The sequence below is a fragment of the Pithys albifrons genome, chromosome 3 (assembly GCF_047495875.1).
Source record: "Pithys albifrons albifrons isolate INPA30051 chromosome 3, PitAlb_v1, whole genome shotgun sequence".
In the NCBI taxonomy this organism is placed as follows: domain Eukaryota; kingdom Metazoa; phylum Chordata; class Aves; order Passeriformes; family Thamnophilidae; genus Pithys; species Pithys albifrons.
In genome coordinates, this window is record NC_092460.1 from 72175700 (window position 1) to 72319878 (window position 144179).

General features: G+C 39.4%; 2 protein-coding genes across 5 annotated transcripts; both read left to right on the top strand.

Moving 5' to 3' along the window:
* The first annotated feature begins 13141 nt into the window (after positions 1–13141).
* YAF2 (YY1 associated factor 2) lies at positions 13142–47603 on the top strand. The gene is made up of 4 exons (XM_071552372.1): positions 13142–13437; positions 13556–13681; positions 35666–35815; positions 38372–47603. Exons 1-4 carry the CDS (start codon positions 13412–13414, stop codon positions 38607–38609), a joined length of 540 nt encoding a protein of 179 aa, XP_071408473.1. The 5' UTR covers positions 13142–13411; the 3' UTR covers positions 38610–47603.
* Positions 47604–57604: 10001 nt separating this feature from the next.
* On the top strand, positions 57605–85243 carry GXYLT1 (glucoside xylosyltransferase 1). Of its 4 annotated transcripts, none has more exons than XM_071552373.1 (8): positions 57605–57859; positions 64569–64661; positions 70689–70863; positions 71834–71959; positions 72776–73027; positions 80885–81008; positions 81333–81505; positions 83372–85243. In XM_071552373.1, the coding sequence occupies exons 1-8, from the start codon at positions 57663–57665 to the stop codon at positions 83531–83533; spliced, it is 1302 nt and encodes a 433-aa protein (XP_071408474.1). In that variant the 5' UTR covers positions 57605–57662; the 3' UTR covers positions 83534–85243. The 4 variants fall into 4 exon arrangements, with proteins under 4 accessions (XP_071408474.1, XP_071408476.1, XP_071408478.1 ...); XM_071552377.1 differs by lacking the exon at positions 57605–57859 and adding an exon at positions 60083–60093; XM_071552376.1 differs by lacking the exon at positions 57605–57859 and adding an exon at positions 62202–63786.
* Positions 85244–144179: the final 58936 nt, after the last annotated feature.

Consider the following 144179-nt stretch of genomic DNA (forward strand, 5'->3'; position numbering starts at 1 on the left):
GTTTTTCCAAGAAAATCAAGAACTAAACTGATACACTTTGTACATAAAATACTTTGAATTATGGAAAACTCATGTAATCCCTCAATGCCATAGGAGATCCCCAGCACTACAGGTGGCCAAGATTATGAAGACATGAAATGAGCAATGTTTGTACAGTGTAGTGTTCTCCTTGGCCTGCCATTTCCATTCCCACTGTGCCTGGAGGTTTGTGGTTCTCTGAACCCTAACCGTAACTGTAAATCTAATGGAGACTTGGCATTGAGACTGAGGTCCCCAGCACCATGGACGGCCCAGGTAAGAAAGATGTGGAGAGACCAGTGTTGGTACATTGCCGTGCTCCCCTTCCTATGCCTTTTCCAGCCCCAGTGTCTATGGAGCTCTACACACTGGGGTGCTGTGAACCCAAACCCTACCCCTTGACCCTAGTGGCACCCTAGGATTGAGGCTAATGTACCAGGTACTATGGGTGGCCCAGATAAGAAAAATGTGGGAGGAGCAGTGTAGGTGGAATGTTCTGCTCACTGTGGTATCCCTTTTTAAGCCCTAGTGTCTATAGAGCTGTATGCTTATTGATTCTCTGAACTCCAACCCTAAACCTAATTGCCACCTTGGAGCTTAGGATGAAGGGTCCAAATTCCATGGGTGGCCCAGGTGAGAATGATGTGGAAGGAATAGTAGTGTAATGTCACATTCTCCTTAGCATGCCTTTTCCAGACCCAGTGTCCCTGGAGCTGCAGGCTTTATGGCTCTCTGAAACATCTTCCTTGCCAATTAAAAATGAAACATAACAGCACACAAAAAAAGGAAAGTTTCACCCAGGCAATCTTGTGAAACTTACTGTCTCTTGCTTTTAATTCTCTGACTTTCCCACTGTACAGGTACAGCTGTGACATGCTCATATGATCACTGATGTTCCTACTGTTATCTTTATATTGGTTATATCAGCTTTGCAATACTTCCCATCTCTGATACTACAGGAAACAGACATTTTAAGGTAGCTTCTGAATCCTAGGTTTTGTATAGCAACACCTTTCATCAACACATCTAAGACACTATGATTCAACAGACCAGAAATAATACTTCCAAGCTCTTTACTGAGGACTTCACAGTGAAGTGGCAGCATGCTGTTAGAGATCATCCTGACTATGCCTACTGTGAAAACCCTTTTTCACAAGTTCTGAACATCAGAGAAAGTTTATATAATCTGTAAAATCATTACCAGAGGTGAATTTTTTTTTGCTCCCAGTTCCAGACCTTAAATGTACTGTAAGGAACATAAAGTACTGGTGTGTTTCTGGTATGTGTTTTCACATAGAGATCTGAGAGAATGATTCAATACTCAAAACTTCTTTGCTTTGTACACATCAAAGTTCAGCATCCTTTTGTATGGATTGTAGGACGCATCACCAAGAATGTGTCATAGGATGCATCACCTCTACTTTAGATACAGCACTTCTTGTGACAATTTACAGATAAGGAATTTTAAATGATTTTTAACTTAAAATACAAAACATAAAAACCTAAACCAATGACTTCAGAAATTCACCATTTGGCAGTCTTTTATCCCACATCTCTGTTAGAACCCTAGAATCATAGAATCATTAAGGTTGGAAAGGACTTCTAAGATCATCAGGTCTAAGTGTCACCCTAGCACCATAACAAGTTCACCACTAAACCATGTCCTCAAGAGCCACTTCCATGTGGGTTTTTTTTTAACTCTTCCAGGGACAGTGAATCTACCACTTCCCTGGGCAGCATGTTGCAATGCTTGGCAACCATTTTCATGAAGAAATTTTTCCTAACATCTAATCTAAACCTCCCCTGTTGCAACTTGAGGCCATTTACTCTTGTCCTATTGCCTGTTATCTGGGAGAAGAGGCTGGGCGCCACTTCTACAAGCTCCTTTGAGGTAGATGTAGAGAGTGATAAGGTCTCCCCTGAGCCTCCTTTTCTCCAGGCTAAATAACCCCACCTCTCTCAGCCGTTCCTCTAAGACTTGGTCTGCAGATCCTTCATCAGCTTTGTTGCCCTTCTCTGGACATGCTCCAGAACCTCAATGTCCTTGTAGTGAGTGGTCCAGAACTGAACACAGGATTTGAGGTGCAGCCTCCCCAGTGCCAAGTACAGGGGGACAATCACTTTCTAGTCCCGCTGGCCACGCTATTCAGGATACAAGCCAGGATACCATTGGCCTTCTTGGCCACCTGGGCACACTGCTGGCTCATGTTCAGCAGCTGTCAAACAGCAGCCTCAGGTCCTTTTTCAGCCACTCTTCCCCCATGTGAAGTAAAATACATGCAGGTACACCCAAAACCAGAAAGGCAGTGGAAAGAATCCAAGGAAATTTATTTTGAAGGTGAGAATGCTAAAATTTATGAAGAAAACCTATAGCAGCTGCAAAAGCATTGGGCCTGAGAAAGAGACGCCTCCTGTTCCTTCTTCAGGCTTTATCGTCACTGACACACACACACATACACACACACACACACCCACACACACACACACCCCAGCTCTCTCTCCTCACACATCAGAGACAGAACTTCTCTGGAATGCAGGGTGAGAGAACAGCAACAGTCTTGAGAAAGATATCTCTCTTTTCACAGGAAAGCCTTTCCTAAGTAAATAACTATCTCCTCATATTAAAATCTTCTGGGAAAAGCGTATATACTTGTACACTTCAGCCTGTAGGTCTGCGTGGGGTTGGTGTGACCCAACTGCAGGACACAGCGCTTCGCCTTGTTGAACCTCTTACAATTGTCCTCAGCCCATCAATGCAGCCTGTCCAGATCCATCTGCAAATGTATTTGGTCCTTTCTGCAACTGATGAACTCAATGTCAGGTCCTTAATAGTCTCTATGGAAGAGACTAGAAGTAAATACTTATTCTTGCACTGAAGACTGACAGATATTTTATTTTTGTGAGTTGATATCTCAAATGTGGGAATGCTTTGAATTATAAACTGAATTGTCTGATTTTTTTCTATATTATCTTTTGATCTATGGATTACAAAACTTGTTAAGAGATACAGATCTAGGTACAGAGACAAAGCCTATTGGATTGCATTAATCTTTTTTATTAGTCTTAATAAAACAGGTGATTTGTTGACAATTACAAAGTGTTTAGTTTACTAAGCCTATATTCAGTCATGCATAGCAAGGCAGTCTGGTGATTGAAGACTTCTGTACATGCATTCCTTGACCCAGTCAAGCCAACTGAAAAATCCCAGTGCTTGGTCCATTACCACCATACTAAATTGAACTTAAAACTATGTCATATCATTCTTTGAAGTTACATCACCCTTTGACTGCTATGGTGTCTAAAATGAAAATTGTAAGGATGATACTGTGTAGCTTCAAAGATTATAGTTTAAGTTGGTTTGTTTTAGAAGAGTAGCCTATCAATAATGCTAGGACTAATGAAAATAATACTCTTCTGCCCAATAGTGGACTTTCTTCCATGTCTGGTCTGCCTGCCTACTGCCTCATATCCAAGAAAAAGCTTTCAAACATCAAGAATTCCATATTCCAAATTCCATTTAAATAATTTATTATCAATGCTATTTTGAATGCTTGTTTTTGAAGCATTCCACATTTTTTTGCCTTGAGTGTTATAGTGCCCTTTATTCTTTTAGAGTAATCCAAAGAGCTTGCTCGATATACTTGAGTGTTCTGCTCTGTCAGAATGACATCTTCTCCTGGCAAATGTCTAGCTGGTATTTCATTTAAATTTATGCAACAGAAACCATTAGTATTTTGAACTCCCTTCATTCAATTCTCTTCACAAAACTCCACGTTTGTACTCCAGTGCCAATACACAACCTGCCTACACCACTCTGAAATTAAGGATAGTTAGCTTCAGGACATGCCATCAAATTATAAACTGTAATCTGTTCTAAAGGTACAACTTGAATAAAGCTCAGTTTGGCAAACTAAAGAGATTATGATTCATGCTTTAATCTGTCAGGTGCTGTTGCATTGCTGTTCTGGCTGGTGTCCCAGGCAGACTGCTAAGAAGACAGAGCACAGCTCTTAGAATACATGCACCTTTTAGACTTTGAAGCTCCATGACTTCTCTTGTATTTGACCTCTTGAGGTTACCAAATGAAGATAAAGTCAATCCATCTTTTTCTGACACTTTCTTGTTGAGCTCTTTATTTCCTGTGTCTGCTATACAGTTTGTTATCTTCTAGTTACACAGGGACAGAGTCTTATCTGGAGCTAAATGCACAGTTCAGACAGCTTGCGTGAAGCTATGGTGGTTAACCCAAGCACGGTATCTAGTGTATTTTACTGCATACTAATGAGAGATATGACTAAAGAGCTTCAGATACATCTCTCTTCTTAACTGTGAAATAGCTTTTTTCCAACAAATCCAATCATAGGCCTTTTTCTTTTTCAAAGAACTGAACTACAGCTAGAAAGACTGAATTTGTTTGAAGTTTTCTCACATGTGCAGCTAACAAATACCCTGATGTTAATATATAAGCTAGTAACTCATGTTATTAGTTATTTTATCTACTTAAATCCTTCCTCAAGGATAAGAGAAATTTTCTTTACTGTATATTCTACTGATATCATAAAAAAGATGTTCAACAGTTCATTCTTAGCAATATTTATCATTGTTTATATGAAAATGGTAGTAGTTAAATGGACTTACTGAGAAAAAAATTGGGCATTAAAATTGTCTAGAATATTACAGAATTTTTAATTAATTAAAAATAGAAGCTTCTGGATAGTCTTTTTGTAAACCCATCTTCAGGAAAGCACAATTCTTTTCCAAACTATCTAATTTAATAGACTATGTATAAAGACTGTTCTGGGAGAGGTACATTAAGGCGCTGCATATCCTCATGTATTTTACAAGTGGTAATGAACAAACTGAAACAGAGATTTGGTTAGTATGTTTGAAAGCACAAATCAGAATCTGCCACTCAAAGTTGACTTAAAACTTGTGTTTACACTGCCTTGATCCCAAGGTTTCTTTGAAGATTCTTTGGAGGGCTGTAAGAGAGCATTCTAAGGGTTACTCAAATGTGCATAACAGCTACAGATGATGCAGAATTAATCATCGAACCTTAAAATATATAGAGTTGGAAAGGACCCACAAGTATCATCAAGTCCAACTCCTGGCCCTACATAGGACAGTGCAAGAATCACACCCTATGACTCAGACTGTTGTCCAAACACTTCTTGAACTCGGGCAGGCTTGGTGCTGGGATTACTTTCCTGGGGGGCCTGTTCCAGAGTGCAACCACCCATTGGATTAAAAACTTTTTCCTAGTATCTAACCAAAACTTACCCTGACTCAGCTTCAGGCCATTCCTTTGGGTCCTGTCACTGATCACAAGACAGAAGAGATCAGTTTTTGGCCCTCAGCTTCCTCTCAATCTCCTCTTCTCCAGGCTAAACAGACCAGGTGACCTCAGCTACTCCTCATATGGCTTCCCCTCAAGGCCCTTCACCATCTTAGTGACCTTCCTTTGGACTCTTTCTAACAGCTTAATATCTTCTTATAAATTGTGGTGTCCAAAACTGCACACAGTGCTCAAGGCGAGGCCACTCCAGTGCAGAGCAGAGCAGGACAAACACCTCCCTCAACCAGCTGATGATACTTTTCCATGACCCCCAGGACATGGCTGGCCATCCTGGCTGTGCAAAAGTTGTCATTTTTCAAGCTCCCTTTTTTTAGCAGCCAAAAAGCAGCAGTTTAGCTTGGTCGCAGAGCTTTTGCATTGGTGGTGTGCCTTTGCAGCATTAGCCATGCAGCCTCATGGTCATTTGCAGGCTAGACAGCCCCAGTCAAACCCTGTAGAGCAGCTACTCTGTAAAGAAGTCATCTGACTTCAATGTTCAACTTCCAGTGGGGATCTGTGATGATCAACTTGATAATTACACTATTTTTTGTCACAGCACTTTTTTTAACATTTAAATAGCATTGAAAATAGCAGCACTGCAAGATTTGATAGTCTTTTATTTGAACAGTTTTTCTTGAATCCTGAACAATATGGAGAATCTTTGACATGAGCAATTACCTAACAGGAAGAATCAACAATGATCCATGTCAACTGCCAGGTTTCTCTATAAGATTTCTGCTCCTCCCAGTCTTAGACCCCCTGTCAGTGCATGGGCTCACAGACAGTGCTCTGAACCTACATGAAAAGCCTGAGGGTACAGTCCATGTTAATTAAAGAACTTCATTATTTTTGCTCTCTCTCATTTATATATTAATTTTGAAATAATATTTCAAATTTATTTTGAAAAAGCTCTGTAAAACACTTTTATCCAATATTGAGTCTACACAGTCTAGCCCTGCACTTGGCAGCAATGTAAGTCCAAGCAAAAGGATGGAGAGAGGGACAAAAACATGGTAAGATGCAGTGCATGGTTTTTAGGGATGCTGCCGTGGCAATAACCTTAACACAGTGGGAGGAAATTGTCTTTTCCTCAGGGGAGAGGTTTCCTCACCCAGCCCTAATTCTGAGCCCACACAGAAATGTGTTCCAGTAGCTGGATCTGATCCCTCTGCTTTTTTTCTTCCTTTTTTTGTTGTTGTTGTTGTTTGGATTCTATATTTTTATTCAATTTAATGAAAAGGACCAGGGGAAAAAAACAAAAACAAAGGAAAAATGGAAAATGTAGCACTGGAGGCAGAGGATTCTGACATGGATTATGTCATGGAGGGTATAATGTTTTGCCAAATTGAGACAAAGCCAAAAATTCCAAGTCAAAAAAGAAAAGTGAGATCTCTTACTAACGCTCCTGTATGCTGCACCTTTATTAAATCCATCATTCTCTTCTTACATAGAATAATGTAGAAATTGGGGGGAAAAGGGACTCATGAGGTTTCTCATGGAAATCTCTTACCTCAGAATATTTCATAATGAAAATGTAGTGAGTTCAAGAAAAAATTGAAATTGTTTGGAATATTTAAATATCCGTGTCTCTATGTGTGTATTTATAACTATAAGCAGTGAAATATGCTTTTCACTACAGTCAGAAAAGACATTCTTCTCAAGGACTTATCGTCTTTGTGAGGTTTTTTTTCTGATAGAAGGTTGGTTTGTTCATTCACTACTTTTGTTACATCTGAAAAAATCAGAACATCTGCAATATTCTTTTTTCCTACTGATCCCACAATGCAGACACATTCACTCTTTCCCCATCATTAGTCAAAGATAATGCCTGTAAGTCAAATTCTGATCTCAGAGCAAATCTGAAGGAATTCATAAAAGGGATTTACAGTGAGAAAAACTGAACATCACTTTTGATCCAAAGGCAGCTTATGAAATCTAGCCATTGCAGTAGGTGTTTGCGTGCTGACTTGACACAATGTTGGAGCACTGAACTAAGCCTGGACTTTGCTTAGGGGCTTTAATTTCAGTATTTCATATTTTGCTCTGACAGTCTTTAAAAAATGCTACATGGGACCAGGAAGTTATGTGACTTTCAGCCATATTCCCTAATCAAATTCAGAATGCTTTAAATACTGCTGTAAAGTGTGAAATCTCCTCTGGGCTGCTGTTCTTCCTTTGGCACTAATTCCACTGGAAGCCTGCCATGTGTGTGACACAAAAATAGGAAACTCAACCTCTTGTCAGATTTCAGCACTTGAAAACAACTAAAAGCACCAGTGAAAGTGAAAAGTTAGCAAGAGAGGAGTGAGATGTGGCAGAAAAGGAAGTTGGAGGATGGAGCAGGAAGAATTAACAGTACAAAAGGCCAGACAGAAAGACAAATCTCAGACATAAAGACAAGGAGGAAAAGAAAACAGGAAGGAGAATGAAGGAACACATAGAGAAGTGAAGTAAAAAAAACAATCAGGAAGATGACAGAGCAGAGAAAGACTGAGGGAGAAAATTAGGAGGCATAAAGGCACATGATGAAATCAAGAAGCAGACATGAACAGATAGCATTGAAAGTGGGATTTTTTTTTGCTCTCCTATAGTCACAAGGGAGCTTGACTCGCTAAAGGAGGTATGTATGTGTTCACCTCTGTAACCAGCCAGATCTTATGCTGACATCAGCAAGAACTGGCAGCTGAAGACAGAGATTGTTTCTGTTTAAGGGATTCTCATCAATGCATACCTACTTCTCCTCAGGGGACTCTGGCTTTGCCCAAATAAGTTCCTTCTTGGCAGAGGATGTGCTGGACACTACCTCAATTCACCGTGATGAGAGCAGACATGGGAAGATTTAGATCCAAATTTACATAGTTGACAAGGGTAGCTTCACTCCAGTTCTTTTGAAGCTGGAGATCCAAATTCACAGATACTAGTGAGCCATGTCTCCCTCTCCCCCTTTTACAGGTGGTTCAAAGCAAAACTTCGGCTTTATCACTTTGAACCATTTGTGCTGGAGGAGCCAATCTTTCACCATTTGTTAGGTTGGAATCCTCCAGTCCAGACACAGGGTGTGAGCACTTTTCCAGTGTCTGAAGCAATCATCTGGCATACCTTCAATTTAGCATTCACAGGCAGTTTTTAGTACACTTCTCCTGTGACAGGTGTAATAGAAATAAGTATCAGTATTATTTATTAACAATCTGATTGATCTGAAATTAGTTATCCTCTCCAGTCTAAAAGATTGTCAAGTATGCCACCATGCCTCAAAATCTCAGCAAAAGCACCAGAAATATTTAATGACTATTGAGAATGTTCTTTTATTCCTATCAATGATCCTTCACACCTCGGATTAGCTCAGAGAGAGTCTGAATGGAAAAAGTAAGAAAACTTTAGGAGTTTTCTTTGATGAAGCAGAGGACTTAAAGAAACTATAGAGCTGAAGAAATTTTAAACTCACTACAAAATCTGAAACGATAAAGGCTGGGCCCAAACCAGGAGAGTGAATGATAAATGAGAAATAACTGAAATAATTATTTGATAATTACCAAGTATCTGGAAGTAAGTGGTTTGAGAACTTTAGTTATTAGGGGACAAATATAAAAAACAACCCACTATGGTCAATTTTTTCTTGATCTTACATACACAATTACTGCTGCTGTGCTATAACTTGCAAGAATAATTCTTTGTATGAACCTCTGTCTTATGTGTTTGGAGCCAAATTTGCACAAACACACAGTAAAATTATGGCCCTACAAAGACTCCTGGACTTACTCACCACCTTGTTACTCGAGATTCATGACAGTACATCCCTGCTGATGTCAGGGCCATTCTAGCTGAGTGAAACCTGAAGGATGTGGGGATGAACCAACTCTCCTAAGTGCCATAGTTCTTTAAAAATTATATAGTGTGTTTAGGTCAGGCTTGGTATATGCAAGGAAGTACAAACCCTTTTAAAACAGTTTTTAGGTCCTCTGATAATAAAAAGTAATACAAACCTCTAGACGTGGTCCCTCTCTGGCTGGCACTTTCTGAAGCAGATTTTCACTCTCCAACTGCCACACACTAGTAAGAGAAGCATGGATTGTCAGGAGGTACTGATATTTTTTTAATAGCTTTGGCTGCCCCCGAGGCTGAGCAAACACAGGCTGGAGGGACAGTTCTCATTGTCACCAATCTTACTGCCTCTATTATAGGGTCTGCAAGCAGCTTTCACTTTTTTTTTTTTTTTTTTTTTTGCAGGGCAGGGCAGTGCAGTGCTGTGCAGTGTCAAAAAACCTTATCAGTCAAAATCCTATGAATTAATTTAATTGTGTTAATGTTATTATATCAGTGCAATCCAAGAAAAACAGAGACAGCATGGTGGAATAACATGCATTTCTTCTAGTGCAATATTATGTAGTTTTCCTTTTCGTGAATAGGGATTAAAAGGTGGTTTATCTACAATGTAATGACAATCATCTTTATGGAGAGTTATTTAAATTCATCTGTGACAAAGTGATTACTTCATTGCTCAAGATGCTGATAATGCAGCAACCAGCTTAGGTTTGATGTGCACAACAATGGTTCAAGTATTGATTAAATGGCAAGTCTTCCTATGGATTTGCACAGCATTAGACTATTCTTAAGTAGCCTTGTATGTGAACACCCCTTTTCAGGAACAATTATAATTTTTTCTGCAGCAAGAATTTTCATACAAAAGATATTTAAAAATTGCTACCATCCCCTTTCACATCCTCTTTATTATGAATAAACTTTTAACTGAGAAGTCACTAATGCTAGGACATTTATACCATATATTGAAATATATAACTTCCACAAGGCTATCAGCATAATATCTTCAATATCATAATCATACCATGAGCATTTTTCTTGTACAATGCTACAGAAGAAGTCAATTTTAAGCTAATAAGAGACCAAAAACTAGCTAGAGAGTGAATACCTGATGTACAAAGATACAATTATATTGCCCATCCCTTCTGTCTTAAAAATGGGTTTACTTTATCTCAGCGGAATTAAAACTGTGTAAATAACTATTCTGGAACATTGTACCTCTTTATGAAATGAAACTTAAAACTTGGAGAATTCAAAATGGTAGTTCATTCACCCCCTTTCTTTCCCCAAAACATTTTTTTAAAGAGTGCCAATACTGATACCATCAATTTTGTCATTCAAAGCTTCTAGGTCGTGCCATATAAATAAGTAGCAAAGAGAGATGAGTTTCCTAGGTCCACATAGGTACCAATACCTGGCTACGGAATTCTGTACTTTGTCACTTTGTATCAAAGTCTTCCTAAATCTCTTCATCATTTGACTGTTGTGCACACTTCTTCCATATGCTTTCCTGCATTGCTGCTAAATAATGCCTTCCATCACCGTTTCATTTGCAAAGATGACATGGGGTGGCTTGATGCTTTCAGTTCTCTTTTACTCCAATTTGATGACAGAACAGCCTTTCTTTCCTCTTCAGTGTTATTTTAAAACCCTTGCACAGACCCATGGGCACTGTGACTCACACCATGACCCATCCACCTGAGCTTCTGAATGTATCATCTGAATCACATTTCAGCTTCCAAAATAAGGATTAGTTGAGAGCTTGGTGGGAAACAGGCTCAATGCTGCTGGGAAAACATTATGGTTCTTGAGCACAATGGTTTGGGTGATGGCCTCGAAATGGGAAGTTGGGAACACAACAACCAGAAAGATTACTTGTCTGTTAGGGATAACATTTGTGGCTGGCAGTTGAAATTTCTTCTACTGATGAGAAATGGTTCTCTCCAAGAATGGGTGCTGAGGGATTACAGCATATTCCAGCATTTTGTAACCGTCAGTGGAAGTTCCATTTCTCACAATCAGTATGGAAAAAGTAGACTGTGACAGAAGAGAGGTCAAGGGAAAGTGGTTGTTTCAAAATAATTGCTTTCCAAAAGTGGGGAAATAATATGTTTATTTATACAGTAGAAAGACTGCACTGTGGAAAAGGGCACAGCGAAACAGGTTTCTTCACTGCTTTCCATCAAGAGATTTCTATGTAGTGTGAGGTTCAAGCACAGGTGAGACACCTTGTATAATACTGTAATTTTAAAGGGTAGATGTCCAGCTCTGGAGTACTGGTGCAAAGGGTTCTTTACAGTCAACGGAAAGAAATGGTCCCCATAGGTGAGAAAATTACATGCCTGTCTTAGCATCAGATCAATCATCTTCAGCATGCACATGTTTCTCCCTGCTGGGGGCTGGGCTGGGTACCTAGTTCATGTTTATGTCTAACTGAAGGCAAACAAACCCAGGCCAGCTGCCTGTGCATGGCATCATCCATCCTCAGATGTGCAATCCATACATTTTATTCATAATTTACAAAACACTCTATGAGAAGCATAAAGAGAGGAGAAAGAAATGCAATAGAGGAAGAAAGGAAAAGGTAAGGCAAATACAGGGAAACCCCCCTGTCCCAAACCCACAAGGTGAGGAAAATTGCAATACTGGAAGCTGGATGCATATGCAGAAGGGAATTTAGATAGATTTCCGACCACAGGTAGGAAATCCTACACACGTTTCCAATTGCTGATGCACAGGATTGCTAGAGAAACACAAAAAGCTATGAATCTTGTACGAGTGTTAGTACTTTATTTATATAAACGTAATGTCCTAATGAACTGGTCTTTAATTGCTTTCCCAAGATGTCAAGCACTTTACCTATGTTTTCCCTGTCTTTGTCATATCTCAGTATTTCTAGCTGAAATTTCTTTTGACAACTTTGCCTTCAGAATCAGAAACTTTCTCCAGTGTCCATTTGCTTAATTTTCAAAAATGTCTGTCTTCACACACTTGGGTAAAGCTCCTGTTGGGCATAGTTCGTTCTTGAAATCCCATAATTTCTTGACAAAGACAATAGCTTTGGCCAGTGAAAAGTTGACAAGTATCATCTCATTGTCTGCTTGCCCTCTGCCGTCTACTTGTGTCTGCTGACTTTGCTACATACTTAGGACATGTGCTCTTTGTTCGGTTTGCACAGCATCCTGCCAAATAGCATCCTAGTCTGTGACTAGGCTCCGGAGTATTAAGATAATAGAGGGAATAAACACCTGTGTCCTGTCTGATGTTGCAATGATGCATGTGAACCATGTTCTACTTGCAAGGTTTCCAGCGCGAGAGAACCGCGCCGCACACGGGTACCAGGTAACGCCTGGTTACAGAAATCTCTCCGGATTCTGTACGGTACCCACGGTGTTCCCCTCTGGCCTCAGGCCAACGGGGTGCTTTAGACCAAGACTTGTAAGCAGAACTTCATGTTCAGTTTATCCCCCTTTATCTCCTACTGTAGAGCACAGCCTGGAGCATTCTCTGTAGGAAGGAGCACAGGGCAGTCTAGGTGCTACGGCGAGCAGCCCTGGGCGAAAGCAGAGCGGCTGCTCCCAGGGAAGGGCCGCGAAGGCCGCCTGGAGCGCCCCGCGCTCCCGCTCTGCCCAGCGCTGCCCTCCCTGCCCCGCTGTGCCCTCTCTGCCCAGCTCTACCCCATTCTGACCTTCCTACCCAGCTTGGCCCGCCCTACCCAGCTTTGCCCTCCCTGCCTAGCTCTACCCTCCCTGCCCAGCTCTGCCCTCCCTACCCAGCGCTGCCCTCCCTGCCCAGCGCTGCCCTCCCTGCCCAGCGCTGCCCTCTCTGCCCAGCGCTGCCCTCTCTGCCCAGCGCTGCCCTCTCTGCCCAGCGCCGTCTCCCGCCGGGGCCGCCCCCGGCACCGCCCCCGCGCCGCTCCGCCCGCCGTCCCCAGCAGCCCCCGCGTGGCCCCGGCCCCGGCCCCGCCGCTCGCAGCGCCCGAGCAGCCGGCGGAGCGGAGCTGCTGCCGAGCGCGGCCCGCGGGGTGCCGCGGCCTGCGGGCGCCGCTGGTTGGCGGTGCGGGGACACGTGAGCGGGGAGGCGGCGGCAGCGGGAGTTTCCCCGACAGCTGGAGGTTGCGGCGGCGGCTCCTCCTCCGCGGGTCCCCGCTGGAGCCCGGAGACCCCCCGCGCTCCTCCTTATTGACAAACGCACAAAGGGCCGCGCCGGGGCCGGGCCGGGGACGCGTCTGGAGCCGGCATGGGAGACAAGAAGAGCCCGACCAGGTAGGGGCAGCGGCGGCGCCTTCTCGTTCCCCCGGGCCCTCCGGGGCGCGGGGCCGGCGGCGATGGCGGCGGGGGCGGCGCGGCCGGTGCTGCCCCTGCCGCGCGTGTGTCTCCGCAGGCCGAAGCGGCAGCCGAAACCCTCCTCGGACGAGGGGTACTGGGACTGCAGCGTCTGCACCTTCCGCAACAGCGCCGAGGCCTTCAAGTGCTTGATGTGCGACGTGAGGAAAGGCACCTCCACTCGGTGGGTCGCCGGCGGGGGCGGGAGCGGGGGCGGCGGGGACCGTGCCGGGCATGGGGCCCACGGTGCAGCCCCGCGTTGTGCGGGGGGGCGGCCGGGACAGCAGTCAGGTCACGTTTACCGGGGGGAGAGCGGGGCGCGGACGGGGAATACCCACCACCTCGTCCCGGGGCTCTTCGGCAAACCTGACCCAGCGGTGCCCCGGCGTTTGTGGAAACAGAAATAATAAATACCAGGAAGAGCATAATTGCCTGTGCAGCCTAACCCTGGAGAGACTGTGCCCCTCGCAGAAAGAGCTACCATCCCCTGGGGATGTGCCTGTGAAGACACCCGCCCTTTAATATTTTTTTCCTTTTAAATTAATTTTTTCTAGGAGTTTAACTTTGCCTCAAACATAACCCCTTTTAATATTGCTATCATTAATAATAATGATTCTTCACATTTCATCACAGAGCATCACCGCGCAGGTTTCCGGGAGTTGTAGGGGGTGGATTATAACCCTTCAGAGTTCGGAGAGGAATTGTTAGCTGAATTACGTGGTATGGAATTGCTTCCCTGTGTAACCGTGACTTCCCAGGAGAACCTTTTCTCTGTACACCAGTCGGAAAGCTTGCAGTGGGTTGGGGGATTACTTGGCTTCTGTGCCCTGCTTATGTTTTTCAGTATTGTGGCCTAAACGTGTGTGCTCGGGGAATGGAGGCTTTTTATAAACGAGCAGCAGTGCACTTGTAGCCATCCATGCTAACAGCACGGAATGTTGCTCAAGAATCTTTTCTTACGGTTATCTTACCTAGGGGTTAATCCCGCCAGCAAGAGAAGTTTAGATGGCAATCAAAGGTGCAGTCCTATCAAAAGCTGTAATTACACAGCAGATATTTGGTCAAAGCAACGATGAATGTAGCTTGCAGCAAATATTACACATTTGAAATTGTAACTGCAAGGTTGGATCCAATTACTTGAGAAAAAAGATTACTCTTTATTTCTGGAGTTGATTTTTTAGACTTCTGAAAACCAGAGTGAGTGTTGAAAAGATTTCTTATAGCTTGCATTTTTAATACTAGTTGATTTTTTTTAAACATAGGAAATCAGTGAGGCCAATATGCTGAGAGGGAATTGCATCTGTCACAAATAGTGTGGCTTCCAGTTATAACAATGGCATTGTGTTTACATCACAGAGACATGTATACAGATTGGTAATATTCAGCAAAATGAAATTAGTGCTAAGTCTTTAAAAAAGGCCCTCTAACATCCAGTCAGTTTGATAGGCAAAGTCAGTGTAAAACTCCGTCTATTGCATAGGAAACTCAGCTGGATAAAAGCATTGAAACTTAAAAACCAACAAAACAAACCAAAAAAACCCCCATGCCAAACCAAAGAGTATGGAGTTCCTGAGAAACAAGTATTTTCATTGCATTCTAGTTTCCCTACTTGAATAATTCATATTTTATATATTTTACCAACAAAATGTGGGGGGTTTTATTTCCAATTTCTCCTCAACAGTGACCTGCTATGGAAGAACTGTAGTTGGTAGGTTGAGATTTGTTTCTCTACTTAAACAATGTGTACATGAGTAGGTTTATGGGTTTCTTTTTCCCATAAGGTTGAAATGGGTTGCATTTTCATGTTTCCAAAGTTGAGGTTTTGCATATAGCATGAGATAAATACAGGCTGAGGTTTCAGGCCAGGCAGTTTTTGTCTCCAGTTCTGATATTTGATTTGAGCTATTAATTAGACCTTCGTTTCTGTGGAGAGAATCATTAGGGTGCCAAAGAGACAACAAAAGGCCATTCGGGTGAATTTTGTTTTGTTTTTAAGAATCTGGAGTCCAAGTGATCAAGTTAGTGCCTTGTCAAAGCATTTGTTGGTATTGCTTATAGGACAAAACGGTTTTCATCAGTGTTAGACAGAACATTCTACTGTGTTTTGATGGCACTGAGAATGCATTATTTATTTATTTCAGTCTTCCATTTTGAAGCTTGATGTTAGATTAAATTGATGCCTCAGCATGGTTCTTAGTGTGCAATAGTTCTTAAAATTTTTGACTGTTTTTTTACTGATTAGAGCTGTAAGACAGTGTAAAACACTGCTCTTTTTAATTCAGAGAAATCTGTTTCTTTGTGGCGGAATGTTTAATACTGGCTTCTGCATGTTGAAATTCACTAAATGTCACCAGATTTTCCGGTGGAAAACCATGCAATCATATTCAAGTTAGCGTGTTTGAAGACCACTGGAAATTAGGTGCATAGTTGATTAAAACTTTTTTTTAATACTGATGATATACATTTTAATTTACAGGAATATTTTTAGATGGGGGCGAGGTTTATGGATACTTTCATTGTTGAATAATTTCTTTTTTCCAAAAGAGTTATCTTTTGTGCCAGGGGCTAGACACAGATTATGGTTTTTTTACAACTGGTGAAATTGTTAAGATTAGTGCAAACAGTTCTTAGGACTTCTTGATTATATTTTATTACTAGACTGAATTTTCAGAGCAGATTAACTTTGTTTATGGCAGTATCACATTGAATGGTTAAACTGGGCTGTGCTTGGAGGGGGAATGTCCATGAGAAATCCTGGATGCTGCAGGAAGTGGTGTAGGTGATTCCCAAGGTGGTGCTGTGTTCCTTGGGTTAGTACTAAAGGAGTGCCCCAACATGGTGCCAGTTAGATGTGCCATGAGTCAGATGTAAAACTAAGCTCCAATCTGCCAGGTGACAAATCCCTATACCTTTTACTAGAGAACCATTGCCAGATGTTAATTTGGCAATGTCACTGAGCATCTGAACTCTCCCTGTAGACATGGCTTTCATATTTACTTTCTAACCTAAATTGTTCTGTTCTGTTGCTTGGGTACCGAGAAATTGCTGTGTTCCTCTTGATAGGAGACTGCACTGAATATAGTAATTTTCTACTTGTGACCTTTGAAACATTTTGAAATCTTCTGGATGAAAGATGTTATATAAACATAAGGAACATAGGACTGTAATAATAATTTCTTACTTGGATAAATCTCCTGCTGAAGTTCATTAGAGGCATGAGTAAGGAGTACTGAAGAGAACCCTAACATACTGTGTTATAGAGGAAACTGGTAGCAAACTTTATACTTAAGTTGCCTAATAGTTTCCATTATAAAGAAATTGTATGACCTCCTTGAGAAGCTTTATTGTTTACAAAAGCCGTTGAAGTTTGGCAAGAGGGAAAGTCCTTTGGCTAAATAAGTGGTTTGATTTCCTTGCCCCATGAAATTGTTTAAGTTTTGTTGAGACTAAATCACTTGAAAAAATCATCATTCCCCCTCTGTCACTCATGTTGTGCAGAAAAGTCATTGCGAGAACACTGAAAAAGCCCAGACTGGAATAATGTAAAAGCAACAGTGGCAATGATGGTGTGCTCAAAACATGAAAGCAAATTATTTGGCTCCTGGGGAGGTTATAATATGGTTGTTGAATTTGGGCTGTCTCTCACAATTACCACTTTGTCAAAAGAAAGTTGCCTCCATTGGCAAGCTACTGTTTCTTTTCTTTCTTTCCTTCTGCTCTTCATGGCACTGTCTGAATCAGGACTATACCAATACTGGTAAATCTTCAGGAATTGGGCTGGATCCTTGGACAGACCTTATTGCAGCAAGTATTTGCTCCTGGTTTGTCTGTCCTTCAAGAGATTTTTGAATTTTGCTATTTTTGCTATTACAGTGACACCATTAGTCACTGTAATTTAGTGTGTTGTAAAACTGAACATTACGTGTTGCTGGAAAGAAGTACACAAGAAGACTGGCATTCCTTCAACAGGAATGTATGTTTCCTGGTCTCTTCTGCCATCTAGGAGGCTGCATTACTGCCCTCTGTTCAAACTTCCTCAGAAGCATTATTAACACTCTTGTTCTTCAGTCAGCAATAGCATCCAGATTTAAAATTACCTGTCACTTTGCTTTTCTTCTTGTGGTTTTTATGCATGTGATCTGTTCTCTAGTTGCAGGTTCCTATTCTTTTTTTAATGCTGTGATAAACCACTTCTTTCAGTGTGAATGATGAGCATTCAGGGAAGTGTAGTGAGAGCTACAGGAGGAACTGCAAACACTGGCTTTTTAATTTTTTAAACCTTGAAATGCTTGGAATGATGTTCTGCTGTGTAAATAAAGGAAAAAAGAGGGGCAGGGACACATGAGCAATTTCCCCTTTTCAGAGCTGATCGAGTTCTGTGATTTGAAATTAGGAAAAAGGGCAAAATTCCAAAGGCTTTTTTCACTAGTGGTATTCTCTTACCTAGTAATGGGAAGATTTGTTGTACAAAAGTGTATTTTATGCTTGTTATGGTTTTATTTTTTCAGAGCCTCTTTCATTACTTCCTTTGAATTTAGTAAAAACTTAATCTTGCCTGTGAATCTGGGTCTTAGTACACACTATTCAAGTCCATAATATTTTTCTTCTGGCAGGGGGAAAGGAAGTAGAATAAGGAGATGGGACAAGTAGAAGTGAATTCTGTCAAGTTTTGTGGGGTTTTTGTGTTTGCTTGGGTTTAGGCGTTTTTATTTATTAATATTTTTGGTTGTTTTTATTTTGTTTGTTTTTTAGGGATTCCTATTTGATACACATGTTGAGTGAGCTCCTATGTGCAATATCACTTATAAAATAGCCCCTGAAATTTGTAGCCAGAATGTAGAATTTGTAGTCAGGATGAATTTTTGTGGATTTGGGATCTATACCTCTTAACATCCTGTACTGCCAAAGCAGAGACGTGTATAACCAGTTGAATGGGGTCATGGATTCTGTGTCCTATGATCTATTAATCTTCATTACTGAATCGCTCATTTTCTCCCAGCCTAAGATATGAAAAGCCAATTTTAAATCATAATAGTCTGAGATATAAGAAGCAATCTTTGTACGGTTTCTTTGGTGTTTGGTCTGTGCTCCTTGACTGTGCCTGAGAGTATGGAAATCTTAATATGTGCACGTATTTTATAAGCATGTCTGATAATCTCTTAAACATGAGATAGAGGTCTCTATTTGGAACTGTCATGAGTTTGTTTTATGCTTTGAGAAGCATAAATAAAGTGTTTAATTTTTTAACTTGGATATCAAGGTCATTTTTCTTCAGAAAACATGTGCAATTTGTTTAGTCATGTACCATCTGGATGTTTATAAGCAGAAATCAGTTATATTTAATCAAATCTGGTATTTGTATTTCTATTGAAATGCAGTACTGCTGAGGACAGTGTTGGTACTTATCTTGTGTATCTGGTTTAACGTGTCTGTCTTACAACAGCTTGTTCAGGATTCTCTTCTGCCTTTCAGTGTGCAGCCTCTGTGTGTGTGTGTGTGTGTGAGAGAGAGAGAGAGATATGGTTGTGAAGGAGAAAAAAAAGGAAGAATTGCCTGTCATCCTGATTTTACAAATACTTGACTGAATCAAGCTTAACAGACTGAAGAACTGTTTGTTACTTGTGATATTGTGAAAATTTGGAGAAGGAAATATTTGCAGGAATTGAGTGGAAAAATCATGTATAATCCATATTTTACCAAGCTCTGTATTGCAAGTTTTAGATTTTAGTGTCAATATTAAATTATAAAGAAGAGCAAGAATAAATAGTTTTCTTTTGCTCTGTAGGTACCTATTGTGTAATCCAGTCATTCTGGACTTCCATTCTTATTTTTAAAAAGAGTTTTCAGAATTGCTATGGAACTTTTTAGGAATTATTTTCCCTGAAAAATATAGTGAAACTTAAGAATTCTATGCACATCAACTTGAATGAGTTTTTGTTTTCTTTATAAAACAATTAATGAATTTTTATTGAGTGGGCTGGCTCTGTTAGATGCTCCTGGTGGTTGTAGCTTATACGGGCAATAGAGAATGCAAAGCGCAGCCAACTGAAAAAAGATCAAGTTTATATGTCAGAAAGAAGTAAGGAGGGAGATTGTTATTTTTTTTAAGGTTAAATCTCATGTTAAATCTTTGTGGTTTTGAATTTGACAGATATTTTAAACTGTTACTCTAAACAGCTCATTAAAAATTTGTTGGTCTTTTTTTTTTCTTCAACATAAACTTGATATTTTTGGTTTGACCCTTGCTTTTTCTTTTTTTCTCTAGCTCCTTCCTGATATCTGTTATACTTTGGTAATTTTTTTCCTTCACTTTTTTAGTGCAATCTCCCCAGAACAAAACATTTGATACTGGGCTACAATCCTATAGGGCCTGTTCGATCCAACTTTGATAGTTGATTTAAACGTAGTTTAGTTGTTACTTTCTGCATCATGTTGAAAATAGAACCATAAAATTATAGAACCACTAAGGTTGGGAAAGAGCTCTGGGATCATTGAGTGCAACCATTAGTACAGCACCTCTGTGTTCACCACTAAACCTTGTCCTCAAGTGCCACATTCACACGTCTTTTGATTATTTCCAGGGATCATGACTAACACTTCCCTGGGCAACATGTTCCAATGTCTGACCACCCTTTCAGTGAAAAACTTTCTCCTGATCTTCAAACTAAACTTCCCCTGGTGCAACTTGAGGCCATTTCCTCCTGTCCTATTGCCTGTTACCTGGGGGAAGAGACTGAGCCCCACTTCTACAAGCTCCTTTGAGGTAGATGTAGAGAGTGATAAGGCCTCCTTTTCTCCAGGCTAAATAACCCCGCCTCTCTCAGCCATTCCTCCTAAGACTTGAGCTCCAGATCCTTCACCAGCTTTGTTGCCCTTCTCTGAACATGCTCCAGCACCTCAATGTCCTTGTAGTAGTGAGAGGCCCAGAACTGAACAGAGGATTTGAGGTGCAGCCTCCCCAGTGCCAAGCACAGGGGGACAATCACTTCCTAGTCCCACTGGCCACACTATTTGGGATACAAGCCAGGATACTATTGGCCTTCTGGCCACCTGGGCACACTGCTGGCTCATGTTCAGCAGCTGTCAAACAGCAGCCTCAGGTCCTTTTCCACTGGGCTGCTTTCCAGCCACTCTTTCCCAAGCCTGTGGCTCTCGTGTGACCCAAGTGCAGGACGCAGCACTTTTGCCTTGTTGAACCTCTTACGATTGTCCTCAGCCGATCAGTGCAGCCTGTCCAGATCCCTCTGCAAATCCTTCCTACCCTCCAGCAGATCAACACATCCACCCAGCTTGGTGTTGTGTGTGAACGGATTGAGGGTGCACTAGATCTCCTGGTCCAGGTCATCAGTGAAGATATTAAACCGGACAGGCTCCAGTACTGAGCCCTTGGGAACAACACTGATGACCAGCTGCCAACGGGATGTTATTCCATTCACCACCATTCACTGGTTCTGGCAATCCAGCCCATTTTTTACTTACCACTTGTCCATACCCCAGAACGCCAGTTTCTCCTGGAGAATGTTGAGATAGTGTCAAAAGCTTTACTTAAGTCCAGGTAGACAACATCCACAGCCTTTCCCTCTTCCACTAAGCAGGTGACATTGTTGTAGAACGAAATCAAGTTGGTCAAGCAGCACCTGCCCTTCCTATATCCTTGCTGGCTGGGCCTGATCCTCAGGTTGTCCTGTATGTGCTGTGTGATGGCACTCAAGATGATTTGCTCCATGGTCTGCTCTGGCACTGAGATCAGTGTGACAGGCTTGTAGTTCCCTGATGTTCTATCAACAGTAATACCAGGAATTAACTTTGGCCCGAACTTTTAATTACTGGGCCTTTATGTATATATGTATGTAAGTATGGCCAGACTTCATGAACGAAGATTTGGGTAGGGCTCTCCCCATGTGGGTGTGCCCTTCCAGCCTGCGCAGTGGATGTTTTAGGTGAGGCACAGCGTGTGCAGAACTGGCCCCACTGTTTAAGTCCTAAGGTTCATTTGCCACGGCCGAGCAAGCTTGGACAGTGACAGTGAAGTCCTCGGGACTGTCACAGCACCTGGTACTAACCGGGGCTGACCCGGCTGAGCATGCGAGATCTGATGGGATTGGATGGCAGGGAGGCATTAACTGCCAGGGGACAGTCCCTACTGAGACTCGAACTCAGGACCTTGGGATTCAGAGTCCACAGTGCTCTCATTTACACTACAGGACCACCCTCATGTATATATACACCTTATGTAATTAAAAGAAACAAACATGGAGCAGAAAAAAACCAATTGCTTTCCATAAACATTCTCTTTTCCTCTCCTATGATAATTATTGATATCAGAGCTGCTGAATAGGAAAAACTACTTAGCCCTCTGTTTCCAAGATCTCTGATCTGATCATGGATTTAGGAGATATGCCCTCTAGAAGGCCAACTTTATTAATAGGCACTGCAGGATCAGAGAAAGATTCTGCCAGCAAAATAGATTAGCATTTGTTTTCCACAGTTGGAAAGCAGTAAAAACTCTGAATTCTTTAACATTCATTATAGAGTTGGTTCTAAGGAGGCTAATATGTCTCATTTATCTTATCCATATTGTCATAGGAGCTCAGGATGGAAAAGGTCTTCTAGTGATTTAGACCCTCTTCTATACCGAAAGAGAATCAGTAAACCTGGGCAACTTCTAACAAGTCTTCATTGAAGGGGACTTTAACCTCTTTAGGCAGCTGTGCCAGGCTGAGCTGGCAAAATGGCAACTGCCCAACACAGAGAGAACCCCCCCCCCCAACCCTGAGGGAAAAAAACCCTGGAAATAACACTTAAAATAGCGAGCTTGTTATATTTTACATAGAAGAGAGAAAATTAAAAACAGAATACGATATAACACATATATATACACACAAATGTGGAAAAAAACAACAACAGCCACCGAGTCGCCCACCCAATAATAGAGATTCAACCACCCCAGCCGAGAGTCACCCAGCAAGAGAGGAGAAAACCAATGACAAAAAATGTGTACTTCCCAAACCAAACAGCTGTGACATGGTGATGAGGCCTAACACTTTCAGCAATGGTGGTTCAGTAAGTCAGGTGATGCTGTGTAGCGTTTTCAGGGCCTACTGAACTGAGGCCTACTAAAATTAAGGCCTAAACTACTACAGCTGCTTGTTTCTAGTGCTTTTTACCCTTGATGTTTTCCCAGATATCTAACCTTTGTGTTTAGTGAAATAGGTTGATTTATACTCCCTCCCCCCTTTAGTAAATTACCTACTACATTTATAGTTCTTTGGTTATTGACTTTTGGTTTTCATATTCACCCATTTTCTCTCAAAGTCTTTATATAAAAAAGAAAATTTCAGTAGTCTTTTTTTATTGCTATTGGTTTTCTTAAGTTCATATCATGATTCTTCATTCCTGGTGCTCAGTAGACACATTTCAGTAGTAGCCCAGAATAAGGACACATCTTCTGCTGGGTAATTTGTAGTGTATGGTTTCGTGGCACTGTGGCTTTCCATGATTCTGCTAAATTATGATGTATCCTTTAATGCTCCCCATTCTTAAATAATTTCATTCTAGTATCTTTCTGAAATTTGGGTTAGGCTGCATCATCTACTATTGCCTGCATTTTTATTTGCCTATCTGGGGATTTTTTTTCCCTTCTTCAGTACTTGATGACTTCTTCCATTTTCCTGTAGTGTTCTAAACATTTGATTCTAACGGTGAATTTCAGTAGAAGCTGTGACTGCCATCAATAACATTCAGTAGCCTAGTCAATTTCTTATTCTCTCATACTCCCTTGTTTAATTTGGTTACATGGAATTAAACTTTTGTCTGGGTACTGAAGCAAGGAAGCCTTTATACCATCTGGTACTTGCTTCCTTTCCATGTTTGATAGTGGATATACTTTTCTTTCTATTTTCATTATTAAGTACTTTCCTTTGGGGCATAAGTAGTGTGTGTTTTGATGTGTTTCACGTTGGGGGTTTTTTGGAGGATTTTTTTGGTTGTTAGAAGTGGTTTTGGTGGAAATGTCTTTGTTTCTAGTGCCACCAATGGTATTTTTGCTCCACATGTCTTTTCTAAGGAAGATTATTATCCGTTGTAGACTAAAAGCTATGGGGATTTGAATAAACACCTACAATAAGATGAAGTATATTAAAAGAGAAGTCTAGCTGGTAAGAAGAAAGCTCTTGTATCACCTGTAGAGTGATGAGAAGTTGTGTTTTCTGCCCCACGACTTTTTATAGCCATTTTTTCTTGGTAGTTTTGACAGCCCACTATGCCTGTTCCTGTTTAAAACTTGATACAAGTATCTGTACTTTTCATCTTGAAAGTCGTGTTAGGAGAGTATACTTTTCTCAGAGTATCAAATCATGTCTTGGTGGCTCATACAGTGAACTTCAAAATACTTTTAAAGTAGGTTAGTTAGAACAAAATATTAAGCGTTGAATTTTCACACTTTCATGCAGTAGCTTCTCCTGGTTTAAGTAGGACAGAGTGATCTTGAGGATTGTGTGTTCCCTCTGAAGTGCATTCCACTGGTATGTGGTACACTGATGTGGAGCAGGCTTGAACTTGGAGAGTTCATTCAGCTGCAGAATGTGGTTGATAGGCTTCTGGCTGGCAAACCTTCTATCAGAAGTCTGAGAAAATACTGCAAGGTATGACCTTGATATCTGCTACAAGTTTTTCTTGTTTTCGTAGGAGTTGAGGAGTGGGGAGGAAATGAGCAATTGAAAGTTTTCCCATTCTGATTTACTCTGGATTTGACTTATCTTTAAACTTTGCTATAATGCTTGAATATGCTTTCTCTGAACTGTACAGTTCAAATGACAGTGCCCAGCAGAAAACAGTGTGAGTGGGGATTTTAAAATTCACTATGACAATAAAGTTCCTCATTTTAACAGCTGAAAAAAGTTGGTTTGGCTCATTCAGTGAAAGGAAAGTTGTTTCTCACTGTTATCACTGAAATCTGTGATTACAATCATGCACTAGAAGTTCTGTAATTGAATAAGAAGGGTAAAAGAGAACATGAGGACTGACTCTCTGGCATCTTTTTAGATTAACATACATCTTGATGAAGAATGCTATGGAGGCTCTGGGAAGATTAGACCTTCAGTGCAGAACAAAGATAGGTCAGAAGCAAGTTCCTTCCTGCTTGGTCACAAAACCAGCTGTGCCAAGTATTGGCCCTGTTTAGTGCAACAAGGACTGTGCTGCTGCATCAGTGTGAACCTCATGTTTTGCAGGTGGATGTTTGCATAGGTGCAAGAGGCATCCCAGTTTCTGCAGGAAAGGGACAGAGGAGCAGCCTAGAGGATCCGATCCTTTGTGGCATTAGCAGTTGGAAGAGGTCACTTCCCTATGAATTCCAAGGATCTAGAGGTCTAAAAGACTATAATCACTGCTTTCTCTGTAGACTCCCAAATACTGCCTCCTCAGGGGATGTTGTCAAGGAAATGAAGCTTCCTAACTACTGCTCATGGAGCACATTGTCATCTTGGAAACATAAATTAGTTGATACCCATATGTTTATCAAAAAAGGGTATTTTCAATGTAGCTGTCATGCTGAGCATTGGTGAGCCATAGTTGTGGCTCAGAAGAGGGGAAGAATTCTAGCAACAAGGGTTGGAGACTTCAAACTGGTTGTTGAGGAACTAACATTTGATGGATGCTTTGAAAAGTATTCATGAAGATGAACTTTGTCTTTCTGGTCCTGGTACATATTTCTTTTTAGGCCAGGCTGTTGTGCACTGTACCAGTTGTCTTTGGGAGACTTGCTGGCCTCGTCTGTTAAATGTCATCTGGAAAAAGGGCATTCCCTTTAAGGGGATGATTAAATAGGGCCACTGCCTCAAGGGGTAGTTTTCTGCATGTTTTTACAGTGACTGATAAAACCATATGGGTCTTGTGAGTCTATTCTGATTGAATCAGCTTTTATTGAAAGACAGAATTGCTAGAAATGCACTGAATGGATGAATTCCAAGTAAATGATTCATGCTGTAAAACAGTTAGGAATATGAAATCACAAATCAGAGCTGTCTGAAAGTTAGAATTCAAATATACAGAGAATGAGTAGAAATTGGATTGTTACTCTGCAATATGCAGATGGAACTATATTATGTTTTCCCATACAGACCACTAGCTCCATTGTTTGCACTCTCATAATTACACAGCTGTATAATTTGCAGAGGCAGTCTAATGTACTGTACTGTTAACACTCTAGGGTATGACAGAGGTAATGGTGATGAGAAGAAATAATTTTGGATAGCAGCTTAAGTTGTTGAAGATGCATTTGATCATGAACTGCTTCAATGTAGAAATAAAGACTAGTTTCTCACAAGACGGCTTTGTGTGGTGATTAGTGCGAGCATATTCATGTGACATAGCAAGCTAAATGTAGTTTAATCTGATAGTTTTTATTCTATGAATAGCTTAATAGACTACTGATGACTGGGGGAGGGTGAGCTGATCCGTGTCAGAACCCAAAGACTACTTCTGGTAGCAATTTAATTTAATTGCTAGCAACTTGTACTTGCATTACAAGAACTGGTAATAGGAAATATCTTTTCGTTTTCATAATGGGACTTTAACTGCTAAAAAATGAGGAGTGGCATCATTACATGAACTGCTTGCTTCTGTGTAGAACACAGTGTGGAAGATCTAACTTGTCACAGTGTTTGCAATACTAGTATACACAGTGTTCCTGATGGTTTCCCGTTTGCTTTAAACAATATCATTGATGTGCTTATGCAGAATTGAATCTTTTTTCTAATTTGGAGGTAGGTTGTGACCTACTTGCACTTGGTCACAAAACCCAGCAATAATGGTGGAACAGATGTTTGTGTTGGATTTATAGCAAAGTTGAAAAAGCATCTTCCTTTGTTCTAGAATACTGTTTGGCAGAACCTAGAAGGTCTCGTTGCACGAGATGCTGCAGAAAGATAGTGGAGTGGATGTGATAGTTGATAAAATGTTAAACGTAATTTTAGAAAGCAAATTTTGCTTTTGTATCAAATCTAGAAAAATATGTTGTTAGTTGAAAAATTGCTAGATAGAAGAAAGTCCAAAAACATAGTAGCTACTAGTCTGCAAATATGTGGAAGGATATATTAAAACTTGTGTATTTTGTGTGTAGAAATGCTTTATAATTCTCTTCAATTATTTGGGAATGAATGTTTTACATTTGACAGAAGTAGTCCTCCACTATTGGAGTTTGAAAAATATTTCATGCTTTTAAATGTTTACTGTCAAACTAACACTTGAAAATTTCATTATCTTGAAGCACAAGGATCAGTAAAAAAGATAGGTAAATTGACAGGGTAAAGAATAGGGAATTTTCTTCTTGTTTTCTGTGCAGCCAGATTACGCATTCTTATAAGCACCTTCACGGCAGAGGTTTGTACCTGAACTGGAATGAATGGCCTAAAATGTAACAGTTAAACTTTTGCCTTCTCACTTGAAGTTTAATAAGACTCTGATGCTCCTTAAGTGTCAAACTGACTTTTGACTGTCAACATTATTACATGAGGACAATCACTGCAATGACTTCAATGCCTGTATGTCTGTCTTGCTTCTAGTGATTTCATTCTATACTATAAGGAATTCAAGTATCAGTTTCTTGACTGTTGGGAGATTCTTTTGCATTTGTAAACCATGATAACAAGATTATGATGTGAAATTAAATTTGTTTCCATTTATTTTATTTAAAGCCATCAGTACCACTGCAATACCCATATAAACATAGGTCTTAGCCTTCCAATATTTTTCATTAATTCCTGGTCTTGGAAAAAAAAGAGCAGTCTCTTTGAAGTTAAGCTCTGTGGAGGCAGAGGTTAGCTGAGAGAGAGGAAGACTTGGGTAGCTGTGCCGATGTTTAATTTTTAGGTGAATGTGTGGGTGAAGTTGCTTACATTTGTTACCATTAAAACTAGTTGCAGTGGGAGGGAAAAGAGACTATGGAAGGGGCATAGATGCAAGAATTACTAGGGTCATTGTTGCCTGTTTTGCAGAAAGACCTCTGAAAAAGAGAAAAAATGCCTGAGGAAGTGGGAAAGTTAATTACTTGGTATTTATATAATAACTATCAGTATATGAGGGTGAGGGAAGGGGTGTCTCAGAAAGATCTGGCTAGTGGGTGAGAGGAAAGTTTATTTACCTTTGTGACTTCAAGGTACTCTGTTACTTGTTACAGAAACAGAAATCAAAATAGCTTTTTTTTTTTTTTAATGGAGCTGATTAGACCTTCTCACGTCTAAATCTACATCATCGATCCGTCATGGAAACGTTACATTCCAAAGCTGTGGGTTGTAACCTGTCCTGGGATCTGCTAAATGAAAAGCTTTCTAAGCTCTATTGCAAAGTTACAGTTAGAACTTTGCATAATTCATATATTTTGATAATTAATATCTTGTGTATTGTTCTATAATATTGCTATAATACTTAATAGTTAATACTTTATAGCTGTAAGAGTTTCTGAAATAGATGCCCTAAGAATTGCTCAAAACATTCATACCTAATTGAAGGTGTTTTCTTAATATGTGTTACAGAAGTAGTCATTCCTTAGAAAATCTTCTATGTAAAACCACTTTTTCACATCCTTCGCTTCATTTGAAAAGCTGTTTGCTGTAAGATCACACATCTTCTATTTGACTCCCTGTTTATATCTCCTTGCTTTGGAGATTAGGACCTACCTTTTATTTTTAAATTAATTGCTCTACTTACTATGTTAAGATATATTTGAGAATGTGAACTGTAGTAGTTAGAGAAATGAGGATGTGGTGAAGGAGATTTGAGTAGACTAGATAGAATATGATGATGAAGTAGAAAGTATGTGAAGATGAACTTTTCTTGAGATTTCACTAATGATGGTGAACTAGAAAAATGGAGATTGCCGTATTACTGTGGATATCAGATTTCTATTAGCTTCTTGAGACATTAATATTTAGGATAGATGTGAGTGGAAAATGATCTTCAAATAAATGATAAGATATTTAAGGCCTGTACATTTGTACTGCAAAATGATCCAGTCAAGTAATGAAAGAACAGAGTAGGACTTTAATGATTCAGCTTTTTTCTGAACAAGATTTTAATGCACTTAACTGTATTCTGTTTAGACTTTTAAAAGACATGCATGAAATAAACATAAGCAAAACAGGATTTTTATTAGGGTTTGGAATGTTAACAAGGCATTTATGACATCATTACTAGATGAGGGAATAGCAAAAGCTGGTGGAGGAGGAATGCTAGTATATGATTGAAATTAGAATTCCATTTGAAAAAATTAGGGTATCTTAACTGAGTCATCTCAGTCAGAAACACACGGAAGCGACACAGTGGCAGATGGAAAGGAGATAGGCAAGTCTGCAGGGCATGAAAGAGGGAGGGATATGATCATCTATTTACAGAAGGTTGCTTTTTAAGCAGTTGTCCTTCAAAAGTAATAAACAAAGAGGAAGGTGGGATTCAAGAAAACTTGAATGGTTATTTAGAGGAGCTGTTGAGAGGACTTTCTCTGAAGCCTAAGTGAATAGTTCTAGGGATTTTTTGCCTACAAGCTGACTTACCTTGTTCTCTTACACTTTGCACAAAGATACTTAATTGGGATGCCTGACTTTGGTTTTCTACCATGTTATTGAGAACTATGACAAGTGTTCTGGGTTTAATCCATAACGTATCACCATACCCTGTGTTTCTAATGGAGCTTTTGGAATAAACTCCAAGACTTTCCTAAGGAAACTCCATAAAAAAACTGCTATGTGGAATCTGTAAAGGCAAAAGCATTTCTTTTTTGTACTGATTCTGTTCTTTAGCACTCAGCTTCACAAGTTTGACCAAAGATGATGTTTATAAATAGATTATTAACTGCTTGTAAGACCTCTTGGTAATAGCAATTTTGCTAAGTCTTGTAAAACCTTGGACAGTAAAATTCAGGGTGCTAATTGACTAGACTACTGTTTTCCAAATAATGAGTTCTGCCATGCCATGCTGGTAGGACAAACCACATTGCAGAAGCATGAAAGAAGTTGATGTTCAAAAACATGCTGAACTCATTATGTTAGTCCTGTGCAGTGAGGGCCTTAAAGCAACAACAAACAGAAGTTTTGGGAACTTGCATTAACTTGGAAGCTTTTATTCTGTCCACCTGAATCACCTGAAAAGGAAGAATACTTTGTATTTAAAGAGTAATGTGGAGTTTTCATTTTTGAGGAAAGGATTCTGTGGCCAAGGGTAAGACAAAATCAGTGAGGTTTCTGTTCCAGATATTTCTAACCTCGCTTTCGTGATGGATAAATCTACTGTCTTGAACAAAAGGTCAGTGTCTCCCTGCAGCAAAGTTTAGATAATTAGTACTGCTTAAAGATTAGGAGTGCCTTTCAATAAAACCTTAAGTCTCTGAAACCTAGTTTGTTTTGGTGGGCCTTTTTTTTTGTTTTTGTAGGAAGTGGAGGAAATTACAAAATTCATGTATGAAGTTGAAATTTTGGAATGCATGGGATAACATGTAGAGATTCTACAAAAAAACAAGTGAAGAATTGTGAAGAAATACCACAGGCTTTGTTCTTCTCAGGAGCTGGTCTTTTTGGGGAATAAAAACATGGTAGGAGATAAGATTGCTGCTCAGTCTGAAAGCTTGAACAGTTCTAATGAACAAACAATTCCAAGTATATTATAGTTACCTGTTCTGTTTGATAGTCTTAGAGATATCTTTCAACCTAAATTATTCTTTTATTCTATGATATTACCTGTTTCATTGAATCCTGCTGTCATTCAAAAGGTAAATTCTTAGTATTTGGAAGAGAAACTTGAGTCCATGAACCAAAATACATCAATACCATGTTGGGCAGCTCAGACATCACATCCTTCTGTGGGAACAGTGTTTCAGTTTCACAGGCAATTTCTTGCTGATTTTTAGGATGGGACAAGATGAGTATAATTTCATAGGAAACCAGGGAGTAAGAAGAATTTGAAAATAGAATTGTGTTGTGGCTCATTGATAGCTAAGTAGAACTTGACTAAATTATTGCTCTAGTTATTGCAGGAAAAGTTTGGCAAGAAAAGTGACCAGAGCTCAATAACTGACATAAATATCTGGCGTAATATGTGGTATTCTGGAAGTTTTTAGGTAAGTTGCACGTGTCACTTGCTTTAGACAGTAGGAAATTTGCCACTCCAGAGAGTATAAGCCTCCAGCAAGGGCTTTTTGCCTGAATTGAAACCAGAAGGTGGATGGACTTGAGAAGAGGAAAGTGAAGGAAAGAATCCCATTAAAATGGAAGCTCTGGTTGGCATATGATATTCTGGAATCAGGTTATCTGTTGAAGAACATCCTTCAGCTTTGATTGAATGCTGAAGCATTTCCTTAATCTAAACCTACTGTTAGATTGGGAAATTGTAATTTTGATATTTCTGCAGTAGTAAAATATACAAAGCAAAGGACATAGAGCTTCAGGAAGGAGTGTGCCTTTGAGTAAATTCCTGTTCTTCAGAATGTCTGAACCCTGTAAACTGCACATTATGGGTGACAATACACTTTTCCCACAATAAATTGAAACAGTGTATGTATTCAGCACTGGGAGTTAATTATAGCATCTAGTTTTCTGTATGGAAAAGCATAGATTATGTTCAGAGATCTGTGGATGGTGGGAGCGTGTTGGTACTTGCTCTTTGTGGATCAGTCCAAGTCCAGGGTGGTTCACACTACAGTGTCTTATTTGGCTGGATCTGGGTGTTCAGGGATGAATCTGCTCAGAACCTTGTGGGCGGGGTGCATGTACTGACTCTTGAGATGCAGGTGGATTTGGGGTTCGTTCATGGAAACGCTGTCACAGGTGTCTGCATCATGCTCTTTGTTTCCAGACTGAAGTGGGTGACCTCTGGAGCTGGTGTGACAGGTAAGGAGCTGCCAGAACTGGAGCTCATACTCTGAATAGTGCAGGAGACATTATACTGCTTTATGGCCTGGTGGTGGCTGCAGAAGCAGCACTGTGCAAATGTAGTTGTGTTCTGTATATATTCAGTAAATTCAGCCAAACCCCCAGATGCTTCAGCATTAAACCAGTTTGCTTGTCTGCATGTTTGATGCACAACTTGTGCAACTGGAAGTTTACTGTACTCCTGGTGCATGTGTTGATCATTGGTGTTGTGCATAGATATTTTTGTTCATTTCTGTTCTCAAAGTGAACCTGTTTTGTTGTAATGAAACCAAGTTATTCACTCTATCAAATTAGCCAAAATTCTATTAACAAAGATTATTGGTGAACACCAGGTGAGGGAAATTAAGGAAGCATGTACTGCTATGAGATGTCCAAAATTACTTAGGAGCAGGAAGGTGTTGTGTTGAGCTGTGGTACATGGAAAAGACTCATGGCAAAAGTTCCAGATAGATTTGTTCTAGTGCACTTTGTGTGTTCTTAAACGAGTATTTTTCATCTCTAGTCATGTAAATTGCTGTGTTATAAAGACCTTTTAAAGAATGCCAGCAATGAAAACTACCCCATCTTTTTTAGTATTAAATGTTTGCTTCATTTGAGAGCATCAGTGTTCAGTGAATTTCTGTACACAAAACCTAAAGCAAAGATAAGTCTCTTCAACCTCTGTACATACACCTCCTAAACCAGCAGCCAGATCAAATCCTGTAAGATAAAATGTAGTAACATCCTGCAACAAGAAGGCTAGAGTTAAAATGATGCCATCCTTGTCGTTAGGACTTATGGGAATTGTAGTGAAGACAAAAACTTTATGTTTGTATTAATGTCTGTTGGCTTTTAAAACCGAAAAATGTTAGTTTTCCTAATTTTTTTAGAGGTCTATGAAGTATGTGGGTATTTGTGTGCAGGAGCTTGAAAACAACATTGGAATTAGAGAATGAATAAAACTGTAATGGATGAGGTTGGAATAGAAGTGTAGGTAGAAGTATGGCTGATGTTAATTTAGAAGAAAGATAACACGTAAAACTGGGTGGTAGAGAAGGAGAGATGTAGCATTCAGAGCTGTATATTATACAGTGCTTAAATCATAAAGTTCACCTCTGTTGGAAAGAATTGATAGCTCTTATCTTCTGTAATAGAGTATGCCTTTCTTTATTAGTGTTCCCCTTCAAATGACCAAGGTGGCATTACTAGATAAAAATGCAAAGCTTTATAAGGGCTGGCTAAATGATATGTATTGTTTTTACGAACTTTCCTGCTTGTCATTCTCAGTGGTTCAGTTGTGGTGGTGCAATTGTGGTCCAGTGGTAGAGGCAAAAATGCTTGTAATCTTAATGCAGAAAGGTTACAGAACTTCTTTTTAAACACCAGTTAGCTCAGGTGCTCTTAAATATTCTTTAAAAGCAAATTACCATAAGAATATTGCTGAAATAAAAGGCAGTATTAACATTGTCTGTATATACTTAATCTGTAGGAGTCTTGAACTGATTTTGAAAACCAGTAATTCAAAATGTTGTATTTTGGCAAATCATCAGAATCAATTTCCTGTTACAGGGATAATTTCTTTTACTTTATAAGCCGTTCTATGAATTCCTTCATGCTTGAATGACGCAATTCAGCTATTGCTAAGTCAGGAACAAAATTCTCTTGGGTTAAAGCTTCATGAGTGCTAGAGATTTCCTAACTCCTGCATGTCTTGCAAGGTGCTTGGCTGCAGTTCATTAGCCCTTTTTGAGTACCTAAAGAAAAAAAAAATGAATGCTTCTAAGACACTCCTAGTGTTGAGAGATATGAACTACTTTTTTTCTCCTTGATTTTTTATAATGTAAGAACCTTGAATACATCATTTAATAAATCTGGAAGTGACAAATCAGGCAATAAAATTTAGAACATAGATAGAAGTGATAGACAGCTATAGAAATAATTGACAAGCAGAAAGTGGCTATTTAATGGAAGGAATAAAGTAACTGAGTGGAATCCCTTGTCACAGCAAAACCACATTTTTACTGCATCTTCCAAAACATGATTTCTCTCTGGTTTTTTTGTCTTAACTGATTTCTGTTCTTTGTTGCAAAGATTTTTTTTTCCAGTCTCATTTGCTTTATGGTATTAGGAAGTTAACCTAGGACTTAGAATTAAGCTTTATTTCCTACCTGTCTCTAATAATAAATTACCCAGTTTGCCCTCAGGAACTGCAATTGTTACAAATTGAGAACTTTTAATATTATTTGGCTAAGATTTTTCCCCCCTCTACCTCTTTTTAACAAGTTTGTATTATTACAGTGTTGTCCGCAGTCCTGGGAAACAATTCTTTCCGTGTGAAGAAGTTCACTACTGTTTTAATTCATAAGTAACTTGTCAGATTATTGTCTCAGGTCACTGGGTAGTAATAATGGGATTGTCACTTCACTGTCATGAGAAACTGTTTCTGTATCATCAGTTTTGTTTATGTACCATGAGTGTTTTCCACCTGAAATTATAAGCTCGAGCATCAATTACACCTTGGTGGTTGTTGCTGTTATGAACTACTATGACAAAAGGCCAAAACAATTCTGCAGCAAGTTTTCTTAAAAATGTCGACTGTACTCTGTTAACTTACACATTTGGAGCCCATCAAGTTGTTTCAGTGGTTGTGGACTTGGTGCAGTGTGTGCTTTGCAAGGTCCTGGTGCTCCCCTGAAAAGCCTCTAGTCATAAAGCTGCCAGTTGATACATCCAGTTGTGAGCTGAAAACTACCCAGCTGGGTGGTTTTCACAGAGTGATTTGTTCCTGTTCTTTGTCTCTCTCTGAGCTCAGGATTGGGTTAGTCCATGAGTGTGTAAGCAGGAGTCTAGTTTTTACCTCAAAAGTTTGATTGTGTTCACAATTTTAATAGTCTTTGCTTTAATTTATTTTAATTCATTAAGAACTTTCTGTGAAGACTCATGAAATCTCAGCTAATTTATACTAAATGGCTTTCCCACACTTTATGGATTCTTGTTATTTGGCTTTCACTCTGTAATATGAACTATTGCAATCATTACAGAAAATGTAACTTGTTAATGGGAGCTGCCTTAATTTCCTCCTTTTGTTATTTTTCTCATCTCTTCAGCAAGAAATGCCAGTAGCCTGATCCTGTGGGTTGGGATAAATATATATGTGTATGAACTGATAGCTTCTGTTGCTTTAGTAACTGTTTTGTATTCTCAGAGTATCACAGTACATGTAATTTGTGCTTTTTCTGTTTTAAAAAACCCAACATCACAACCCAACTAATAAAACCCAAGAACTTGGCAGGATAAACATTCTTTTGGAGAAGCAATTTCCATCTTGAAAGTCTTAATAGAGTAACAGAACCTTCTTTTTTATATGTCATAACTTGACATTTTTTAATTCCAAAATTACAGAATAAAGAAGTGCATTTGCATTGGAAAGAGTAAAACATTTAATTTCAAACCACAACCATTATATTCTGATAAAAAACAGAATAAAGATTAAGCCATTTCAAAGTAATATTTTTGAAAATGTAAAAACAATAAACTGCTGAAATTCTTTTGCCTATTGTTGCTCTTCTCACAATCGTTTTTAGTTTAGATCAAAACTTGGAAATGAAACCTGCACTGTGTATACTGATGGAATGTGGTCATGTTTCTGTTCCCAGCTTTCAAACTGTGTTCTGACAGTTATATCCTGATAATATTAGTGCAGTTTATTTTCTTCCGGTGAACACTGTGATAAAAATTATACACAACTGGATTTATTATTGCCTTCAACAAATATGGTTGAGCTGAAAATACTTTAAGTTTTAGTCTATAAGGTCAACAGTGGGTTTAGCTCTGGTACCTCAAAGGTCAGTTTTTCCTTTTTGTGATATGGATTGTCTATTTCTGTGTAGGAGTACACTCAAAACAGACCCCTTCAGAATTCTGAGGGGGCTGGGAGCGGGTGGGGAAGTATTCTCTCTGCGAGATTAATCTTTTGGAGTTCACCCTCTGAGGTCTCTGTCTGGATATGACAACTGGGAGAAGAGGGCACACTGCTAAGTTATTGTCTCTAAATCCTGTAAAATAAAGAAAAAAATCTCATTTGCGGATAATACACCTAAGTGAAACAAAAGGTTATTAATGTGTTTAAATTTTATTTGCTATCTTAATGAAGTATTAGCAGCAAGATATCTTTTAACAATATATTTTTTATAATGATTGTTAATAACAATAGACAGTTTGAGACTTGTTAAGTCTAAGCATTATGTGTGTCTATATATATGTGCACACAGGAAACCTCGACCTGTCTCTCAGCTGGTTGCACAACAGGTTCCTCAGCAATTTGTGCCCCCTACACAATCAAAGAAAGAGAAAAAAGACAAAGTAGAAAAGGAAAAAAGTGAAAAGGAAACAAGCAAAAAGAACAGTCATAAGAAAACCAGGTAAAAATTGAGCAACTTTTGCAGTTTTGGTAAAATGTAATTTACAAACATAAATAAGAAAATGTACTTTGATTTTATTGTTTTCTAAGTGCTGTGGCGAACAATAAGACTAAATATTGGTGTGCAAAGTTTCATTGGTTTAGGATGTCTATAAAATGTGGAGACCTGCCGTGTATAGCTGTGGCCAGAAGATGGAAATCAGCGGAATAGAGAAAGAAAGACTTTTTAAGGGTTATTAAAGGTATTCTTTTAAGGGCTACTGAGGTATTTCTCACACCATACAAAATGGACGATAGGCAAATTGCTGGTATTAATCTCTGGAAAAGATGGGATGGGAGTGACTAGTTTTCATGCAAAATAGTAGTGAGGGGAGAGAGAGAACCAGTATCAGACTGCAGACAAATGAGAAATTACCTTGGTTATTGACAGCCTTGTAGAACCCTTCAGCTTTGAATGGCTGAACTAGGGTATAAATTAATGTGACAGGATAAGGCATGTATATTACCTAGTGATAAAAATCTCTATGCTAAATCTGGGATGCTGAAAGAAGCCTTGGACTCTCAGAACTGAGAACATGAAATATTACAGCAGTTGTAAAAGCCTTGATCTTGCTGTAAGACCAGGTCGAAGGAGGGTTCAAACTGCTAAACAAAAACATCAGGTTTAACCCCTGATTTGTCACAATCTGAGCATAAAGTTATTGTTGCAAGAATGCTGTGCCAAAACCGCTGAGAAGCTGGGAGGTGTATAAGACAGGTAGTTAAGCAAATGCGGGAGGAACTATTGATTTTTTTTAAGTGCTCCAAAGTAGCCCAGCCAAGAAATATCCACTGGGATTACTTATGCAGAGAAGTAGCAAGTGCTTCTCTTGTGTCTGAAATAAGATCATCAGGGTCAGAACCAGGGAGAGTGAAGAAAGAGCAATCATTAAGAAAGTCATGGTTAGGATTAAGGACACTGAGATGTTCTTTCTTTTTTAAATACTCAAATTTACAAGCTTACCTCATGCAACTGAAGTACTTTATTTATGAAGCATTTGATGTTTGCATAGTGAGTCTTAAGCTAATTGAATATTATGAATTGAATACTGATGGCTAAATTGCAATAATACAGTAAAAAATGCAAAAGTGAAATAAGGAAAGAATAAGGATACTTGAAAAATAAATAAAATAAAATCTTGACCCAAACTACCAGTACTATCTTGCATTAAGAATTACTATTTTATTAATGCTCCAAACAGTTACTTTTTCTAAGAATTGTTTCACTAGGAAGAGTAGTAAGTTCAAAATGCTTGATTGGTTTAAGCAGATTTCTTCAGTATCCTTTGGGAAAAGGATCTCCTTTTCTTTTTGCCTTAATATGTGTATAGTATTGCTGGAAACAACCATAAAAATCTGCATGCACACTCAATATGATTAACAAGCTCCAGGCATGGCACTTAATGCAGATTGTTAATTCTGAATTTTTCTCTCCATTCCCATGTTGTAAAGCAGTAGATTTTCAGTTTTGTCTGAAATTCTTCAGTCATGCTGCTTCAGCTTCAGGGGGACAAGATGTCAAAGTCTATCTCAATTCTAGAGGGCAAAAGGCATTAGTTGTTTCTGCTGAAGTGAATGGGAACCAATTCAAACTAAGTCAGATGATGGGGCAAAGGTTAGGGCTTTGCTGTTAGCACACCTGTGAACATGTGATGTCATTCTTTTGTTGCAGCTTGAGCTAGTGATAGCTGTGTCCATTGAATGTAAAACTGTGATTATAACTCCTTGTATGAATTCACCTGCCTGGGGACAGTTTTTCATGGTGGTCAAAGGGAAGTACTAAGTTCAAAGTACTTTACACTTGTCACTAGCAAAAAGATAATGGCAAAGTATAAGCCAAACTATTTTTTGTGGTTTTTTGTTGTGAAAAATCTAACAATTGAAAGATTAGAACAAGAAACTTATTCTATCAACACTGTGTGCAATACTCATCTCTATGCATCATTTAAATCACAGCATATGCCAGGAATCCCAGAGTTACGCTGTGAACATAAAGTCCAATTCAAATAGTACAGTGGTGGTTGTAGTGAGTTTTGAAATGAGGTAACACCTTCTGCAAGTCAACACTGTCTGCTGTTGAACTAAAAAGACAGATAGCAACATCTTCATTATTGACCATCATCTTCTACTTAAAATTGCTGCTTAAGACTGATGCAGAGATGGATGTTTCACTGGATCAAATTTGTAACTTTCTATAGTCAAAATACAGACTTGATCTTTAAAAGTAAAATCCTTCACACATGCAATACATCCATATTGCTGCACAGTGACATTATTCATAATGTCAACTTCTAAATAATTTTAGAAGGTAATGTGTTATATTCAACTATTTCAATGTAAAATGTACTAGGAAACACTAAACCATTAACACTTGTGATACCTTGTTTTCCTATGTATTAGATGTTGCACAAAGCAGTCTTACGTACATGGTTGCTCTCCAGAGCTCCTAAAAAGTAGGAGGGAGGCAAGATAATAAGATGGTGTGTGTGCTTTTAATATGGTTATTTGCTTTATTTAGGCCAAGGTTGAAAAATGTGGATCGAAGTAGCGCTCAGCATTTGGAAGTTACCGTTGGAGATCTGACAGTCATAATTACAGACTTTAAGGAGAAAACTAAGTCACCACCTGCTTCCAGTGCTGCTTCTGCAGATCAACACAGTCAGAGTGGTTCTAGCTCTGACAACACAGAGAGGGGAATGTCCAGGTCGTCTTCACCCAGAGGAGAAGCATCGTCACTGAATGGGGAATCTCATTAAGGTTTATTTCCTCCAGTTTCTTTAGTCTCTTCTCTTCAAAAGATACAAATACATAGCTTTGTCACCTGTTACCACATTTTCATGACAGATAATTCATGCATAGTCAGTATGTTGACTGGAACATAATTTATGCAGCTAAAAAAAAAAAGAATGCAGTGGTAGAAACAATAAAGCATGAGGCTGAGTCAGGGGAGGTTTAGGTTAGATATGAAGAAAATGTTTTTCACCAAAGGGTGGCTGAGCATTGGAACAGGCTCCCCAGGCAAGCAGAGCACCAAGGCTGTCTAGAAGTCTCAGGCACATGATGTGACTCTTGGGGTGTCACGTCCAGGGCCAGGAGCTGGACTCAATCCTTGTGGGTCCCTTCTAACTCAGCATATTCTATGATTCTGTAATAACTTAAATGCAATCTGCAATTATGTACGAAGCATTTTCAGACCAACTTGTTAATCTTCATGTGTAAGGGTGCCATGAAAATGTGGTTTGAATGTTCATTATGCAGTGTTATTGGTATGTCCATTTTCACTTTTAGTTTAGTGAATTCTAACACAACTTTTGGAGTCTCTACTATTGGCATGTACTGAATTTAAATTTTTATAAGATAGTTCAAGCTGCCTAAATATGTATTATTTGAGAATTGTGAAACATAGTTCTATGTATGCAAGTCAACGATCAACTTAATCAACTATTGCTGCAACAGAATTTTCATAATAATTACCTTCTTAAAAACACCTGCTGGTACTTGGTGTGGTTAAATAGGAAAAATGTTATTAAAGAAAACATTTGTATGGATTTTTGCCAATGTTTGACACATTTTGCTAGATTACTGTTACTGAATTATGTTGATGGTTTTACCAGTATTTTTTGACACTTAAAACACTTATTGCAATGTTTACAAGCAAAATAGAAAACATGTTCTAAGCATTGATTTATCAGCCTTGCAATTCAGGTAGAGTACTGCATTGTCGCTGTACACTGGTATTCTGTGTTGTGTAACAAATACTGAACCTCAGATGACAACGCATTTGGCAAAAACATAATTTGGAAATATGAAAGTTTGGAAAAGCTTTAAAAATAACAGAAATGCAGTTCTCATTTCTGCTTAGTGCTGTTTCCTTGCCCCAAATTTTTCTAGTGTCATATAATTACTTATTTCATTACAGGAACATCAGATGTTGCACATGAATAAGAAAATAACAATGGTATTATTTTTTGTTCCTGAATCAATTTCTTTAATATTGATTTGGCCTATGACAATATATTATGTCATAAATCATATGGAGAAAACCTCAGTATCCTACTTCATGGCATAAGCTGTCAACATTTACGCACGTAGCAATATACTGATACAGAGCAGAACTATTTACAATCCCACCTGGTATTATGTAAAATTACCAATAAAATATTTTTGTGAATACAGGTTTTGCATTTTTGTTCACAACCAATAAGTGTTTTGATACATACATAAAATTCATGTATAGATTTTAAATTATAGATTCTGGTTCAGTACAAAAGTCCATTTAGCTCCTTTTAGTGAGGTAGTGCACTTACATTCCTGTGAGCCTTTGCTTTTTCATTCAAAGTAAATATATTTTTAAGTCCATGTAAAAGTTGAATGGACCTTCTTGGTAGTGAATCCAGCCCCAAATTATTACCAACATATGATATGTCTTCTTAACAGCTTAAAAAATGGATTTTTGTAGCCCCTGACAATTGTGATGTTTGGTGGTTTCTCGTAGTAATGTATTTTTCTGTTTTTAATGCAGTACTTCTACAGGCACAATGGTACTGTTCTATTTTGTAAGATGCTAGTTGTGAAATACAGTTAGTTGCATAAAATGAGAGTCTGATGTGATATCTGAGAACATACATACCTCATTCCTTGGTGTTGCTGTTTAAACTTTTTAGATATCAAATGTTAATTATAGGCTATTTCAGATGGATAACTACTGACCTGTTTATTATGTATTCTGCTTTATCTTACTAAATAGGGTGTCTGTTCCTTGCTGTTACCTGGCCAAATCTTAGTATCTGTAAAACAATGCTTTTTAAGGTTCTTAAATGTTTTTTTTTGGACTGAGGTGGTGGTCAGAATAACATACACTAGTTTTTAATTGAAAAATACATGCATCTCAACTTTATTGTTTTATATTTTATTTTTAGGTGAGACTACTTGCAGAATATACTGATGTAATAGATGACAAAAGAGCTGAAACTGTTTAAAGAAAGCAGTTTAAGAATAGCAAATCTCATTGCAAGAAGTTTCATGAAATGTGTTTCTAATTTAAAATGCCAACACATCTCAGAATTCCTTGCAAACAAGTAATTATCTATTACCAGTAATCCACTAAATAGGAAATGTATTTTCATTTACATTTATGTGAACACACCACCCAGCACTGCCAACAGGAGGACTCTGTCTTCAGAAATAAGTAGCCATTTGGTTGAAAGGAAGGAAGGATGGAGTGGATTTTACTATGATTCAACTGTCTCCAGAGAGTAATCTCAAAAATGTGGTACAAGTATGGTTATAATCAAAAAGAATGCAGAAAAGTCTCACTGTTCTTTATGGAACAAGACATTGAAAAGCAGTTTCTAACTACAGATACAACACAAGTCAGCTGGGATCTAAAGAGCCATGGTGTTTTAACTGAACTACTAGGTTGCCAGTGTTTAATTGCAATGATGCTTGTTTTAGCATTAAGCAAAGTTAAGATAATTTTTGCCTGTTGGTGAATAAAGGGATATGATAATACTGTCAGCAGAATAGACAAATTCTAAGTAAAATACAGCATTTGATTCTGTTCATAGTGTTATAATTTAAATGACCTTCACTTTCATAATTTTTAAATAATTTTGACTTGTAGTAATCCTAAGTCCTTTTTCTAACTGTAAATATATTTAAAAGCATCTTTATTCCATTTATAAAAAGTGAAAATTTAATGTTGTAATGTGTTTTGATTAGCTATTTTTCTCTGTAATTGCTCTCTGCATAAGAACTGTTATTTGTTAAATCTATATATGCACCAGTCTTCAACAACCAGACATCCTGGGTTGTCCATGAAATGTTGGCCCAACAAAGACAAGTGTGATAGTGTTTCATGTAAATGAGTTCCTTTATGTGTTGATTGTCTGGTTTCAGAAAGAAAAGCGGGGAGAAATGGGGGAAATGAAGTATAAATAGTTCATTGATAAAGTGTACAGTAATTCAGTCTCTTATCTTCCTTTGTCATTAATATAATTATATTAATTATAAGGAAAAGAACAAATATACAGTTGAGACTGGTGGGGTTTTTTCATGAATTTAAGCCTACATATTGGAGATAAACAAAAGTTCTACTCAGTAGCAGGTTTAAGTATACCATATAAAATCTTGATTCCAACAGAGGTGGTAGCAATAAATAAATTAAAAATTTAAAGTTCTTGATATTAAGACCATGACTGGAGTTTTAACCTATTATATGTTTATCTAGATATTTGATGTTTTGGGGCATAATTGTAAAAACTCAAAAAAGGTTTGATTTTATAATTTGTGCACTTTACTCTTTTTAATATTATGAATAGCACATTTTCAAGTAGCCATGTGAGAGTGAGTACTTCCTAGAATTTGTTTCTACCAGTTCACTATAGTGTTTAGGCAGGTCTTCAAAACTTCACATCTTGCATCTTAGATTCTTGATTTTTTCTGTTTCCTGCCTCAAAAGCCTGACAGTTTTACACATTATGCTGATTGACTTTACTTTTTTATACAAGATCAATTTGGTATGGAACTGTCTGTTGTGTACTTTTTATGTGCATTGGGGTTCTTTAACTGAATCTGTTTGGATTTTTTCTGTCACATGCCTTTATTTGATTCTTCTCCCTACTAGGGAGTCTGGGTATACTTTTGTTCAAACATCAGAAACAGTATGGAAATAGAAAGGCATCTAAATGTAATTTCTCCAAAGGCAACATCAAGTGCTATACTTACAGTAAATTTGGCCTGTGCTTAACTCAGGAATAAGATAGGTAAGGTGAAAAGTTAATGCTGGTTTTGGCTACTGGGTCAGTCAGTCAAATATGGCATTTTGCGAACGCGTACTTCTATCTTAATGTTAAGATTTGAGTGTGCTGGAAATAGTCTGAGCTTTGAAAGGTTTTCCTAACATGAAATTATGCCCCAACTTAAGCCAAAGCAGTCTGAGTTTGAAAGGCTGTAACTTCACAAGCTAGCAAAAACTGTACAGTAAAATCAGTCAAACTGAGGAAGCTCAGGTAGTTTTCTTTTGTGCCATCAAAGTTTTAACAAAATGAGAAACTGTTAAAAGATACTTGAGAGATTTGTCTAAGACAACAATCAGGTATTGAGCTTAGCTTGAGATTTAAAGAACTCATATTTTATTAAGAATTGACAGATTTTAATCACTAAATTTAACTTGGGAAAGTAATTGACAAGTTAATTACAAATCAGTGCTTCATAGAAATTATTGTAATTTCCTGTCTGAAAGGGAGTAAATGGTGCCACAGCAATGGATGGCTGCTAGAAAATGCTATTATCCAACAGGGAGTGATACTTACATGGCTTTCCTAAGACATTATACAAGAGGATTGTGATCTATGAATGAGGCCTAGGAGTCCAGGTGTGTCCCCCTGCCAAATCTATACCATTGTATTCAAACAGTGAAAGAAAATGAAGTAAACAAATCAGTTTCAGATCCTAGAATCTTAGTAATGCAGGAGCTGTTTACACGCTCTGTTTAACTGTGTTGGTGAAAATTCAGTAAAACAAGCCACTGGTGTATCACCACTTAATCACTCAGATTATTTGATCCTAATCTTGCTCCTTTTATTGTGGAAGACAGATAAAAGTTACCAGAATGAACTTGCTCTGTCTACTAACATGGGGATTTTAAGAGCAGACAGTTTAATGGGCACAGGAAGTTTCAGGTGTACTTTTAAGGAGTTAAACATAGAAGATGAAGGGCAAATGCATATTCCATAGCTCCTGATGAATATTACTAAGTATGATCACAAGAGATTGCTGTCCCATTTGGAGTTTTTTAAAAGACAAAATGGTAACATTATCTAATCATTCCTTGTCCCATATGTCTGAAAAGAAAATTGCCATCAGAAAAAAAAATACTGTTTGGTAACAGTATTCTTAAAATTGGTTCCAAAAAGTTAATTATTTTGTAGAAATTATGGCATTTCTTGGTAGAGGGAGGAATATTTGAGCAAGAAACCCTTCAGGAATATGTTTTCAGGATCTAGGCCACCTGAAAAAGTGTAGTCTTTCGTTACACTGTTAACAAAGTCATGGCTTAACCTTAGCTGGCAAATAAGTACCATACAGCTGTTTGCTTACTCTCCTCTGTTGTGATGGGGGAGAGAATTGAAAGACTAAAAGTGAGAAAACTGAATAGTTGAGATAAACACAATTTAACAGGTAAAGCAGAAGCTGCACACACAAGCAAAGCAAAACAAGGAATTTATTCCCACTTCCCAGGGGCAGGCAGGTGTTCAGCCATCCCCAGGAAAGCAGGGCTCTGTCATGGGTTAACAGCGACTGGGGAAGACAAATGCCATCACTCCAAACATCCGCCTCTTCCTTCTTCTTCCCTCAGCTTTATATGCTGAACATGACACCATATTGTCTAGAATTCCTTTGGTCAGCTGGGGTCAGCTGTCTGGGCTGTCTCCTCACAACTCCTTGTGCAACCCCAGCCTCCTCACTGGTGGGGTGGGCTGAGAGGCAGAAAAGGCCTTGACTTGACTCTGTGAAAGCTCTCCACAGCAATAGCTAAAACATCCCTGTGTTTTCAACACTGTTACCAGCACAAATCCAAAACACAGCCCCAGAGCTACTGTGATGAAAATTAACTGTCCCAGCCAAAACCAGCACATCTGTGTATAAATATTGACTGGGTCAAAGCGAAGTGAGCACACTCCCTTAAACTTTTAAGATTTTAAGAAATGTGGCTGTAGACCAATGGAGCTCTAATATACAGTGGAGTTACTGAGAAGACAGCAGAGGAAAGGAGACTATTAATGTAGTTTTTGATAACCTGCTAACCATATCCACATAATTTTCTGTATGAAGAAGCAAAAGCATACAGAAGAAGGAAATAAATGTAACCTGGGCTAATGACATGTGGCTCTTCACCCCCTTCCCAAGCTCACTAGATTCTACAAACTAGAAATTCAATTTGGTTCAAAGATAGCCTCAGGTCACTAAAAAAGGATGGAGTTGCTCAATCACTTTGCATCTGTTACTTAAAGTTAGTGGTCAGACTGATTCTTTCTGACTACACACGTTGGGAACACAGATCTAATTTGCTGTTTATATGCATCTAATATATACCTGGCATCCATGAATGATCTATTGCAAGCCTATCCTTCTTTGCACAGAATAAATAGAAATACTTAAATGTCAAGCCCAATTCTTGATCACACAGATCTATGAGAAAGAAAATCTGCTGTCTGACTGATCATCTCTTACTGTAACAGCCTTCAGCTATGAATTAGTCTAGGCAAGAGAAATCTCTTCAAGTTACATGTATTTATTGAGTATCACCCCCACCTCTGAAGGAAACACATTCTGATTCCTTCCTCTCCCCCCGCTTTTTTTTCTTTTAAGTACGTTTATAGTATAAGTAGATGCAGTGAGTTTGAAGTAATTATTACTCCTGCTTTTGCAAGTGGGGAATTTGATGGCTGTTCCCAGTTCTTCAACTATATTCTGGTTTCTGTAAGTCCAGCAATGGTATGTGGAGCTTAGAGGTTATTATCCATTTTGTTCACCATTGTTTCTATATAATTGACTTACTGAACAGGTTCTTGCTGAGCATACTTAGTTACACTGATCCTGTACCATTCAAGCACTCTGGTTGAGATAGTTAGCATTCTGGGATGCCAGTTGTCTGCATTTGTGCAAATGGTCTGATTCTGTGCTGGGAGGCTTCCAAACCTGGAAACATAGACAAAATGCTTTCCAGCTGATGGAGGCATAATGTTGCCAAGTAACTTGCAATACCTGGAGGCTTTTTGAAAGGTCTAAGAAAATGCTTCAGTTCCTGCTAGAGGAGGAGGTCTGAGAAGCTTTCTCAGCTTTCCCACAGAAATTGCAGCTAGCCAGCTTCTGTTTCTAAAATGTCAAAGACCTTCAAAAATGCTCAGTCCAACAAAAAGACAGGATAAGGAGGGGGTGGAGGAAGAATGAAGAAAATGTGTTTTCAGAATAATCCCTAGAAGAGCCATATATAAAGGCTTCTTTGTCTGTTTTGTCTGTTAAGCATTCCCTTTTCTTTGTATAGCATTAGAAGTAGGCAGCATTACGCACCTTAGAGGTATGTTGTCTTGCTTTATAATTTTTAATAGCTTAGGTTTAGTGACTTTTGGCTTCAAGATAGATGTAGGGGTTTGTGCATTGAATAGTAAATGACATTAAAATTTCACTCTTGGATACAGGTCATTTATTGAAAGGGATAAAGTTTTCGTTAAAGAGCAAGTCAGGAACAAAATAAATTCCTCTTGTACAATTAGCCGGTATGCAATTTTAAAGGATGTAATTCTTGGACTACTAGAAAAAGGAATAGCTTTATGTTGCAAAGGTAGTAAGAACTCAAACTAGAATGGATGTGGCTTCTGAAGAGTTTTGCGGCCAATGGTTCATATGGCTGATTTCAGTGATTATTCCACACCTTACCCCGCTAATCTTGAAGTTTGTTAGAGCATCCTCACAAACGAATCAAGACTACCAACAGTATTGTCAGATGCTCTTAAAATTTGCTAAGTGCCTTACACAGAGCATCGAAGAGGCAATGGTTCAATTGCAAGGAAGTTGAGTAAAATATTTACTCCTCTGGCTGGAGTCACAGGTTATCAGTTGTAACCAGTTGTTCCTGGTTATAACGCGCTAGATCTCAATTATATTGCTGATACAAATATCTAATAAGAAACAGTCCAGAAATTTCTGAGGCTTTCAATTTGTAAAACATACATTTTCTGGAGGAGATTTTTTTCTTTAGTCAGCTGTGATGATCTGCTGGAATATCACAGAAGTGAGTAAAACTTCTGAGTGTTTTTGGATGCTTTCACATTTCTGTTTCTCCATCAAAGACAGTATTACCATTCTTGGAAGGGGTAACTAAGTTGGGTTTGTTCATAGGATTTGTGTTTATCCAACAGTAGTTTTTAAGGATTTTGTTGTTAGAAAAGGGCTTGTTATTTTGAAAATAAAAATCTTACCTGCCAGGTGTCTTCCCCAAATGAGTAAGTGCCTTTTCTGTTCTGACTCTTAGAAGTATTTACTTTGTCAGATTGAATCTGAATGTCCTGAATAAACTAACTATTAAGTACTGAGTGTTACCAATGACTTGAAATCCTTTCACTGAAATGAGAGAGAGAATGTAAGCCACTTGAATTACCTTGAGACTGGTGTTATCAGAAGTTTTATAACTGCTACGAGTAGTATACTTCTAAGAACAATGTAATTTTACAGGAACTTAATACTGATAGGAAATAAATATTTATTAAAAGAAGTACATTAAATAAATATTTATTTACCAACTTAAGTAAGAGAAAATGTTACACCATGGGGGCAACAGTCTTACTGTTAGCAGTCCTGACTACTTAGTGGAAAGTAAAACTAAGGTCCTGGACTGCAACAATAAAAATGTGTGGGTTTTGGTGAGAGATTGGGACTCTCAATCTTATGTCTACATTTTAATAAAGTAATTCTTCCTACCTAAGTTTTTACCAATTCTCAAGCAGAAAAGAAAGAATGAGCAGGTATCAGAGAGAGGCCCTCTGGTTTAATTGGTGCTGCTTCCTATCTCTAGTGGATTTTTTTTAATTTTTTTTTTAAACTTTGCTCAGGACTGGTACAGCTGAAAGTATATTTTCCCTTCATTCTTAAGCCTAGATTTTGAATGGAGTTTCTCTGAGACACTTTTGTAGTGAAATCGTATTCCCTACAAACATTGAAGACAAAAATAAACATCTCCGTGAACAAAAGATTTTGTGTGGTTGTAATTTTTTTAATGCTTTTATAGTTTCGAAATCTTTCATGGATTTTTTTTCTCTCCCTTACCAGAACCAGCTTAAAAAAGGATGGCTACTAGTTTTGCATTCCAACTAAATGCTGGAGAGGACTTGGGGAGGTGGGAGGGGAAGAGGGTGGTGGGGGAGGTGTTTCCAGGTGTTTTTGCAAAACCTCTGCTCCAGCTGCTGTGTGTGCCAGTCACCGTTTGCTAGGCTGGTGGAAGCACTTGGAGGGAGCTCCCTTGGCTTGGCCCCCCCAACTCTGCATGCCCTGTGCTCTGTGCTGTTCCCTGGAGAGAGAGCAGTCACTGCTACCTGGATTTGCTACAGATTACCTGAGGGCTGATGCCACCTGCAGAGGAGTTGCTAACCCCCCTCCCCTGCAATGCTTTTGAACAAAGGACTAGGAGAGGGTCTTTACACTGCCTAGAGGAAAGGTTTCAGCCCATCCCCTGTGGCTACCATTCCCACATGAGTGTTTTTGGAACCAGCACCTCTCCTTGGTCCTGTCTTTGCCTTGCCAAAGCCTGTGAGTGACTTTCGTGGCCACCGCTTCCCAAGGCGTGGCAGCACCTCCATCTGTCTGTAAATATAACCACCGAAGGGGCAGAGAGGGCTTGATCTGTTTTGAAAGTGTTTTGGTTACGATGCTGCTGTTTGTTCTGTTCTGTTTTTTGGTTATGAATATTTGTAGTAAAGAACTGTTATATTTTTCCATACATTTTATGATTAACATCTCTTAATTTCAAAGGTGGTGGTGGCTTTGGGAAGAGACCCCTTCTGAGCCCAGATAGACATCTTGGTTTTTTCAAACTGAGACAAATATATACAAATGTATTATACAAAATGTAAAGGTAATCTAAGAAAAACATAGTATATTGGTCTACACTTGAAAGGTCTCTGTGTAACAGTCAGAAAGTACAGTTTGCATTATGAGAGGCTACAAATTTTCTGTCTGATAAACCATGTTCAATTCCAGGTAAGCATTCCTTTAAGTGAAGGTAACAACACATTGCATTTAGCCAGATGTATAGGAACCCATCAGGACACTGCCTTCAACTGACTTCTTCCTGACCTCAGTTCAAAGACAATATTAAACAATGTAAAATTCTGAAATCTTGGCAGGAAAGCTGAGGGGAAATGTCTGGAAAGAAAGAAACAGTAGGAATCCCAATGCAAAGGTAATTTAATTTCTATATTTAATGTTACACAATTGTTGATAATGTAATAGTTTAAAAAATAACATCCCTGTAGTTATTTCACATTGATGACCTACAGTTGGTTTTCAGATGAGCATAAAAAGATATGTTTGATGGCTAGAATAGTGGTAGATATTGAAATACCTTCCCCAGGAATAAATTAATACTTCTGCCTTGTGAACAATCTGATAAGAAAGCATTTTTGGTGAAGACTACTGTGGATGCACTGTATTTCAATCGTGACTGGCAATGCTGATGCTTAGGGTGTGCTATCATAAATAAAATGGTAAATAATTGTTCAAAACTCCTCTCTGAATATGTTAGTTGTACTGTCTAAGAGAAGGTTCAGGAATTACAGGTATGCAATTTGGAGATAAACAGCAGAGTTTAGGACTGATCTCAAAATGCCAAGAGGCCTCTGTTAATCTACTGACCGAGATGATTCATTGCCCTTTTTGGCTGTGATGGAAGTTGAGATATTCCTGGGAGTACTGCTTCTAAGGCAAGAAATTATGAAGGTATCCATGCTTGCAAATTAAAAGTAACAGCTGAAGTAAGAAACTTGAGAAGGGGGCTTTGTCTAAGGCTTCATCTCATTGTATATACAACTACACTGTTACTAAAGCAGTTTATAAAACAGTGGTCTGTGCGGATTCTCTCAATTTATCTTCAAACTACACACAGTTCCCATGTTCAGTTCTCTGAATTGTCATTTGTGTTGCTTTGCAGCATAAGACAAAGGTTCTACAAGGTATTCCTAGAAGAAGCTCATTCCCTTGTAAAGACCATCGGAGTTTCCCACTTGTGCAGTGTTGGCCATGAGTATGGGAATTCATCCCCACTCCAGGGAGACAATGTGTGAGTTTGATACCTCCTCAGGTGCAGAATGTTTTTAATGCCACTCTGCCAGTGTTGGGCATAGATCTCCAAGCACAGGCAGCAAGTGTTTAGGAAACTGTTGACATAACTACCAGGCTTGGTACTAGCAGAAATACTGATTGAATTGGCATCACATACCAGAATGAGGCTATTGTCGCTAATTAAGGGAGTTTAATTTAGTCTTACTCATCTATTTTACCAGAACAGAAGGTATTCAAAAGAAGAGCGCAAGTTGTAAAGCCCTTCTATCACCCTTTTATTCATTTCTTTCCACTGTTGACTGACAAGACTGCTACACAATTATGGTCTGAAGATCAAAACAAATTTCTTAAATTCCACGCAAATGTTTTGGCAGCCATGGGAGATCACAGCATTCCTATGCAGATACGGGCCTGGTGCTTGGAGATAGCTTAGGACAGCATCCAATTTTATTTTACTCTTTCTTGTCCTGAAAAAAATAAAATAGTAAAAAGAAAATTTATAAAGTTACATGTTAAAAATAGGTAAAGGAGGGCTGAGTAACGTCTAAGTGCAATCATGAGTCAGCAGCACTAAAGGATAATTTGGATGTTTCAGGCTCAAAGCTCAGTGCAACACAATATCCCAACTACACGCTGGCTGTGCTGCCATCATGCAGTGGAACCATCTGAGAACACAATTCTGCTGATGCCTTAGATACATCAGTGTGATGTCCACGTGGTCCAGGGTGTTGCACAGGGCAGTGCAAGTCAGGCTGACTGCTCGCCATAATTCCACGAGCTTCAGGCATGACCAAGGCTGTTAACCAACTATGAGGATACTGGTACTTAGGCAGTTGTTTGTGATACGGCTGTTCTATGCAGTTTTAGAGAAGCAGGTAGCCCAAAAGATAGTAAAAATGTCTTATCTCTTCTTCCTTATAATTCAAGCACTAAATGCTTTAAACAACTACTGCATTTAGTTGCTCTAATCTGTTTTTTTTAATGACTAGTTATGGAAAGAAAGCAACCCTTAGAGGAAATTATGTGGACAGACAAACATTAGGACTTTTATTTTTCCATTTTTGGCATTATCTTTACATTGCTTTACAATGTTACACCTTGCTTGAAGAGACTAGGGAACAAAAAAAGGGTACACATGAAAAAAATAAAAAGGTGAAATAATTGACAAAGTCAGTCAACTTTTCATCTGGTTTGACTGCCTGATCCCTTTCCAGAACACCTCCTTACTGAATGACTGTCTGTTGTCTGCTCTGTTTAAAATAGGGGCAACTGTCTCCAGTGTATCATCTGGCTTGCACTGCTGAATGGGTCTCACTGTCTTGACAACCCTCCTATACTTCTGTTTTCTCTTACAAGAACAGCTGGCAGTTGTTATCTAATTTTTTTTTATGCTAACTGTTTTCTAGATGCAGTTTCACTCTCCTAGACATGCAGGCTTTTTGAACTTGGAAATAATAAATACATAAATAATAAATAAAATGTGTAAAATGTTTACATTAACTAAAAAAAAAAAGTGGTTCTTTTCTGTCTGTGGTCTGAGCATTTCACGAGCTAATGCATTCCTCTTCAGGATGTTCAAAAAAGTGACTAGGATGGGAATACTTAGTACAGGTAGCATTAAATTCACTATGTAGATTCTGTACTGTTACTGTGAAATGGAAAAGGTAAAAAAGACCTTGCAGGATTACTTTCAGATTATTTAATATATTTCATCTTAAAAATTGAACTTTAAAGGCATAATGAAAAGTTGCTATTGTGCATGATTACTGCTAGTAAATATTCTGGTAGATGATAAAAAAATGGTGATGTATTGTAGTAATTTAAAGACCATGATCTATGTGTCAGGGGACTCAAAACACTTGATGCTGTAGCAAACAGCAGGAACAATAAGGACTTTTAATAGTTATATATAAACAAATAACAAGCAAAAAGCAGCCCTGCTTGCCTTATTTCTGCATTTTTTGTATGTGGCACATATTTGCATAAGTAGGTAAGTTTTCTCTGACTCTTTCCAGAAGTATTTTAAACACAAATCAGAGAATGACAGAATGGTTTGAGTTGGAAGCGACCTTAAAGACCATCCAGTTTCAACCCTCCTGCCATGGGCAGGGACACCTTCCTTTATACCAGGTTGCTCAAAGCCCCGTCCAACCTGCCCTTGAACACTTCCAGGGATGGGGCATCCACTTGTCTGGGCAACCTGTTTCAGTGTCTCAGTACCTTCATTGTGAATTTTTCTTCATCCTGTCTAACCTAAACCTACTCTCTCTCTTTATGGCCATTTCCCCTTGTCTTATCAATGCATGCCCTTGTAAAAAGTCCCTTTCCAGCTCTCTTGTTGGCCCCTTTAGGTACTGGAAGGCCACAGTTAGGTCTCCCCAGGAGTCTTCTCCAGACTGAATAGCCCCAACTCTCTTGGCCTGTCTTCATAGGAGAGGTTCTCCAGCCTTCTCATCATCTTCATTGCCCTCCTCTGGACTCGCTCCAGCATGTTCATGTCCTTTCTGTGCTTGGGACCCCAGAGCTGGATGCAGTACTCCAAGTGGGGTCTCATGAGAGTACGGTGTAGGGGCAGAATCACCTCCCTCTACCTCCTGGCCACGCTGCATTTGATGCAGCCCGGGACACAATTGCCTTTCTGGGCTGCAAGTGTACATTTCTGGCTTCTGTTGAATTTCTCATCCATCACCAATTTAGAGACAAGGATGTCATGCACAAGTTCAGGTATTTGACAGTGGAATTCCCTCATCCACCAACAATGTAAGCCTATCACAGGGGGCCACCAAGTTTTCAGGCGTGATTTGTCCTTAGTATAGCTATGTTTGGCTGTCAACAATCACTTCCTTATTATAGCCATGCCAGGTATACTGCTTGGAGAATTTTAGATGACTCAAAGAAACAAAAGTCCAACATTGAGAATGCTCTTTGGACTGATGTACTGGAGATCCATATTTAAAAATCTTTATAGAAGAAAAGGGCTTGACACACAAATATAGAAAAAGAGATAAAACCAAAATTCTCTTCGTGCTCCTAGAAAGTATTCCTTCTGTGTTTTTAATATAGTAAACCACTAACTACTGTACAAGTCTACATATATAGATGCTTATTTATTTACTCAGGACATGGAGGTTGAACTTTCTTAAGAGAGATGATATAAATATTTTTACTAATGTTTACTAACTTGTAATTCTTCACAGGGGATCCATTAAATTAATTTTGAAGTGATGTGTACTATTGATGAAGAAATAATTGATTCAAATTAGAAGAAACTAGGAAGTTTGCAAAGTGTCACACCACTTCCCAAACTGCTTACAATGCAGCTTACTTAATTTTGTGTACTATTGTCCTTGGAAGTTACTTCCTATTCCTGTTCTCCTCTGGTGTTATTGTGGTTACCAAGAGTAATTGCAAAATATTTTAAGCTCCTATTTATAATCTAAATAGGTTAAACACACACTACAATACTAAACGGTAAGAACTAAACAGGGAAGGAATCAAGGAAGGTAATATTTTGGTTGTCAATAAAAAGTGATTTTGAGAATTTAAATAGTATTATACATTGGGGGCATTTTTATGCATTGGGAAATTTGAAGAGTAGATGCAATACGAGTGGAAGGCAGTTGTACCAAACAATCTTTTTTCTTGAAAAGTAACAGGGAGGGAAAAAAGTGGTATCTGGAAGCAAGAGAAAGGGTCATTGCCCCAAGAAGTCTGACGATAGCATATGTACAACACATGGCAGCAAAGCAGGTTCTCTTCACTTACAGAACCTTGCAATCTATCGTAGCCAAGTGTTGACACTGCAGCTTGTCTGAAAGGGCATATGAACATCAAAGAAGGTGTCATTGCCTTTGAAAAACCCCTAACTGGTCTGCACATGGGGCAGCATTGACAAAGCTGTCAGCACAGTATCTTATTGCTTTGCTAACTTAACTAATTGTTCAACTTGCTGAAAGAGCAAAACCAAGGGGAATGATATAAATGCATCTGATGAGGACTGGGTTTTTTAATTAAGTTGATCTGGTTTGTATCTCAATCTAATGAGGTATTAGAATGTTGATTTTCTTTTCTGGAACTCAGTAACTGCTCTTCTGACCCTTGAACACAGTTGCAGAAGTGTAAGATGCTGATTATTTTAAAAATTCATTTTTAAAATTGAGTTGAGTTCTAAAGATACAAAAGTTACCATGGCTAAGTAAATTATAGTCAGGGAAGGATTTAAAGATTTAAAATTATTAATAAAATGACAGAATCTTGCACCTGCTTATATCTCTTCATGTTATAAGTTCATTAAAGACTAGCAAGTGCTATAGCTTAATATGTTACATATTGGTCATTAACTATTCATGGTGAGTAATAAGGAGACTTAATTATTAATCTTTAAAGAATTTATGACCAGAATTAGGTAATTAGATACTGTCTGACAGTGGGATTTTTCAGTATGGCATCTCAAACACTTTTGCTTATCTTCCTTACTCACATGCCTGTTTGCAGTGAGAAGCATTTTATCTTTTTCAGACCAACTGGTAGTTAAAGGGACAAGTTTTATAGTGTGAAAAGACTTCTGTGTGTGCATGTTGAGCTGGTTTTCGCTTCCCATAAGCATCACAGAGTTTAAGAAAAGATAGTAACTTTCTCTCTGACTTTGCCTTAGTTATATTTTTAGAGCACTGCAGCTATATTCTCAATGATTAATTATTCATTTATTATTGGACAGCATTGAATGAAGAGAATCATGTAAGTTCCTATTTGGGTAATGACATGATTGATTGACAATAAAAAAAATTCTCCCTATGTTGCTGTCTTGGGTTGAGCTGGCAAAATGCCAACTGGCCAATACAGAGTCAAAGCTTCTCTCCCCCCCACTGAGAAAAGGGAAAAAGAAGACTTCTGGACACTTAAACTCGAACTTAACTAGTTATATATTTATATAGAAAAGAGAAAATTAAAAGAAGACTACAATATAACACACACCTATACAAGTTAGAAATAACAGTAACTCCCCACTCTTCATTGAACACAAATCTCACCATTCTAGCTACAAATCACCCAAGAGAACTTCAATCCCCGAAGGGACAGACCCAAGTGGAGAGAAGACTAAGACTAAACATTTTACTTTCTTAAGATACCATAGCAGCAAGGGGCAGTAGGCCTGGTCTAGGAAAACAACACGATACGTGTTTCCCAGATGAACAGCCATGAAGAACTGAACTAAACCCCTCCTCTGCCTGCTTTTATATTTGAGATTATGTCAGAATATGGCATGGAATACCACTGGCCAGTAGAAGTCAGCTGTCAGCTGACCTGACCCAGCTCAAGTCAGCTTATAGTCTAAAGGCATAAACTGAAAACTACAGCCTAAATTTAGGCCAAGCTAAAACCGTAACAGTTGCCTTTCTTTAGTAGTCCTTATTCTTTTCTCATCCAAGAGTATGCTTTCTTCTTCTGAAACATGACAATATTATTGCTGCCCAGCTGCCGCATTCATTCTTGGTGCCACTATGACACCACTCAGACCTGTTTCCCTGGCTGGGACACTTCCATATAAAAGGCAAGTTTCACACCTCAGGTAGGAACTGATTGGTCTCTGCTTTTAAGCTTTCTGTCAGTAAATACTCTGTTTTATCTCTCCACTCTGACTCTCACAAAATCTGTGCTACTCATTCCCTGCCGTATGGACTTGGTAGCATATGTAACAGGCTGTGAAGTGGGAGTGTGCAAATTCATGACACAGGGCAGCAGGCAGATATGCAGTGAAAAAAATGAGCCAGATTTTGAGTACAAACACCAGATCAGGGATGCTGAATGGCAAGTTATGGCAGCAATGAGAAACACAGAACAGAGGGGCAGAAAGCCCAGGTAAGACTGTGAGCAGTGCTTTCAGAGCTGGTTCTTTCTGTGATGTGAACCAGCACATGGATCTCACTAACATAAATTTCCTTCAGTTCATTAAACAAACTCTAAAAAGAGTTCTTTTCATAAATCCTCCCCCATTTCATCTCTGACTCCAATCATCACCCTGCCATCTTGCCCTGAATTCTTATCACTGCCCCTTGTGCCCCATTGTCTCTTACTTCTCTTGGATTCTACTTCTTCTTTTCTTAGTCCCAATTTCCCTGCTTGTATCTCTTAGTAATCATCCTGGTATCTGCACTACAAACAAAGTTGAGTATCCAGTATTTTCTGAGGACCACCTTTTCTCCTCATTTCTTCTTTTATTTTGAGGAGGAGGTGATGAATAATTTTGGCAGGACAACTATGGTGTGACTCCTCTTCCAACTGCCGGAGCTACCAGCTGGCATTTTGCTTTCCCGCTTCTTTTAAGCACAGCCAAGAGCAGCAGTAAGCTATGGCTAAGGTTTTATGGGAATTCCTATATAACATACACCCCTAGGTGACAGAATCTATAACAACTATTTTTTTATGTTTTATTGTGAATCACGCTGGCATTTTTCTTAAAATTCAAGGTCCTGAATTCATGCAGTTAAACGGGGATATCATCACTTTTTAAAAAAAGGGTATTTCCAGTCCATAGAGAAAATGTGAGCCAAATGCAGTATGAGGACAAAGAAGGAAGCAGAATTATTCCAAACTTGTATTTTTTTCAAACTGGTGTCTGAAGCTGAGGGAGCAGCACTGAGTGATGAAGCTGATAGGCCTTTATTCAGTGGTGTGGGCCAGAGAGGGGGGATGCACTTCTGTATTGGATTCAGCTGAAACCCAACCAATATTACCCCTTTCTAGCAGGATGTACAGCTATTATTTCTTCTGCCACTTCCCAGACCTACATCTTCTTGTCTATAAGCATGACATGGTGAGCCACAATACTCTCTTTGCTAGCAAGCCCAAACAAAGCCTTCAGGCTCAATTCACCAAGCTTCTCCAGCCCAGCAGGACCCACCTGCCCCCTGGGCCAGGGTACGACACAGCCACATCTCTGTATGCCACGGCTGGAGGGAAGGGCACTGGAGCCCTAAGTGATTTACTTGCTCTGATTGTGTCTGTACAAGGAGAAAGGACACCACCTGTGTAACTTCAGCTGCCTAAGGCACGAGAGGGATTATCACAGAATGGAAGGGGCCACAGTGGGTCATCTGGTCCAACCTCCCTATTTCCAGCGGAAGCATCTTAGAACACATGGCACAGGATTACATCTGGGCAGGTCTTGAGTATCTCCAGTGAGGGAGAGTCCATAACCTCTGTGGGCAATCTGTCCCAGTGCTCGGTCACCTGCACATTAGGAAGTTCTTCACGTTCAGGTGGAACTTCCTGTGCATCAGTTTCTGCTCGTTGCCTCTTGCGACCGAGAAGAGCCTGGCTCCATCCTCTTGGCACCCTCCCTTTGGCTATTTACACTTACAGAATATCCTTGTGGAGAGGCAGCTGTGAAGCTTTTCTACAGGAAAATCGAAGTTCCAGCCACAGAAACATGGAGCGTAGGGAAAAAGAGTGTCAGTTTGAGGGGCCTTTAAGCTCCATGTTTGCCCTTAGAGAAGACGCAGCGACACAGGAGCCTGTGATGCGCCTGCGGGCTCCTGGTGTGTCCCTGCCTGGGACGTTTCTTCTCTCGACTTCTGCCCGGGAACACGTTCCGGAGACCCGAGCGGGGCCTGCGGTGCAGGGACGAAGGGGACCTGCGCCTCTTTTCCCTTTCGGGACCACCGAAGTGCGGCCACGGCTGGTTCCGCCTGGCCCGGCCTGGCCCCGCCCCCGCCCTGGCCCTGGCCCCGCCCTGGCCCTGGCCCCGCCCCCGCCCTGGCCCCGCCCCCGCCGTCGGGCCGGCCCCGCCCTCGGGCAGCCCCGGCCCCGCCCCCGGCCCCGCCCCGCCCCCGGCCCCGCCCCAGCCCGGCCCCGGCCCCGCCCCGCCCGGCCCCGCCCCGCCCCGCCCCTCGCGCGCCGCCGCCGCGCCCGTCGCTCGCGCTGCCGGTGGAGCCGCGGGCGCGCGCGGCGCTGCCGGGCCGGGCGGGCGGAGGATGCGGCGCTTGGCGCGGGTGGCGCTGCTGTGCCTGGGCTGCGGCGTCTGCTCGCTGCTCTACGGCCTCAGCCAGCTGGCCCTCTCGCTGGAGCAGGAGCCCGGCGGCGGCCGAGAGCGGCAGGCCCGAGACCCTGCTGCGCCCGACGCCCGGCGGCAGGCGGGGAGTGCGGGTCGAGGCGAGGCGGGCGCCGGAAGGTACCGGGCGCGGGGGCCGGGGCCGGGCGGGGCCGGCGCGGGCGGTGGTTCCCGCCGCATTCCTTCGGGGAGGGCCGGCAGGAGCGGGGGCCGCGGGCGCCCCCGGCTGTGCGGGCCGGGCCGGGCCGGGCTGACGGCGGGGCCTGGGAGGTGCGGGCGGGGAGCGGCGGCGGCTCCTCTGTGCGCGCCCTCCCCGCGGAACAGGGGCTGGAGAAGCCTGGAGCAAACCAGGGAAACTTTCCGAAGTGGCGTAGCCGGCAGCCGATGCGCGTCCCCGCGGCTCAGAGCCCGTCCCTGGCTGCTCCCGGTGGGATAAGGGCGGGCGGAGAGGGGCGGGTGCGTTTCCTTTTGCCACGCGGAGAAAATTTCAGGGTGCTCGTTCAGCTCTGAAACCTGATAACTTTAGGTTACGAAATATCACTTAATTGAAGCAAAAATTATTATGGGATACCTTAATACAGCCAGTCTTCTCACAGGGACTAGCGAGTTCTGTTTTGTAGTTAAGGGAGTGTAAATCTCAGCGTCTCACACTTTGCAAAACTACATAATTCTGTTGCCTGCCTCCTATCAGCAGAAATTTTTACGTGGTCAGGGGGTAAGTGAGATTATGGAGTGAAAATTACTAGCTTTCCTTTAGAATGTAGTCTCATAATCCTTTTTACCTGAATCCTGAATCCTAATGCCAGGAAAAGAGGAGTGACACGAAATCTTTTACTGAAACTGGAGGAGAAATTCGTGCCAGGCCTTTCTGGGCCAGCCTAACTCTAGCTCCGCGTGAGTTCTACAGTAGTTTAAAATAACGTGAGTTTGATGGTTCTGCGATGGTCACTCCTTCCCAAAGCTGCACGAACTCTGGCGCCCCCCACTCCTTGCGCTGCTTTTGCTTGTCTAAGCGCACAAATGAGTTGATCTGGCATGCTGACCTGCCTGGAAATCACCTGGTGTTTGGGCAGCTCATCGCTCTGAATTGCCCCGTAATGTAATTATGAAAGTGTCGCTGATGGTGCAGAGGAGTTATGGAGGATGAGAGGATGGCAAGCTCTGACTTAACAGTCTTAAAGTACCATTCTTAGTTACTAGGGATGGAGTCAGCTGAAATGTGAAACCCACCTTTTGACTGGTGCAGCTACTTCAGAGGATTCTTTTTTCCCCCGGTGCTTTTGCTTTAGTTCAAATTAATACAGATTACAAATTGAAAATAAATGTGAGGATGATGTTTCTCATTTCTAGTTCATGATTAAAAACTTGTTGGGAGAAGTTGATATCAACTAGTTCTAAGGAACACAGTAACTACGATAAGCGTTACCTTTAACAGTTTTATGTAAGATTTTACTGGTATAATAAATAAATTTAAAATAGAAGTGCAAGGAAAAAACCCTATGTCTGTTACTTGTTTACTGAAGAAAATATGCAGTTTATGTGAATGTTCCCTTAGATGCTTATTTCAATTATTCTCGAGTATTAAACTGCATTACATTCACCGTGTAAGGGATACGTGCATCTTAGTGAATGTATTGGTGTTTTTCAGTTTCCATACTTAAGCTGTTTCTTCAGTGGAGACTGAGCACGATGGCCACATGGCTGTTTTATGCCCACTTCTGACTGTCTTGTGATCATGTAATATCCCGAAGGGTTCAGAACGCTATAGGACATGTGTTCAGATAACCTTCTAATCCTTTAACATTTTATATGCAGTAATGGTAACTTTCATAAACGGGTTGCTTCAGCTGTTTTCACTGATAGCTTTAAAATACACCTGAACACAGCAAATCTAACCATCACTGGAAGGCATTTATGCACTCAGCAGTGTTTTTATCTTCTCTTTAGCCAAGAAGGGTTTTGTTTGCTTGAATAATCTGATTTGTGTATGCCATAAGGGCAGAAAGAACTCAATCATGCTTTGGGATCAGGGATGGGGAAGTCAAATTTTCTGTTAGTTTTCAGAACATGTGAACATGAAAACTGCAAGCTTTGAATAAGGCTTTGGAATGCCACACCTGGAAGAATTTGGCAATAGTGATGACACATATAGGTAGAAAATAATAGAAAAGAAGGGACCATATTGAAACTAGAATTGCAGGTTGAGGCAAGATCCTCCAATAAACATAATAATTCAGGGGAACTTGTTGGGTAATCAGTTTGGTAAGGAGTTGTTTGTTTCAAATGCTGCTCTAGTCTGGGGAACAAGAGGACTGGAAGCTAAAGGCTTGTATCCTGGAACTTGATATAAACAGGTGAAAAAAAATTTAATAATTTAAAAGCTAAATCCAAAGGTTGGGTTTTAGCTGTGAAAAAAGATTAACAATGAGGGTAAATTGTCCTCCTGTTTATTTGTTCCTGTGAGAAGAGTAGTAATGAATAGCCAATACTGTCATGTGCAATAGCTAAATGAACAGTGGATCTGAATTTGAAAAAGTTGAAAGCATATTGATGTTTGTACTTCCAGAAAACGCAAAAATCAATCAAAAGGCATTATATGTAGTTGGCCTTTTTCCCTTTGCTGCTAGGATTTAGGGTGCAGAAGGTGACTGAGAAGAAAGTGAAATATAAAACATAAAACCCCAAAAAACAGTGCATAGATATGTTTGCTACATATATTTCATTAAATAGTGCTGCAATCTGCTGTCTATGAAGTATCCTTTCAAGTCAGTCTTTTTCCACATGCTTTCAGATGAGTAAATTAGCAGACTGTTTGAGAAGTGATTCTTCAGTTAATTGTATCAATATTATCACTTCATTTAGGTAGATAATGTTTGTCTTTCTAGCCAGGTCCAAAAAAGTGCTATTCTAACAGTAAGTTGTAGAAAGAGAGTAGGAATCAGTCTCTTGTCAGTTCTGTGATATTAGGTCAGTGAATTTGACTGTATTCAAATGAAACATCTTTGCATTATGCTGTAATTAGCCAGCTACACTGCTTGGCTGTGTGTGACACCAATACCTGACTGTGTTGGTCTCTTGCTTTATAACTATCCTCGTAAGGGGAGAGTTAACTGGATTTTAGTGCGTGGAGAAGTGTAGCAAGTACACCCACTAGCTTAGCAGAGGAAGGTGATTGTGTTCTTTCCTTGGCCTGTACACAGCTGATTTTATCTGTATCAGAGCTTAACCAGCAGTTTCACCAGTCTGCTTCTCAGCTGTTCTTGCATCTTAAGAAACTGGTCCAGAAGATGTCTAAGACTTTCAAAATACGAGTTAAACTTCAAATCATTCAATGCTTCATCCTTTTAAATTGAAACTTCAATAAAAAATATGCTGAATTTGTCAAGCCGTTCACTAGCAAATGTTATTTTACATAGAAATATTGTAAACTAATGAAACATTATCAAGATTTTTCCAGTTACAAAGTTTGTCATGTGTCAGACATCTAAAATGCATTTACTGTCTCCTGTCTAATAAAGCCATTATCTCCATGACAAAACATGTCATGACAAATTTGTAATATTGCTACAAATGTTCAGGAAAAGCTATTGACAAGAATCAGGTATTCTCAGTGTATCTGGGAGTTGCATTGAGCATCTTGTCATCCCAGATTTTTACTCCTGTGTGCTTATGAACAGAAAGTAACTAAAAAAATGCATTTTTCCTGTTTTCCTGCATGTTATAAATTATGCTGTATGAGACACCAATTTGTTTCTTGATTGATTCATGCAGTTCATTAAACTTAAGTTGTTAACGTGGTACTGACAGGAACATGCAGTAGTCATGGCTGCAGACCTCACCATTGGACATTCTGCTGTTTGCTGTGAAGTTACAGTAGTATAAAAGATGCCACATAGATTGAAAAATATTTTTGAAACCGATCTCCATCAGAAAATTACAACTTATTGTTGTAGAATTCGTTATGGTTAAAGCTTGACTCACTTGAACCTCAGTCTTCGTGACTGAAACTTGTGTGTTGCTGTGTATGTTGCACAATAATTTGAAATTGTCCTTTAATTCTGAAAAGTTTTATTTTTAAGTCACAATACAGACAGGTTTTCTATGTCTGTCTCCCGAGGTTCTTGCTCTGCAAGTGGGCTGGTCTCGTTCCCAGTGGTTATGTTGGCCAGGATGCACACACCGACATGCCACGTGCACACATGTCTCTCCAGTTCCTGCACTGCAGGTTCACGGGCCTTTGTGATCTGTGGACATCTTTTCATTTGTGGGCACTTGGACCTCTGTACATGCACATGGGACAGAGCTACTCCTGCCACCTAGGAAAACAGAAATTGAGTTTAATAAGGAGACTGGTGACCAGGCACCCAACATGGCCAGTCATATTGACTGGCAACCTGTTCCCATGTGACTGGACCCTCCTATCTTCTCACTGTTTTTTGCATTCTCATTCCTCCCTAGTCCACTTTGATCCCACAGAGAGCCCCACACCCCTGCAGGCAGTACTCCCACTCGGCAGTCAGTAAGGTGGTCTGGAGAGTCTCTCATGTTGGCTCATCTGGTGGATCTTCTGCCTGTTTCATGACTCACTGCTCTCCTGAGCTGGGGCTGGGTCAGGGTGCTCCATGTGCCTGGGTTAGATTGCTGCATTTCTTTCACCTGACATTATTTTTTACTTTCTCTTTGTGGAGACTGGCCTTTAATCACATAACTATAATAGATGTGAGCAAATATCCCTCTCCAGCGCTGAAAGTGACTATTCCTGTCTGACTAGTAACCTTGCTGAGGTTACAGTGACTGTGTCTGATGAACAGATACAACACATCTCCCTTGCTTTGTAAAACAATCATTTGTAGAACAAACTTTGCTCAGATTTTATTATAAGTAAAATAATATCTTCATGAGTGGCATTTGAAGTGATCTTGTTGTGAATAATGAGAAGAAAATGCTGTCTGATTATTCCAGTCTTTAATCCTTTGCAAAAATCTTGAGGAATATTGTAGCATATGATCAGTTGAGAGAGACTTCCGTTGAAAGGAAAAAAGTCTTAGTGTAACATTAGGTAAATTGCATACATACCTATCCTAGTAAGATTTTTGTTTTCAACGTGAAATTTATGACTCAAATCCGAGACTATAATCTTGTTGTTTTGCTGAATGGAATATTGGAAAGGCCTTATGTGTCAGAGAAATGACTTAGGCATTGCTTCAAACTTGCCTCTTGCCTTGGTATGGTGGTCCTCAAGATAGCTAAGAAGGCTGTTGTTGACAACTGGAAGAGGAATCCCCTGTGATAATAAGATAATAATTTTCCAATCCAGAAAACTGTTTTTGAGAGATTGTCTATTAATTTATCCTAAAAGTGTTGAGAAACAGTTACTTCAAAAAGGTACACAGTAGAGATTGTAAAAATTCTTCAGATAAGTGCAAGGTCTTAATATGCCTTGACATTTTTAAAAAAGCTACAAAGGTTGATACAAAAAAGACTCTGGCAGAGAACTTGTGGTTTTATACCGTTTCCTTTGGTAAAAAGGAGTGCACATATCCTAGACAGTCTATATTTTTGTGTTTTGTACCTGGTATTTATTTGTGGAGAGCATTCTTAAGTCATGAGATCATATTGCTTGAAAACTCTTGGAAACACGTGTATCTACAGTATACAAGGGTTTCCTGTGATCTCCACCAAAGAACTGCATCCCCCTCGGGCACATTATGAGGCTGTGTGATACTCTGTGTCTATCAAGTCGTTTTTCTCAAGTGTTACATAAAGAAGAAATAAACAGCTTGCCATATTTTGATGCTACCTTGATCTGTTGTCTGGTATTTGCACACCATTGGCCTTTACAGATTCCAGATGACGCTACAAGATGGTACCAATTCATTTCAGACTTGCAAAACCAGTAGAGTTCTGAACTATAGTTCTTAAATACCTTTTCATCAGCAGCTTTTGTGTTGGTTTTTCTTCTTGCCTGTCTTTCATTCACAGATACTAACTTTCAAAGGAGAATAAGCACCACTGGCTCTTTGTTACCAGAACAAGAAGCAGAGAAGGTCACTCAAGAGTATATCCCCTTGCTTTACCATATTCTGCTTGCTCATTACCAATCTTAAATCTTGATGTTGATTTTCTCACCAGAACCTTTGAAAATATGCTGCTGTTTCTATTTTTAAATATTTCCTGTATTGGTCTTGCATAAAATGTAGTGGTGAACTAGTAAAACTTTCTTTTTTAGTTGTTAGTGTAGCACACGTCAATAAATTATTAGTCTTGCTTATTAGAATGGAGGAAAAACAATGTGCCAAATATGGTGATTATTTCTGTATTGCATTAGCCTGAAACAATGGAACTCCTTGGTACTGCAAAGCCCTGTTATTTATTAAAAATCAGATTTGCAGGTTTGCTCTGAACGGAGTACTGGATGAATAGGGATTGTGTTAAATGGACAATATAACCTTGAAAATGAAAAGTTACAGTTGCTCCTCTGCAAAGGTGAAGGAGTTCTTTCTAGCAGTACTAAGTGTTGCAATGTGCTCTGTTACCTATGGACTTAATTTACGCCAAGGACATAGAAGGACCCTCAGAAATCGCAGCCCCGCTGTTTTTCTCTCTCTGAAAGTACAAGAGGGGGCGCTAAAGGATGGGATCCATTCTTCCTTAAAAATCTTCCTGTTTGGCATCTTAATACCTCCTCTGTATTCAAGTTGCCTTACATAGCCAGTTTTTTGTGAAGTGATTAACTATTCAAGTTATGTTTCAGCTATAAAATAATCCATTTAACTTTGCCATAAAATCAGTAACATTTATATAGGTTATTTTTGTCTTATTCTGTTAGGTGTAAGAATTTGTCTGTATCTTTCTGGAATTCCTATTGGATGCTGCCCTCTGATGTTTGTGGAGTGAACTGCTTTTGGGAAGCTGCTTTTAGGTAGGATCTGTTATTAAATAGTACTTTATTATTTGATTGCAGACAGGTATAGCTGCTATTTAGCAAGGTGAGAAAGCAAAATATTTTGATTGCTTCACATGCATTTGACCTACTTATATTGTGATGGCCTTTAGCTGGGTTTTTCCTGTTACATTATTTTTAAAATTGTAGATTCAAGTGTTACGCCAAAGAGTAGATTTTTTTCCCATTATGTTGCTTCATGCTTCATTAAATAGAAACTTGCTAACATCTGTTAAAAGCCTCAATATAGTGTGAAAAGCTAATGATAAATTAATTATTTTCCTAAAATAAGACTTGCTGCACAGTAATACCTATGGTGTAACTTGCAATAAAAACTGACAGATCTGCTTAGTAGTTGTTTGAATTTTTTTAATTCAAGTTATGTGTTTAATAGAATTTGAGGCGTGTACTTCATCCAAAACCACTGAAACAACCCTTTTAGAATGTTCTCTGACATGCAGTATGTTAAAGCATAGACTGTGTCCTTGCGTCTTTACAAATAAGTGTGACTCATGCAGTAGTTCAAGATCGTTTGAAATCAGTGAGCTCTGAGCAGGTGCTGATTCTAATATTGGATAAGTATCTTGTCTCTGAGTTAATCAGTGTAAGACCAATTGCTTATTCTGGATGTGGGAAGAATTTTGTAGCTATTCTGCCCCCACATTTTTTACCACCACTCTGATTATCAACTTTATTGAGAGAGAATGTCTTGTGCTGACTTCTGGCAAAGAGCATTGTTAGCTTGCACATTGGCAGAGGAAGCTTGAGATCACTGTTACATACTGTGTTACAGATTTTATCAAAGTGTAAAAAATGCTGATAAAGATAACAGACTCAGGTTTTGCATGGTCTGGATGATGCCCATCTGTTCTAGGACACCTTCCAAGGTGCACAATGTCATCTGGCTGGTATGGCTGCTTATTTCCTGCTGGAACTGATTAAGAAGAAATTCTTAGGGTCGTTACTATGCTGTCTGACCAGCCTGATTACAGTTGGTAGATGTTGCACTCAAGTGGGTTTTAACTTGTGTTGCCTGCTCATAAACAAAGTTTTACTGATTTTTGAGTGTATTGAGGTTCACGTGTTGTGGATGTGTTGACATGAATTGTGACAAAAAAAGAGACTTCTCTAAACTATCTGGCTCATTGGGGGATGGCACTTCATACTTTTATGGTCAGTTTAAACTTATTAATATATTGTACCTTCAAACTTAATCTACTATTTGAGTTGGCAATTGAATAGATTACATTTGGATGTCATACACAAGTGGTATCATTAGCATACTTTTACAGAATAAGCTCTGATCGTGACATGTTTTTAAATCATTGCAGTAGTACAGAGGTAAGCTGAGTAAAAACTAGAATTTTCATCACTTTAAAATCCAGATAATGTCTGTAGTTACGTTGATCCTACTTCTGATATGTGTGGGAATGATTTAACAGCTGCATTTTAATCAGTTTAGGCTTTGCTGCATTCTTCCTTCCATGCTAATTGTAAAAAACACCTCAGTGGGTGAAATATTTGCATTGATAATGAAGTTAGCTCTTTATACTGAAGAGGAAAACACATTTGTGGGAGGCTTCTGTTTGTTCTTTTAGTAAGTGTAAACAACTTTAACACAGCTGAGCCTGACAACCTAGTTTGTTTGGTTATAATATCAAGGAAACATTGTTTAATGGTGTTAATGGAAGGACTGAGAGACTTTTTTTTCAGTAACTATGTTTAGGAAGCTGAATACTGAATACCTTGTACATTATAGACCATACAGAGAAAAGGTCAAAGAGAAGCAAGGCTATTGTAGCTTTTTCAGAACAAGGTGGGAGAATTTGCTTTGATGTAGAATAATTTTTAAAATGTAGAAGAATTTTTAAAATGTTGTATGTAACATACAAAATTAGTCTTTTTGTGTTACTGTCATGTGACTCAGTGGTGGTACATAATAACTAGTGGTGCAAGTTAAGATGATGGTGATTTTCTTAGAAAATGACGAATGTTTTTACATTGTTCAAAACTCACGCAATTAGATTAAAAATGGAAACTCCTCAAGGAATGGGCCAGAGTAAAATTTAAAAGGACAACTGAGGTCAATTTAATGCTTGAGTTATTTATACAACTCTGTTCTCAGTACCTGGCTGCTCATCTTTCCTTCCTTGGGTCCACCAGACATGTTAAGGCAGTAGGAGAGGAGAGCTTGATTACCAGTGAATTCGAGCAGGGAGCTTCCTGTTGATCCCTCGGCATGTTCTTATAGTAGTACAGCAACCCATGAGGAAAAATGGAACTCTAATGCACCACGTTTGGAACAAAGAAGTAAGATGGATTTGTGGCTTTCTATAATAAGAGGGTCTCTATACTTGAGTGTAGCTTAAAAAGGGAGAAAAAATTGCCCTGGTCACACTGGCAATTCTTTGAAGATTCCCAGATTGTAATGCTGTGGCTTCTCTGGAAGGTGTGGAGCCTGGAAGGCAGCAGTGTATGTGTGCAGCAGAAGCAGCTGCTGTACTGTGACCTCAGTAAAGCAGAATGAATGATCACAAAGGAGATGGAGTTGTATACAAGGTGTTCCTGTGTGTTTGGTACCCTCTTACCCTTGTTCTCCATGTGCTATGTGAGAATAGGAGTACTCTGCCTTAAACAAATGCAAGTGACCCTCACTGCCATGCCTTGTGTCAAGTCTAGAGGACAGAGCTAAGATTTTTTTGGAGCTGGTGGATATTTTAGAGGTGATAAGATTTGGGTTGTGTTTTCTTTTTTTCGCCAAAAAGTCCAGCTGGGATGCAGTGAAGGTTGTAGGAGAGTAACCTGTCAAAACAAACCTCTATAGCTTATTATGAAATAATAGCTTCATAATTGCAATTGACCTAGAAATCCTAATTTAATATACAATGCATTATGGTAAAACTTGTTACATATAAAGCAGTGTCTTGACAGACAGGCTCTGGAAAACCTTTTTGTAGCAGATTTATTGAGCATATGCAGCTATGTTCCTCTCTGAGGCTATTAACCCCACAGCAGAATTACTCAGCCTAGAATGAAGGTCTACACTTGACACAGAAATACTTGAGGGCAAGGCATGTACCTGGCTTTGTGCTGCTGCTGAGCAGCATGTTCTAAAGTATATGGTTTTGTTCTCTCAGACCACCCAACACTGCACAAGACATGTTCTCACTGGAGGTGAGACTGCAAAGCTCAAGCTGATAAGCTCTACTGGACAATTTGTATTTTGTGCTGCCTCTAGTGTCAGGCTGTGGTTTCTAGTGGTCTGTATGCAGGGAAGTGAAATGCAGCTTATAACCACTAAAGGATGTCTCTTCATGGAGTTGGAGCGAGAACCACAATTCTGGAGTCTCATAACTTGTGCCTTAATATATTTCTGAGATCTAATATCTCATCCCCTTTGTAGTGGATAATCCCCAGAAGGAATGGTGGCCTGTTCTTTCCAACAGCTTCTTTGCTCCATCTAGTTCAGGGATAAAACTTTGTTATGAATTTATGGATCTGACTCCAGCTGTTCCTCATATTGTACAAGATGAAGTTGTTAGCTCTTTCTAAATATTTTTTTTGCCTTTAAAAATTATTTTTAGCACATATTTAAAAGATTGAGCTCATGAAGTGAGAAATTCAGAGAACAGATTGTGTGAACAAAGCAACCGTAAAAGAATTATAAATATGACCAGTGAGTTTTTGTTGTGTGGCTTGAAATGTTCTTTTATTCACAGATGTCACTAGATGTAGGTACAATAAGAAAGAGTCTTTGAATCTCAGTGTGCATTAGAGTTGCTTTGGCATAATTTTTGTCATACCTTATTCATGGAAAGCCACGTGTTACATGTTGTTCAGGAGCTTGGCTTGCAGCTGTACGGTTTGTGTAGGTTTTGCCCTTATTTATTACATGACCTTGTAATATCACTGTAGGCTCTCATGACTTCAGGGCTTAATTATTGTAATTCCCTTTTCAGTGGATTAGTGATGAGGCTAATCTGCTGCTTGCAGCTTGTTCACACTGCAGCACTGTACTTATTTGTGGGTTTCAACTACCCTCATCATCTTCAGCTCGCATTGTGTTTTTTACATTACTACTTACTACATGGTGTATTGTTTAAATTAGTTTTATGTATAAAGGTCTGAATGGGCATGCTTTGGTTGCATTTCAGTATTTTTTGTTGTTGTTGTTACTCAACTAATTTTTCAGATTTTGCTGTAAGACATAAAAGGTTTCAGTCTGCAGATTAAATCATCTGAATATAGACATCTGCATATTGGTGTCTTTGTCAAGTAGGTCTTAAACAGTGGGCAGTCTCGTGGTATAAAGGAGAGCACTCTGAACTCTGAATCGCAAGGACCTGAGTTCGAGTCTCAGTGGGGACCATCGCCTGGCAGTTCAATGCCTCCCTGCCATCCCATCCTGTCAGATCTCGGATGCTCAGCAGGGTCAGCCCCGGTCAGTACTGGATGCTGTGACAGTCCCGAGGACTTCACTGTCACTGTCCAAGCTCCCTCGGCCGTGGCAAATGAACCTTAGGACTTAAACAGTGGGGCCAGTTCTGCACACGCTGTGCCTCACCTAAAACATCCACTGCGCAGGCTGGAAGGGCACACCCACGTGGGGAGAGCCCTACCCAAATCTTTGTTCACTAAGTCTGGCCATACTTAAACAGTCATTAAACTTGAAAGAGCATAGAGGATGATCCAGGTTACAAGCCAATTCATTGCTGAAAAGTAAATGCTTGGTGTTAATTAAGAAGCACTTAGATATCCTAGAAATCTCCTTGGGACTAGTAGATACATCATCGTCTTTGAAAACACCCAGTCCTTCTGGACTGGCTGCTGGAGATCAGGTGGGGGATATATATATATACCTATTTTAAAAATTGATTCAAGCCTTAGGTGTTGGCTTTGAAATAAGATGAATTACTGTCTATACTCCATAATCTGGCACTAGATCTCTGTTGGCTTTAATGAGACTTTGGACACGGTCTCATATATTGGCATCTTCATTTATGTGCCTTATTTGGGATCTGAATCCGATCTATGAGGTCTTTTGTCCACGGGATTTTTAATAGTGCCCCAAGCCTTGACTTAAGGCTGCACATTCTAATTAAAATTTTACTAATCTTAAATCCCTGGGATACCAGATTTTTTTAGTTCCAGATCATTACATTCTTTAAAAACTCAGAATGTTTTTTAAATGTAGCGATTATTTATGGCACTAAAATTCGGCAATTTTACAGTGATAAATTTGCTTATGTTTTGCCTCTTGGAACTGAAAATAATGTATGTAACTATTCTGTGACTTAAAGAAAAAAAAGCCATATTTGCATAGTATCTACTGGCAATTTAAAGGAAAACTTGTATGTATCTACATAGTTAGATCAATGTATCTACATTGTGCTAAGAATCACATATTTTAATTTCTGTTTTGATGAATTTCTAAGAATGGGTAGTTTGTCAAACATTTCTCTAAATGCCTAGATCAGTCAAAATGTTCTTAAACAGAACTTCTTGAAAGTGGAGGTTATCTCACTTTTGTTGTTGAGTTTAAAGCTGCTGTATTTGTCGTTTTTACCCATGTCTGTACTCAGTCCAGGGAAAGGGAAAAAAATTAACTCATGTATAGACTTAATGTGCTGTCAGCCTTTCACATGTCGATGTAACTTCATGTAATCTTTCTTTTAAAATAGCTATTTTGATGAAATTCCTTGTTATTAATAGATAGTAAGATTGCTAAGAAAGTAAACATTGGTGTAGCTTCTGTATAGCTCTTCTGTGCCTGGTTTTTCCCTTGCAGGCTGGGATAGTGGGAGTGAATACGAGAATGATTCAGCTTAAATGTAACCATACATATGAGGTGAAATGATGTAGTTTATGTTTTGTTTCAGATATAGTTTGCTGGTTTCAGTATGACAAAGGGTGTTTTGTTAAGTTACTTCCTGCAGTAAATAGTAGAGCTTTTCTTTAAGCCTGTGCTAGAAATAATGTCAAATGAAAAAAATATTTTTGTATCAGATATGATTATATGAAAACACATCCATCTGAGAAAATGCATCTAGCAGTGGTGGCCTGTGGTGAAAGACTGGAGGAGACTGTTACTATGTTGAAATCAGCCATTATTTTCAGCATCAGACCTCTTCACTTTCATATTTTTGCTGAGGACCAATTACATGAGAGTTTCAAAGACATAGTAAGTATTCAAAGAATGTATTCAATCAATTTGTAGCACAATTTGAGTAATATATAGCAATTTCTCTGCTTGGGTAGTAGTTTTTTGATACAGTGGCACAGATGTGGGCATCTAAGTATAAGGTAATAAGGCATTCTTAATGTTGGGTAGAAATTTCTGAATTTTTTTTCAGTGGAAGAATGCCAGTTGCTAATATCAAAGTTCCTTCTAGAGACAGACCAAACCTTCCTGATTTATCACCTTAAATCTGTTAAATACAAATTTCTGATGTTCTGAATGCAAACCAGTTATCTTGTGTGAGCTTATTTAAAGTTGTCTTTACAAGAAAAATTTCGATATCGATCCTTTTTTGTCCCTGTGCTTACAGCATGAGTCAGCCTTATATTGTTTAGACAGTGAAACACCAGTTTTTGAAAATGGTAGACATGGTTATGTCTAATTTTAGCAAATTGCAGTTAATGAATATAACATTATGACAGTAGTAGCAGTTTTAGAAACTGATTAGGATATAACTGGAGGGTTTTAGTACTTTTGTGCTTAAAATGTTTTGTTAACTGTGACATTAGTATGTTATACTTGCTAATGTATATACACTAAAGTTATGCAGACAGTAACTGTGGCAAAAATGGAGTAAGTTATTTTAAATTTCGAGAGATTTCATTGTTATTTCTCCTTTGGAAGCTAGTTGAGGGCAAGAGTTTTACTTAATGTACTTACTTTTGTAAATACTAATTTATTTTACATTCTTTTTGCTTGTGATCTGATATGATGTATTTTTTTCATAACGGCCTGCAGGTGCCACTTTTTGTCTGAGTATTTTGATTAGCTGACAGATTCTTGTAGTTGGAAAGCATTTCTGTTATGGAAAAGAGGTGTTGCAGTTGTGTTCAGTTATCAGCTTGAATACGGGATTGATTTATTTTTTGTAATAGAATTGAAGTAATTTCTGTGATTTCTTTTTTTCACATAGCTCGATGAATTCCCCTATGAAGGAAAAGTTAATTACACATTATATCCAATAACATTTCCAACTGAGAGTGCAGCAGAATGGAAGAAATTGTTTAAACCATGTGCTTCACAAAGGCTATTTTTGCCAGTAAGTTATTCTGTAATAGAACAATCCAGTAGTTTGTTTATGAAGGCTCAAGCTGTCCTTGTTAATCTGATATCTGCTTGGTTTGAAATGAAGGGCTACTACTACTTCTGAAAGTTACTTTTATGACATCCTAAAAAAATCCTCTGAATTTAGCCACCTTCTGTGGTACTAATACCCTACTGAATAAAAATCCTTTTGTCACTGGCTGCATTTTGGCACAGTTTCCTCAGAGAGGGATATAGGTCATGTCATCCTCTCAGAGGTAAGAAGGATTTATGACACTTCATCTCCTTATTTAGTTGGAAAGTTTCCTGCATTTGTAGGTCTGAGAAGTGTTAGAGAAAATGGAATAAAAAATGGGCTGTTGTTGCCAGTGTTTTGTGCAGCCTTTTCTTTGCTCATCTAAGACACTTCAGAAATCATCATTAAGGCTTGGTGAATTAGAGCAGTGGCATGTCTCTCCCAAATGCTCTGCTGGGGCTTTTATGTCTCTCCCCAGTCTGATGAGCTGCATAGGAAAGCCAGGGAACAGGAGCCTCCAGACCTACTCCTGAGGAGTCCTGACGTATGAAATGTAGACTGAGTGTGTTTGCATTACTATTCTGTATAAAACCTCTGTTGCCCTCTACAAAAATTCTTTAAAGTGGGAGAAGTGATGACAACTTTATTGACTGCAAACTGTCAGGCTAAAATGAGTTTATTTGCATATGATGAAAATGTGTTAAACTTTATTGTGCAATGGTAGCAATTTCTGTTTTATGAAGAGAAGTTCAATAAAACTTAAAACTTTAGGTTTAAATTTCCTTTTTTTCACAGTTAATCCTCAAAAATGTGGATTCGCTGCTGTATGTTGATACTGACATCTTGTTTTTGAGGCCTGTTGATGATATTTGGTCTTTTCTGGGAAAGTTCAACTCCACACAAATTGCTGCAATGGCACCAGAACATGAAGAGCCTCGTATTGGGTGGTATAATCGCTTTGCTAGACATCCCTATTATGGACTAACTGGAATTAATTCTGGAGTCATGTTAATGAATATGACACGTATCAGAAGAAAATATTTCAAGGTATGTGTGTTGCCCCTATTGCATTTTCTGTGGACTTGTATATTTTAATTCTAATCCTGTTTCAAATTCATGTGTAATTTTCAAAATCTTTTCCCTGTAATTGTAGTAATCTTCTCAAAGTACACTGTGTTTAAAATACTATTTTTTAAATGTCATTCACTGTAAAGCTTGGGGTTCTCTAATTTCAAGTGTGTTTGATTGTTTTAATTTTTCTTAGTTCTGAGAGCTCCTTGACTTGATAAAATTTGCTGAAAATTACATTTGCCAGTAGATATGCCAGCATTTTTAATGCACTACAGAGATCTCAGAAAAAAGTTAATGTAAACTTGTAACATGTGTGTAGTTGTATGACCAGGAGGTGGTGCTAAAACATTTAGTAAGTTGTTTAAAATGAAGGTTTCCAAATTTTGATCTTTTACTTTTTAAACCAGGTGATTAACACCCTAAGTATCTTCTTACGTATTTTGAAGTCATAGTTTTTGTTGACAATTAAGTTCATCATGAAAGTATTTACTACTACATTCATGAAAGCAGTGCATGCAGCAGTAGAAATGGTCACTGCTTCTCAGATGGGAATTTTTTTCTTACATACTTGAAAGGCAACTACAAGAGCAGTGCTGTGTGATTATGCTTGGAGGAAAGTACATCTCTGTTTGAGAGAGGTTTCATTAGGGAAAAATAGTAATGCAATCAAAAGCTTTTGGAAGTGCATCATGAGAGGGGCAATATAAACTTTCTGTAGACATTACTTCTCTCCCATTTCCAATTTAATAAACAGCTTTTATCTTAAAATTCTTGCTATGTATTTTTGTTAGAGAAATTCAGAGAATACAGCAAAAATGGAGAATGAATTATCTCAGTTGTAGTTAAAGTAGAAAGTTGTAGTAGCTATAGTATATAGCTGTAGAAGCTCAAAGAAGAAAACTTCTCTGTATATATCATCAGTGGAATCTTGCATTGTCTATTTTATTTGTTTGTTTAACTGATTACAGCATATGGAGACATGAAAACACTGAAAAGTATAATGAGAAAAACATGGGACTGAAAACTGCATGTATCTTAACCTCTGACAATGCACTTCTGTGTAGCGAATTATTTTTAGTGTAGTGAACACTAAGATAAGGTTGGTCTTCTGTTCATACTGTGCCAGACTTCTGGTTGGGCTTCTCAGTACAACCTGGATTATAAATTTATTGAAAACTTCATGTTTTTACTAAAATTTGAGTAAAATTTTCAAAAGTGTACAGGTTAAGTAGAATACTAAAATTGTCAATAATATTAACTGTAGTTTTCTAGAAGACAATATGAAGTCCTTTCTCCTCAACACCTAAAACTGGTGTTTTAAGTCTATATGTACAGTTTTAAGTAGGTGAGATAATTCATGAGTATTTTGAAATTCAAAATGAAACATTGCGACTTTCTCTTGGTTCTAGAGGGCTGGAATGTTTTCCAAGTCCTGAGAATATCTGCTATGTGTTCCTGATTTTGCCATGTGTATTTATTATGCAATGAAGTGTCTGATTATTAAGCCAAAACCAGCCTTGGAGGAAGTGAATTTTTATAATTGTTCCTTATTATGGGGCTGAGTATCTAAAACCTCACTGTAAGGCAAAGTATAAATCCATGTGCTTTTCTTATTAACCGCCTGGCAAACTTCAGTATACCTAACATGATGTGCAGTTTCTGGCTAAGTGGGCCACTGAACTTCTCTTTGTAGTGAGGAAGATTGTGTATACTGACTGGTTTGGGGAATCTGAACAAAAAAAAATTTGCAAATTTTTCTGAAAACATTCAACTTAATGGTCTTTCTCATATTGTTTAGTACGTGCTGTACTAAGCAAGTCTGCCTGATGAGTTGGAGACTGAGCAATCATACAACTAAGGGCAAGGAACTGACACTGGAGTTGGCTACCCAGTTGGCTACTGGCACTGGAGTTGGCACTATTTTAAGTATTCAGAGTTATGAAAGGCCACTTGAGAAAGGGAGGCAGAAACAAAGCAAAGCTTCCTGATAACAAAGCACATGATTCAAAGCCCTTTTTGATGGATTTAGTTAAAAATAATAAAAAAGGCAATTAACCCATTCCTATGCTCCATTTCAGTTGTTTGTTTTAAGTGTTAGAAATACATCATTTCTTTCCCAATTAGTTAGTCGTAATTCTTTGGCATCGTTCTTAGAGCTTTACTGTCACTTCAAACTTAGACTTCCACTTCTCTGTGATGCATATATACTTCTATCCCTTGCTTTTGCATGTCTTCTGAAATTCATACTTGTCCAGGAGTACTTCTGTGTGCGCTGTGGCTTTAAGACTAGTGATGCACATTAAAATATTCTTTCACTCTTGCTTGATTGTAAAAAAGAAATAAAGTAAGATGGTGTGTTCTGTATAGATGGTGTGTTCTCTATACCTGTTTTTTGGAGAGTTGTTTGTTTTCTGGGGGGTTGAGTTGCTGAGAACTCAATTCTTGCATGAATTTAATCCTTTTCCTTCCATTCCTGTGCTTTTCCTCATCCCTCACCATCCCTGTTTTCATTATCCTGTACATCTTTCATGGAGTCTGACTAATTTTCTTGAGCAAGAAACACAGATACAGTGTTTGGATGCATGGTGTTTCGACATATATGGATTTTCTGTTTCAACTGAAGCATTTTGATATGTCCTCTTAGGATACCCCTCGTTATTTAAAACCTTGCCTGGTATCTTTCAGGTCCCTTTATAACAAATATTGAGCATCTAGCTGACCATCCAGATGTTTTACCTCTTTCTCTGTATAGTTTCTAGCAAGTGCGATGTTTATTTATTCAAGCTTTGGAGTCTCTAGACTAGACTCTGCATCAGACCTTTCTGCCAGTGACCAGACTTGTCTCTGACAGGAGTTTACCTGGTGATTTCTAAGCCATGCTGCTGCCTTAGTCCTTCTACTTGTTGGACACACTGGAAAAGTGTCCTCTAGTACCAGGCTTGTGGTAGCATGCTCAGTCAGCCAGAACAGCCTGGGGACATCTAATCAGAGAGTTACTAGATTATCTGAAATTTTGGAGGGATACTGCTTGATCATTCTGCTCCTACCTCATAGCGAGACAGTGCAGCCTGAGTAATGACAAAGGAGGAAATGAGGTTGTTATACAGTATTGATTATTGAGAACTTTAGAGAACATTCAGCAGGAGAGCCATTTAGTTTTGTCTCCCCTAGTAGCTAGAGTGTGGTCCCACAAGCTTGCAGAGCATCACAGAGCCCAAAGATAGACAAGCTTTATTACAAAACCTCTGCTGTTCATGGAGACTTGCAGAGACTGTTTTCATCTTCAGGTTCCTTGAATGCCTTAAGAGAAGGACAATTGGTCAATAGGAAAAATTGCAAACCTCACAGCAAAACTTTATGGAAGATTTAGTGTAGTTGAGTCTGTACACAGTAGGCCTGAGAGTGTGTAACTTCCCTTGTGACTGAAACCAAGTAGGTACTAACCTGAAACCTTGGGAAGAGAGAGGGTAGGGGTAAGATCTGTTCTAAATTCAGGGGTAGGGGCTGTCCTAATAACTCCTTGCCAACAACGCTGAAGATGCTTTTGGACTTTACAGGTAGCTGTTCCATTTTGTGTCCCATTAATTATTCCAGTCAAATAGAGTAGAACTAGAAAACGCTTCATTGTTTTATAGAAACCTCTGAATTTGTTTATATTCATGTAGGAGGCTCAATAAATTGTTCAAGGAGTTTATAAGTTCTGGGAATTTTTGTATCTTTAAAAAGCTGCCTGTAGATGTTTTTGTATGACACTGTAGTGGCTAGAGTGTTTATCTAAACAGTGGAAGTTTTGAATCCGGATATCCCTCCAGTGCTGTGGATTTAAAACTGCAGGTTCTTTGTCTGTTGTAGTTTTTTCAGCCCCGAATTAGACTGAGTTGCTTGAGGCCTCTAAGCATCTTTCTTCTGTTGTCACATTGATTTGTAAGAGTCAGGAGGAGCCAGAAGATGGATAAATAAAAAGTAGAATCAGAGACTTCAGCTAATGGCTATAGTGTTTGTCTGGGTAGCAATAAACCTGTAGTTCCATGTATTGCTCCAGGATTAAGTCGTCCTTTATCCACTTGCTTATTAAAGCCTCAATCTTCTCAGGACTGTCAGGTCTGATCATTTTAGACAAGCATCCTAACTACCTGGCAATCTCTGGTGCCTCTCAGAAGTCATTACTTCTGTTACTTGTCTTGTGTGTCTTGAGTCTCTGTGTATATGTACAGCACAAATATATGCAATGTATGCACACATGTGTGCATATATTTGGGCAATAATCTTGGGCACATGGTCGGACTCTTGGGGATGGTCCTGTGCAGGGCCGGAATTGTACTCTGTGATACTTGTGGGTCCCTTCCAACTCAGCATATCCTGTGGTATGTAGAGATACATATGCGTGCATGTAAGTGTTACTGAATAGAGTGTGGTCATTAAACACTGCATAACTGGGCATGAGACTAGAATTCCTTAATGGAGCTTCTCATGGTTAGTGCCTGCATGTTGTCTTTGCTAAGCAGCAGTTATAAAATGGGAATGTAAAACGTGCAGGAGTATTTAGGATGTGGAAGAGGGAATAATAGGGGACTTCTTTTGTGTTTGTATACATATAGATACTTTTTAAGCTGGAAGAGGTATAGCAAATATCACAGATATGGTGTTTTAACAAAAAGTCCTAGACCAGTGAGACAATATGATTAGAGAGCAATGACTTTTATCACATTTATGATGAAAGTTGTTGTGATGCCTGAGATCCAGGCAGTCATGGAAAGGAACAAGTTCTGAGAAAATCAAACAAGCCCCCAACAAGTTAAGTCCAGATAGAGTGTGCAAAGTAGAGGTTCATGGATATGCTTTAGAAAAAAGTAATCAAAAGCTCAGAGAGTTTCTATGACTTAAACCATTATAAACTCTTGTTTTTACCATTCAGTGTTGCTTAGGGCTGTAGTTCTAAGAAATATGGTGAGCCTGAACAAAAACTAATGGCTTCTAAAAGAAGGTTGCTGTCTCTTGCTAGCTTTTCCCTGGTTTTCTTATTTACCTTGTCCTAGCCTCTGGTGTTTATTGGTCCCTTCTATGATCTATTCAATTTGGTAACAGTAGAAAAAAGAAATCCATCTGCTGGGTTATGGAAGTAAATCAGCTCGCAAAAGCGTCCAGTAAGTGTTAGCACTGCACTGGTACTGCAACAGCAGTATAGAGTCATGCAACCAGAAGGAAGTGGGCTGGCTCTAAGTTGGTGAACTGTTTGTGAGACACAACTGCAACTGGTTTAGATATTGCTGGATTATTTGAGAATTTTTCCTCAGTTTTATGTTTTCATACTGGAATTAAGTGAAAGGTAATAAAAGGCTAAATGTGTCAGCTCTTGAAGTCTGACTTCAGCCTTGGCCAGGCTGAAGTTTTCTGGTACAGAAATGAATAATGACCAAACTATTTAAAGCACAGCATCTAAACAAACAAACAAGATCCCCCCAAAATGTAGAAAAACACCTTGATGTCCCTATTTATATTTTGTTCTTACACATTTTCTTCTTCTCAAATAAAACTAGCTTTGTCAGCTCATACGAGCCTGTCTGTATCAGTTTGATGGCATCACAGAAATGCTCCCTATTGTGGGTTTTTTTCTTAAATCTCTTTAACAGTCTTTGCATATTGTTGAATATTGGAGACAAGGCTTATATGCTGGAAATCCGTAAGTTATCATGGAGTCGTTTCTCATATTTACTTGACTAACTTCCGAAAAGCAGTTCTGTCAGCATTCTACTTCTCAAGCTGTTTGATCTCACCACAAGTTACAACAGAGTATTTTAAAGGATTATTCCAATAGTTTCTTTTGCTCTGTGACTCCCATGCTGGTGTCATTATACATCACTGTTAATAAGTTAATATATAACTTTTTTACGTATGCAAAGATTATTGAAATACTACAATTTATAATACCTAAACCTGACAGCACTGTTTGTCAAGTAGTGTTGCTTCTGGACATCTGGCTATGGGATATATGCTGTTACTTGCTTTGCATCTTCTTGGGATCAATGCTGGATGTCACTGCTATTGAAACTTTACAAGTGAAATGAAAATTGTACTAAATAATGATTTTAACAATTTATATTTCTATGTCTTGTTCTAAAACCTTATTTGCTACTGTATGTTCTCTTACCATTATTATCCTGGTGTGAGTGAGCTAATTTAATTCTGGTTTTTAATTATTAGCATTGTGTCTAAATTTAAACCTTCGGTTAATATTTTATGGATGCCAAAGTTCAGGTGAAGGACTAACCTTCACCTACTGTGATTCAGCCCAATTTATTTGCTTTTTGGAAGGTTTTAGCTTGGTGTTAACCCTGTGTTTTATTTCATTTAATCACATTGCACTGAGCCTAATGATAATTCTTACTAGAGAAGAATTCTCATGTGCATTTCTTATGCCTGCTCTCATCAAATACTTGCAGGCAATCAGAGTCATAAATTTTTTAGCACAGAAGAGACTGTAATATTCTGTTTGGCTTCTTACATAATACAGGCTATAGATCTTTTTTGTATGAATTCTTGTCTGAAATCTGATAGTGGTTTTTTTTTAGTCTTCAGTTCTGAAAGCTCTTCATATTTGATGGCTGAAATGATTTGAGGAAAGAATAAAAATTGAACTGCTACTTTGTGCACTTTCTAGTTTGTCACCGTAGAGCTCCGACGAAAAAGTCTTTGATACTGTAATTCTAAAACGGAATATTTTGCTCCTGGTAATTTGTCTATTAACATGATGTTCCTGTATGCAAATTCCAATCTATACTGGAGTTCTAATTTAATTTTTTTCTTTGCAATTTCTTAAAAAGAGGCAAGAGTTACAATATTGTACTTGTTAGTAATTTTCTCTTTGGGACTTTGTGTTATTCCACCCTCACTCTCACAACTGAAGTACAAGGTACAGAGTGAGCGGCCTTGTTCCTTTTCTGTTCTAGCTGAGCTTAAAGATGGTGTAAAGATAAGAAACTGGCTTTGCAGTATGTAACCAGTTAAGCTGTAGATTTTAATCTCATTGGTAATATGGGCAAAGGAGTAAACTGTAGACCAGTTAACCCCAAGTAGCACCTCCTCAACCAGAACCTTAAAAGAACTCCTTTTCGTTTAAAGTGATTCTGCTGAGTCAAGCATTTTGGAATTTAGTAACAACTGTGGGTTTAGTGTCTTACTGACTTTTACTGGGGAAAAGTTGTGCCTTTGCTGTGGAAGTTCAGCGACTTAAAAAAAATTAGTTCAACTCAATGAAAATTCTTTTGAAAACCTCTGAAGAATCTGTGTATTTTTGTACACTACTTTGTAGCCTGTGTTTTTTATCTGTATGTTTGGAATTATTTAAGCACTAACTTCATATTGAATTGGTTTGAATTTTTGACGTTAATGTTAGAACCTATGTGTATTATGACTCTGATAAAAAGAGAAATTAATGAAATGGGGATATTTAATACTTCCCATCTACTTCCTGCATCACTTAAATGCAGTTTTAGTGTTAGCTCTTACTTCTGTATAAAAAACCCTTGCTATTTCTTGGAACTCTTACCTTAAGATGTTTAAGGGGAATCTTGAAGACAAAAATCTAACGTGGTAGTTAAATAGAAGTAGGAGATGCATCTAATTTTCCTTCCAAGTTAATACTTGAGATATAAAGCATATTGGAAGTATCTATAACTACTTTCCTTAAATAGGCTCATTGGATTAAAAGGAAGAAATCATCTATACATTTGAGATTTGTAACTTTGAAATGAAAATTGCTGTGATTGTGTAAGGCACTTCCTTATAGGTATAGTTTTCCTGAATGTGTGTTGTTTGCTTTGTTTTGTTTCGTAGAATGATATGACACCAGTCCGGTTACAGTGGAGAGAAATTCTTATGCCACTACTGAAGAAATACAAATTGAACATAACATGGGGTGATCAGGATCTATTGAACATTATGTTTTATCACAATCCAGGTAAATCCACCTTGATTTTAAGTCTAGGACTACAAAGCTGATCTTTTCCATGATGTTCAAAAATCCAGGAAAATCCTCTTTTAGCAAACTTTTCGGTGAAGTCGTTCAAGGAACTATTTGCTCCTCTTTTTCTCTGAAAGCATTTACTTTGAGAGTTTACATTGACACAGCACTGGAACTTGTTAGAGTGTAATTAACTAGCTATTAGATTTCTAAAGAACTGTACAGAAATCTGTGAAGCAGTGTTAAGAAAAAAAGAGAAGATTAGTATATTTACTGAAATAATTTTGATACTTAATCCAGAGCTCTCCTTTTTCCATACAGAAAGTCTTTATGTCTTTCCGTGCCAATGGAATTATCGGCCTGACCACTGCATCTATGGAAGCAATTGTAAGGCAGCTGAAGAAGAAGGTATATTTATTCTTCATGGAAACAGAGGTGTTTACCACGATGATAAACAACCAACTTTTAGGGCTGTCTATGAAGCAATAAAAAATGTGAGTGTTTTAAGCATTGTACTTGTTATTTTTTAAAGTATTTTTATCTATCGTGCTGCATATATTTTGCTTGATACTCACCTTGATTACAACATAGTAATCCTTTTCTCTTTTAAATAACATTAAGTGTTTCACTGGTTTCTCCTCTATTATTTGGACAGAGTTCCAGTATATTCCTGTTGTCATGAGCATCTTTGGAAACGTAGTGTATACTATGTCTATGTTAGGATTCTAAAACATTGCCTGTCATTGCCAATTATTTAAAAAGCTGTATTCTCATTCATTTACTAAATCATCTGGTAAACTTTTTACATGAGCATTTGGAGATCACAGAATATCTGAACTGGAAGGAACCCACAGGGATCACTGAGTCCAACTCATTGCCCTGCACAAGGCAGCCCCAAGAGTCACACCATGTGCTCGAGAGCGTTGTCCAAATGCTTCTTGAGCTCTGTCAGGCTTGGTGCTGTGACCACTGCCCTGGGGAGCCTATTCCAGTGCTCAGCCACCCTCTGGGTGAGAAACCTTTTCCTAATACCCAACCTAAACCTGCCCTGACTCAACCTCAGGCCATTCCCTCGGGTCCTGTCACTGGTCACCACAGACAAGAGATCAGTGCCTGCCCCTACTCTTGCTCTTGGTCTCACGAGGAAGTTGTAGAATGCAATGAGGTCTCCCCTCAGTCTCCTCCAGGCTGAACAAGGCATCACTGGAAGCTTCATTTCTCTGAAGATTTTAAATGCAGGAAAAACCCCGTATTCACAAAGTTTGTGTGTATTTATTGCAACATTTTTAACACTTATATGTATCTAGATTTGGATTGTAAAACAATTTTTATATACTGTGTTTTGACCTTTTCTAGAGATTCTGTGTATTAATATGTTGTTGTTCCTTTAAAAACTAAACACAGTGACTTCTTTTCATTCTGCAGATAAGTCATCCAATAAGCTATCACTACACCAGTATACTCACTGAAGAGCTGTAAAATTTAGCACTGATGCACATTTTAATGTAGCAGGCCACTGTGTGTGTATAACCTACAAAAATCAATAGTATATTTTAATGTTGCTTTATAGCATGTTGTCATAGAGATATAAATTGAAGAGAAGTACTTTTGGGGGTCTGAGAATACGGTGCAGGGAAAGTGATTGTGTTCCATAAAAATATGGTTTCTTTGTTTCCTTTGAATACTGTCAAAAACAGAAGAAAAAATTATTTTCTGTTATTTATGATCCCATTTGGTATGTGAACATATCAGAGAAAGTATGTAAAAAAGTGATGATTCAATGGTAATGAGATGAACAAAATTGTTACTTCAAAATACTGTTTTAACTTATTATTTGTTTATAAAAATATAGCACTGTTGAATTAATGACAACTTTATTTCATGCCTATGTTAAACACAGTATGTGTTTGACCATCATTCAGTTTAATGAAACTTCAGTAGTGCTGCTTTTCATACTGCTGTTTCATTATAATTTTATAAGAATTATATTACTTAAAGGTTATATGCCATTTGAGAAAGTTACCATACAACAAGAAAAATAACCAGAAATCATTTTAGGTCTGTAATTTTTTATTTTAACAAGGTAATTTGAAATTTCCTACTTTCCTCTCTGACTACATGCATCTAGTTACATTAAAAAAATCTTTCATGTTATGCTTACTGAAAGCATTAGAGAATATTTCTGTAATTTGGAGGTGTTTTTCAATTATTGCATTCAGAAGCACTCAAAGTTCTTGAAAATCTTTAATTAACATATAGAATGCAAATACAATGCTCAGAAACATTTTTACAAAACTCTAGTACCTCTAAATAATGCCAATCTTCCATATTGACCTTAAATTTTTTTGTCTTCTTTGCAGTATTCATTTGGAGATGATCTGGTTCATTCACTGTTGCAGCCCCTAGAACTGGAATTACAGAAAACCATGCATACATACTGTGGAAGAGTTTACAAAGTATTCTTAAAGCAGCTAACAAAAAGCATAAGGGACTTGTATGCCAGAAGATCAAAGGGAAGGTGACTTTTGACTTCCAGGTGTTACATCAAGAGACTGAAGTAACATACTGGTCATAAGCTGCAAGAATACTAATACAGCTTGAATGGGCTCTTAGTGTGCTCAGACTAAAGTTTACTAGCATACATAAAAATGAAGAAAATATTCATGTAATGAAGAACAGGAACTTTTCTGCAAAGGTGACTTTTTGCTCTTGAAGTTTAATCACTGCTCATGTTTATCTTGGATTTAATGATTTGGGTGTTACTGGCTTCTATGGTCAGTAGTTTTAGTCTGCATAATTCAGTTATCTAATAATCAAATGAACAAGGAAGAAATGAAGATGGCTCTATTTGGGAGTGTACCTCATTGTCTAAAATTCTCTTAAACTGTGAATGTAGCAATAATTGAGTCAGCAGCACTAACTTCACTTTAAAGGTGTGAACTTTTATGTAAACAAAGTTGTTTACAAGAGCAGAAAATATTCTGTTTTCAAAGAAATGTGTTGTAAACATTGACAATCTGTACGTGCCTTTATATGTTCATCTCTTACATGTTGAAGTACTGTTTTGACAATCTTGTTTTTATCTCAGATGTAAACTGCACACTATAAATATGATCTTCTGAGAAATTAGTAGCTAGTATGTGATACTAGTTTTCTCCATTGATAGATAGGGGAACTTTATATTAAAAAGCATTTGTTTGAACATTGTAGAGCCATTAACTCTAAAAGGTAGAGCAGAGTTGAGGGTGTATTTTAAGTAAAAATTCACTTTGAAGGTGCTTTATGATACTTTTTAAAAATTTCACGGTTTTACAGCTTTAATAGTGCATTTTCAAAGCAGAAAAAAAACCCAACAGTGGAAATCTGTTGCTGTTGTATTTCCATACTAGGAAATATTACCTAGTGATTGTTACAGAGTACATAGGACCTAAAAGTGAAGAGCTGTAGTAAAAGTTCTGATGCTTCATCAGACTGTGTAGTAGATGGGTTTCTTAGAGAATATATCCTGTTACTGTATTGTTTTAATAACATGGCTTTAAAATAGTTTGGGGGCAGACCATCAACAATATGAATGCATTACTGTCAATAGGGTGATGGTATTTGTAGCAGGTAAGGATTAGGATTTCTTCAACTATCTTAGTGTAAAAAGGTCTGTTTATGTAATACAAACTTTTTTCCCAGAGAAAAACATGAAGAAAGCGCTGAATTTTAGTGTTACAGTAAAATATTTAAACTTGCATGGTATAAAATGTATTTGTAAATTATATTTGAACTTAGATAACCTGTCTAAGTGTGATGAAGTCTTCATAAAGTGAGATTTTTGGATTCCAAAAAGGTTCCTGTGTTGAACATGGAGGATCCATTTGCTGACTTGCACCTTCATTCCAACTCCATTTTAGAAGCTTAATTTTTGTGGTTATTTCCATGTCAGGTAGGCTGGCTCTGACTTCCAGCTTCCTGTGAGCTGGATAAATGCTTTAGCAGTACAAAACCACACTGTGCTGTAAGCAGAGTTTATGTTCTGCTTCTAATCTCCCTGCAGGCTCAGGGTGTAAATTTCTGGGATGGAAACTAGGAAGCAGTCTGCCTTGCACGTAGGTCTCTCTGCCTTGCTGTGTAACCTTTTGAAGTCTGAAAATGTAGAAGTTTGTGTGAAGGTTCATACTGTTACTGACTGATTTTACAATATGCAGTTCATTATTTTTTTACATAAATACTGATTTTTATATCAATTTGTCTTCAGCTTTCTTTTTTAAATGTACTGTGTTTGTATCCGAAAAACAAAAAAAAAATCTTCCTTTTGACTTGTTTTTTGTCTTTGCAGAAACTTTCAGTTTTGAATTTATTTTTAATGTGCTGTAGACATGTGAAGAGATTTCTTAAATCTAATAAGTTATTTTAGGAAAAAAGCAGAGCGTGAACATTAGCAGCAATCTTTCCACTTAAATTTCAGTTTTTGTGGGGGAGTAAAACAAAGAGTTAATACTGATACTTCTCATAGGCTAAAAATTCTTACTTTGTCCTTATTTTTAGAAGTGTTTACATAGCATATTACAAATAGGAGGATATACTGCCTTATGTCATAGGATTTGATTAATTTTTATTAATGTAAATGTAAACTGCTCACCTCAACTATCCATTTCCAGGTCACACTCGTGAACAGTTTAGGAAACTTAGAAAAAAAGCAAGTAGCTTCCACTAAGTAATTCACCAGAGTATTGTTTGTTTTGGTTAAATTTTTAGTTCTCTAATCCCTATGTCTCAAATTTAGAAAAATTGCCTGCTTTTGAAAACAAAATCCCAAATGTGACTTACATTTGGAGGCAGTAAGAAGACTGGAAATCTAAGTAGTGTCATAGAAACCAGTTATGCTCCCAGACATTTCAATACCTGATTTGTAAGTTAGATGCTTATAAGTGTAGGAGCTTACATCTACCTTGAGAATCTTTATTGCTGTGTAGTTTTAGAAATACTGCTTTTTCTGCAAACATAGTAAGTAACCAAGAAAATAGAACTTGACAAATTACAGAACTTCAAAAATCCCATTTTTAATGATTTATTTATTTTAAAGTTCTTTAATGCTAATAGAAGTGCAAAGTTTGATAGAAAAATGTAAACATCTGGAAATACACATTCAGGTTAAATTAAGATAAATCTGTCTTCCTCATGCTTGATTTGTCTCTATGTCATGGTACCATTATTCTGTCTCCATTTAAAGGGATTGAAGTCTCGTGGTAAAGATGTCTGTTTGAAGGTGTATGATCTCATTTGGATGAAATTCTGTACTCTCTGTAGACAATGTGAGAAGCCACTGTCCCTTAATGAGACCGAAACATCCTTACATATGGTGCTTGTACCACTGACAGCTAATGAGGCTGTATAAACCTTATGAAAATGTGTTTCTACTTATTGGTAGTTTTGCCAAAATTTAGACTAAAGGTGATCTTGAATTGGTTTTGGTAAGCTTTTGTTTTAAATTTAGAAAACTTAAGAGGTTTAGAATGGAAAAATATTTTTCTTTATTCTTATTCTAAATGTGTTTTAAAACAGCCTGGAGTTACCTTGTGCTGGTTTTGACCTAAATTTCATCAAGCTGTAAACTGCTGGCAAAGTGTTGTTTGGAAAACTGAACTGTCAGTGCTTTTCTTAGTTTGTACCAGATTTCTGTCCGTACCAGACATACTCCAATCACACAGGCTTTCCACACCTCTGTCTGTGCACTTTGCTTAACAGGATGATTGAAAAGTCAGCCGACTTTCTTTTCCTCCTCCCAAATTATACTTCCTATCTACACAGCATGGAAAAGGAAATAGCTGCAGTCTAGTAGTGGGAGGAAGATATGGTCTTGGTCTGCTTGGAAAGTTTAGAAGCAGAGCTTGTGAGAGGCAGAGCTGAAGGTATAATGTGTTATCTATACATGTATTATTGGGCATTCTTTTTTTTGAGTGAAAACAGCCATGAAGCACTGCTTGTTTATTCACATTTATGTCTGAGATAGTATTTGTGGTAGATTAAATGAGGTGAACCTAAGAGGTAAGCTACTTCTTTAGCTTATCTGTAGGAAAACATTAGACTTCTGGTTTCTTCTACCTGATTTATAAAGGTGTCTCCAAATGCATAGACATACATATTTCCACTCCTTAGAAGTCTTAAGTTATTTTTCATTGTCTGTTTTGTGTTTCAAATTTAAAGATTCTCAACTCTCAGATTTTTTTAACATGATTAAGTGGAATACTCATGTATAATTTAAATAAATGTTTAGGCTCTTTGTCCCATTTTAAAAAAATGAGCAATTTTGAATAGTTTTTATTTTAACATTCTCTCCCATGGTATCTAATATGATTATGATAGTATTGTAGCTTCCCTGCCCACTTCACTACTTTATGAATGACTGGAATTTGGAACAGCTCCAGTAATTTTGTGGATTAAAGTAAGTTGCAGAGAACTATAATGTGACTTTCATTTTATTAGCAGGAAGTAGATTATTCTGTAACAGAGACAGTAGAAGTATGAAGTTAATGGGAAGGTACTTCTCATCACCATGGATCTTGGAACAGATCTTAGATCCGTCTTACGTTGCTCTTGCTGTCAGTCTAAGCATTTTTCTGTGAACAGAAACTCAGAAGTGATGTCATAACTTGTAGTGTTAAAAGGGAAACGAGTATTTTTCTGTTCTATTTCTAATCTCTTTGAATATATTCTCTTCTGTTTCTTTTTTGAAAGTTTGGTTCTGTCCAGTTGCATTTTTCTCTGTATTTGAGAAAAATAACTGAAATTGCTATAAAGTTTTGCACAAATAAGAGCCAAGTTATTTGTTCAAGTTGCCTAAATGGGCAAAACATGAACCTAGCAAGTAAAAAATTAAAAACTTGAACACAAGTGTATATGCCTCAAGTTCCCTTAGAAAAAAGAAGAATGTTGTTTGATCCAAATTTAAGTCTACAGAGAAACACTTAAAACTTGCTTTGTGTATTTCGCTGCCAAATCTTAAATAATGCAGGGTAATTTTCTATAGAAAGGCAGGTTGCCTCACAATTGCTTTGTAGTCCTAATGGACTACTCAAAACTATTACTCAGGTTTAAAAACAGAAGATATTTGCAGAGGTAATAGTGATTTTACACTCTGGGAAGTGAGGAGAAAATATTTTAAGGTAGTTCTCAAAATCTCTCCCTTCTAACCATTTAGTGGAGCTATATAAGAACAGCTGGTCCTCCAAAGTTGTCATGAAATTTAAGATTTGTAGTTCTCCAATGCCTTTTTAAACCTTTGTGGGCCTATTAAAATTTTAAGTTTCTTGCAGGAATATCAAACTATTGGAAATTTTTGTGTTGAAGTTCAGTTGTCTTTTCAATTTTGTGGTTGCTTTATGCACATCTGTAGCCAATTCTTTAGAGAGTCCTCATTTAAACTTATGAATGTGCATCTTCCTGTGTATTTGCTGGCAAATTTCTACAGGGATTCTTTCTGCTCCCCTGCCCCTTTTTCTTGCACTGCTTATAAAAATTACAGGAGGCATTACTACAGGTCTCTTTGCAGAAATCTGTAATTAAAGGAGGACCTATATTTTTCTACTGTGGTTGAGTTTTATTTTTTCTTCTTGTTACTGTGAGGTGATGATCAGGTAGGAGGAATTTTTGAGCATTTAGTAAACTCATTACATTCCCTCAGGGATCATTTGGTAGTTTCTTCCCTGAATCAATGCCTCAGTTCTCTCTTGTGATGGATGCATGGCTGCAATTTGCCTACCAGACCTATATGATTCCAAGTTGCTTCAATCAAGGCAGTGACTCAGTTCTAGATCTGTATTTTAAATGCTTATCCCATACGTGGTGCCACCTTGGTTGCACAAACCAGGCCCCTAGTCTGTCTCCCCTTATGGATGACTTGGGTTGGAAAAGACCTTAAAGCTCATCTAATTCCAACCCCCTTGCCATGGGCAGGGACACCTTCCACTAGACCAGGTTGTTGAAAGGCCATTCCAACCTGGCCTTGAACATTTCTAAGGGTGGGGCATCCACAACTCCTCTGGGCAACCTGTTCCAGTGCCTCTCCACCTTCAAAGTAGAAGATTTTTTTCCAATATCTAATCAAACCTTTCCTATTCCATTTTAAAGCCATTTTCCCTTGTCCTGTCACTACATGCCTTTTTACAAAGTCCCTCTCCGGCTCTCTTGTAGGCCCTCTTCGGGTAGGTACTGGAAGGCTGTTCTAAGGTGTCCATCTTTGATAAATTTTCCTTGTTTTAGTTTCCAGCAGTATCCATAGGATTAAAATAATGCGATACCAAGGAATGCAGAATTTTCCACAACAGAAACCAGAATTTTCCATGACAGATTTTTGAAATATAGCTAACAATTTTCAAATAGTATCCTATCTTTCCATTAAATACTTGATTTTTTTCTGTGCCAGACCCCTTATGTGGAAGGATGAGCTGATAGCTCTTAAAAGACTGATTCCTTGTTTACTGTGGATTTCAAGGAAAGGAATTCTAAGTTGTCACTGTAGATCTTTGGTATCACCCTATCTAAACTCCTTGAAGCTAGTGATAACTGCCCACTTGCTGCTATGTGGTGATAATAACTTGACTTGTTTTCCAGTGGTCATGCTAAAAAGGGAAGGGGAATGATGCAGTTATTTGGATTTCCTTGTTTGTTCCCGGGCTACTGTCTTTAGAATTCCACTTGACACTTAAAAATCAGCAACCACAACCCAGCTTTCTGAGTCTGGGTCAATGAGAGTAGCACATTATCACCCTCACTTAGGAACATGTTTTCACTGGTCATGGGCCTTTCTTGTGGATTAGACAACAGGACAGTTTCCTTGCCCTGTTTTATCAGAATAGATCTGCAAAAGCAGGACTTCACAGGCTTGATATAGTTTATTGCTGTTTTAAGAGTGCCAAACTTGTAAAATAAAGTCATGTTATATTCCCAAAGTAAGTCTGTTAGAAGCCTTTAAGCATATAATCTAAGACTATAGCCTTTAAGTGTTATGACTGCTTTTCAAGGTACCTGTAGAACTAAGATACTCCAATTCCTCTTCCTTCCCTCTGTCTTGCTTTCCACAGATAATTTATTGATTTGCTTGCCTCTTTAGAGCAAAGCAAAAACTTGCTGGTTTGCTTTAATAGATGTCCACTTGAAACCAAACAGAATTTTGCAAAGAGAGGAAAGAGACTGAAGTTTGTTTGCTAGGGATCACGTCTACACTTCAGGCTTCTCTTAGGGGTATGGAGTGCAAATGTGGAGCTTACCTGTGGCTTTCTCACTGCTTAGAGAAGTGCTGCTAGATTATGCTGTCTTCAGTTTTCTCATTACTAGCATCGAATACTGATAGCTAAAAATGCTTTTTGTGCCTTCCTAAGTGGCCTTTCTATTTTTTGCAGTTTGTATTAAATTATTAAACTGAGATGAGCAATTTATTAGCATTTTCTACCACCTTCATATTCTGGGAGGTCACTTTCCTGTTCTTTCTTTGGGTCATTTAATATCATGCCCTCATTTTCAGAATTATAATCTGGGTACAACAGGTCCATTTTTTTCTTTTATGTCTGTGTCTTATGAATGTTAATGTTCTGCCACTCATTTCTGTGCAGATTTTACTAGAGCAATTCACATTAAATCAGTCTGTAATGTTCATAAGAACTGCTTTGAAATACAAAAGTAGATGTAGAAGTTATCCTAAACTGCAAATCTTTGTGGCTGAATTAATGAGTATTTAGGGCATGGCTTTTTAGGCTTCCAAGAAAATGAAAGGAGTATAATCAGGTTTAACTCCTGATTTAAGACTAGGAAATTAAATTTAATAAAAGCTGATGTTTTAGCCCTATAATGCTGACCTACTGAGTCTCACTGAGCAGCAGATGCCTAGGAAACTCTGCTTGCCTGTTGGATATCATGAAACTCCTGCAAAGACTTTCATGGAGTTCTGGCTAGTCACGGGTATTGCCAATTTTTTCCCCCCTTTTAAAGTGTCTCCTATGTTTTACTTTATTGTGTTATGTTTTTGTGCTGTGAATAGTGTTATTCAAGGTTATTTTGGATTACAGATCTAAGATCAAGAAATAAAAAATGCAGTTTTGCTACCCAAAATGTGTTTTATACTTCATTTCTCTTTTGATTTGAAATTTTTCACTAGTCTTGTGGGTAAACCTGATGTTTTGGGGATTTATTGCCTCTCATGGTGCTCATCGCTTCTCCTTGCTGTCCTGGTTTGCCTCCTTTCTCCATTACCCCTGCAGTCTCCTTGCTGCCTGTCTTTTCCAGAAGTTGGTTTCACTCTGTCTGTTCTTCTCATCATCTTTCTGGATTCTGTGGCTGTTATGCCTCTTAATCAGTGTGGCTTCTGCCACCAGGTATGTGCTTTCAGAACTGTTGCCTGTAAGAAGGTAACTGTACTTTTTCCAGCCAGGAGGGTACCCTGGAGCAGGCATGCTGCTTTCTCCACAGTACTACAGAATGATCACGTCTGGGCACCTAAGCATGCTCTTGACCCACCATAGTTCATAAGCAGTGCTGTGTGTTTCTTTGCTGTAGCTCAGGGAATAAATTTAGTTTCCCACTCAGCTTTGTGTAGACTATTACAAAATTTTAATCATTTTCTGTAGATATCAAGGCTTTTACTAAAGGTCTGCTTCCAGGAAGAAAGCTTGGCTGTTGAAGCCATTACAATTAAAAGGAGTTGATCTGAGCCATTCTGAGAGCCTGAGGCAGACAGGCTCAGCAGGGCTTTGGAGATCAGCGTGAGCAAACACAAGTGCCAGGGCACCTGGTGTGCAGTGAGGGGCTTGGTCTCTGCCCTGTTCCTGTAGGTGCTGGACAGCCTCTGAGGAAAAAGCAATCTTCAATTGACTCTTCTTTTTGTGCAGGTACAAAGAAAATTGATTTATGACTTCAAAAGGCTCAAAGTTTTAGATGGATTGCAGAATGCAATAGCATGTGCACAGTATGTAAAATTGTTCTGGCTGAAAAGTTAACAGCTGCAAATAGCCAGTAGAAACAGGGTTTTGAGAAGTACCTTCTTCACTGGTCCATAAAAACAATGAATAAACTGAGCAAAAATTAGTGATGGTAGGATATTAAAAACTAGATCAATATCTTATTTTTGCAGTAATATTTTTGCCTATTTTGATCTTTCTTTGGCTAGAAGGATAGGGTGCAGTTAATGAAAATTGATTTAACTTGAAGAATAAAGCATTAACAGTTTGCTATTGTAAGAAAAATGAAGCAGCAAATTTGCAGGTTTTGATGTGCTAGATGTCAAGTAGTCTCTAAATTAATTGGAAGTCGCTTTATTAGCGTACATTTGTCAAAGAATACATTGGGAAGAAGTTTTATATTTTTATACAAAAATACTTGTGTGTTTTTATAATTTTCACAGGATTTTGAATTAATACCCTTTTGCAAAATACATGTGTTTTAGAAACATAATAGCTGTTAGATATAAAAGTACTTGTTCTCTTAGAGTGATATTGTGTCTCTGAAAAGAAATAATTTTTAAGGAATAGATTATATGGTGCCTTTGGCCTACCACCACTCCTTCATTTCATCTCAATTATGACCTCCTGGGGATGCAAATGTATTTTCTTGATGTCAGCAAAGCAAGTGTCCATTACCCTAAACAGCACTGGAGGTTGGAGACAGTTTTGCCATGGTACCCACTGACACCTTGGCAGGTAGAGGAGACAAACCTGTTTCTTAAACAGAAGCATTTAGCAGGGCTGTGCCTAACTGAAATCACTAGCTCACTGCTTCAAAATACTACATAAGCACAAAGGAAATACAGTAGTGCATAGTCTATAACAAGGATAAATACAGACTTGACCTCCTCAAAAATCCTCCCCTGACTAGTTTTACTCCTCAAAGCAGAAGTTTTAGAAGCTACTTGAAGTGCATTAGGGATTTTGCTGTTGCTATCGATTTACTATGAAAGTGCTCAGATACCAGAGCAATGGGTGGCAACATAAAAAAACTGATAAATCAATTAATACTTTAGCCTTTGGGGAGATAGTTCATTTAGTCTCATCTGTCATAAGCCACCAAATTTCTCCCTATTACACCTGTAACAAACCCAATAATTTTTTTGACTAAAGCATAACTCATGTCCAGCTAACCCATGCCTTCCAGAGAAATGTCCAGTCCTGGTATGAAGGCATGAAGGAAAATGCTTCCCTTTTCCTGTTTGTTGCAATGATTCTTTGTTCTCACAGTGATAAGTTGTGCCTTTTGTCTCATTTGAATTTTTTCTGGTATTAAGTTTCAGCCATGGATTCTTTTTATGCCTTTCCCCACTAGGGTAAAGAGATCCTTAATATCCTGCAGTTTCTTCTTGTGGTGATAATTAAATGTAGTAATCAAGTCACTTCTCAGTTTTGTTTGAATAAGCCAAACAAATTGAGCTCATGAACTCTCTCTCTCTCAAACACATCATTTAGGTTTTGTGGCTCTTTTTCATACCTTCATCAGTTTTCTGGAGGCCTCCTTAAACTGTGGTCATAGGATAAAATATGTATTTCAGTATAGTTAAGGACTCGGTAGTTTTAATACACAGATAAAATTTTCATAGTAATTTCTGAATTTGTAAATAGAATTAGCATACTTTCCATTCCTGGGCTTAGGTCTTCATTCCTTGCTGTGGAGGCATTTGTCTTTATTAAAATGAGCTGAGCCTGGTGCCATTTCACAACAGTAACGCAGATTCATCTGTGGAATTGATGCTCCTAATGTTGTTTATCATCTTACCAGGTATTGTCATCTGCAAACTTCACCAGACATGATTTTATATTTACTTCCAAATTACCAGTGAAAGCTTTTAATAATGTTGTTCTTTATAACATCACTGGAAGCAGCTCTTTGATAATGATTTTCTATCAAAGCTTATTTGTTGAGAATGGCCAGGTAATCTTGCAGGTTTTGAGGTTCCTGGTTTTTCTCTGCGTAGCACAATTTCAGCTTCATGGAACAAAAAAGTATATTCAGGAATAAATATCATATTTGTTTGACAAGCTTGATTTTTCCTGGAAATCACATTGATTACTTCTGATTGTAGTATTTTCTTTTAATTATTTTCCAGTTAATTTTGTTGCAACTTTCATAACATTTTTTTTTTGTGTGGCAATACTCTTGTAGTAGTCTAACAACAATTAATTAAGTATTTTGAATAGTATTATTTGGGTTGTCTTCTGGAATTTTTTGGAAATGCTAAGATTCATTGAACCCATTAACAGCAGCATCCTTCAGGAAATTATTTAATGGTTCCTACTGTGAATTGTCTAGATTTGCTGACTTTTGAGATGTGTATACCTGGTCAATGTTTAAGTTTCTTCTGGTTTACTAATGGACAAGAAAGTATATCAACATCCTCATCTGACACAAACATATTTTATTTATGAATGCAAAATTATTAATATCTTTTCATTATCAACAACATAATTAATAGTGAAAACAGTTTTCTTTTGTTCTTAATTTATTCCAAATATTACAGCATTGTATCCCCCTTAACTGGGGAGGGGGTCGTGGAAAGAAGTGTTGCTTTTCAAATCAGCTCATTGGTAAGCTCAAATACCATAATATCACTTTAGAGCTAATATCTTGGAGATGTGTTGGAGTCTGATGTCTCGTCAAAAAGAAGAGATACCCCAGTTGTTTATTCCCTTTGGGATCATGCTACAAGGTTCAGAGAGGCTGTGATTACAGTATTAAATTAAAAAAAAAAGAATGCCCCTGTCTCTGTCTATCTTTCTGCTTTTGTTTTGTGCACAAAGTTGCCTGTACTTGTTTAGTACAAAGACACACAGAAGAAGAACACTCTCTCCCTCAATCTTCTATTTTTTTCATATCCTGATTGAACTTAGGCATGACAGATAAAAAGTCTGAGACCTGAATGATAAATGTTGCACCCACTTTTCATTGATGTGAAGTAGCTGGTAAACAGGGTAAGAAATACCTTTTAGAGCCTCAGCAGCAGAACCTAAATACAGAGTATCTCCTAGAACTTCTAAAAACAGAATCACAAAAGGATTGAGGTTGGAAGGGTTCTCTGGAGGTGATTTGGTCCAACCCCACTGCCTAGGCAGGCCCACATGGAGCTGTTTGCCCAGGGCTATGTCTAGTTGGCTTTTGACTATCTCCAAGGATGGAGACTCCACAGTCTCCATGGGCAACCTGTGCCAGAGCTTGGTCACTCTCACAGTGAGAGAAGTGTTTCCTGATGTTCAGAGGGAACCATCTGCATGTCAATTTATGGCTATTTCTTGTTAAAATTGTTGAAAACCAAACCCTTCAGAGAATGTACCTAATGCCCATTCTCTTCAGGCTGCATCAAGGATAAATCTTGCTGGCCAGGCTGGTACCTGTTTCAGAACAGTGTCTGGTCTTCCAGCTTATTTTCTCCTTAAAATTAGCAGTCTAGTTATATCATCTCAGCAAATTACTAGGAAATAAACAGATGATGAACTTTGAAGGAATGGAGATATTCTTTCCATGCAAACATTTCTGCTGCAATAAAGAAAAAAAATTGATACAGAAACATGTATGACCTTATGTATAGTTATATTGGATAACCTGTTCTGAAGTAGCCCATAGTTATTTCTGTTGTTTTCATCTGAAATTTGGGTACAACTCAATTCTTTTCTTTACTGCAATAATATTGAACCTCATAACTTTGTAATGAAAGAGAAGGATTTTGGCTCTTATTTTTACAATGTGCCAGGTACTGCTTTTTAAATATTCTTTGGTGCTACCTGTTATGAGCCTCCCCTGAGACAGGGTAACTGAGGTTCTTGTTAGTAGATCCCTTGGGGCAGATTAGAGCGAAGCACCCGCTGCTTTTGCAAATGGCTGATTGTTTGAGCCATTAACCTTTAACATTTCAGTCTCTCACACTACCTAATGAAGAAGTCTGTGCATCAGGAAGTGTTACAGTTCCTTTACTGAAAACATATGTTGGGTTTATAGCATCAAACTTCTCTGAATTAATGATTCTAGGCCACTGTCTAAATGAAAGGAGGAAAATACATTGCAGAATTCTGCAACATGATTCATCTCATCCTAAAGTAGACATATAATGTAAATCAAAGAAATTTTGCTCTCAAAGTAGTTGGATTTTCCCTGCTGACAGAGACTAGGAAGTTAGCTTAGAAACAAGTGCCACAGTGCAGACACCAAATGTGAACTGAGGGGAATCCCAGTGAAAGCTGGACCCATTTAAGATTTATTCCTTGCCATTCCAAGTATTTGTGAATGTGTCCAGGAAAGAACATTGGTTTTTTTCTGAAATATATTTTTTGAAATTATTTAAATGCTAAATGATGGTCCGTGGTTAAAGAGAAATCAGTAGATAGTAAGTGATACCTGTTCTGTTTCCTGACTGGGCAGGAAAACATCCTGTAATAGGGTTTCTGATGCAAATGCAAATGTAATTCTACTTTTTTTTTTCTCTCTCCCTCCTAGCTAATATATCTGAAAAATCCACTCTGTGTTAGTTACTCCTGTTAGTAACCTCTAAGGTTTTCTAACAATGATCAGAGAGGTTCAGATTGGACATTAGAAACAGGTTCTTCATGAGAGGGTGGTCAGTCACTGGAGCAGGCTCCCCAGGGAAGTGGTCACAGCCCCCATCCTGCCAGAGTACAAGGAGCATCTGCATGATGCTTTTAGCCAATTTGCTTAGTTAGTCCTATGAGAAGCAGGAAGTTGAACACAATGATCCTTATGGATCCCTTATAACTTGAGATATTCTGTGATTCTAAAGCAAATTAGCTTCAGGTCAACTGACTGTTACAGCATGTACACATTAATCCTGTAGAGTGTTGTCAATCTGAGAGTTTTGGCTGATGTGTGAATTCCAGTAACCTCTGCTCCTCAGTTAGCATTTGTAATTCTGGCTGCCAGTTTCAATTTGCCAAAATAATTTTGATCAGAAAAGAAGGCCTTTATGTAGGTAATGCATTACTAAAATAAAAAATGTTGAACTTCAGAGACTGGTAGAAGACCCTTCTGCCTTTCATTTCTGGAAAGGAATCTGTCTATGCCAACAAAGCCAATTAGGAAGTTGCCAAAAATTACTTTCTTTTAATTTGTGCTCTGTGTATACTCACAAGTACTGACTAACAGTAGCTTGAACAACTCTCTGCCAAATAGTCGTGTTCAAGATCTGCAGTCATTTTCAGCATTGTGGAAACAGTATTCACTACCTCCCACGTACTGTGATCCAGGTTTGAGTAGATATAGAAGGCCAAGTAACTAAATTTCTGGCCAAAGATAACTGCTGATATTACCCCAGGGAGCTACAGGCCTGTCATCCTGACCTCAGTGCCAGCGAAGCCATGGAACAGATCATCTTGAGTGCCATCACACAGCACGTACAGGACAACCTGGGGATCAGGCCCAGCCAACAAGGGATTAGTAAAGGCAGGTTCTGCTTGACCAACCTGAGTTTCTTCTGTGACAAGGTGACCCACCTAGTGAATAAGAGAAAGGCTATGGATGTCATTTAACTGGATTTTGGTAAAGCCTTTGATAGTGTCTTCCATGGCATTCTCCTGAAGAAACTAGTTTCCCATGGCTTGGATGGGTGTGGTCTTCACTGGGTTAAAAACTGGCTGGCCAAACCAAGAGTGGTGGGGAATGGTGCTACATTCAGTTGGCAGCCAGTCATCAGTGCTGCTTCCCAAGGTTCAGTATTAGGCCAGTCCTGCTTAATATCTTTATCAATGATTTGAGCGAGGGGATTCAGTGCCCTGTTAGTACATTCCCAGATGGCACTGTGAGAGTGTTGATCTACAGGGAAATCTGGACAGACTGGATCAATGAGCTGAGCCCGGTTGCATGAGGCTCAATAAGGCAAGTGCCAGGCCCTGCACTTGGGTTATGCCAAACCCATGCAGCACTACAGGCTGGGGGAAGATAGATGGAAACAGTGCAGTGGAAAAGGACCTGGGGCTACTGGTCGGCAGCTGGCTGATTATGAGCCAGCAGTGTGCCCAGGTGGCCAAGAAGACCAATGTCATTCTGGCTTGTATGAGAAACAGTGTTGCCAGCAGAACCATGGTACTGATTTTCCCCCTGTACTCAGCACTGGTGAGGCCATACCTCAAGTACTGTGTGCTTTTCCCCCTGAGGAGGAAGGAGCAGCAGAAACTTGTGGTGAACTGACTGTAGCCCCCATTCTCCGTCTCCTTTCACTGAGGGAGAGGAGAAGGAGAATTTGGGAATGACCTTAAGCCTGGGAAGAAGGGAGGGCTAGGGTGGTAGGTGTCTTTAAGATTTGATTTAATTTCTTATTGCCCTACTCTGATTTGATTTATAATAAATTAATTTTTCCCCAAGTCAAGTCTGATTTGCCTGTGGTGGTAACTGAGTGGTCTCTCCCTGTCCATATCCTGATGCACAAGCCTTTTGTTCTATTTTCCCTCTCTTGTACAGGTCAGGATGGAGTGATACTGCAGCTTTTGGTGGGTACCTGCTGTCCAGCCAGGGTCATGCCACCACACTATGTTAAAGAAAAACACAAGGTCCAGTGGTGGTAGCCCTCTCTCACTATTGCTAGTCCTGAGTTTAATAAGGAGATTGTGGAAGTAGTTTATGAGTGGATTAAATGTTTTCTCTCCTTTGATACTGTCAGGCATTTTGTTTTATCCAGGGCCAGCTCCAGTGAATTCAGAGCTTTGTATTGGCACTCAGTGCCTTCCCCAGCAGAGCAGCTGGCACTTCCCAGCCCCCTGGCAATGCTCTCCACACAGCTCTGCACACCCAACATGCCTCGTGCCCCACTTCTCTCCCCGTTACATGTGGGATCAGAGTGCAGCATCACCCAGTCCACCCAGCTCTGACAACAGTGCCTGGTGTGGGCCACACAGTCATGCTGGTATGAGGCAGGGTGTCAGCACCAGCCTTGGATTCAGGGGTTTGGTGTGAAACCCCTGCAAATCATGGCTGTGGGTAGTCAGTGTCTCTGGCTTCTAGGAACCTTGGGAAGAGCAGTGATGCCCACCAGATTTCCTCCCCATTGTCCTATTTATCTGGTCCATCATATGCTTGAGGACATCCTTGTGGGATCCCACATCACAACAGAGTTTTGTTCTGTGCTGTTCCTTTTTCATCTGGAGATTACAATAAAACACTGAGGGTTTTTTGTCTGGAAGATACAGTGTTTATGCTTTGTCACTAAAACAGTTGTTGTCAATGCCTATTTATGTCTCTTTCTGCTGGTTTGTTGCATGTCACACCAGCTTGCTTTGTAACAGCCTCTTCATTGGTATCTTGCTGCTTTGAATAGCAGGGTTTATTTGCTTTGGATTTTTTCAATAGTGAAGTAGCCGAAAGTCACCTTTAGTACACTCCTTACAAGTAGCTAATCTTTTGATACCCTAGGGATTTGAATCAATTGTTTTAAATAAATATTTTCTCTATCAAGTTATTGATTATCTTCACCCTGCACTCTATAGACTGAAAATCAATGGGGTATGTTTGTGAATTCTAAAGAACATGGGATAGGCAAAGGATTTGATGTTCTGCTCTTTTGGGAAATGCGTGAAATTAAGGAAATTGTGGCACTCTTCTCAATAAAACCTCTAGTAACTATTGTTGTTTTCATGCAGTTTTGCTCTTAAATATCCCTTGTGCACTAATTGAAAAGGAAACATAACTTTATTTTTCAGGATACAGTGAAATCTCAAACAGCAATTAAAACACAGAATGTTTTGGTAGTCTTTCATAATGTAATTGGTTCTGTGGACAGGAAGAATCTGTGAACTCTTCTTATTTCTTTCACATTTGGTCTTAACTTTAAGAGGCCATTACTGCTTACATTCATCTCTGAGCCCTACATTCAGCAGAATCTCAGGGGAAAGAAATCACAACAGTGCCATTCTAATAGCATCAGATGTGTGTTTATCTCGGGCTTTTTAGTTTGCTTTCTAAATTTGTTATATTAAGAGTACTACTACAAGCTGTGTTCTTTGAACTAATTTTTCATATATATTTTTGATAGAGGTTATTTGGTGCCAAATTGAGTTTTCTAAGAAAATGCCTATTAATTTAACATAACTTTAGGTTAATTTCTTAAATTATTTTAACACATTCATGTGGTCTGGAGTAAAACAGAAAGAGTGTGTCCATGTTTTTGATGACCAAAGCTTTCATTTTTCCCCCCCCTCTTTGTTTTCATGGTATTTTCTTTTCCTGAAAACAACTGGTATAATGGTGTACAGTTTCAACTTGTCACTCACTCCAGTGAAGTGACACAAACTAAGAAAAATTAAAAACCTGCAATTCAATGGCTATGAGAAATAAAAAGCTCTTAGCCAACTCTAGTCTCTATCACTGCAGAATAAACTGAATAATAATATTTTGATTTTGTTACCTGAACAGAATTTTAAAAAAAAGTTTTCATCCTAGACTCATGTGAAAGATCACAGTACTGCATTTCTTTAGGCAAGGAGAATGGCTTTTCCTGTATTCTTTCTTGGACTTAAAGAACCCTGTAAAAGAGTTCTATGAAAGGGGAGGTACAGAAAGTTGCTGAAATGTTCTGTTTCCTTCATATGTTGGGGTCTCAGTTTTAGGGTGAAATCTACCTCCTTTTGGTGGTGTTCTTTTTGTCTAGTTGTCTTCCCTACAATCACTGACAATTGTTACAGTAAAATCCAGTTGTTAGTCTCCCCTTGACTGTCACTCTTTTTTATCTCTCTGGATTTAACTGTGTATTCTCTTGTTCCCCTGACTAATGGGTACTGATGACAGCCACTTCCACTGTAGGCTGCTCCTCTTGGGACTTGTGGAGGTGGTCTATTCCCTGCCACATCCTCAGTTCTCTCTGCCTGACTCACACCTTCACTGTACACCTGTTGCCTCCCCAGTGTTGTCTGTGCATGGCTGCAGCCCTGGCATGACCCCCCCACCCATCATCCCATCCTTAGGGTCACCCTGCTGGGAAAATTTCCACTGCTACCCAGTCTGCTTGCTCAGAGTCTGGGAAACTGCAATCATGCCGGCCTGCTGCCACCCTCTCTGTTCCTCATTTGGTTCAACCCCTCCTCACGTGTTGCTGTCAGCCCAGCTCACCAGTTCTTCATGGCAAAAGACAGTGCTTTACTGCTTTATATAATTTCAGCTTCTGGGCATCAATTCTGAGAAAAACCAACCATCATATAAACAGTATCTTGGCAGAGCAGCAGCCCACAAAGTCCAAATGAAATGGCAATGACACAAAGGCAGCTCTGTCCAAATTAGAATGGTGATGGCACCTCCATCCTTTTAAGGACTCCCTACAGATCAGACAGTGACTACCTTTTCATTCTGGGGCATTACTCAGTTGTTTTTGTAAACTGGACCAGACTGTGGATTGGAGATCTCTGCAGGCTCTTATTAGAGCAGCCTGACTTGGTAATGATTGATGTGAAGTAAGTTATGTGAGGAACTCTAATTTCTCATTTACAGAGGCCTGTAGAAGGAGAAGGACAGTGATAAAGTACAGCTTTTTCCTCTAAGAGACCAAGTCCAAAATGCCTTGTGCTTCTTCTGGCTAGTCAATGCAATTAACTATCCTTGCCCATCATGGACATGATTTAGTGCTCAGGCAAAACAATCAAAACATTTCTACTGCTCTTAAAAGTAGGGAAGTGTTGAATCAGCCTTTCTCCTAGAATCACTGAAACTACACAAAGTGACCTGTAGGGCTGAAGTGAGCAGATGTTAACAGTGGCCCCTGAGCATATTAATTTTCCTTTTTTTTTTTTTTTGAGATGTAAACATACTAAAACAACTTTTGAGTGTTTTTTCAAAACAGTGTTTTAGTCTGAGCCAAATGCCATATCAATATAGTAGCATATAGATATCCATATACAGGCTGTCAAATTCTGTACTTTTAAAAATCACAGCCATGACTATACCTTCAAAGAAACTACACTTCACACTTTGTTTTCTTCCTGTAGCTTTTGATGACTTACTCTGAACCTTGGGTGTTCATGTGTCTGTCTAATTTTAGACTGTCCATCTAAAGCTCATCTTCATGCAATGTTGGATGATGACAGCCTTCCATACGTCCTATTTGGAAAGCTTAAGGGAGGGATGGTTTTCTTGCTGTTTTTGTTCTGAAACATTTGCTGAAACATTCGCAGAGCTGTACAGCAGATGGTGCTCTGCTTCCCTTTCTTCTACAGACTATTGTGATTAGCTAAAGTTTTCAAACCAAAGCTGGGGGTTATTAATACTGTTTTCCATCCTGGTTGGGCAATTGCAGCTACATATTTTCAGAGGTGGTGTACTTAACTATGCACTGATTTTGTTTTAAGGAGCAGGAAAGCATAAAGTCTGTTTGTGGGTTAATTTACAACACTAATCTATCTTCCCAGTGCAGTTAGAGCAGAACAGTGACTTACATTTATTAAGGGATTCTTTTCATGTGTGCGAACCCAGTATTTGTTTCAAATGGGTAATTCTTCAATAAAATGAATGAATCACAAAGGAAAGTATAGGCTGAGTTTAGGCAATGAATCAGTGAAACCACCAGAATCTCTAAATCAGGAAAAGAATTTCTCATTGTAATTAACTGAAATGTTTATCCAGCTACCTGAAGTTGTGTGAAATAAAAAGCAGTCTCTGTTTTTATGCTGTATAGTTGAACTCCTGCTCTAGCTCTGTTGATAGAGTGAATGCTGTTTTCTGGCACTTAGCACAGTTAGCCTAGGCTTTCAGGGGCTTGTTTCACAAGTGATAGCTCTTAGACAACTAGAAGCAGTGTTGAAAAAGTCAAATCCTTTTCAAGGATTTGGTGAGATACAGCACTGTAAGCTTTGAAATATTGCAGACTGCAGTAATACCATAGTAATCTTCAATGGCATTAACAGCTTCAACAGACAAGCCTATATAAACTGGTTTAAAATCAAGCAGGTAGGAGAACATCACTAATTCAAATTAACAGCTCTATGGGCTGTATTGTGAACTATCAGATGTTGCAAATTAGGAAGTAAAAGCATGATGCAAAGCTCATGGAAATCAAAGTAAAGACTTCCACTAGCATTACCGTGCTTGCATTATCCCCTTACATCTCTATGTGGTAGCAGATCTAAGAACACTAGTTGTCCATCTGAGCCAAAGGGAGATGCTGCATAAACACAAACCAAAAGGACAGTTCCTGACCTTAGTGCCCAGCATTGTGCCACTGTAAGGCTGTCTCATGAACAGCCTGTCAATACTAATTTTTTCTCTGAAGTTCTGTGATTCTATGTATAGTATTTCAGATAGGGATCTCTACATTTGTAATTTGATCAGAAAAAACAATCCCCATACAAATTTATTAATGATTTTCTTCATTCAGAATCTTGGAGTCACTCTACCTATAAAAAGTTATAACAAAATTTTATTTTTGTGACTTCATATCTACTCTTCTGCAGAGTATATGTCTCTTAAATAGATTTAAAATTACTATTTCCCACAGAAGATATTATTTTCTAAAAATAAATGGATAATTTTTTTTCTCTTAAGGTGAGAGGGAAAAAGAGATCAAATCTACATTTGTCTTTTCAAGATTATGAAAAACAATTAATTTTTCTGACTTGGAAAACATTTTCCCCATGCTGTTACCTAAGAAATGTGTCTTCAGATTGATTGAATATGAACTATTAGATAGAAATGTATTGCATCATGTAGTTTGTCCTTGAATTAGAAATACAAGGTACAAGCCATATGAAGCAAACATAAAGGGAGGACATAAATTTCTTCTCTATTTTAACATGGCTTCATGTAGATTTATAATTATGACGTGATATGTTACACCAGTGTATAATTTCCATGCTCTGGAGAGCCTGGACAGCTGACTTAGGCAACTCAGGTTAAGATAAGATCAATATGGACTGGCAACAAGATGGAACGTGGGAAGAGAAACATGGCATTTCAGAGTGAGGGCGGTGGCAGAAATGAATCAGGCATTGAGTTCATTGCATGGGGTTTAAGACTAGGAGTGAAGGGGCCTGGACTCTCCCTTTGCTTGGCCTTTGAAACCAGCTGAAATACAGTAAATGGTACGTGTCTCATATACAAGCTGTACCACTGCCCTCAAAGAAAATGATAAATTGGAGGGATTGCTTCCCACAAAAGAAATCCTATAGACACAGAGAAGAGAAATCTGAAGCCCTTTGAGGCCCCATTGAATTCAGTGCCAATATGTTTTAATCCGGCTGAAAGTGCTGGTAATTCTATTTCTCCTTCCTCAGTTGATTTGAAGAAAATTAATTTCCAACATTCACATCTGATCAAATCACAAGCTAAAATTGTGTGCAACCATGGAAAATATGACACCTGATTCCATAAGTACACACTTGGTAGTAACTTCCAAATTATATTGAGTTCACAGAGAATTAGCCAAATCCCTGTCATTAAGAAATGGTATTTCATAAGAAAGCTGATTATAGGATACAAAGATCCTCAAATTATTAGATGATGACTTGTTAATGGGAATTCCTTTTTGTCATAACCAGTTTACTTTAACAAAGATGATCTCTCTGATGTGAGATAGTAATATAATAGAAGTCTGGGAGTGGTGTAAAGAAAAAAGAAACTAAAGATTGAAGAGTAGAGTCAATGATTTTGTAGAATAAGGATGATTCAACTTTGAGGACATTGTTGGGGGAAATAAGGCAGTTGTAAGACAGAGCCTGTGCCACTGCACACCACCCATCTGTCAAAGCCCACCCCCTACTCCTTGCTCCTATGGTCATGCAGTGTCTGTCAAAATATGACTACAATCCAAACAAGGCTTTATACAGGAAGCTTCTGCCTCCTGCAGAGCAAGAGCCTCTGCTGGCAGTCTGACCACACTTCAGGCAATGGCAAAGGTCTCAGAGAAAGTTCTCTTACAATTGAAAAGAAAAATATTGAACTATTAGGATTTTTTTCCCAGGGACTGAAAGATCAGTTTTCACCATGTGCAATTATTTGAGCTGACCAACATATCAGCAGACCACTCTCATCAACATTTTAACCTTAGCTTTGTAAATAGGTCAGAACTTCTGGTCTTACCTATCTTTGTTTTGGGTATACTACATTAACTAAATATCAAAAGGTCAGGTGTTATTAGCAATTTTAATGTATATTTGTGCACTGGTAGCATAACATAATGTTTGAGAAAGCAAAAGAGATGCACCTTCAAATTCCCATAGAAATACTTGTCAGCCTCTCAGCACCTACTAGGGCTCAAGCTATGAGTCAAGAAAGGACTTTTTCTTTATAGCCTGCACACATAAATAATGTTGGTACATGCATCTTCTTCAATGGAAATTAGCTGCACTCCTTTCATTAATTGTCTTTAATGTAGGAGAAGGAATGTCATCCAAATAATTTGGGCTCCTGGGTGAAAACTTATATGATTTTTAAAAGAAAAACCACTGTAGTCAGTGAATGTCAAAACTGTGATTAAAAAGCAAAAAGCTGACATGGATACTGCTGTAATAGACTATGTCTCAGTGGGAACCCACTGCCACCATCAGCTTTTTATGATTTTTGTACTGCTAATATGATAGGAAATGCACCACTAGGAATACTGTTGCATATCAGACTCTCTTATTTCATGAATTATTACTATATTACCCTCTAAATGTCCCAATGAGTATAGCAGCATCAAAATGTGATGTAAAAAAAATGGACCCAAGTAATTATTGAACTGTTGCATGTGTACAACATTTTTTATTCCTTTCTTTTTATTTTTATCCTGTATAAATTAACAGTTCGCAACAGATAGGGTCATTCAACCACCTCTGTGGTGCCCTTGCTTCTAAATTGGAACAGGGTAGCTAATTACTACTGGGAATGTTCTGTGACAGGTTTTAAGAGTGGGTAAACCAGAGAATGACTTTTGATATTCAAATTTGCTCTCGTTTCCATATTCTGCTGCTGGCACTTACAAAGAAAAATGTAAAATGTGTCTCATCAGGCACTAGGAAGGGCTGAGAACTCACACATCCTCTTCCTTCTCAGTTCTCCACCTATAAGCCCGCTGAAACAAACTTTACTCAAGGAAGATGAAAAAAAATATATAGAAAAGGTCATATTATCTCATTTTCAGGAAATTCTGAAGGATAGTACTGCAGGAGCCATCACTTCTGTGGGAGGGAGAAGGTTCATCAGTCAATGCTTGTGTCCTTAGTCTGACTGAGCCTCTGAAATCATAGAACCCGCTTATTCTATGTCATGGGAAACTCTACAGTTTAAAACAAATTCCTGTTCTGAGTAAATGTATGAAAATTCATTTTCAGAATTCATTAATGGGAAGTCAAAATAAAAATTCTGGATAATCTCTTTTTGAATTGTTTCTCCTGTAGTTTTCCTTTATGTTGTGTTAATAATTAATTTTTAATATTTGAAAATAAGTTCATTTTAAAAATAAAAATGAAATATTCTCCTTAAAAAATTGAAAATGTTCTGTTGTTCCTAGTACAAAGTAATTTTCAAGGGAAATTAGAGTGAGGTACTGTTGAATGAAGCAATTGCATCACTCACCAATAAGCATTTTCCAATGCAGAAATACTTTATCATAAGATCTATGAGTGTATCATTCATTCAGAATAATTTTAATAAAAACAGGAATGTGAAGATTTATCTGATTTGTCTAAAGGTGAGAAGCTCTACTTAAAACTGTGTCAAAGTTCATTTGGGAGATACTGACTCATCTTTACTGATAGCCCAGAATATAAATAATGTCCTGGCAAGCCATATTAATAATGTGTTTCACAGAGATATCATTAATAATCATAGTTTATATGGCTTTAACTTAAAAAAAAAGGTTATCGTGGTGCAATAAACCAAAGAAGCAAGCTCAACTAGTTTATGACTTCATTAAAAGGTGAGCTATAATTGCAACCTTGCAATCAGCAAATGCAAATTGTCTATTTGTAGCACTGCCAATTTTATTTAATGTGTAACTTTCTCTTCAGTGAAGAGAAGCTTATTCCATTTTTCTTGGATTTGAGTGCACTGAAAGTTTATTATTTGGAAATACCCTAATAGCACAGAAAAGGAATTGGGTTTATGAACTATCTGATGCCCTTTTATGATGTGCCTCAAGAAATAGCCCTGGTTGTAAAATACAAAAGGGCTAAAAAGAATGTAGTTATCATGGCAGTATATGTCTCCAGATTTCAAGCCAGAAAACTGTCACTGATAGTTGGGATATAATTGGTCACAGTGTATGATAAGCGCATTATTGATTGATTAATGTGACCTAGCTGTATTTGAAATGTCAAAGAGGAAAATTGAGTTGTCATTTTATATCATGTACTTTTTTGAGTAACAGATAAATAGCATAATTAATGACTAAGGTTATCTACAAAATTTAGGGAATATTAAATATCACATTTTTCACAGTCAACATGGGTGAATATATTATTGATGAATATTGATAAATCTCTGCTTGTATATTACAGGCACCAAGAGAAGTTCACATACTTAAATGTGTGTGTGTGTGTGTGTGTGGCTCAGCTTCGCAAACGAAGATTTGGAAAGGGCTCTCCCCATGTGGGTGTGCCCTTCCAGCCTGCACAGTGAATTTTTAGGAGAGGCTCAGCGTGCGCAGAACTGGCCCCACCGTTTAAGTCCCAACTCTGGTTGTCTAGAGAAAGACTGAGAGCTGACTCATACCTTGATACCATTTCTCACTATTTACACAAAAGAACTTGAATCTTCTCAGGTAGTTGAAAAAATGTGCTTTAGTAAATGAATTTTCAACAAACATTCTCAGCCTTGAAGTAGATCTCTGTCTTGGGTTGAGCTGGCAAAATGCCAACTGTCCAGAACAGAGTGAAAAGGTTCCTCCTCCCCCAACCAGCCAAGGGAAAAAAAGAAGAGGGAGAGGAAAAAACCCTCAAAACCAGGTTTACGCTGAAACTAACTACATGTATTTATACAGAAAAGAGAAAATTAAGAGAAAACTACAGTATAACACACACACAAGTTATGTATAACAAGAAATAATTTCCCACTTCCCAGTAAACATAAATTCTACCATTTTAACTACAAATCATGCTAGAGAAGTCAATTCTTCAGAGACAGACTTAAGCAGAGAGAAAAGCTAAGAACAAACATTTTACTTCCCTCAGATAACATGATGGTAAGCTGGTACTCCAGGCTTGGGCCTCCCCATCCCTCCTGGGACGGCAGAGTGTCTTGCTGGCACCACAGCTGTGAAGCAACCGACTAAGCCACTCCCACACACCAGCTCTTACCCCTTTTGAGATGATGTAATATGGTATGGAATACAATATTATTGGCTAGAAGAAGTCAGCTGTTAGCTAGCTCAGCCCAGCTCAAGTCAGCTGACAATTTCAGGCCTAATCCGAACTTTAAAACCTAACTTTAGGCCCACCTGGCTAAACCCATAACAATCTCAAAGAGTCCTCCAAGCTATTACACATAAAACAAAGCCAAAAATCATCAGCTGCAAAGTACTGAAATGTTATCACTCACCTTTTGCCTGAAGTTGTGAAGGGGATTCCCTGTCACTGGGGGAGTTATTTGCCAGAAAATGCAAAGTCTCTAGCATTTTGGAGGGCAAGGAAAAAAGATTAGAAGCAAAACTTTTAACTGCATTTTTACAACTTTTGTGTTATTTTTGGCAAATTTTGTGTTTGTGTCATGTCTTTCAGATCAGAAAGTGTTTGGACTTCGTAGTAATATAATAAATTGACAGCGTTATCTTACAATAACCAATGAAGCCCCTAAGTGTCCAAAGTTCTTTCAGTGTTCTGACTTCTTGATATCAATTCAGCTGTGTAAATGTAAGATTCTTGTGCGAATTCAAGTGTTCCAGTCTTGGACATGGGGTTACAGTTGTGATACTTGAACCCTGGGAGATATGCTCCACCCAGAATCAACACCCAAAAGCATCTGGGATCCCCCAGGGCTCCTCAGGTAGCTCTCAGCACCTTCATTCACATACAGGGCTGAGCCCTGAAGTAGCTGTGTTAGAGTGGGCTGTATCCTCCTTTTCTCATTTGAGTGTATGGACCAAAACTGAAGAGATAAGATGGAAATTCGGCCATCTAGTTCACCTGTAAGTATGTATTTGTAGGCTTTCAGATTGTCATGTTTTAATCTGACGCTGAATCCCAACCTTTGTTATGTGGACAAGTATTTTTCAGACTTACATGAATCACTCGAAGAGTATTCTGGTTTTAATGTGATAATTTCAAAAATATGGGGCTTTTTTTGCTTGGCATCAGCTTCTGGAAAGGAGTAGGCTTCATCAAAAGAGTGAGTGGGTCAGAGAACGAGCCAAATTTGCCATAATGTGTTTTTAATTTTCTTAGATTACCCATTTTTCCAAAGGAAAAAATACTATGTAGAGACTTGCTAACTTGTTCTCTAAAAAAACAGAGCTCGAGCAATCTGCCTTCTCAAATCCTTCTGAATATTTGCATACTAGGTTACACTACATCCTCAAGTCCAGTTTTAGACAATTAACATAGTCTGAGTTGTGGATCTGGGAGAAGATTCATTTTTCACCTGAGACTAAATAACAAAGGACTGAGCAAAACTTCAGCCTCTCTCAACCAGTTAGTGCAGCAAACATGTCACACATGGGCCATGCAGTCAGCAGGAGTAAGTGGACAGTGGCTTAATTGCTGTCCTTATCCTCTATTCCGCACCAAATGAGGACATAAGTGGGGAAGGCATCATTACAGTTGAGGAGCTATGTTGTATGATAGGATAAGGCAATACAGCTTTCCTTAATCAAAGTGATGTCTAAAATACAGTCTAGCCTACAGGTTATGCTGAATATTGTAAGGATCACAGATATTGCTGCACTGCAATAGTGGTGCCACTGACAGAAATAAGGGAAAAGCACAAAGGCCAGGTCTATTTCTTTTAAGCTGAATCATCTCATCATCACCTCTCAGTCATCTGCAGTGAAGTCAAAGAAATGACCCCAGGATTATCTCCAAAATAGCTGACTACATTTTTATTTCTCTGTTTTTCTTATTAGTGGGATGTTAGCACTCAAGCACACATGTGCAGGAATGGTCAGCAAATGGAGCATAGGACCCCTCATGTGGGAAGGGACATCAGCAGGACACCTCACACAGCCTCCTCCCAAGTGGGCTGGTAAAAAGACTGGTGAAATCAAACAAGTGCTGACCCTGCCTCTGAACTCAGTCATCAGGAGCCAACCTGCCATTAAGCCTCTTAATCTTACAGAGAGTTGGAAAACACAGTTGCATCTCTCCAGAGGGCAACCAGTTGTCTGACACAGTTGTGCACTTTAGGTACTGTTTTGAGCAAATGTTTAATTACAAAAGGATGATGCCTAAATTCTCATAATTAATCTGAACCTTCGCTAGAGTTCACAGCAGCCAAGACTTTTTACACTGGTGAATCATTCTCATTGAAATACTCTGTGCTTAAATAGCAGAAAAAGCTGCTACTAGAAATCTCTGTAATAGCTTTTATGAAAGCTATGGCTAATTTAGAGCCCAATTAAACCACAGAAATCCAATTATTTCTGAATAACATAATTGCGAAAAAGTAACTAGCATTGTAAGTATGCACTAGCTGTTATGGAAGATGCTTTAATAAAAGAAAATCAGTTCTGAGCCACTGAAAAGATGTGTTCTTAAGCATGGTCTGCAAATTTCAGAATTACTCTGTTTTCACTGTTTTGCACTGGGGGCAAGTAAACCTTCTGGGTGCTCTGTAACTATTACATGCATTTCATGGGTCTAGTTGGAGAGCAGATAAAAGATGCTAGAATAAAGCCATTTATACAGGTTCTTGAATAATTTCTGTTGAATGAGATAGTAATTATTAATTAGCTGTGATTGTGAGTTTGGCCACCTACACACATAAAAAGGTTAAAGAAAACATGGCAGACTAAGCTCCTACCACAGACTGACAGTTTAGTTTTGCTACTGATGGGAAAGAGAACCTATTTTAGGCTGCCCATGACTTTGCTGTCCTACTGGGCCATAGTGGAAACTGAAGTGCTGCCCCTGCAGCTCTGGGCTGCAGTTGGTGAACTGGTAGGAGCACTGACATTGTAGCATCTTCGTCTCAGCTCTGCTGTGCCTTAGCAAGGGTAGCACTGTAACATCCTGCTGCTGAAAGCTGTACTTGAAAGCCCTCATAGATAGGCAGAATGGAGAATTTCTGCTTTCTCAAAATTGTGGGAGACACTATCTACAGTTTGTGCATTCGGGGCTTTGCATGGCTTATAGATATGGATGAGTGAAGAGCAATTATGATGCCATTGTAAAACACTTTGTAAACTCAGGGGCAGTCTCTGACTTCAACATTTCCACAGAAGCAAGTGAAGCAGGGGTAAAAACTTCACCAAACCTAGCTATTTGCAGTGACTGTACATTTTTTTACCCACAAAGCCACAGTTCAACTTTCAGTTCCTATTCAACAGAATTTGCCTCTGGAATCCACTGGAGTTTTGCTTGAGTGAATATTTTCCATGTTAAAATTTAGCTTACTGGTTTCATTGTGATCTGTGTCATGAAAGACAACATGAATAAAGCATCGACCCTAAAAAAATGTGGAAGGAGGAGAACAAATGGCCTCCTGGGGGACTGAGGATTTTGGATTTGCTATATATGTTAAAAATCTCATCTGCTCACCCACATGCAAGGAAAAAATATTTCACGAAATGGTTGAGTTCCATTACATGAATACTTGCTAAACAAACAAATAACTTCAAATGAGTAGAGGGCTGGTGTAACGAAGTTATCAGCTTAACACTGTATAAAGCTTTGATGAAGTCCAAGACCATTCAAGCTAGAATACTTTGGTTTTTTAAAGACATCTGAGTTATGAGCACCTAAAAACTATCTGTACAGAGCTGAGAGAAGGAATTTATTATTTCAATTCTGGAAACAGAAGAAAAGAAATGAAATCAGCTGCAACTCTGAAGTGCAATTTAAGAAAAGAAAGTGCTCGTCTTCCATATAAGCTCCCACCTATTTGGCATGCTTAGATACAGTAACTTTGTTTAATATGTGTTGGAAAATAATCACCCTGAAGGGATATATCAAATGTGAGGCTCTAGTTCTATATTTTGATTTTAAAAGGTTGGTAGATGTTTAGGATTGACAAAAATAGCTTACTATGTACTGTTTAGGAACAGAGCTCACAATCCCAATTTAAGACCATTTCAGTGCTTGAAAAATATGTTGTTATCAATGATGCTTTTAGCATGAGGGAATCCTTGAAAACTGTATTTGCAGTTATCAAGGCTAGATGAAGGATTTCTCCAAAATTACCAAATCAGTGATCAGGAAAACGTTGCACAAATAGAGTGCATTAGCATTGTTACCTTGGCAAACCAACTAAAGAAATAATCTCAGAGAAATGGAATGATTTTGCTAGTGTAAAGCATAATGCTTTATGTACTTAGAGGAGCTCAGCCAGAATCCATTTTGAGTGAATTATAAGTCTTTATAACCAAGTGCTTTGTTGAGTATTTTTTAATTTGGTTTTACCATCATGTCAAATTTACATGTTTGAGGTATAATTAGCCAGTCTGATTACAAAAAAAAATTGACTATAATTTAAAAATATAAATTAACATAAAATGACAAGCATTAAAAGTTAATATCAACTCAATGTTCATTCTTTTGCATTCAAATGAGTCCTATTAAGTTATTATGTCCATCTAAATATCAGTATAATTTTCAGGTAATACACAATGTGTTCCATAATCTGCCTCTCTCCCTAACCCTCCATTAGCTCTATTGTTCCTCTAGAGTTTTTTATTCCAATAAACCATTTTATAATTAAATTATTTTATTTTTCACATAAAGTGTATAACTTGGGCTTTGAAATACAATTTTGATATGCCATACACCTTTAGTGACTGTGTGTTGTGTTGATTCTAAATATACTGTTACAGTCCATGGCCTTTCTTTGAAATGCACAGAAAGAAGCAATAACTGAATTTCAACAAGCAAATCAAGCCAATTGGTTTAGAATTATTATGCTTGGCTTTCTAATGCATATTCAGAGTGGTAGAAAGAAAGTATGAAATTTAATTGTACCATAAAACTGTCATGAGAAAATACATATTGAATATCAAGCAGGATTATATTTCTTCAGTAGTGATAATCTGACGAAAACTTTTTATTTAAAGAACTACTGCATTTTTAATGTTGTATTTCTGGACAGAGAACAGTTCTAGGAGCCTCATCACTGAAAAAAGTGATAAAATATGATGCATTTGGTTCATCCTCTGGAGTTGAATGTTTCCACACATACTTCATTACTAATGTCTGTTTAGTACAAAAGACAAAATAGTGAAAAGAGTAAAGCAGCTTCTGTAGCATTTTCTGTTTTTACAACAGCAGCAGCAGCCCCATAAGGGTCTGGCATCTACAAAAGCAGAGAAGTGTTACCTGATAACTGCAAGGACCCTTTGGACAATTTGTATTATTTATGTGCCAGAGAGCATAATCATAAAATTTATACTATACCCCATTACATGTGGAAACACACTTTATCATAATTTCTATTACACTGCCAGCAGTTCATTTTATGCACACACATGAACTCAGACATTGAAACTACTTTTTATCTTCATACTTCTTTTAGAAAATAAAATTAATGGCTGATACATACAAAATAGAATTCTTGTATAGACACTGTGGTGTGTGTTTGCATATGTATCCACCAAGACATCTCTGAGAAATAAGTGTTCACATTTTAGTAAACACTGCATGGACGTGCTGCATGGAATGGACTCAAATTTCTTGAAGTCCATGGAAACAATCCTGAGCTGACTTGGATGGTCTTGAAACTGAGTCTTGCCTGTTTAATACTGATTTCACCAAGCTGAAGACATAGATGAGCCCATTAGATAATCAGTAATTTAAATTTACTGATCATGCTTCCATTTACATACATTTAAGTGCATAACTAGTTACTGCAATCTACTATGATGACTATTAACAATCCAAAACCATTAAAGAAAAATAATATTAGTGATAGTGTGTCTTGTCGCTGCACCAGAACTAGGTTTAAAGGAAAGAAGATTCTGTACACATCACTATTTTATTTTACCAAACAATAAAGTCTGTTGTGGAGTCAGTATTTGTAGGTTACTTTTTTTTTCTTAAGCAACAGGTATCATTCCTACACCACTTTTGTGTATGGTAGTATTGAGAAAACATTATTTACTGCTAGTGCCTTAATCTCAAAAGCACAGGATTCAGTTTGAAAATATGCTCAAATTTCTTTCCCCTGTCATTATGTGATACATTCCTCCTCCTCCTCCCGATATGGAGTGATGGCAGTGGAGAAGTTGTGTTTATTGTGTTCAGATCTGCTTCCAGACCTGACTGAAAATAGGAGGTGCAGGGACCTATAAAAGCATCTTCCGTGCTGTGGTCACAAAGAAATAAAACATGAGTTGAAGTCTTTGGTCTGGGTGGTGCTGATGGTGAAGTATTCATCAGACACAAAAAAATCCCTCATGAAAAAATTGTTACATGAGTTCGCAGGAAGAGACTTACAAAGAACTCTGTCTTCTGTCACTAGCTGCCTTTTTTCTAGCTGAGAAGTCTTCTCATCACCTGCCAGTGACCTGTGAGCTGTGGAAGACCCCTGTGAGCTGTGGAATACCCCTGTGAGCTGTGGGAGATACAGTGAATGTACTTGAAGAAGCAAAACCTGCTGACCAAAAAAAGAACAATTTAGTCAATGATGATCTTGACCTCACAGAGAGAGATCAGTATGTTCATAATAAAGGACTTAACTAGTTTCCATAACTTTCTCCTTGCAGTGATTTGTATTACCTGAATATGCTGGCTGGTTATGCCTAATCAAGTGCCTTGGGTCTTCAGACCCCAGTGGGATGTATTCAGGGGTGAAACTTTTCATGCAGTCTCTGCTTTTCAGTATGCCAGGAGAAAGAGCAGTCTCCCTGTCAAATCAATGAAAGATAATACCTAATGCTAGGACACAGGGGTGCTTCTACCCTCAGGCCACTGGTTAAAATCCAGCATAGTTTCCAGTCCTATTGTGCTCCAAACACTGTTACCAAGTGACAAGTGTCTGGTGGCCTGGTTTTAATGAGGCAGTTGTATCGGCACTTTTCTAGTGGAAAGGTGCTCACATGGCTGCTAACAGATTCCCTTCTCATGGCAAAAAAAATGGAATACCTTTGTGATTCTGGAAAGTAAGTTGCTATTTTAACCCTAAAGCAAGTCCTTGCATAGCGTGTTTTGTTTGAGGCATAGAGCTATGTGCCCAAGTCTTGGTTGTCTTATGCCTTTTCCAAAGAACATTAGGACTTTTAATGGGGCATTTCATGAGAACATTGAACAGATTTTTGAAGGAATACCTGTGTATTTTCCAGCGCATACTAAGGAAACAATATTATACTACCTTTATGCAATTCACCTTTTATGTTTCTGATATATTTTTTCCAATATACAGTCTCAGGGGTTTTATGGTCTCCAAGGAGGCGAGAATCGGAGAGAAGCAAGAGGCACTGTCAGATGAGGAAAGGTGGAAACTGGGTCAAGATCAAAGCAAAATCATCAAGTCATGGTGAGTTGTGTTTTGATCTTACATCCCGTTTCCTATTGTGCACATTGTTTTGAGGGCTTTTTCTCAAACTCATATGCCATTAGCAAAAGTTTCTCTCATCTGACAGGTGAAGGCTGAACCAAGGAACTCAGGGAAAGGGATATCAAGACAAAACGTTGCAGTAAGAAATCCCGTCTTGCTCACTATTTTCAGACATTCTTCCACTCCCGTATTTGTGGGGGAGAACATGCACAAATACTCATTTTTCTTCCCATAGTCAGAGTTGGCTGCCTTTTTTTTAGAGCAAATGTGTCCCACAAGTTTTCAGCAGACTCAGTACAATGTGATACAGTAGTGAACCAGTGCACTTCTTAGCTGGGAAAAGACTGCCCTTGGCTTCTTTAGGAGCAAGCCACAGACCATTCCCAGCACAATAGAGTTATAGAAACTGGCTTATTTATTAAAAGTGTGATAGTGTGCTTGATTACATTTACATTCACAGTTAATTGCTGGCACTGCTGAACATATGAAAAGATAATTATGGCAGTGGTGCCTGTTATTTTTAAATGGCTATATGAATATACATTTTTTAAATGACAACATTAAGTGCGTATCTTTATCAAATGAAAAATGGATGTCTGCTATTCACTCACTAGCAAAAAAATTTGCATCCACAGTAAAATATTTGGCTTTGACTGAAAGAGGATTCATTATACCTCTGAAGCAAAAGTTCAGACTGAAGTGGAAATATTCTCTGAGTTTTTGTTGGCAGTGTGCAAAACCAGTAAGTAATGCAGCTGTGAGTGCTGAGGACTCTGAAGAATCCTAGTGCCCACAACCCAGATGTTGTTCATGCCTCTGCTACTCCCATTAGCAGAAGTTAAACACGTTTGTGTAAGAAAAGGGCAAACAGAACACTCAGTATATGTTGAATTTTTAAAAATATATAACTGAAAATATACACTGAGACCTGTTTCAAAGCATACTAACAGGGCACTGAAATTTATGTTCCAAGACTGTCTTCAGTTTTTACTTCTTAATCCACTGTCAACAAGATTGCTGACTGTCCTTTTGGTGCAATGCAAGAGTTAGAAGGTTAAGTGATAAGATTTCTGATCTTTCTATCACAGATATGAACACTGATCCAGAAGGAAAAGGTTTGTGTGTACTTGATTTAGGAAGAGAATTTCATTGTCCAGCAAGAAGAAATGTGTGAATGTGCAAGTTTCAGAGTGCAAATGAATTTTTTGTGACTCTCAGGCTGGTAGGCAAATTAGCAAAATAGAAAAGATGAAAAGTATGTGTGTAGGCTGGAGGAACATAATGCTGAAAGACATGGTAGAAAGGATCTCCAGCAGTGTGATCTCTATTTGCAATGCTAGTTTCCTAATCTGGAGCCTCCGATCAGAAGTAACTTAAAAAATGTTCTTTGAAAATCTCTTTCTTCATGTACAATGAAATGACATGGAATAAGGAAGGTGCCAAACCATTATGCTAACACACAAACTGCCAGCATGCAATGCACTAGTACCATTGTTCAAGAACACGTGCCCTTCAAACCTTCAGTAATTTGTTGGGTTTGAGTAATCCTATGAAAAATTGCAATGCTGGGGAAATTTTTGGTAAATTCCTATTAAATATTTTCCTTTGTAATTTCTTTCTCCAGACAGTCCTATGATGTACTTGGTGCAGCAGCAAGACCCTGACATTGAAAATGTGCGTTTAATTAGTGAACTTCTCATACATGCTGTCACTGAGCTCTCCATTGTGTTTTACTGGTGTAGAACCACTTTTATCACCAGAAGGATAAGTGCAGAGCTCATTGAAGTCAGGGAATATTAGCAGGCACAGTGCAGGCAAAAATGACATCCCTTTAAATGGGAACTAGTAAGACACTTCTGAAGCTGTCATTCTTTGTTTTTCTGAAAGCTGGAACTTCTTCAGACTAGGTGACAGTCCAGAGAGAACACATTTTTCAAAAAGTTCTTCATATTTCATTTATATATATTGTAATAATAACAATAATAATCTTCCAGTATATTCTGACTCACAAGGCACTTTCAGTTTTGTTAGTGACATTCAGTGGCAATTGGATCAGCTTCACAGGGAAGGAAACCTTTACAACAACAGCTAAGGGAAATGAGAGGAATGAACCATTCTCGTCCCCAAAGACTTTAAAACCTCTAAACATTTGCTTTATCCTTGTTCTTTTTTAGAACTGAGTAGAATTCATCCTTGATTCTGGACTTGCAGCAGAACTCAGCTGCCTGGGTGATTTGGAGATCAATCAGGATCCAACCCAAGCCTTAGCATCTCAGTTACTTTCTGCAGTAAGTGATTCTTTTATATGAGAAGGCAGAAAGCTATACTGTTAAAATCAATGACAAAACTCTTGCTGCTTTCCTAGAAGCTGATTTTCATTTTGAAAAGAGTATGTTTAATGCTGCTGAAACAAAGAGTTTCAGTAGGAATCTCTTAGTTGATCGATCCTGGACACCTTCTTGAATAAAACCTAATTTCATGATTCAGATCACAAAGAAAATCAGGTGAGCTTATAAATCCTGAGATCTGTTAAAGTAAATAAATAGATGCCCTAAAAACCGTCATGTTCTGGCACTGGAGCTATTCAGACTCACCTACCAAGAATGTCCCCTTCACTCAAGAGTGCTATAAACTTTCTTATCCTACAGAAATAAGGAATTTACTTGTGAGCAACAGCTTCAAGAACTAAGACTTTTAAATTAGTGATAAAATCATGGTGGCTGGCAGGTCACAAACCTACAGGTAAATTATTTAACATGTGCTTTGAGTTGTGTTCTGAGCAGAGGAAGGGGAGTAGGAGCATTCCTTCTCTGCACTTAGTACTGGTGCTTGGCTCTGGGGCAGAGAAGGACAATGGGGTAGGATGGTGAGAACCAGGTACCTCTTGAGGAGCACGTCCTGGCATCAATTATCTGGACAAGCAAAATAGGCACATGAAATCCTAAGGAGTGATTAGGAGGAAGGGCAAGGAAGACAGTGAATAAGTGTAAGCTAGGGCACATGGATATTGGCATGACAATTACATGCGTGTGAGGGTTAGAGGAAACAGGGCCTGGAAATAGATGAGGCCCAAGACCCTGCTCTGAATATTACAGGACAACAAAAACATAGTGTCGCAGGTTTGGCCTAGCTGTTGCCAACCCTGGACTGCCCCCCCCCTTCCCCCTCCCAGAACCTTCCCAGCAAAGGAAAGGGGGGAAAAAAAACTGAAGAGAAACGCACTCTAAAGAAACTGAACTGAATAAAAAGAATAAATTATATTTACTAACATTTACAAACCACACTGTATACACAATACATAGGATCCCACCTCCCAGGGGAGAGGGGAAGGGAGAAAAGGGGATTGATTAGCTGGGAAATAGGGAAGACACCAACCCAACCTAAAGAAACCGAATGAATCAAAACAAACACAATTAAAAACCTCAAGGAAGGGGAACAAGAATGAAACAATCTCACCCAGGACAGGAGAACCACCAGGCACCGGAGGGACCAGGCTTCAACCACCTCCCTCCAGCTCCTCAGCCAAGGAGGGGAAGCAGCAACCACTCCCCCACTGCTACGTGGAAGACACGTGTGGAATACTTGTAACTTCCTTAGATACAATGGTTGCTGAGGAAGCCATGGGTCAAACCATTACATTCTCCACCCCTTATTCCACACTGGTCTTTCCACGCAATCTTTGTATTATTGCATTTGCTTATATCCCACACACATATATATATATATAGTCCATATGCGGTCTTTCAAGGCAGATGTCTTGTCATCGAGGATCAACACCAGCATCAGTTCAGCTTTAGTCCATTGCCTTTTGGTTAGAGTCACAGTTCCAAGTTGAGGCCTAGTCCACAGTTTAGGGCTGCCTTATCGTTGGACATCATGGGATACCAGTACCGGCTTTGTTTGGGTTTTTCTCACCTCGTGTCTGGTTTCCTGCAAAACACAACTCAAAGCACATCATTAGTTCTTCCCCAAGGCTAGATTGCCTTGGGGCACACACTGGATCTCCCCATCTTTCCTCATTACCCACCAGGTGTTTCCGGACCCTTGGGCAAAAACAATCCCACGAATGGGTTTGTCTTGGCCCGAGGGAGGGGTAATCCAGACAGATTTCCCTAACATGCCTCTCAAGTGAATCGCTGGAACTTTGTCTCCATCTACCGTGTGGAGGGATTCTGCTTGGGCAGGACCAGCTCGATTGACAGAGCCTCTGGTGTTAACCAACCAGGTGGCCTTGGCTAAATGCTTATCCCAGTTCTTGAAGGTTCCTCCACCTAGTGCCTTCAGAGTTGTTTTTAATAGTCCATTGCACCTTTCAACCTTTCCAGCAGCAGGTGTATGACATGGAATGTGATATACCCATTCAATACCATGCTCCCGTGCCCAAGTGGCCACTAGATTGTTCTTGAAATGAGTCCCATTATCTGACTCAATGCGATCTGGAGTGCCATGCCTCCACAGGACCTGTTTCTCAAGGCCCAAGATAGTATTGCGGGCCGTTGCATGTGGTACTGAATATGTCTCTAACCATCCGGTGGTCGCTTCAACCATGGTAAGCACATAGCGCTTACCTTGGCTAGTCTGTGGCAATGTGATGTAGTCAACCTGCCAGGCCTCTCCGTATTTATACTTGTCCCAGCGTCCACCATACCAAAGGGGCTTCAACCTTTTTGCCTGCTTAATGGCAGCACAGGTTTCACAATCGCGGATAACCTGGGAAATAGTGTCCATAGTTAAATCCACCCCTCAGTCTCGTGTCCATTTATAGGTTGCGTCCCGGCCTTGATGGCCTGAAGCATCATGGGCCCATTGAGCTAGGAACAATTCTCCCTTTTGCTGCCAATCGAGGTCTACTTGTGACACCTCAATCTGTGCAGCTCGGTCTGCCTGTCTGTTATTATCTTGTTCCTCGTTAGCTCGACCTTTGGGCACATGGGCATCTACATGGCGGACTCTCACGTTCAATTTCTTTACTCTGGCAGCAATGTCTTGCCACAGATCTGCAGCCCAGATGGGCTTCCCTCTACGTCTCCAATTCATCTTCTCCCACCGGACTAGCCATCCCCAGAGAGCATTTGTTATCATCCATGAGTCGGTGTACAAGTAGAGCCTTGGCCATCCTTCTCTTTCTGCAATGTCTAGGGCCAATTGGACAGCTTTGAGTTCTGTGAACTGACTCGATTCGCCTTTCCCCTCAGTGGCTTCTGCCACCCGTCGGGTGGGACTCCACACAGCTGCTTTCCACTTCCGGCTCTTTCCTATGATACGGCAAGAACCATCAGTGAAAAGGGCGTAGCGCGTCTCTTCATCTGGCAGCTGATTATATGGTGGAGCTTCTTCAGCTCGACTCACTGACTCTTCCTCTTCTTCATCTGCCAGGCTGAAGTCCCCACCTTCAGGCCAATTCGTTATAATTTCTAGAATTCCAGGGCGATGCGAGCTCCCAATTCGAACACGTTGTGTAATCAAAGCAATCCACTTGCTCCACGTGGCATCGGTGGCATGGTGTGTAGGGGGCACTTTTCCTTTGAACATCCAGCTTAACACTGGTAGTCGGGGTGCCAGGAAAAGCTGGGCTTCAGTACCAATTACCTCTGAGGCTGCTCGTATGCCTTCATATGCCGCTAGGATTTCCTTCTCCATAGGGGTGTAATTGGCCTCAGAGCCTCTGTAGCTTCGGCTCCAGAAACCAAGTGGTCGCCCTCGTGTCTCACCAGGCACCTTTTGCCAGAGGCTCCAGGAGGGACCTTTATCTCCAGCTGTGGAATAAAGTACATTCTTCACATCTGGTCCCGTCCTGACTGGTCCAAGAGCCACGGCATGTGCGATTTCTTGTTTGATCTGCTTGAAAGCCTGTTGTTGTTCAGGACCCCATTGGAAAATGTTCTTTTTACGGGTCACAAAATAGAGAGGGCTCACGATCTGGCTGTACTCTGGGATGTGCATTCGCCAGAAGCCTATGGCTCCCAGAAACGCTTGGGTCTCTTTCTTGTTAGTCGATGGAGCCATTGCTACAATCTTATTGATGACGTCGGTTGGAATCTGGCGACGTCCATCTTGCCATTTCACCCCAAGGAACTGAATTTCTCTGGCAGGTCCCTTGACCTTGCTCTTTTTGATGGCAAAACCGGCTTTGAGGAGAATCTGAATAATCTTTCGTCCTTTTTCAAAAACTTCTTCTGCTGTGTCTCCCCATACAATGACATCATCAATATACTGGATGTGTTCTGGGGCCTCACCCTTCTCCAATGTGGCCTGGATCAGCCCATGACAAATGGTTGGACTGTGTTTCCACCCCTGGGGCAATCGGTTCCAAGTGTACTGCACGCCCCTCCAGGTGAAAGCAAACTGTGGCCTGCACTCTGGAGCCAGAGGAATGGAGAAGAATGCATTAGCAATGTCAATAGTGGCATACCACTTTGCTGCTTTGGACTCCAGCTCATACTGGAGCTCCAACATATCTGGCACAGCAGCACTCAACGGTGGCGTAACTTCATTCAGGCCACGATAGTCCACAGTCAGTCTCCATTCTCCATCTGATTTACGTACAGGCCAGATAGGGCTGTTGAAGGGTGAGTGTGTTCTGCTGACCACCCCTTGGCTCTCCAGCTTCCTGATCATTTTATGGATGGGAATCACAGCATCTCGGTTTGTACGATACTGTCGCCTATGTACAGTTGCAGTGGCCATCGGTACTTCTTGATCTTTGACTTGGAGTAATCCCACAACAGAAGGGTCTTCTGAGAGACCAGGGAGAGTAGACAACTGTTTGGACTCTCCTTCAATCACTGTAGCTACACCAAAAGCCCACCGGTACCCCTTCAGGTCCTTAAAGTGTCCTCTTTTTAAATAGTCCATACCAAGGATGCTAGGGGCTTCTGGTCCTGTCACAATGGAATGCTTTTCCCATTGGTCTCCTGTTAGGCTCATGTCAACCTCTACCACCGACAGGTCCTGAGACCCTCCGGTTACTCCAGAAATAGACACAGTCTCTGTACTCTCATGTTCTGATGGCATTAATGTACATTGGGCACCAGTATCTACCAAAGCTCGATATTTCTGAGGATCCGATGTGCCAGGCCATCGAACCCACACAGCCCAATAAACCCGATTATCATCCTCGTCCCTCTCCTCCTCCTGGCAGGAGGCAGGGCCCCTCTATTGTTGTTCCTGGTCGGAGCATTCTCCATCTGACGTGTGCGATGCTCTGTCAGAGGCTCCTTCATCAGCATGGGGGGAGTTGTTTCTTTTGCATCTTGGAGATCGATGTTTCTTTTCTGGGGTCTTTGCTTCAACTATGTGGACAGCTTTCTTGCCAGCTACTTTCCATTTTAATTCTTGCACTCGGGCTTTAAGTTTAGAAGTGGGTTCACCATGCCATTTTTTCATGTTTTCCCCTAGTTCGCGCAGAAGGGCCCAGAAGAAACCACGCTCACTTTGTGTCTTACTCCTGGGGCTTCCAGTTTTCTCTCGTGCTGCATGAGATGACTGAGAACGGGAGCGGGAATGAGAACGAGAACTGGAACGAGAATAAGAACGAGACCTTTCTTTGCGACCTCTAGAACGTCTGTGTCTAGGTTCTTCTTCATACACAGAGCATCTAGTATTCCTCTGGTGGCCTCTAGTTCTCCCTCGTGCTGCATGAGGTGACCGAGAACGGGAACGGGACCGAGAACGGGAACGGGAACTTGAATGAGAATGAGAACGAGACCTTTCTTTGTGACCTCTAGAACCTTTGCCTCTAGGTTCTTCTTCATACACAGAGCGTCTAGCATTCCTCCCTACCCTTTCCCCACTGTAGAGGGACGAATGCTGGTAGTTAGAGGGGACCCTCATGGTTTCTGATATTCTCCGTATCCAGTGACACATTCTGTCAACGTGTATCTCATTCTCGTCCATACTTAGAGGGTATGCAGATATCAGACATGGCATATAAGACTTAGGGGCCCCATTCATCACCTTATCCCACATCGGCTGTGTGCATGGCATCTTCTCTGGGACCAAGATGTCATAGTAATTTGGATCAGAGTATATAATCTCCAGCATGGCCAGTTCCCGCAGATACTGGATGCCTTTGTCTGCAGTATTCCACTCTCTCGGAGCACTCACCAAATACTCTTTAAATGGGTATCTTGCCCTCACGGCACGGAGGATTCGGGTCCAGAGGCTGGATGCCATCTCCCCCTGTCCCATTTCCTGTTCTATTTCACGGTCTCGGGCAAGAGATCCCAATTGTTGTGCTTCATGACCTTCCAGCACATGACTACTGGCCCCCTGGTCCCAACATCGCACCAGCCAGGTGAGGATGCGTTCATCGGGCCACCGACTGTAATCCCTTCGTATATCTCGAATCTCCTTTGGGGTCAGTGATCGTATAATTTCACTTTCCCTCATTATTTCCTGTCCATCTCTCCCACGTACTATTCTCTCTACCTGTGTTTTTACTCTTCCACTCCTTCGTGGAACCTCTCTCACTTCCTTTCTGACCCTCTCACGCGAAGATGGGGATTGTTCACGCCGTGAGGATGAGCTTCTACGGTGTTCACTCCGGGAGGATGGGCTCCTATGTCGCCCACGCTGTGGAGAGAGACTTCTACTTCGTTCAAGCCGTGGGGAAAGACTCCTAGCTCGTGCACCCCGTGAAAGGGAGCTCCTGCGTTGTTCATCAGGTCTGATGAATGGAGGTAGCACATAGTCCTTGGAAGGCCGGGGTAAGGGCCTTCCCCGGTCATCTATTCCCTCAAATGTAGGTCTAGTATGGGGAGGTGGAATCATACCTCCAAGGGAGGGTTGCCTTTGGAGAGGCTGAAACGGTCCTTCCTCAGGCTGACGGAAGCGCGTTGACCTCCTCTCTTCCTCCACTGGGTACTTGCGTATGTAGTCAGAGCACCAATCGTCGAATGTTATTCTATCCCAGGATGCTCGCACCGTCCCTTTCCTTTCTCCAGGCATGCCTCTGGTCTCTTTTGGACGTGCCCCCAGTCCCATTAGGTGTGCCCCATCCCTTGTGACCACTCCTCCTTCTCTGGCAGCTGCTCCCTCTTCTATTGTGACTATTCTTTCCTCTTGTGCCGTCGCTCCTTCCATCGTCACAGTAGTTTCTTCCTCTCTCGCAGCTGCTTCTTCATCTGCTTCTTCTTCTTCTTCTTTTTCTTCTTCTTCTTGTTCCTCTTCTTCTTCTTCTTGTTCCAATTGCGGAGGTGGCTCTATGGGTTTTGTAGTCTCCTTTGTCTTCGTTGTTTTCTTCTTTATGGGGGCAATGATAATCTTCCGGTCCGTAACTTCAGTTTGAGTTCCCACAGAGCGAATAGGAACTGTATCTGCGTCGGCTTGAGTTTGAGCTTCAACTGTGGTCTTGGTGGGTTTAGTAGGAATGGCCACTTCCAGATCTGCAGCTTCAGTCTGAGTTTCCACAGAGCGAATAGAAACTGTATTGACGTCAGCCTGAGTCTGAGCTTCAACTGTGGTCTTAGCAGGCTTAATAGAGATGGCAACCTCCAGATCTATGGCTTGAGTCTGAATTTCTACGGAACAACTGGAAGCTGTATTAGCTTCAGCTTGCGTCTGGGTTTCAGCCGTTGTAGCGGGGACAGCAGAAATAGCCTTGTCCAGATTTGCAGCCTGAGTTTGGGTTTCTGTCGAGCAAACAGAGACTGTATTTGCTTCAGCCTGCGTCTGAGTTTCAGCTGTGGTTGTAGAAGGGACAGCAGAAATGGCCTTGTCCAGATTTGAAACCTGAGTTTGGGTTTCTACTGAGCAAACAGAGGCTGAAACTTGAGTTTGGGTCCCTACAGAGTGAATGGGGGCTTTGTTGGCCTCTGTTTGAGTCTGAGTTTCAACTGTAGTTTTAGCAGGGACAGCGGAGGTAGCCATGTCCGGGTCTGCAGCTTGAGTTTGGGTTTCTACAGATCGGACGGAGGCTGTATTAGTTTCAGCTGCTTGAGTTTGGGTCTCTACAGAAACAGCCTTGACCTCATGCTGTGTTTGGACTCCGCTTTCGGTAGTCTGAACAGGGACTGCACGGGTCTCGGATGGCATATCTCCATATTCTATCCTGTCCTCAAGCCATTGACAGTAGTCTATGGCACATCGATAAGCACTAGCCAGGCCCCAACACAAAGCAGAGACTCGCGTATACGGGTCCTCATAGGAAAAACACTCTTCTGATAAACAGCGGGCCACCTCGGCAGAGTCACACACTTGTTCTGACGTGAACTTCCAATAAACGGAGGGTGAGATATGCCCTAGCACTTTACCAAGATCCGACCAAGCCCATCCTACCCAGGGACTGGCCTGTCCAAAGCCCCTTCCAAAGTTCCAGCGAGTCCCCCAGAGGCATAGCCTTTCTTAGGTCTGAAACAAGGGAAGCAACAAAGTGCCAGCATTCTTCCAATCTTATACAACAGTTTCATTACCTTCATAAACACTAGTGCTGTCACAATACAATTTAGGTAATAACTGGGACCAATTGTAACAGTAGGGATCTCTCTCAATAGTCCGTTAATGTCATAATTTAACAGGCCTTTAACGTCACATGTCAACAAGTCTTTAATGTCAAGATTCAGGAGGGCCTTACATGGATGACAATTATCAGGCAGACCTAGGTATGTCCCTAGGAGACCTCTCAGAGTGGGAGTAAGCATTAGCACCATCAGTATGTAAAAGAATAGAAAGACACTTAACAGGAGGCCTTTCACTACAAGAGACTGCCAGGCCATGCCAGCATGGTTGGACTGACCTCCTCTGGTACCTCTCAGGTATTTGCTAAAAAGGGTGAAAACCATTCTTTCTATTGTTTACCTTATGCCTGAGTCTCTGTTCCCAAACAAAAACCTTGTTTATAACAAAAAGATACTCTTTTGATAATACCACTTCAGTTGGCAGTTCTCTCGGCCACTGTTCTCTAAACAGAGAATTATTTACAAAACAACTCAAGGTCAGTATCTCGGTGGAACCTCCAATAATGTCGCAGGTTTGGCCTAGCTGTTGCCAACCCTGGGCTGGCCCCCCCCTTCCCCCTCCCAGAACCTTCCCAGCAAAGGAAAGGGGGGAAAAAAAACTGAAGAGAAACGCACTCTAAAGAAACTGAACTGAATTAAAAGAATAAATTATATTTACTAACATTTACAAACTACACTGTATACACAATACATAGGATCCCACCTCCCAGGGGAGAGGGGAAGGGAGAAAAGGGGATTGATTAGCTGGGAAATAGGGAAGACACCAACCCAACCTAAAGAAACCGAATGAATCAAAACAAACACAATTAAAAACCTCAAGGAAGGGGAACAAGAATGAAACAATCTCACCCAGGACAGGAGAACCACCAGGCACCGGAGGGACCAGGCTTCAACCACCTCCCTCCAGCTCCTCAGCCAAGGAAGGGAAGCAGCAACCACTCCCCCACTGCTACGTGGAAGACACGTGTGGAATACTTGTAACTTCCTTAGATACAATGGTTGCTGAGGAAGCCATGGGTCAAACCATTACACATAGAGACCAAACTCACCAGTTAAATGTGTGCATCATTAAACAGAGGAGCTGCTGGATGAAGAAGAGGGCAGTCTAGTTGTTAAAGCCTGAGCTGATGATAGTACATTCAAACCCACCTGAAATGTGGAAAGTATGGCTCCTGATACAAGTTGTGTTGTCCCTGTCAACCCGCTGCCTGTTCACACACTGGTATGTTTTGTGGGCTGACCTTGGCCAGCAGCAAAGCATACAGCTACTCCTCCTCCTCTCCCAGCAGGGCAGAGGAGAGAATAGGAAGAGAAAATGCAAGAAAAGTCACAGATCAAGATAAAGGCATTCAATAAGTGAAAAAAAACCAAAACAGGCAAAACCAAGCCATGAAAATGCAATAAGCACTTATCACCTCCCACCATCAGAATGATGGCCAGCTAGCCTCTGAGCAAGGCAGAGAGGCACTACAGAGAGATCTCACCAGATTAGAAGACTGGGCAATCACCAGCCACACAAAGTTCAAGGGAAAATGCTTAATTCTGCACCTGGGATGGGGCAACCAAGGATGTACAGACAGACTAGGGAATGAGGTGCTGGAAAGCAGTGCCATGAAAAGGACCTGGGGGTCCTGGTCAGCTGCAAGCTGAATATGAGTCAGCAGTGCCCTGGCAGCCAGGAGGGCCAGCCATGTCCTGGTGGGCATCAGGCACAGCATCACCAGCTGGTCAAGGGAGGGGATTGTTCCGCTCTGCTCTGCACTCGGGTGGCCTCACCTTGGATAGTGTGTGCAGTTTTGGGCACCACAGTATAAGAGAGATATTAAGCCATTAGAGAGTGTCCAAAGGAGGGTAATGAAGATGGTGAAGGGCCTTGAGGGGAAGCTGCATGAAGAGTGGCTGAGGGCATGTGGTTTGTTCAGCTTGGAGAAGAGGAGACTGAGGGGAGACCTCACAACAATCTACAACTTCCTTGTGAGAAGAAGAGGAGAGCGAGGCACTTATCTCTTCTCTGTGGTGACCAGTGACAGGACCCGAGGGAATGGCCTGAAGTTTTGTCAGGGGAGGTTTAGGTTGGGTAGTAGGAAAAGGTTCTTCACCTGGAGCAGGGTTGGGCACTGGAACAGGCTCCCCAAGGAAGTGGTCAGAGCACCAAGCCTGAGAGAGTTCAAGTGTTTGGATGGTACACTCAGGTACATGGTATGACTCTTGGGGATGGTCCCATGCAGGGCTAAGGAGCTGGAAGCAATGATCCTGGTGGGTCCCTTTCAATTCAGTATATTCCATGATATTCTGTGACTTGCCTTGGAAGCCAAAGCACCTCCACCTCCTTGTTCCACTAACCCATTGCTGAGCATGGCATCATAAGGCATGGAATATCCCTTTGTCCGGTTTGGTTCTGCTGTCACAGCCATGTATGTCTCTTCCCAACTTCTTGCCCATTCCCGGCTTACCCACTGCAGGGTGATGAGACGGCAGAGCAGGAAAGAGTGAAGGCTTTGAAGCTGTGCAAGCACTCCTCACCAACAGTCAAACCTTGGTGGGTTCTGGGCATGTTTTTAGCTACAAATCCAAAACTCAGCACCATACAGACTGCTACAAAGAAAGTTAACTTCCCTTGGGGCAGACCTGTTACAGTATGAAATGATGTTAATTGTATTATTCTGTGAGTGAGCAAAGCCTTACTGAAGCTTTATTAATTCAGAGTAACTAGCAAAATTGATCTAGTTCCTTTGTGGAATAAATAGAGGAGACAATATTGTTGTACCCCAGAGCCCAGTGCTACCTTCACACCTGGCAGACATTGAGGTTCTTGGGGAGAGGTTCAAACAGGGGATCTCAGGTGTGGATGCTGTGTGTCTGTGGGATTTCATGGACTACTAAATCTGTGCATTGCCACACTGTCAATTCCAGTTCATATCATACTTATTGTATGTACAAGAACCATCTGTGTATCACACATGTCATTAATTTGGCAGATCCTGGGGCTGTCAGATTTCTGGCTAGTCAGATGAAGCTATTGTGTAGGTATTCCCATAAACTGCCACATGTCTGGAAGTCCAGCAAATGCAACAATCTTCTCCCTTAAATTCTTCCCAGCTAAAATTTCCAGAAAATAACCACAATCTACAGATGACAATCTGAGACATGCTTTCAAGAGCATTTTCAGTTTTACAGTTTAGTGTTATAGGGAAATGGATTTATGAGAGAAGGATGAAAAAACCTGTGTGCCTTGTACATAGAAGCAAGGGTTACTCTAGTGTTTTTTAATGTGCACAATTTTCTTAACAGAAAGTTTTGTAGCAAACTCTTATGAATGTGAATGTGCATAATGGAGGCTTGAGAGAACAGTATAGTACAACATAACACTACAGACTGTTCATTGCACAGATAAAACTAAGAAGGTGAGACTTTTTTTTGCCACATATTCTAAAAGAAAATAAGTGGCAACAATGTTGTGCAAAACCTTTTAATTTTCTCCTGTGCTGCTTTGCAGGTGCTCCATGGTCATCTCTCTGAGTTTAGGTAACTAGTGAAACCTCCCCCAGGATCTACTGCCCAGACACAGGAGAGCACAGCTCTGTTACAAATTTGGTGATTAATATGAAAGACCTGCTTCATTCAGATTTAGCATGAAGAAGAGTGGGAGAACACAATTGTACATAAATTCCCACTGCATACTTTACCAGCCTGAGCACAGGACAACCAAGGCATTGGGACTTTCTCCCTTTCTCCCATGTACTGCTTTTCCTGCCTGGGTTCCACTGTGCTCGTCTAAGTAACTTTGGGAACAGCAGGAAAGTTCTGCAGAAGACATACAGAGATGTCAGGTGCTTCCAGCTCCTGTGGGCTGCAGTGGAAGCTCTCCCTGCTTAATGCCAGGGGAAAGCAAGGCACAGAAAGAATTTTGTGAGGCTACAGCAGGGATAGGGATGGATTGATCCCACTAGATCCTGCATAAGAAATACCCCCACAGAGAAAAAAAGACAAGTTGGAGCCATCCACTAAGACACAAAATAACTTTGATATAAAATTAGCAGTGATACTTAGGGAACACATTGCAGAATAGAAAGAAGGCTAGAATATATATTTGATCACACATGAATTCATAGAAATAGGACAATATTCTTTTCCTGTTAGACAGATTAAGACAGAAAAATATCTGTTTCCCTCTTTAATTTCTTCTGCTCCTAAGAGAAACAACCCATCAAACCCTTGAAAACTGACTAACAGCTTAGGGTAACAATGACACAGTCAGAGGCAGGGTTTTTTTTGAGAGGGCTCTGAGTCCCTGCAGTGAAGAGGATAATAGTGAATAAAGACATGAAAGAATATACAGCTTGCCTGAAAAGACTGTAGTTCATTCGTTAGTCTGGTCATGCCAGACATCCTCTGATGCAGGTGTGCTCCTTACCATCAGCTTCAATACCTCGTCTGCAGTCACTGGTTGATTGGTCCGCAAAACCTCTTTCTCTTGGCTGCCAGAAGTTGAAGGGAGTTTGTAACAAAAGCAAAGCAAGGTCTTGCAATTGAAGCTTGCAGCATGAGGCACAGGCAGGAGGAAGGAGAAACTGAGGTTGCACAGAAATTCCATAAATATCTTATTTTCTAATTTTTATGACTATTTTATTATAATTCATGTAATGTTTTAACACCTGTAAGGAAGTGGCAGAGAAAGGGAGAAATGATGTGCTAAGAGGATTCCAAAGTTTGGACAGGCTAATTAGGAAAACTCTTTTCCAAACAGAGTTTAACATCACTGGGAGCAGGTTGGGGGCCAGCAGGGGACAACTTTTCTCCTTGTGGGTGGAAGTCAATAAACACTGCTCTACAGCAAACCAGTGCTTTACTGGCTGTGTTGTACCTTTACTTGTTTGCATGTATTTTTCATACTGCTCATGAAAGTCCCATTTGAAAGCAGTTTTCAAAAGGATCAAAGCTCGTGACTGTGGAGCACTACTGTTTCATACCTAGAGAGAGAGTGTTATTGATTCATAAAATTAGGGCTTTTGATTTCATTGAATGTGAATGTGTTTGGATTAATATTTACACACTCCTCTGGAGGTGCATGGTGCTGTGCAGAGCACAGAGATGACAAAGGTCCCTGCCCCAGGATGCTCACAAAACACAATACAATGAATTACGTCGGCTAGGAAGGGCCACAGTGGGGGTGAAAGAGGAAAGGAAACAACAGAAAGCAAAAGAAAGAGAATTTGTTTCATGAAAGAGCCATTATTTACAAAGCATGGCCATCAGGTAATTTGATTCCCTTTGGCTTTTATTTTGGATTTGTTTTTCACTTTGTTTTATTAGGTTTAATAATCAGGCATGGGTGAGACAGTGCATAACATAGAGCTGAGATTAGTGATGAAAGGCTGAGAGAAAGCTGTGGCTCTTGAGGAGGGATTTGAGGAAGAAAAGCATTTGGGTTTTCACTCATTAGAAGCAGGTAGGCTCAGGCACAGAAGAGTTTCACACTGGCGTTAAAATTTAAATTAACCACATGTGTAAGTCTTTGTGGGAATAGGGGACTAATTGGCTAGATTAGAATACAATTAACTGTGAAGTCTGGCTAGCACTAACTGACAATGTTTAAAGAGTGGAAAAGCTGATAAAATCCTGCCTAGTTAAAAAAAATGCTATGAAGACATCTGGGTAGGGAAGGGACTCTTTGCCATTACAGGGTGAATGCCAGCTAGAGAAATACAGATGAACCTGGTGCTCTGTATTATTGCTATAACCTTACTCAGCTACACTGAGTTTTCTTCCAAGATCAATTTCTGTTATATCCTGTCAACTAAGCCCACTGCTGACCTATAGAAACCTTCATCATCCTCAGACTTCACAAACAGGAAGATACTGTGTTTCCCCAGAGGCAGGGTAAGGCAGGCTTACAGACCTTCTCTAAAATCTAGTAGCATTTCATCACAAGGTCTCCTGAAATGTCCTTATTACTTTTAACTACTTTAGGAAATGACCACAGTTATCCAAGTGTTAAAACTTTGTGAGTATATTTCCTAAGCATTTAGCCATTTAATGAAATATAGATAAAAAAGTCATACCAAAACTTTCTAAGAAATACCAGATGTTTATTTTATTCCTACATAAAATTTAGCAGTACTTTAAAAAGCAACCTCTTTTCAAAGTACACATCTTCCACCTGTTGAAAATGTAAAATCCCTACTTCATATTTTTGCATTGTCTCAAATTTTAGGAATTCTTGCAAGAATGTTTGACTTTTTCCTAAGACTATCCATCAGAGAATACAATTTATAAATACAACCTACGTGCTTGGCACCTGCAGAAACCAGTACTTCATGTTGTTAAGTCTTACACTATTTGCAAAATAGTAATGAAAACTGTTTAAACATTTTATCTTTTGGAAGGATGACATAGAAGTGTTGGACCCTGGATTTGAATCTGTTTGACCTTCAGTGGTTAATTGCCTTTCACAACGCCCTTCACAGTGTCCTTCACAGTGGGTCTGAAGACCACTGTGTCTAAATGGGATCTCTGACTGAAGGAGTGTATTGGGTTTTCATAGCCAGATTTTAGTATGTGTGTGTGTGAGAGGCTACAAGGATGTCTTTTCTGAGAAGCTGCCAGAAGCTTCCCCATATCTGAGAAAGCAAACAGCAATTGGCTCCAAAGTGGACCCACTGATGACCAAGCCCAAGCCTATCAGCCATGGTGGCAGTGCCACTAGGATAACAAATTTAGGAAGGAGAAGGTCAGTGCAGAAAAAGGGGAGGGGGTACTCAGACCAGAGATTTCCCCACAGCCTGTGATAAACACCATGATGAAGCAGGCTGTGCCTTTGCAGCCCATGGAAGTTCTGGGGGAGGAGAGATCCTCCTGCAGACCCTGGATGACCTGAAACCTGAGTAGGTGGGTGGCCAAAGGAGGCTGTGAGCCTGTGGAAGCCCACACTGGAGCATGTTTATCGGCAGGACCTGTGGCCACATGGAGAGAGGAGCCCATGCTAGAGGAGGTTTTCTGGCAGGACTTGTGACCCCACAGGGACCCACACTGGGGCAGTCTGTTCCTGAAGGAAGGAACATCATGCATCCTGTGGAAGGGATCCATGCTGGAGAAATTCATGAAAAACTGCAGCCCATGGGAAGGACTCACATTGGAGAAGTTCATGGAGGACTGCATCCTGTGGAAGGGACCCCATGCTGAAGCAGGGGAAGAGTGTGAGAAGGAAGGAACAACAGAGACAACATGTGATGAAGTGAAGGTCAGAACTACCATGGATCTGCATATGCATGGCCAAACTTCACGAACGAAGATTTGGGAAGGGCTGTCCCAACGTGGGTGTGCCCTTCCAGCCTGCGCAGTGGATTTTAGGTGAGGCTCAGCGTGTGCAGAACTGGCCCCACTGTTTAAGTCCTGAGGTTCATCTGCCACGGCCGAGCGAGCTTGGACAGTGCCAGTGAAGTCCTCAGGACCAGAACCTACAGCACCCGGCATTTCCCAGGAGGTCTCCCATCCAAGTACTAATCCGGGGCTGACCCTGCTTAGCTTCCGAGATCTGAGGAGAGGACTATATGCACCTGTGGAGAATTTAGATCATGTTGAAAACAATAGTTACGACATGCTTTAACAAAGCACAAAAATTGCATCATCTGACTTAGAGAGTCAAAATTACTTCTGGTGTCTCCTCTACCCTCACTGGAAAATTGACCAGTCCATATAGGCATTTGAGAATTAGTCAATCCAGTTTCACAGTGAGTATTGGAGAAATAATTTGAAAAGTAAGGTATTTCCAACACAATTTCCATTGTTTTTGAAGATTGTTCAAAGATAATTAAAAATTTGACTTGGTCAAACTCCCCATTTGACAACATCTTTTTTTTTTTTTTTAAAGTGGAACCCTGAGAATTATGTATTAATGGTGCTCCACACTGACCTTATTGCATATTGCCCATTGAAGGGCCAATTTGAAGAACTACTTTGCCCTGTCAAGTACTTACGTATGTAAGAAATGTCAGTGAAACCAAGGTGCCTCCTGCTTCAATGAAGGCTGAGCAATAAAGGTGAAAGCTCTATGACCTACTCCTGAAGACTAGTTAACACACAGAGAGGAAGCAAGTCTTCAGTTACATTTTTCTTATGTGTTATCTGAATTTTATGATGGCTAAAATTCAGTTAAGAAGAGCCACCTCTGATGTTTATGTACAAGATATAAGGAATTGCAGCAGCATGACTGTTTGTATGACTTAGTATCAACACAGTCATGAACGCAATGTCCATAAATCCAAGCTGCTCTTTCAGTAAATGCTCTTATTTTAGTTTATTTCTGTTGTGTGCGTTGTATTGCCTTACTCTAATTCAAGCTTGCGCGTCTGTGTCATCTATACTTTCCAAATTAAACTTCTTCCTTTTGACAGAATCTTCTGTTAACTACTTATCATTAGTCTGCTTGGTATTGTATTGCTTAAAAAAACTTATTCAAAGGATTAATCTGATATGACTTTTAATTATAGTAATGGTTACAAAAGGGCTGAATATAAACAGTTGTATATGCTATAGAATATAAATCCCTATGTGCAAAGTGTTTCAGCACTGAATTCTGCTATAGTGAGTGAAATATTTTTAAATACAGGCTGTGTGTGTTCTCATTTTAAGAATGTCATTTCTGTTGCTGTCAACAAAGGACAAGAAATTTACAGCTTAAGTGAGTAAAATTGCTGTCCCTCAATAATTTTTCATTCATTTAAAATATATAGAAATATTTTTTAAAAACATGCCTTTTCACAATAGACATTAAAGAAAACCCCAACCTCTGACAGTCTTAAATAGGACTTCTTTTTTTTTTCTTCTGACATTAACATCAGTTCTTAATGTGAATTCAAGCATTTGACTAATTAAAAACTTATTTTTAAACTGCTGTGAGGTTTATATCTGGAAACAGCTGCTGAGCATGTCCCTGTAGCTACCTTTAGCAATGTTTTATTATCTTGACTAAGCTTATAATGGTGATTCTCTGCTCTGCCACTGACATCTTAATGGCTGCCTCACCAATACTGATATTGTAGGAAGTATGGGGGACTGACTTTTACATCTATAATGATATGGTAATGTGAATCATTACATTGCCAGTAGTGGTTTATTGGCATTATGGTTTAAGATTATGAGGTTATTACAATGCCAATGCAAACAAATACTGCTGATTTTAAAATAAACAGATGAAACACAGAAAAGTGCTAAAATAGTGGTAATATTAACTTCACAATAGCAAGACAGTGTTTGCTTAAGGCAGCCCCTATGCTAAAATTAATCTGTTATCTGCATAATTCAATAATCATCTGTTGGAGATTCTACAGCATCAGGTAGAAAAAACAAATAGCGTAAATATGTTTCCCCATTTTGTGTATTATAGAGTTCACCCTAATTTAAACCCATCAGTTGGAGGATCAGACCCTGCAGTCAGAAACTGTCTGATACCAGGGAGAATACCCCTGAATTTCCAAAGCCAACAGTGTATAAAAACAAAGTTGTCATTTTTTCTTTTTTTATTTTTAATCTTTTTTTCCATTTCCTTCCCAGCCCTCTCCCTCCTCTCTCTGATTTTCCAGTTCCCAAAGGAGGACAGTTAGAAGTAGAAATAGAAAACAGCAGAAATCAGACAACAGTGTTTGGTAAGAACTTTTGTAGATCAAAACATCAGATCTGTTAACATGAACTCAGGCAAGACTGCAAACTGACCTAAATTCACATATGACCTTGAGGTTTCCAGAAAACAGTTTCGAAAAGCATTTCATAAAAGTCTGTTCCCACAGAATCTGTGTTTACATGCTCCATTGGGCTTTCTTATCTGAACTCTTCCCACGAAATAAAATGAAAAAGAACAATTTTCAATTGATTTGATAGTAAGTCCTCTGATTAACACTTTGCAGAAAATTTGCAGTAAGCATAGCAGAGAACTGCTAAGAAAAGGCCAAAACAATCAGTTTCACTTTTCTGTTCTGAGGGACATGGTGATTTCTGTCTCATAAAAATAAGCAGCTTCATCTACATAAGCAAGTACAGTGGTGTAACTGGAATAGATTTATAAAGCAAAGCAGTTGGTGATGTGGAACCAGCAGCCCAGCCTCATTCTTCAATATTTTGGAGGTCTGCCACAGATTAGTTTATGTGAGACTTTCTGATCTCAAAGACTGAACCCTGGTTAGTGATGGGAGAGCATCCATGTACTTCTAGAGTGTATCCTCTGGTTTAGTTTAATCTGAAATGAAACCAGTTTATGTTTTTATAACTCTGCATAAAGTCAAACATTACTAAGTGGGAGCAATCAGGAGGTTCACTTCATTGGTGTGTTCCTGATCTGCACTACACAATAATAGAGACCACAGAATCACACAAAATATTCTGAGTTGGAAAGGACCCTCAAGGATTATTGAGTTCAACTCATATAAATGGCCCATACAGGCAACAACCCCATAAACCTGGTATTACTAGCACTGTGCCCTAATCAACCGAGCTGGTTTTAGAGCACATGTACCAAGTTGAGTTCCATGCTCCTGATCCAGCCCTAACAATGTTAATTTTCTTTTGTGGTTCTGATGCTTCATTCTCTCTGTGACTTCATATCTCTGCTGAAACAGGTGTTGTGGGAAATGAGAACTGATGAAAGTATCTCAGCCCTGAATCCGAGGACAAGATTACTTCTGCTTAGTGCTACATGTGCAACAGAACTAAAGACAGCAGAAGATAAGAATCATAGGCATGTATTGTGATGTGTAGACCAAGGGCAGAGGATGTAGATGAACATTTGATGTTGAGACTAATCCTCTGTTAACACTAACCTTACAAAACTCTGAATAATCCTGCTGTAGAACTGGTCATTGTATCTTAAAAATAACTGAGGTGTTTATTTCATCTCCATTACTTTCACTCAGAGGTAATACCAGAAAACCACTCCTCTCACAGTTAGACATCTTCTAATTTCTGTATGAAGGGTGTATGGATCACTAATATACTCATTTGTTCCTGAGTCAGCCATTCGCCACTGGTAAGTCCACCAGGATGAATTGCCCTTCCTGGGGCTTGACCCTGCTGGAAATACCAATATATCCTCAGATTCCTCTTGTGTCTTTATTGCCATAATATACTGGCACTTCACAGTCACCATGTGCTTACCTAGTATATTCAGGTCTTTCCCCTTTCTCATATTTCTAACAGAGGTGATCCAGCCTTTAACAAAAAAAATTTCTGTATTAGAATATCTTTACAGGCATGACCTTTCATGTCTATTATTAAATTCCCTCTTTTACTTAAGTCTTCAAGGTTACACAGTCCCTGCAGTATGGCACTCCTCTCTGGACCTTCCCTGAAAATCCTTGGCAAATTTTAGCAGTGTGCCTTTTTTTGTTTTCCCCTATGCCTTATTCATGCATAAAATACCCTCCAGCCTGGGATTTAATTTTTCCATTACAAACAGGTTCATCTCTTCTTTAGCTAGTTAGCTATGCAATATAGAAATCTCATATTAGTGTCCGTCTTTTACTCTTTAATACATAATTTCCTATTTGACATTGCAGCTTATAACTCTTGGAATACTGCTGCCAAATGTGTTTAATCTGTCTTGAAAGTAGCATACAATATCTAAGAGTTTAACATGTAAACTGCTAAGCAGATGATATTAACAACTTTAACTACTTTCAATCAAGTTGAGTGCTGTATGGAAACATGAATCACCAGTTCTAGCCATGCATCTGTTTGAAAAGACATAGTCTTCCAGTTATTCAAAGGAACAGTGGAAATTTTACCACTGAAAATTTTTGGGCACTCAGAGAGTTTAAGGAATCTGTAGGGTCTCAAAACTAGAAGCACTTTGTGGGCAGTCTGGTCTGAGGATGAGTGAGGTGGTTAAGAAGATTTTTGCACCATTCACCTGTGTTGTCAGGATCATTGCAGGTTCTCCTTATCTTTTAATGTAGATATCCTATTTCCAGGGTTTGGTTTGTGATATCAAGTTTTTGATATTCAGTTATTACAGTGAAAGTAACAATAAGAAAAACTCAAAGAACTCCTACTTTTATTAAAGGTGTAATACTTCTTCCAAAGTTCAGAATTATCATATGGCAAATAACCACAGAATTTGAAGAGTGCTCTTTGGCCTGAAAAAGGGAGCTATTTGTTGATCACAATGTACTCAGCAGTTGGTTATTTGCAGGTAACTGTCTTCAGAAATAGTTTGCTGCCATCATAAATGTTTCGTTAGTAAAGAATAAACGGTTGTGTTCAGTGCAGGCTTTGCTCAAAGAAGACTTAACTGTGTGTATTGACTGAATCATGACAGAGAAGACCCACCTGAGTAAAGGGATGTTCCATCCAAAGTTCAAGATCTTTTCATGGTGGCTTGAGCAATATCTGACGTTGGTGGCTGCAGGATGACTCTGGAGATTTTCTGCTTTGGCCTTTGCAGTTATATTTAAAAAGGAATTAAATCATTGGTGGAAGTTTGTGACATGGCACTGAATAGTTAATTTTCACTGTTAAATATGGGCTATGACTGGAAATTAATCCTTGACACTGGAGATGTGGAAAAGGCATCCCTTGCATGTCATGATTTTCTCCTGCAGCAGTTCTCAGCTGTTTAGGGTGCAGACTGACTAGACATGTGGACCTCAGCAGGCATTTCACATATGTAGTTTCTTTTACAGCATGTAGAGATTAGATTTTCTTAATTACCTTTTGCAAACTCTTCAGAAGCTGTGCACAACTCCTAGGGGTCATCCAATCACTTTATTTAGAAATGCAGGTATTTTAATTTAAAGGATCCTGCTTTTCGTATAGAAGCTAATCAATGCCATCATAGGCTGAACATTTTTGAAGTATAAACAATTATGAGATTTGTGGTAGGAAAGAGACTGTTTCATTGCTCTGGAGGCAAGAAAAAATTGGGCCTGTGAGACCAGTGGAACTGGAATGGTACCTGCTTTCTGAGGATATCAGAAGTGCTGTTACAGTTACCCATCCAAGGAAGGACAGTTCAGGACAACAGCAAATTACGAAAAGTAAAAATTGTACTTATTGGGAGGAATTACACTAAAAGAACAATGTGGAAATGAAAAAGGAGAAAGTGAATCTTTGTTCAGCAATGTGGGAATCCAAAGTTATTCTTTCTGGTCTAGCGGTGGAAAACATACATTTAACCAAACGTACATTGTAGCTTTGTAGTATTTGACTAGCAATTACATAATTTCTAACAACTCATTTCTAGAATGTCTATACAGCAAACCTCCAGGTGAAATTTATGGAAACAACAGAGGGAGATGCCAGCAAAATGGAAAATAGAAGTTCAGGGGCTAGAGTAGGAAACCTACTGAGTAGTGTAATACGCCTGGCATGTAGATACATATGCATTCCTCATCAAGTCTTTCTCTTTCCCTCTATCTCAGCAAGGGGTAGCTAGTTATCTCACCCACTGACCTATGTCTGTCAGCAGGCTTCTTGGCACAGGCAACCAGGAAACTCAGTCTCTGCCCTGGGAGAGATGGGAATGCTATGAGGAACTGCATGACACAATCAAATAAAATGCACAAGCAGAGGTAAGAGCCTGCCTGCAGTGCCTAGAGAAATCTTCACCATTTTCTTCAGTTCTTGCATCCAGCTGAGAGCAAACAGCCTAAGCTCTGTCAGCTCAGCTGGGGACAGAGATCAGCAGAAATTGTCACATAAAGTGCGAGGCACATGGAGTAGGACACCACAGGACTTAAGATGGCATGTGCTTCTAAGGTCCCAGTACCCTGACGTTCTACTTATTTCTCAGTGAAACAAAACCCTGAGCTTGGGAGCTTACAGTGTACTTTCAAAACTCCAACCTGTCACTAGCATGCAACCACAGTTTTGCAGCATCACTTATATCTGGTAGCATTGCTCTGCAAACCCACTGACGTGATATTGCATCTAGCTAAATTAATTTTTCCTGGAAGATCCAGCTAGCATATCTCTTTTCCCAGAGTGAGTTGGAGAAGTTGTTAGCAATTTTCAGACCTCTACTGAGTCCTAGCAGGTTAGACTGCCAACGGCAAAGTGATTTTCAGAACTCCATAATCCTCACCAACAGGATCTAACCTGGGGAACCATTAGTTCATTTCACTTACCAGGATGCCACTGTAAAGCCATTGGACACCAAAAATTTTCAATAACTTCCATGTTGGAATAAATTTCAACTTGAAGTTAAGTTCAAATGCTTTAGCACTCCTCAAGAGGACCCTTGCTGTAATTGCTCTAGTGGATATTGTATACATAACCATATTTTCACATGGATTAACAGGCACAAATCAATCAAGAGCTAAAAGGGTCAGCATCTACTTCATCCAGAAGATGAAGAATCTCTCTATCAGATGGCATGCCACCTGGGGTTGCCAGACCCTGACTCAACCAAAGTAGAGATGCAGAGGTCAGGCTCTGATGGCAGGTACTTTTCTTGGGCATACTGATTAAATAGGGAGCGGAGGATTTTCAGTGTAGGTCTTTCAAAGCCTTGCAAACAGTAGGGTGCCTAATTCTATATAATTCTAATACAGAGTGACTTTCCAAAATCCTCGGGATTAACAGTGTTCCTAAACTTCAAAGGAAGTTCATATTTTACTCCTGAAAGACTTTGAGAGAGAATTTTGAGAAGGAATTGTCATTACATTAAGAGTATTCAGTAAAAGAATTACCAATTTGATTGTAATAAGAAGAAATTTAACTTGTTTATGTTATGCACACTCTTCTATTTATCGGCTCCAGCCTAATTCATAGGATTATTAGGGATCTCCATTTGGATTTTGGATATTTCTATCAGTGATTTTTCCTTGTATTTAGCTTTGGTGCATTCAGACACCTGTAGTCTTTAATCTTCAGTTTGATACAGAGTTTTAGTCAGATACAGAATGCTGAGAAATAATTTCTTGTCACTGGTGAGCAGGGTTTTGTGAGACAGGTGTTTCAGGAACAGCAGACCTAGAAGGACTAGAAGCTTTCTACAGTCCTATAGACTTTTTAATAGACTAAACAGTTATTCCATGTTGTCTTTGATTGCTGGGAAACTTGACTCAAAATTAGTGTGATCTTTTGCACACCTGTGCTTCAGTATTCCGAGAAACACATGATGGATGTAAACATCTGCTTCATGCCTGAAACAGCAAACACTTCCTATTCCTCTCATTTTAACCTGTTAGTTATGAGTTTATCAAATACATGAGTCCCATAAGTCAAATGGCTAAAAATTCAAATTTCACTTTTCAGTAACAACATTAACCATGAAGGTGGTGGTTAGTCTGGATTATGGCTGGCTAGTGAGAGCATTAACAGGCTGTGGCAAATCTTGTTAGCTCTAAATACCTTGACAAAAGACATTAGACTGCTGATAATGACTGCTTTGTCAAGAATTTTTATAAAAGGATTTTTAAGGAGTAAGAAAATCACTTCTGTGAAGGCAGAGAGGTTTTTTATTCCACACAACTTTCAGGATTGTTGAAGATGATAGGGAAAACTTAAGAAATGGGAAGTTGACACTGACAATCATATAGTATTAGGGATACAGAGTAGGACAGTTGGTGTGTAAGCGGTATGGAAGGTGGTCTGTGCTCTGTCAGAACTCATAGCTACACAATCCTCATCCTCTTTCTTCTTTTCTCTAAGAGAAAATAAGGTATAACAAATTCTTAAAATTAGAAGTTGAAGTACTGAATGTGTTGAATTGCTTGAAGGGTTATGTTTCTCTTCACTGTACCTACATGTATCAAGAAGCCATGTTAGCAGAGAATATCTATGCTGACACTAAGAGAAGTCTGGTTGCTGATGCACAGCAGTATTTTTGCTCCTTGGCACTCTCAGGAAAAATAATTAACTCAATATAAAAGCTGTGTCTAGAATGAAGGGAGCAGAATAGGCATCAGACCCAGATTTTTATCATATTGAGGTTTTCCAACACTTTCTACATACTTTACTTTTCTAGACAACTGTGATCATGTGGTTGTTACACAGAAAGAAGTAAGATGCTGCCATGAACAAACTGCAGAAATGACTCCTGAAAGGACCCAGATAAATCCTTTATCCTTCGAGCTGGAGGTGGTGGGAGATTTTGACAGAAACATATTAGAGAGGGAAGAGAAAAGGAAAGATTCTCTGAAAGCTGCTTTCCATGACCCAAGGATTACAGACAGACATTTGAAGGAAGCACTTGGCTGCCCATTGCTGCCACTTCAGTGGCCCAACACACCAAAGAGCAGGGCTAGGGTTTGGCAAAACACCTTTTACAAGGAATCAAAGCAGTGTATCCTCTTCTCTTTGACCTCTGCAGTTTTCACATAGATGATGGGATAGATTGCATTACAGGAAAATAAGCTTACATTATGAAAATCAGATCATATTACAGAAATCACCTAAATCCATAGCTTGAATTTATATTTTGGTGACGTTATTATAGATTCTAAAGAAGTGGAGTTTTGCAGCTGCTAATCACAGCAGCAAGTTCTTGCTGTCTGAGAAATGAAGTTTGCATCGCTAATTTTATTTCTCCTTTAATAAGGTGTTCTCACTGACTGGGCAGAAGTACCAGTGGGGATGCTTCTGTCAAGACATTTGTTCAGAATCTGTCAGCTGTAACAAGCAAGTCCAATGATTGAATGGGGCAGGGGAGCTGTGCTAAATGGTTAAATCTTTCTCACGTCTGAATGACAGCTGGCAAACACTGCCACATCTCTTACTGATGTGCTTACTAACTTCCTTGAATGTTACTGGAAAAGATAAATGCTCACTGAGGAATGAAAAAATATCTATCTCATTTAAAGCATATCTCCCATTTTGATTGCACGTATTCTAACAGTTTTCTTCTTGCAGCCAAGAGCCACAGGCTTGCCCATGTCTTCTGTACTCATAACTGTGATGGGGTTTCTTGAATAATATGTTGCTTAAAATTGAATCTTAGTAGCTTTCCTCGCTTTTTCTTTTCCTGCACCATGGGATAAACATTACAACATCTGTTTTCATAAAATGGCTTCAGTGCTCTTTCTTTTTGTGAGAGTGGCTCAGAGATTCCTGTGTAATATTCTCTAGCAATTTGTATGAGGAGAGACTGACTGGACTGACTGTGCATCACAGAGGAATTGGAAGTGGAATGAGGCTTTCTTTGCTTCCAAAATGTTTAATTGTAGCCATGTTTTTTTACATTAACTTTAACTTTGTAGCTAATGGTTTGGTTTGCTGAGACACCAGGCTGCATTACAAAATGGCGACTCATTCATGGGAGCTCCATCTGTGCCCACTGTCACATAGCCCTGTCTTCTGTGTTTGAGGCAGGCTGTGATCTCTCCCCCACTGTCAGATCTGATGGTCATGCCCATCAATACCATGATTTGTGGATTCTCTTTGATTTGTGAGCCCAGTAGGTCTAGATAAAGCTGCAAGATCTGAAATGAGCCTCCTTTCTTGTGGCTTTGGTGCCTGTGGTCCTTGCACACCTGAAATGTTTCTACACCAATAATGCAGCATGAGAAACGAACAAAAGCAGCTCAAAGTTTTGGTGTAAGTGAAACCAAGTAGGATGAAACCTGTAACTAATGTGCCCTGTTGGATGGTTACAGGCTCTTCAGGAGGGATAGACAGGGCAGAAGAGGCAGAGGGGTGGCTCTATATGTAACAGAACAGTTAGAATGTATGGATCTCACAGTTGGCAATGGCACAGTTGAGAGCCTCTGGGTAAGAATCAAGGGGCAAACAAGTAATGCAGATGTCATTGTGAGAGTCTGCTATAAACTTCCCAGCCAGGATAATGACACTGGCAATTTATTCTTTGAGGAACTATTCTTTGAGCTGACTTGCAAAAATGCCACCCTTGATCAGTTGCTTGTCAACAGAGTGGATTTTGTGAGCGAAGTGGAGATTGGTGGCCTCTTGGCCACAGCAACCATGAGGCAATCGAATTTAAAATCTATGTTGACAGAAGGAAAAGTGCTAGCAAAACCTCAGCTTGACATGAGGAGAGCAGACTTCAGGTTGCTCAGGGAATTAGTGAGTAAGATCCCCTGGCAAAATGTTTTTGCAGGTGCTGGGGTCCATCAGCGCTGGTCACTTTTCAAACATCACCTTCTAAGGGCACAGTAGCAGGCAATTCCCAAATGTAGGAAATCAAGGAAGTGAGGCAGAAGACTGGCCT

What these genes read in the sequence shown, in the direction of transcription:
- YAF2 (XM_071552372.1), top strand. Translation starts at nt 13,412, where the DNA reads ATGGGAGACAAGAAGAGCCCGACCAG. An exon ending in GACAAGAAGAGCCCGACCAG is followed by an intron (nt 13,438 to 13,555) that starts GTAGGGGCAGCG and finishes GTGTCTCCGCAG; the next exon opens with GCCGAAGCGGCAGCCGAAAC. An exon ending in AGGAAAGGCACCTCCACTCG is followed by an intron (nt 13,682 to 35,665) that starts GTGGGTCGCCGG and finishes ATGTGCACACAG; the next exon opens with GAAACCTCGACCTGTCTCTC.
- GXYLT1 (XM_071552373.1), top strand. Translation starts at nt 57,663, where the DNA reads ATGCGGCGCTTGGCGCGGGTGGCGCTGCTGTGCCTGGGCTGCGGCGTC. An exon ending in TTTTGGGAAGCTGCTTTTAG is followed by an intron (nt 64,662 to 70,688) that starts GTAGGATCTGTT and finishes TTTTTGTATCAG; the next exon opens with ATATGATTATATGAAAACAC. An exon ending in ATGAGAGTTTCAAAGACATA is followed by an intron (nt 70,864 to 71,833) that starts GTAAGTATTCAA and finishes TTTTTCACATAG; the next exon opens with CTCGATGAATTCCCCTATGA.